General features: G+C 43.1%; 1 protein-coding gene and 1 non-coding gene across 3 annotated transcripts; both read left to right on the top strand.

Annotated features, from left to right (window-relative positions):
* The first annotated feature begins 38,532 nt into the window (after positions 1–38,532).
* Positions 38,533–112,382, top strand: EIF2AK3 (eukaryotic translation initiation factor 2 alpha kinase 3). Of its 2 annotated transcripts, none has more exons than XM_055122621.1 (17): positions 38,533–39,027; positions 55,055–55,184; positions 75,493–75,687; positions 77,153–77,283; positions 79,212–79,446; positions 79,557–79,719; positions 81,668–81,808; positions 83,472–83,594; positions 84,998–85,218; positions 85,573–85,685; positions 90,328–90,450; positions 93,289–93,438; positions 96,570–97,347; positions 101,186–101,353; positions 107,423–107,524; positions 110,167–110,229; positions 111,202–112,382. In XM_055122621.1, exons 1-17 carry the CDS (start codon positions 38,723–38,725, stop codon positions 111,406–111,408), a joined length of 3,348 nt encoding a protein of 1,115 aa, XP_054978596.1. In that variant the 5' UTR covers positions 38,533–38,722; the 3' UTR covers positions 111,409–112,382. The 2 variants fall into 2 exon arrangements, with proteins under 2 accessions (XP_054978596.1, XP_054978597.1); XM_055122622.1 differs by lacking the exon at positions 38,533–39,027 and adding an exon at positions 57,360–57,410 and having other exon boundaries at positions 55,084–55,184.
* LOC129400689 (small nucleolar RNA SNORA9) lies at positions 74,896–75,028 on the top strand. The gene has a single exon (XR_008627876.1). It is a non-coding gene; the product is annotated as a small nucleolar RNA SNORA9 (small nucleolar RNA).
* Positions 112,383–118,523: the final 6,141 nt, after the last annotated feature.

The following is a 118,523-nucleotide window of genomic DNA, read 5'->3' as shown; positions in this document are numbered from 1 at the left end:
CCCTTTGAGATTGGGGTGGACAAGGGGAAGGGCGGGGTCACACCATCTATGCTCTACCTCTAAGATCGAATGCAGGTTGGCTATATATAAGAGAAGCGCCTTGGGGCTGGAGCGATAGTACAGCGGGTAGGGTGTTTGCCTTGCATGTGGTGGACCTGGGTTCGATTCCCAGCGTCCCATACTGCCAGGAGTAATTCTTGAGTCCAAAGCCAGGAGTAACCCCTGGCATCTCCAGGTGTGACCCAAAAAGCAAAAAAAAAAAAAAAAATAGAGAAGCGCCTTACCTCCTGTACTATCTCTCCAATCCCTTATGACAGGGTTTCACACATAACACAGCCCATCATTATATCCTCCCCCAGAGTGTCCACTTCTCTCCACCAATGTCTTAGTAACACCCCATCTTAGTCCCCCACCCACCCATCTCTCCCCTGTGGTATGCTTCCTACTGAAGACCAGTACTCAGTTTCTACTGCTCTTGGACATTTACTATACTCGACTGGTTTTTATAGCACATGGGTAGGGCATTTGCCTTGTATGGTCGACCCAGGTTCAATTCCTCCATCCCTCTTGGAGAGCCCGGCAAGCTACCGAGAGTATCCCACCCGCATGGCAAAGCCTGGCAAGCTACTCATGGCATATTCGATATGCCAAAAACAATAACAGTTAGTCTCACAATGGAGACGTTACTGGTGCCCACTCGAGCAAACGGATGAAAAACGGATAACAGTGCTACAGTACTACTGTTTTTTTTTATATCTCACACATGAGAGATCGTTCTAGTCTGCCCCTGTCCTGACTTAACATAATACTCCCCAGATATGTCCACAAAGCGGTAAACTGCATGATTTCATCTTTTCTTTTAGCCATTGAGTATGTGTACTCTAGTTTCTTTATCCAGTCATCTGTTGATTCAGTACTTGGATTGTTTCTAGATTTTGGTGACAGTGGATAGTGCAGTGAACACAGAAATGCAAAAGGCTTTTCTAAATTTGGGGGACTTTGGGGTAAATGCCAACGAGTGGAATTATGCGTCTTAGATAAGGGTGATTCCTAGGTGTCTATTCCTATTGTTTTCCATAAAGGCTGGATCAGTTGACATTCCCACCAGCAGTGAATGGGCCTCCCTTTTCCCCATATCCATGCCAACACTGGTTGTTTTTGCTCCTTGTGGTATGTGCTAATCTCACTAGTGTGACATGATATATCGTTATTTTGGTTTTCATTTCCCTGGCGATAAGAAACGTAGAGCTTTTTTATTTTTTTAATGTGCCTTTTGGCCCTCTTTTGCGAATACTATACATTTCTTGTTAGCAGGGACTGTTGAATGAACAGCACCCAACTGTTATAGAAGTTATACATTATAGAAGTTTACATTATAGAAGTGAGCAATGTTCTACAAAAGTTTGTATTTGTCTGTTTTTTCTTCCCTTCTCTCTGCTTCTGTCATTTCTCTTTTCTACCCCTAGGACCTTCTCTTTCAGTCTGCCAGTGGTGCCTAATGACTCTCCCACCATTCTGAAATCCCACTGTGTCTTTTGAGACTAAAGTGTATTTTTTTTTCTTTTTGGGTCACACCCAGCAATGCAAAGGGGTTACTCCTGGCTCTGCACTCAGGAATTACTCCTGGCGGTGCTCAGGGGTTCAAACACCCTACCCACTGTGCTATCACTCCAGCCCCTAAAGTGTATTTTTAACTTGATTATAATCTAAATGTATACAGGTTTTTAAGTTGTGCTTTTATTTTAATTTTAATAGAGTTAACGAAGGGTGTCTTTTTTTTTTTCAATTATTTTATCCCCTTCCCTTCTCTTCATTGTTGTTTATGATATTGTGCTAGCGGGGGGGTCTCACACACGCCTGGTTGTGGCGCATCTGAGGGGTGAGAGGGTACTTCTTTAGCTGTCATGCTTGCATATACTGACTGGTTGTAGGGCTCACCAGAAGTCATATCCCTAAATTTAGTGATGGTGCTTACACACACCTGGCTCTGTTATAGACAGAAACCTCTAGTGGCACTAGAAGACAGACAGCAGCACTGCTAGGGTCAAGCTGCCAGGATCACACTTGGCACATGCTGCAGTACCGGGGATTGAACTTCTGACGACCTTACACTTGCAGTGTGATACTCCTGGCTCTGCACTCGGGGATTACTCCTGGTGGTGCTCAAGGGCCTATATGGGCCGCATACAAGGCAAATGCCCTCCCCACTGTACTATTACTTTTGCTTTTTTAAAAATAGAACTTTCTTCTTTCAGATCTGAGGGGCCACTCCTGGCAAGTAGGGTCTGACTATTCAGGCTTCAGTGGTGCTAGGGCTCTATTTGGCAGGTACTCAGGGCCATTCAGTACCAGGGATCAACCTCAGGATCTGGCATAGGCCAGCAGGTACTCCATCCCTTTGAGCAATCTCCCTGGCTAGGATACATTTTGGGTTTGTTTGTTTGTTTGTTTGTTTGTTTGGGGGGGTTCATACCCAGCAATGCTCAGGAGCTACTCCTGGCTCTATGCTCAGGGGACTGTATATGGTGCCAGAAATCAAACTAGGATAAACAGAATGCAAGACAAGCAAATTTAATTCTTGTACTATCTCCCTGGCCCCAGATTTTCTGCCTTTGAAAGATACCATCAAGTGAATCATAAGCCACAGACTGGGGGGGAAAGTAACATTTATGAAAGACGTAATAAATGGACTGTTATCAAAAATATCCAAAAGATCTCTTAAAATTCACATAACCGGATTTTTGTTTTGTTTTGTTTTTGAGCTACAACCAGCTGTGCTCAGGCTTACTTCTGGCTTTGCACTCCTGGATCACTCCTGGCAGGCTCAGGGGACCATATGGGGTGCCAGGGATTGAATCTGGTTTGAACATGTGCAAGGCAAGTGTCTTACCCACTGTACTATATCTCTTGCCCCAAAATCTGCCTTTTTAAATGGGTAAAAGGTCTTAACATACACCTCACCAAGAAGACAGATAGGGGGGCAGAGGTGGGGGTATTGAGGCAGTGTGCTAAAGGTGAGTGAAAATAAACTAAAATGAATATGAGTAATGGTTCTCCGTTCTGCATGTCATAAGGTAATAAAAATCTGCTGTGTCCCGCACAGCTAGTCGAACATCAGTGGGAGAGCGGGAATGAGAGCTGAAGATGGGCCAGGGAGGACTATATGAAACATACAGCGACTTTATTCCAAAGTGCACTTTCTTTTATAGTATGCAGTGAACACTCTGTGGGAAAGCCAAGAGTTACAAATTGAGCGAGCTCCATTATCTGTTATTCTGCTTTGCAGCTGCGCATGAAGACAGTTCCTTGAACTCTCTCAGGAAGGAGAACGGCCAAGGTGGATCAGGTGCAGCCTTACCTTCAGCCCCCCTTTACAGGGTCACCCGCCAGGGCATGGCGCTCCCACGCGCCCAGTTTTTCCCCTGTGATGGGGCTGGACTGAGCTACCAGGATGAGGCCATGTAAACTGCTCCACACAAGAGCAGGAACATAGGGACCCATGAGAATGGGCGAGATTTCTTGTGTGTCCTGACTGGTTTGGATGAGGCTAAACATCTTCTGGCTGCCTTAGTAAATAATTTCCAAAATTGTCAGTCTTCCTTTTCTCACAGACCCCTGGTTCTACTTAGCCTGTTTGTTGTTGTTGTCAGTATGCAGATCCTAGGTACTTAGCCTGTTTGTTGTCAGTATGCAGATCCTAGGTAGTTTGTTTTCAGAAGAACTTTGCATGATCTTCCTGTAACTCCTTTGTTGATGACCTCACTGTATTGAGCCCTATGAACTATAGGATGGTAATAAAAGGAGATTTCAGGGCTCTCTACCTTTGTTACAGAGTCAAAGAGAATCTGGACCCTCCATGCCATAAATTTATTTCGTGTTCCTTGTCTCAGCGCCTCCGACTGAATGAACATACACACAACACCCATACTCATTCCCTTCTCAGGGAAAGCAAGCAAGCAAGCAGGGGCTACCAAGGCCAGTCCCCAACAAAAATTAAAGCAGCAAGATCCCACTACACATTATTAAGGCCTATGCCAGAATACTAGCCCATCAAACACTGACAAAGATGTGGGAAGCACATGCATACACTTTTTTAAAATTTTTTAAAATTTTATTTTATTGAATCACCATGTGGAAAATTACAATGCTTTCAGGCTTAAGTCTTAGTCATACAATGCTGAAAAAACCATCCCTTCACCAGTGCCCATATCCCACCACCGAAGAAAAAAAAAACCCACAGTACACCTCCCATCCTGCCCACCCCCGCACCCCCCGCCTTGTAACTGATAAATTTCACTTTACTTTCTATTTACTTTGGTTATATTCAATATTTCAACACAAACCTCACCATTATTATTAGGAGCACCCCGCTAGAGTCAGACCTGTTGTGAAGAGAAATGAGGTCTCGCGGCCGCAGTAGCGGCCACGCGGTTTTGTATTTCTGTACTTTAACAACTAAGTCCAGGGAGATTTCTTCCGGATATTCTATCATTGCAAGCTTGTAAACACCATCTATGGTCGTCATAATATGGCGGTCCCCACGCCCTTCATCCCCGGGAAGGGACAGGGGAGAGAGAGAAATACCTTTCCCCTCCCGGGCGGGCATGGGGTCGCAGATTAGTTCTCTGGCTGGAAACAATCTGCAAGAGCAGTCCATGTTGTAGTTGGTTCAGCTGGGTCTGGATTCACGCGGGTGCAGCTGCGGAGGAGCCGCACACGCGTGCGCCCCCGGGGTCACATCTCTGCAGCGGAGGGAGGGGCCGGTGCCTCCCACCTTCCCAAGAGCACCCTCGCGCCCTTTTGCTGCAGTTTTTGTCATAAAATCCCGTCTGTGGTCGTCATAATATGGCGGTCCCCATGCCCTTCATCCCCGGGAAGGGACAGGCGAGAGAGAGAAATACCTTTCCCCTCCCGGGCGGGAAATGCATACACTTTTGCTGGAAGAGCAAGATGATACTTTTGGAAAGTAGTTTGACCACTTCTTACAAAACTAAACTTCCTCCTACCATATGATCTAGCAGTGGCACTTTATATTTAGTCAAGCGGGCTGAAAATTTGTGTGCACACAGAAATTGCACATGGATGTCTATAATAGCTTTATTCATAATTGATAGAAACTGGAAGCACCTGAGATGTTCTTCAGTGGAGATTGCCATAAGGATAGTGGTGGGGCTCAGGGGCATTTTGGTGGTAGTGGGGTGAGTAACTTTATACCACTACCCATTTGTTATCCCATTACTGGTCTTAGTATAAAGACTTAGTATAAAGACCAGAGATAACAGAACCTGAGAATTGATCTACAAAACTGATTTTATCATAGTTGAGGTGGGGCCAGAGGGGAGAAGGAGAGTATGGTTTGGGAGGGACACTGAGACAGTGGTGGAGGGTGTAATATTGGCGTTATTTATATTATGAAAACGTATTAGCATTACAATACATTATGAGAATATGGACTCCGTGCCAGGCTGTTTTCACTCGGGGCATTCCAGAGAGGCGCAGGTGAGAACCCTCCCCGCCCTAGCAGCCGACCTCCACTAACCAGCCACCGCCATGCTCCAGGCCACTCCCCACAATACACTATAAGACACTTCCTACACATTTTCCATAATTACCACACCATATTTGATGGAGTTCAGACAGTAGGCAACAAATCATAGAATATATATATATATATATAAACCATATATAAATCATAGTATATATATCGGAGAGCCCAGCAAGCTACCAAGAGTATCCCACCCACACAGGCAGAGCCTGGCAAGCTACCCCTGGCGTATTCAGTGGGCCAAAAACAGTAATGATAGGTCTATTTCCCCTGACCCTGAAAGTAAGGAGAGGCTGCTAAAATCTCAGGGCTGGGAGGGATAGAGATGTCACTGGTGCCCGCTTGAGTAAATCAACGAACAATGGGATGAGAATGATACAGTGATGAGAATATAAGTATTGTTAATCATGATTCCTCAAATGAGTAAATAATTTTTAAGCGTTCAAAACGTTCTTTATTAGCATTCTTTTTTGCTGTTCAGTTTCTGTTTTTTAAATGGGGGAGGGGGTGTGTTTTGAATTACATCCAGCTGTGTTCAGGACCTCTGGCTCTGCTCAGGGATCACTCCTGGTGGCCTTGTGGGACCATATGGGATGTTGGGTATCAAATCCAGGTAAGTTGTATACAAGGCAAAAGCCCTTTACCCTATACCTTCTGGCCTCAATTTATTTAAAATTTAACTTTGGACTTTTCATTTTATAATATAGTTTAAAACTAATATCAACACTGCTATATTTTTCATTTCTGCCTCAGCAGTGTGCAAAGTATTTCTCTGCTTACAAGCCAATCAAGGTAGAGACAAGATGCTGGGTAGAAAAGGAGCTTTTTGGGATTACAGTTTTTTCTCCTGAATTAATTGCCAGTTACGTCACCGGTGACTTACATGAAGTAAGAAACAAAAGGTTGTCTTGAGAGAAGAGTGCTCTGCCTCCTTGTTCAGCCTGCCTCAGTTGCCCTGAAACATGCCAACTGGTAGAGTCAGCCACAAGCTCCTGCGTGGCATGGACACTAACATTCCACCAGGCCTGTCTAGGCAGCCACTAGGCTGAACTGAAGTTCACTTTGTCTTCATGGCGTGGGAACTGGTTTCCATCACCTGAGTTCTCCCCTGGCTCCTCCCCTGTCCCAGGAGACCTGGCGTTTGCTGCTACGGCTCCTGCATACCTGGGCTTTTTGTTGAGTTCTGGAAGATGGTGGCCGCCGGGATTCCTAGGGGGCAGGCGGAGGGACAGCACCTGATCCTGTCTGGAGTAGCTGGAGAAAATGGCCCCATTGCAAAGTCCGGAGGCATCTCTGTAGCGAGCTGCTCAGTTCTGAGATTTGTTTGTGCGTCCCAAATACTTTTAAATTCCTAAAGGTCCTGTGTCTTCTTCCAAGACAGCAGACTTGAACCTTCTGCCTAGCTTCACCCTGAACAAGGAAATAACTAAGACCCGCTGTTCCATACCATTTTGAGAAGTCAGACATTACTTTGGTGGCTGGTTCTGGACTTAATGTTAGTCGGAGGTTTGGGGCTGAGGAAGTGGGGGAAGAGGGTGGGTGTGGGGTCGCTCTTGGCATCGCCCCCGATTGTGCACTGGGGACCATGTGTGGTGTTGAGCTGGAGCCAAGCACAAGCAAGGCAAGCACTTTGCCTGCTGTACTAGCTCCTGTATGTTTCGATTCTTCTGTTATTGTTGTTTGTGGGCCATACCTGGTGGTGCCTGGGGACCATGTGGTGGCAGGGATTGCAGAGCATGGGCTCATCCCATTGAGCATCTCTTGGCCTCTATGTTACAATTGTTAATACATTTCATTATTCATTGTAGAGGGTCAGTCCCAAAGGTTCTTTTTGGCCCTTTGGCCAAAGGCTGTGTGAAAGTGTGTCTCCTCCCTCCCGGGGTGGGAAGCCCAACTGGACTTTAACCTTTTAAGGGTTCTGTTCCCTCCTCAGGCTCACCCCCTCAGGCCAGGAGGTCTTCAGAAGCCCTAATCAACTGCTTGGACCTGCCGAGCCAGCAGAGCTTAAGGCTGTGAGGGCTTTTGGTGCCAAACCTTGGGCTTCTCCCATTTGTATGTACTCCTTAGTTTGGAGAGAGAGAGAGAGAAAAAAAAAATCTAAGCCATTTTGGTTTCACAATTTTTAAAAAAATATAATTTTTTTTGGTCATACCCAGTGATGTTCAGGGCTTACTTCCGGCTCTGCACTCAGGAATTATTCCTGGAAGTGCTCTGGGGACCATATGGGATGCCAGAGATCAGACTTGGGTCAGCTGCATGCAAGATAAACGCCCAACCCACTGTACTATCGCTCTAACCCCTGGTTTCACAATTTTTTTTGCAATACAGAGCAAGAACTCACTGGACAGGGAATATCCCCCCTGACATTTTCACCCATCCACAAGTGTAAAGAGTGAAAACTACTGACCTAGATAACTGGCCATATGCATGACCCCTCTTTCCCCTTTCTGTGGCACATTTCTCCCTGTAAAAGTGATTCCACAAAAGCCTGGACACCCCATGCAACACCCCAATAAAAACAGAATCCTAGCTGTATATTGTCTGTCTCTGCTGCCCCGCCCCAAACACCCTCCAGACACCCGACACACCCTCTGAGACTTGTGAGCCCTCTTGGCCTTTCCAAGTTCCCTGACAGGCATTACTGAAGTGCATCTTGCATTTTTAAGAAACACAAGCGGGCTAGAGAGACAGGACAGCAGGTAGGAAGCTTGCCTTGCACACAGCTACCCGTGTTAGATCCCCAGCACCCCATAGGGTCCCCTGGGCCCGGCCAAAAGTGATCCCTGAGCAGAAATCTGGAGTAAGCCCCAAGCATCACCAGGTGTAGCAGAGAGAGAGAGAGAGAGAAAGAGAGAGAGAGAGAGAGAGAATGAGAGAGAGAGAGAGAGAGAGAGAATGAGAGAGAGAGAGAGTGAGAGAGAGAGAGAATAACCACTCTCCCACCTGAAGCAACAATTTCTGGTATTGCTGGAGTTCATGCTCAGTGGTGCTCAGGGCTTACTCTTGATTGCTCTCAGGCATCACTCCTCTTGGGCTCAGGGAACCACATGGGGTGACGGGGCTAGAACTCAGGTCAGCTGCATGCAAAGAAAGCACCTTGCACGTTGTGCTATTGCTCCATCCTGAACTTTTTGATTTTTTATTTTGCATGTAAACTATATTGTAATCAAGTTATGTTTCAAAAGTAATTTTTCAAATGGCAATTTGTTTAGGCCTGCGGGATAGTACAGCTGGTAGGGCACTTGCCTTGCCTTGTGCCCTACCTGTGGCCAACCTGGGTTTGATCCCTGGCATCCCATAGGATTCCCCAAGCACTGCCAGGAGTTATTTCTGAGTGCAGAGCTAGGACTAACCCCTAATAACTAATAAAAATAAACAGTAAATTGTTCCGTGTTCAGCATAATGCAGTGTAACTGCCTGAGTTCATTTATTTTCTTTACTCTCTTTCTTAATCTTGAGAAATATCTTAAGGACCCTTGAGTATTGTCGAACAAAATTTTGGCAGAAGTGAATGTTTACAGAGACCTCCTTTTAGTCACAAAGTGAATAAAACTTTTCTTTTGACTTGAAAAGCCTGACAGTATCCCACACCCAGCTGCTGTCTACATTCAGACTCTTCCTGGGACTAGTGTAGTAAAAACAGATTGCCCATAACAACTCGGCTTCTCTAGGATGGGGCAGAGGAGCCACACCCAAGGTACTCAATGCTGACTCCTGTCTCTGTGTTCATGGACCACTTCTGGTGGTGATGGGGATAGTGAGAGGTGGGGGATGAGAACATGAGGAACAGGGGTCCTAACTGGTCGGCAGTGTGCCAGGCAAGAGACTCTGCTCCATCTCTCCAGCTCTAAAGAGTCTCCTAAAATATCTTTGTGTGTGTGTGAGTGTGTGTGAATGTATGTATGAGTTTGTGTGTCTGTGTGAGTCTATGTGTATCTGTGTGTGTGCAGATGAGTGTGTGAGTGTGTGTATGTATCTGTGTGTCTGTGTGTGTGAGTATGTGTGTATGTGAGTGTGTGTGTCTGTGTGTGTGAGTGTGTGTCTGTGTGTATGTCTGTGAGTATGTGTCTGTGTATGAGTATCTGTGTGTGAATGTGTGTGAATGTGTGTTATCTGTGTGTGAGTGTCTGTGTGTATGAGTGCGAGTGTCTGTGTGTGTGAGTGTGTCTGTGTGGGTGTATGTGTGTGTGTGTGAGTATGTGTGGTAGTAGCGGACAATGGGGGGGCCCTAGAGCAGTAAGTGCAGAGAGGTCACACTCTGCCAAGCTGGGGGCTACTCCCAGTGGAGTGTTCTGGGACTGCTGCTCCTGGTGGTGCTCAGGGGACCATGAGGTGCTTCGTCTCCAGCATGAAAAAGCCTGGGCTTGCCCCAGTCACTCCAGGGACACCTGGGAGAGGCCCGTAGAACCTTCTTGTCAGGTTTGGCCAAACACGGCTGCCTCTCTCCTGTCTCCACTGCAGGGACAGATCAGAGACACTGCCAACTGCCACCTTGCGGGCTAGAGGAGGCCCAGCCACTGCCTGTCCCCTGGCCCCTGTTCACTGTCAGAGCGGCCTCCTTGCCTCACTTCCTTCCTGCCTCATGAGAGGCGAGTCTGCCTGTGCCCTGCTGCCCTGCCCAGACCCCTTTCAGAGGCCCCCACAGCTGCAGCCTTGTCACAGGAGTTCAGCCCCCATCTCCCGGTCTGGTGCCGCCCTCAGTGTTCACTCAGAGGCCAGGGGCTTCCGTGTGGCAGGCAGCCAGCCCTGCTTCTGCAGCATCTCTGGGCTTGGTGATGCCTCTCTCCTGCCATGTGCATTGCACAACCCACCTCAGCATGGTCCAGGATCTGTGAGCCTCTCACTGCTAACCCAGAGCTCCAGAACTAACTCTAAGTGTTTCCAGCCTGGTGGAGAGGTGGGTCAGATATCCCAATGCCCTCCATCCTTTTTTCCCACCTCTGCCATCAGACTAGCTTTCCAGGGAGAATGCCCACTCCTCCCCTTCCATACATGGCCACTACGCTAGTCATTTTGTACAATAATATGTATAACTATACACAATATACACACCTCAGTAGAGTCATAGCATAGGGACTCTCCCAGCAGTTATGTCTATGGTTTTATGTCCAATAAATTCACCCAACACTGAAAGGGACTTTACCAGGGTGCAATGCTAAGAGTTCACACCAGGGGACAGACCAGCCTCTCTCTCTTGCTCCATTGGACACAATGGTAACTAGGTATATTTATATTATGAGGTCTTCCTCTAATTTTTGCAGCTAAGAATTTGAAATAGCCCAGTTTCTCCAGATTTTCTGGCCCTGCGGTTTTGGGTGTGATTCACTTGATTCACTTGATTCAACCGTTTGAAACATCAAGCAAACAGTTGGTTTGGGTTTGCTCCTGCGAGGTGGCCTGTGTTCCTCCAGCCTGGGAAACGGAAGTGGATCAGGATGAGGCTTGTTGTCAAGGGGACGGCTCACCAGGTTCTCCATCGTACTGTGACCCTCTGAGTTCCGGGTTGATGTCCACAAGTAAACTGGAGACAGCAAAACCTTGGAAAATACCATAAGGTCAGGGGAAAGCCTTTCCAAGTAAGTGGCATTTAGGCTGACCCTGAATGTAGAGAAGGGGGCCACTCTCCAGAGTTCTGGGCAAAAGCAACGCAGGCAGCAGAGAGGTGAGAAAATGTCAAGGCCCCGAGACAGCGAGATACTGAGCTGGACAAACTGGGCATGCGCCGTGTGGTTGGGGCTGGGGCAGGGTGATCCTAGAGGATGGGAAGGGGGTGAAGAAGGTCAGGGAAGGTGCGGGCCAGGCTAGGTGTGGTGTGTGAGCCTTGGAAAGGGGGTAAGAGTTTTGTCCTTGGCAGAGAAAAGCGATTGGAAATGATGAAAAATAAGGCAAGCTCTCTTTATCCAGTCATCTGTTCTCGGGCACTTGGGGTACTTTCAGATTCTGGCTATAGTGATTAGTGCTGCAATGAACATAGAAGTGCAGATGGCATTTCTGCACTGTGCTTTTGGGCCTCTGGGGTATATTCCCAGAACTGTTTTGCTGGGTCATATATAAGCTCAATTTCTAGTTTTTTGAGGAATGCCCATATTGTTTTCCAAAAAGGATGGACCAGTCGGCATTCCCACCAACAATGAAGAAGAGTCCCTTTTCCCCACATCCATGCCAGCATTGGTTGTTTTTGTTCTTTTTGATGTGTGCCAGTCTCTGTGGTGTGAGATGATATCTCATTGTTTTGATTTGCATCTCTCTGGTAATTAGCAAGTAGAGCATTTTTTTCATGTGTCTTTTGGCCATTTGTATTTCCTCTTTGAGGAAGTTTCTATTTATTTCTTCTCTATAGTACATTTACACAATGGAATACCATGCAGCTGTTAGTAAAGTTATGAAATTCGGTTATAAATGGATAGATAGGGAGACTATCATGTTGAATGAAATGAGACAGAAGGAGAGGGATAGACATAGAATAACTGGACTCATTTGTGGGATATAAAAAAATATAATATGAGACCAGTACCCAAAGATAGTAGAAACAAAGGCCAGGAAGATTGGTCCACAGTTTGGAAGCCTGCATCAAGTGCTGGGGGAAAAGGCAATTGAGATAGAGAAGGGACCACCATGACAAAGGTAGGAAGAAATGATTACTCTGGATAAGAACTGCACGCTGAAAATAGGTAAAGGAACAAATACAATAACTTTTCACTATCTGTATTGCAAACCATAATGCCCAAAAAGGGAGAGGAGAGAGAGAGAGAGAGAGAGAGAGACAGAGAGAGAGAGAGAGAGAGAGAGAGAGAGAGAGAGAGAGAGAGAGAGAGGTAGGGGCGGGGGCAAAAGTCTAGGGGGAATGTGGCAGGAAAGAAACTGGGGACATAGGTGGTGGGAAACATACACCAGTTGGGTTGGGTGTTGGAACACTGTGTGACTGAAACCCGACCATGAACAGCTTTGTAACTATCTCATGGTGACTCAATTAAAAAATTTTTTTAATAAAATTAATTAAAAATTAAAAAAATAAGACAAGGACATGGTTTGGTTTGCATGTAAAAGCCGCAACCACCCCCCCCCCCCCCGTGGCTGTGGAGAGAACAGACTCAGGAAGATGGAGTAGAAGCAGAGAAACTATTCATTCAGAAGGTAACCACTTTGCATTGGACCAGAGGGTCAGGCATAAAAGGACCCCTGTGCCAGGGTCTGAAGATACAAGGAAAGAGTTTTCACCAAGAAAACCTCCTCAATCCCAGATTCCCAGGCCCTGCATGGTAATCAGGAACAAGGTTCAGACAGCCCGAGAGCCATGCAGAGTCTGTGGGACCAGGGACTTGGCTCAAGTGGTAGGGAACAGGCCTGTATGTGTGGGGCTGTGAAATGATCTCCAGTACCAAATGCTTCCATGCCATCCAAATGCTACCAATTTTGGACCCCCACAACAGCAAAAAAAAAAAAAAAAAGAGTAATGGTGTGAAGTGTGCAAGATCCCCCAAAGATAGACACCCACTGCAGACTGTGACAGTAGGCAGAGAGAAGGGCATGTGCTAGAAGAATGAGAGGAAGGGGTGATGATGAACACAGGGTCTGGTCAGGGCTTACTTTTGGCTCTGTGCTCAGGGATCGCTCCTGGAAAGGCTCAAGAATTAAAACTGCGGGGCTGGAGCGATACCACAACAGGTAGGGCGTTTGCCTTGCACACGGCCAACCCGGTTTCAATTCCCAGCATCCCATATGGTCCCCCGAGCATCACCAGGAGTAATTCCTGAGTACAGAGCCAGGAGTAACCCCTGTGCATCGCTGGGTATGACCCAAAAAGAAAAAAATTTAAACCATATCCACAACTTGGAACGCAAGTACATTTACACCTGTACTAAACTCTGGTCCCATCTTTGAGTGCTCTTAAACCTGAAAAGCCCCCTCACAGCCCAGTCTCATTAGCTTCCCCCCTCCTGTCCAGCCTGATGCTGCTGCTGACTTTCTTGCAGAATCTCAAGAAGCTGCTGCCACAGTTCTTGCAGGACCAGTCGTGTACCTGGTTAAGCGGTTGTGGTCAGGTTCTAGGAGTGGGGCCTGGGATACAGGGCAGGGGCAGAGCATCACTGAGAATTTCTGTGGTAAAGGCGGGAACCATGCACATGAAAGTAATCATTAGTAGATTTCCCCCAAATAGCTGTGCTGCCTGCTCCTGTAGAAACCCATTTGACCACGCACTGGCCCAAGCAGACAGACAGGAATGGGATTCATGGGAATTGTGGGAGATTAAATGGTCAGCTGGTCAGACACCCAAGAACACGTCTTATGTAAACTCCTCACTCCGCCCCTCCCAGGCCAAGGAGCATGTGAATGAGCCAGCTGTGCATTCTGATCTGAAGAGCATGCCGTCAAGCGTGGTTAAGAGCAGTTGTCAAACAAATGCTCACCTCAGGAGGACTACATGGAATGTGGAGGTGAGTCCCCTGAGCTAAGAGAACTGTCACCTGAGCAGGCAGGGCTGGGAGTGCGGAGGAACAGACAGTGAGACACAAGCAGGAGATTGGCTCCTGGCGGGGCCTGGACAGTTGCTTACCACACAGCCTGTCCACCTATAATGGAATCTGACTGTGCCAGGGCTTTCACAGGTGAAAAAGATCAGGGTTCTATGGCAGTTGCTTCTGTGGCCAGTGTTTGAGCAGGGTGGGAACAGACAGGTGTCCCATGATCATGACTCATATAGTACAGCTATCACGGCCCTGAGAACATGCCACCTGAGAAGGCAGAGCCGGGGAGGGCGGGGAGCCACTAGCCAACCATCGTCTTGAGAACCTCAGACTAATCAGGGCCAGTCACAAGGCACTGGCAGCCAGAGCTGGTGTCCCATCTAGCCTCAGTGGACAAAACGGTCTAAGTGTGTGCCACTTAGTCCCTGAGGAAACAGGCATAAATAACTTTAACGATAAGCTGTCCCTTGTCTATTTTTGGTTAACTGCAGGTGAAATTTATCTAAGTAGTGAAGGTGAAGGGGGCCAGACGTGGCTAAGCACCGCCTTACAAGCTTGAGATGACGAGTTCAATCCCCAGGGCCATATGTGGGCCAAGAATGAAGCCGGCAGCTCTGTTTGGGATCTCCTGCACCACAACCAACTCTGGCCGCACTGCAGCCAGGTCAGGTGTGCGTGAGCACGGCAAGCATATGTTTGACTCTCAGAGACTGAAACCCAGTGGGCACAGCCCAAGTCATTGCAAAACCAGCAAAGGGAGGGCCGGGGACAGAACCCTGAGCTTCCAATCCAGATATTAGATTAAGGATTTCCACAAGGTATGAGCAGCTGAACATCAGAATTGTTCACATTTTTAGAAATTAAGGGGCTGCAGCGATAGTACAAAGGGTAGGGTGTTTACCTTGCATGCAGCCAACCTGGGTTCAATCCCCGGCATCCCATAGAACTTGCCAGGAGTAATTCCTGAGTGCAGAGCCAGGAGTCACTCCTGTGCATAGCCAGGTGTGACTCAAAAAGCAAAAAAAAAAAAAAAAAAGAAAAAAAGAAATCAAAAGTTTATTTAAAAAATAAATTGGAATGATGATACAGCAGGTAGGGTGCTTGCCTTGCATACAGCTGACCTGGGTTCGATCCTTGGCACAAGCATCCCCAGGTTTGATCTCTGAGTGCAGAGTCAGGAGCAAGTCCTGTGAGATCCCAGGTGTGCCCTCCCCTTCCCCTCTCCCCCACAAAAGAAGAAATTAAAAGTATATGGCCAGAGAGAGAGAGAGAGTACAAGGATTAAGGCTCTTGCCTGTGTGTGCTGTCAACCCCAGTTTGGATCCCTATAGTGCTCCCAGCACAAACAGGGAGCAGGCTCTGAGCACCACTAGATGCGACCTAAATCAATGAAAAAATCAATGAAAATTTAGGGTCAGAGAGATAGTACAGGGGGGCCTTGCATTTTGCACATCCAATTTTAGTCCCCAGCACCCCTGAGCACAGAACCTCAGAAGCTCCTGAGCATTTCTTGTTTGTTTGTTGGTTGGTTGGTTGCTTTTTGGTCACACCCAGCGATGCACAGGGGTTACTCCTGGCTCATGCACTCAGAAATTACTCCTGGTGGTTGTGGGGGACCATATGGGATGCCAAAAATTGAACCCAGGTTGGCCGCATGTAAGGCAAACACCCTACCCTCTGTGCTATCGCTCCAGCCCCTCCTGAGCATTTCTGGGTGCATCTCCCCATAATTATAAATAAAAGTTTCCCCCCACCAAAATAAAAGTTTGTTCATTTATTTATTTTTATTTTGGTGGACTGGAGAGATAGCACAGCGGGTAGGGTGTTTGCCTTGCACGCGGCTGACCCGGGTTTGATTCCTCTGTCCCTCTTGGAGAGCCCGGCGAGCTACTGAGAGCATCTCGCCCACACAGCAGAGCCTGGCAAGCTACCCATGGAGTATTCAATACGCCAAAAACAGTAACAAGTCTCACAATGGAGATGTTACTGGTGCCTACTGGAGCAAATGTATGAACAAAGGGACAACCGTGCTACATTGGTTTACACTGTATTCATTTTAGGAGAACAGCTTCAGACCTCTATAAATGTATGTTAGCACACCATGGCCACCTTCCGAGGCCCACCAGGGTGTCACCACAGTCACTGCTAAAGACCAGTTTGGCCTTTGCTCCTATCCCCACTGACCTAATCACCTCAGTTTTGTGGTCAGAATCCAAGGAGGGTTTTGTTTTAGCTTTTTTCTATTTGACTTTCTCTGTTCCTTTACTGTTTCCTTATATTCCACATAGGAGTGAATCATCCCACATTTATCTTTTCCCTTTTTTTTTCTTGGTGGGGGAGAGGGCACACCCAGTGGTGCTCCGATGGAATACTGGTCCACCATGGGCAAGGCAAACACACTCCTTGCTGTATTATCCTCTGGCCCCATCTTCTCCTTCCGTCTTAATTGCTTAGCATCATCTCCTCAAGTTCTATCCATATCATTGCCAATGGCAACATCTCATCTTTTTCAAAATAGCCAAGCAGCATTCCATTGTGTATATGGACCACACTTTCTTGATCCCCTCATCCATTGGGCAATTAGGCTGTTTACATACCTTGGCTATTGTAAATAGTACAATTAACCCAGGGACACATCTATTTATTTTTGTTTCATGCTTATAAATTATTTATGTAGTATCAAATTCAGAGAAAATTGCTTGATCATAGAGTACATTTATTTTTAATTTTGGTGGCCATACTTAGCCATGTTCAGAGCTTACTCCTGGCTCTGTGCTCACAGATCACTCAAGGCAGGCTCAGGGGACCCCAGGTGGAACTTGGAATCAAATCCAGGATGCTGTATGCAAGCAAATGCCTTAGTACTCTCTCTTCAACTCCTATTTTTAATATTTTTGAGGAACTTTCACACTTGTTGCCATAGATGTTGAACCTCATTTTTCATTCCCACCCACAGTGCATGAGGGCTCCTTTATCTTCACACTTCCACCAACACTTGCTGTTTCTAGTCTTTCAATGTAGGCCCCACAGTGAAAGGGTCCCCGTGCCAGTGCAGAGTTGATAAAGCAGCTTGGAGGCATGATTTCATCTTTCTGAGCAGACCTCAGTGGTTTTTCTGAAGGCCTCCAGCTGACGACATGAGGTACCCACACAGTGGAGGAGAAGTTTCCCTATTCAAAGTGCACTGCTTCAAGAATTAATCTCATCTGGGGGCCAGAGCAATAGGACAGGTGATAGGGCATTTGCCTTGCATGTAGCCAACCCAAATTCCATCCCCGGCATCCTGTATGGTTTCTAAGCACTGCCAGGAGTAATTCCTGAGTACATAGCCAGGAGCAAACCCCTAAACATCACAAGGTGTGACCAAAAAAACGAGAGAGAGAGAGAGAGAGAGAGAGAGAGAGAGAGAGAGAGAGAGAGAGAATCTACCTCATCTGAACTATACCTTCACAGAGATATTTACACCAGTGTTTGACCCAAGATGAGTTCAGTAGTATAATCAAGTTGACAGATGAATTAACAATCATACCTCACTGGGCTGTGAAGTTGGACCCTCTCTGCTGGGCTCCTATGACACCTGTAGTCACTGTCCTCTCACAGAAACTTTTTGCAGTGTGACATCCTGAGGGTCAGTCCTTACTAAACACTTAACTCAGGTACACTCAAAAACATGTATAGACAGAGCCTTTTCTTAAAACCATTGAACTAGGGGCTGGAGAGATGGTACATCAAATAATATGCCTTGCATGTAGCCAATCCAGGTTTGATTCCCAGGAAGAGAGGGAGGGTGAGAGGGAGGGAGGGAGGAAGGGAGGAAAGAAGGAAAGAAGGGAGGTTGGGAGGGAGAGAGGGAAGGAAGGAGGGAGGGAGGGAGGGAGGGAGGGAGGGAGGGAGGGAGGAAGAGAAGGAGGGAGGGAGGGAGGAAGTGCAGGCAGCAGCTAACTAAATGGAGAAAACCACATGTGCAACCCAGTGGCAATCTGTGATTTCCTACACAGGGAACTCTGGGGCATTGCAGCCAAGCATGTTGCATGTAGTTCAGGACCTACAGTCTGGTCTGCCTGGCCTCAGAATCTCTGACCTGCCAGCCCTCACAATCACATAAATCAACTCCTTAAAATAATTTCTCTTTCCATACACTGGATATTTCCAGTGTATTGCTTCTCTGTAGATCCCTGACTAACGTAGACGTGAGCCCCATCCCCAGGGTTCCCCATTGCACAGGCCCAGTGTGTCAATGTGTTTTGTGTGTATTTTCTCTCTGCAGCGGAAAATTTCTGCTGGCCAGTGTGTGGTGCCAGAAACCAGACCCAGGCCCTAGGCATGTGAGGCACGAGCTCTACATTTCTGACCTTTGCAAGCTTCTTTGTTCTCAAACTGGACAGGAAACGGAACTTAACTATAACCACCAACTGGCCAAGCCCAGGGGTGTTGGGACTTTCCCTGTGAGCTTCCTGTTATCAAGAAAAATCTCTAGAAATGCAAGAATTGTGGAGTGGGGGAGTACTCCAAGGCATTACTCAGGGGGCCTGGGGTGTTTTTTTTTTTTTTTGGCCATACCTGGTGGTACTTAGGATTACTCTTGGCTTTGTGCTCAAGGATCACTCCTGGCAGGACTCCAGGTTGGAGCCTGAACCAAACCAAACCCATTTGAACCTAGGTTGGCCCAATGCAAGGCAAGCACCCTACCCACTGTACTATTGCTCCAGCATAATGCACTCCTGCTGACTGCTGGCGTGTGGGCCGGATATTCAATACAAGGCCAGGGGCCTCCAGAGATGCACTTGGTAATTCTTAGGGCACCACGTGGTGCTGGAGATCACATCCGGGTCAGCCACATGTGTTGCTCTATCTTTCTGGCCCAAAAAACAAGACTGAGTCCTGAATGAAGTATTGAGCTTTGACTTTTGTGACCTTTCATTCAATGGAACTTTATTTAAAGGTCACTTGTTCGTGAGGTTTGGATGTGAGTTATATTTATTCACCTGACACTAACTTGATCGATGGTGTTTTGATATAGATAAAGAAGCTGCCTAAATTGTGGGGCTTTCACTTTTGAGATTTGCTAGAAAAATGAATCAGGTTCTCAATAATATACTCTCCCTTTTCTCTTCCTCTAGGTTCAGCAGAGTAAAGACAATTTTAGGGAATTTCTCCAAGACCGTAAAGAGAAGCTTTATGACTTTTTTTTTTTTTTTTTTTTTTTACTTTTTGGGTCACACAGGGCGATGCTCAGGGGTTACTCCTGGCTTTGCACTCAGGAATTACTTCTGGTGGTGCTCGGGGACCATATGGGATGGTGGGAATCGAACCCGGGTCAGCCGCCTGCAAGACAAACGCCCTATCCTCTGTACTATCACTCCAGCCCTGACTTTTTAAGAGATCTTAGGAATCCGAGTGCACTAATTTCCTAAGTCTATTTTTCCAACAAACAATTCTTGGGATTTGTGTTTCAGGGAATACTTAAAACAACTATTAAATAAGCTTTTTAAAATGCTTGTCCTGGCCACTATGACAATGATAGTTGGAAATGATCACTCTGAACAAGAAATGAGTGCTGAAAGTTTGTAAAGGCACAACCATGATAACCTTACAGCAATTAAATTGCAAACCATAATGCCTAAAAGCAAAAGGAGAATCAGAGAGAGACACAGAGACACAGAGAGAAAGAGACACAGAGAGAGAGACAGAGAGAGACAGAGACAGAGGAAAAGTGAAAGTGTTTGCCATAGAGGTAAACCGGGAGTATTGGTGGTGGGAAATGTACACTGGTGAAGGGATGGTGAAGGAACATTGTATGACTGAAACCCAATCATGAACAACTTTGTAACTGTGTATCTCACAGTGATTCTTTTTTTGTTGTTTGTTTTATCTGTAATCATTTTATTTTCACTTAAAATGTTTTTATTTATGAAGTAGTTCAAAATATTTGATTACATTTGATATTCAAACACCAATCCCACCATCATTAGACCTTCCCAACACTGTATTTCGAATGTTTCCATCTGGAACCCCAATCCTTGCCCCAAAGCAACCGAAATGGTACATTTTATATTATTTGTTATGAAAAACTGCTGAAAATGCTACAAAAAAGTATCCTTAAAGGAAAGAGTGTGAAGATTATTGTATTTCACCCAGGGGCCATTAAACCTTTCTCTGTTTTGCTTTTTTTTGCTTTTTGGGTCATACCCAGCAATGCTCAGGGATTACTTCTGGCTCTGCACTCAGGAATTAATTCTAGCAGTGCATGGGGGACCAAATGGAATGCTGGGGATTGAACCCAGGTTGGCTGCATGCAAGGCAAATTCCCCTACCTGCTGTACTATTGCTCCAGCCCCCAGTAAGCCTTTCTATAAGAGATCACTAACATGTTGTTAAAGGTTGAGCCTTGTGTTTATATATATATATATATACATATATATATACACATATATGTAAATTTCCCTCTAAGATTATTGCCTTTTACTTTTGTTTTTTTTGTTTGTTTCTTTTGCTTTTTGGGTCACACCTTTTGATTTAAATTTTAATTTAAAAGGCAAAGTGTAAGCAAATGAACATATTACTGTTGCACTAAATGCTTTTGGTTTGTTTGTTTTGTTTTTTGGGTCACATCCAGCGATGCACTGGGTTACTCCTGGCTCATGCACTCAGGAATTCCTCCTAGCGGTGCTCGGGGGACCATATGGGATGCTGGGAATCGAACCCAGGTTGGCCTCGTGCAAGGCAAACACCCTACCCACTGTGCTATCGTTCCAGCCCTGCCTCCTACTTTGAACCCCATCAAATGTGGTGCAGTACTTTTGGAGTATGGGTAGGGTGTGTTTTACGGAGGTCCAGGAATAGATTCACTCATGGGTAAGGCTCGGCTTGAGCATGTGGTCAGCGGCCATGAACATAGCGGTGGTTGAATTCTGGAGGTTTTTGGCTGCCGGGGCTGGACTGGGTCCCTTGGGGTGGGGAGGGGTTTCACTTGCCCCCATTTGGGGAGCCCCTAGTAAAACAGCCTGGTGCAGGGTTCGGCAGCATGGTTATGGCGAGCATCACATTATGCTCCCTTCTGGGAAAGGACATGCAATCTGGGTGGTGGCCGATGACAAGATTATCTGGTGCCAGCCAGAGGTGGTTTATGGGTATGACTGTTGAGTTGCTGGAGACAGGGGGATATGGGCAGAGGATCTCCATTGAGCCCAGAGTTCTCAGTCACAAAGTCCTGCATACCTGGGTTTTCTGGTATGAGTGAGGCTCGGGCTGAGCGTGTAAAGGTAAAGAGTGGCCAATCTCATGGTGATTCAATTTAAAAAATTTTTTTAAAGATATTAAGAGGGGGGAGAGGGGCTGGAGCGATAGCACAGCGGGTAAGGCGTTTGCCTTGCACGCGACCAACCTGGGTTCGATTCCCAGCATCCCATATGGTCCCCTGAGCACTGCCAGGAGTAATTCCTGAGTGCAGAGCCAGGAGTAACTCCTGTGCATCGCTGGGTGTGACCCAAAAAGCAAAAAAAAAAAAAAAAAAAGATATTAAGAGGGGGGAGAAACTCCAAATAATAATAGTGAGGGGTTTTTTTTGTTGAAATATTGAATGTAATCAAAGTAAAGTGAAAGTAAAGTGAAATTTATCAGTTACACAGGCGGGGTGAGAGGCTGGGGAGGTGGGGGGGGTAGAGGGGAGGTATACTGTGATTCTTGGTGGTGGAATATGTGCACTGGTGAAGGGATGGGTGTTCGAGCATTGTATAACTGGGACTTAAACCTGAAAGCTTTGTAACTTTCCACATGGGGATTCAATAAAAGAGTAAATTTTTAAAAAAGATATTAAGAGGACTAAAATAGTCTAAGGGACTATTTGAAAGATACTGACACTTTGGTGGAAGGCCTTTTTTACAAAATGCTTGTCCAGAGAGGGGCTGGAGGACTAGTCCAGTGGGTAGGTGACTACCTTGTACTTGGTTGACCCAGGTTCAATCCCTGGCACTTCATATCTTCATATGGTCCCTGATCCCCACCAGTGGTGATCCCTGCATGCAGAGCCAGGATTAAGCCCTGAGTACTACAGGGGATTGCCTTCCCACCCTGAAAAATGCTTGTTCAGAGAGAGCTCAGTGGACTGCGCACATGCTTTACACGTGGGAGGCCTGAGTTTTATCCCCACTACCACATGGTCCTCTGAATACTACAAGGAATGATCTCGAATCACAGAGATGGGAGTAGCTCCTGAGCACTGAGAGGTAGGCCCCCATCAACCCCCCCCCAAAAAAAGTCCAATTTACCCCCCCCTCTTGATTGCACAACAAATCTTTCTGTCTGACATGAAACCCTTTGGGGCTCTGGCTCTGTTGCAATATCTCTGCCTTTCTCCAGAACCTCTGCTCAGCTGTGGAAGTCACCTTTCCCCAGACTTGTCACGTCTAGGGCACCCCCAGCCCTGCCAGGATGATCTCATTGTGTGCCCCCCACCCCCCACCAAAAACGAAACAAAACAAAATCAAAAAGAAACATTTCTGGTTTCTCCCTCCTGGGAGTTTTAGTTGGGGTTTATCTCTCCTTGCAGGCTGCTAATGGCCACCTGGTACACATTCAAGTTCATGCTTGACCTTTTAACTTAAGAAAACAACTCCGAGAACAGGGGAGAGCAGGGTGGGTATAGAAGCTGCCCATCTTCCTGCCTCCCTTTCAGAACTAAGATCAAGCCCACCCCCCACCTCAAGGCAGCCGAAGGAGGGAGGTGGTCCTGGGGAGGAACCCAGTGGGGGAAGCTGAGGGGGTGGCGGGCATGCTCCCCCACATCATGCTCTCTCTAAGATCTCTTTTCCAGCTTCTGCCTGTCTTCCAGCCAAAATAAACTGGTAAACAAAGACGCCCCACCTACTGCTGCCAGGCCCCAGCCACCTCTGCTTCCAGTAAAACACAGCGACTGTGGCTGTCTCAGTCACTATTGGCCTCTCTGAGTGATGCTGGGCTGGGTTCCTGGATCAGGTGATGGTCACCCTACTGAAAACACCATTTCCAAGCCAACAGGAAGCGTTTACTAAAAACACACATCTCTTGCTTTGGGCGGGGTGGGGTGGGGGTGGGGGGAGTTCAAGAGCTGCAAGGAAACTGCTGTCAGTTTGAAAGGAGGGTTTTCCGGAAACTGCAGACTGCCGAAAATAGAGTAAAAAATGGAAATGCGTTCTTTTATTATTATTATTATTATTGTTACAATGATTTTATTTTAACTTTCTATTTGATAGATGTTCTGAATACAAATGAATAAATGTACTTTATAATTGTTCATTTATTGTCCTTTCTTGATAAAGGAACTAAATTGTGAAATATATTAAACGTGATGTGAAGCTGATTTTAATTTTGGGTACTTTAAGAACTGCTTGTCACTTTTCCCAAATCCTGAAAAATAACTATATATATTTTTTTACAGTTTTACACACTTTCATGATTGCATTTTTTGTTATACATACAATGGTCAAGTACCCATCCTTCTACCAGTGCCCATTCTCTACCTCCAATGTTCCCAGTATCCCTCCTGCCACCCCCACCCCATCCCCTCCTGAATCTGTGGCAAGCAAATTACCTTTTACTCTCTCTCCTTTTGGGTGTTATGGTTTGCAATACAGGCCGTGAGTGGCCATCATGTTCAGTCTATAGTCTACTTTCAGCACACATCTCCCATCCCGAGCGGACTCTCCAAGCATCCTTTACTTGGTGGTCCCTTCTTTATCCCAGCTGCCTTTTCTCCCAGCATGTGAGGCCGGCTTCCAAGCCGTGGAGGAATCCTTCTGGCCCTTATCCCTACTACCCTTGGGTGTTAGTCTCCCATTGTAATTTTATATTCCACAGATGAGTGCAGTCATTCTATGTCTGTCCCTCTCTTTCTGACTCAGGAAATACATTCTTAACACAAATGAGGAACCTGTGTTCCTCAGAGCAGACTGAAGTTGGGCGAATTTAGCAGGCGCATAGTCATCGCTTCAGCCGGCCTGTTGTTTAGCACTGAGTTCAGAATGTGGCTATGGGAGGAAGGCCCGGGAAAAAACTAGCCTTAATTGAGCTATTCCTGTCCCCAGAGGCTCTCTGACCTCAGCACTTGGCAGAGATCAGAATCCTTTATGGTCTCAATCCAAGATCAAGTCCAGGAAAAACAAGTTCGGTCATTGTCAGTTGCCATTTAAACATTTGTTGGGCACCTACTATGTGTCCAGTGGTGCATAGATGCTGAGGAGCAATAACCCAGCTGGTGGCAGCCCTGACCCACCCACTGTGCTTTAGGGGAATAAACAGCACTAACCAGCTACCTGTGGCCAAAGAAGAACCATCATACAAGGATCAGACATGCTAATCAATAAATGTAGTTCAAAGGATTGGAGTGAGTGCTGATGGGAAATGTACACTGGTGACTGGTGAAGGGATGGGAGGGATGGGTTGTATGACTGAAACCCAATCATGAACAACTTTGTAACTGTGTATCTCATGGTGATTCAATAAAAAGATGGAGAGGGGGAGGAAGAAAGATGAGTGCCCGACCTGTTATACTATCTCTTTGGCCTCAGAATTATTTTTGTAATCCTGAATCAGCAGATTTCAACTCTTCATTAACCTTCTCTATGACAGACTAGATTCATTTTTTTTTCAGTTTTTTTTTTTTTTGGCTTTTTGGGTCACACCTGGCGATGTACAGGGGTTACTCCTGGCTCTGCACTCAGGAATTAACCCTGGCCGTGCTCAGGGGCCCATATGGGATGCTGGGATTTGAACCCGGGTTGGCCGCGTGCAAGGCAAACACCCTACCCGCTGTGCTATCTCTCCAGCCCCAGACTAGATTCATTTGTAAGAAAATATTCTGTAACTGTAGAATAAGGAGTGTATTTTTCTTACCACACAAATTCAAAGAAAACTGGGAATGAAACTGATATTCTTGATACACTGGAATCATACTCAGCATGGCATGAATTCAAACTAGGAACAGTGATGATAACTCAATACCAACTGCGGAGATTCTCCACCCTGTGTCTATAGTAAAGTCACTGGAGGAAGAATTTAAAGTATCTGCTTACAGATCATATAATCTTACGTGTACAATCTCCTAAAGATTCCACAAGATAAAACTTAGAACTAAGATAAATTAATTCTTCAGAATAGAGGGATAGAACAAGGGTTAAGGCATATGTCTTATACACAGTCAACTCTGATCCCCTCTCTGGCATATCATGTGGACCTCAGAGTACTGTCAGAAGTAATCCCTAAGCCCAGAGCTAGCAATAACAGCAGTTCTAGATGAGTATTATCCAAAGATGAATACCATCAAAAGACTCACCTTACCCCCCAATACAGTGAGATACTACTTGTATCTTTTAGGATGGTTGCTGTTCACACAAACTAATCACAAGTGTCCATAAGAAAGGGAAAAGTTAGAATCTCTGTGCACTGCTGAGAATATAAAGTGCTGCAGCCACTGGAAAGAACTATGATCCAACAATTCTGCTTCTGAGGTTATGCATGAAAATCAGGGTCTTAGAGAACTTCTGAATGCCCATATTCACAGCAACATTATTCACGATAGCTAAAACACAAACTGTGTTAAGTACATGCAATGAAATATTTTACATCCTTAAAAAGGAAGGGAACAGAAGAGTGGATAAAGAAACTGGTATCTATATACAATGGAATACTACTTGGCTATAAGAGAAAAGATGAAATCATGCAATTTGCCTTCACGTGGGTGGATCTGGAGAGTATCCTGCAAAGTTAGTCAGAAGGAGAGGGGCAGATACAGGATGATCTCTCTAATATGCGGGATATTGAGAAGCATTATGGGAACAAAAGATGGACAGAGGTAACAGAAAATGAGAACTGGTCTATACAACCGAGCTTGCCATGGCAGCCTGGAGTGGGAGGGCAGGTTGGGATGGGATGAGGGGCACCGAGATAATAGTGGAAGGAAAAGAATAGTAGGGGAGGGTGTGGTGTTAGAGTGTTGTATACATTCTGTCATTAATAATACTATAAGTCACAGTGCCTCAAATAAACACTTTTTTAAAAGGAAGATAATATTGACATATGCTTCAACATGGATGGATGGATCTTGAGGATGTCATGCTAACTGAAATACACCAAACATGAAACGTCAGCACATTCATGATTCACTTATGTTAGTACTTACAGTAATCAAACTCACATAAATGGGAAATAGAATGATTTCCCAGGGCAAGGGAAATCATAGGGTGGGGTGGTAGTAGTGGAAGTTACTGTTTAACAGATACAGGGATTTTTTTTTTGTTTGTTTGTTTTTTGGGTCACACCTGGTAATGCACAGGGGTTACTCCTGGTTCTGCACTCAGGAATCACCCCTGGCGGTGCTCAGGAGACCATATGGAGTGCTGGGAATCGAACCCGGGTCAGCCGCATGCAAGGCAAAACGCCCTACCTGCTGTGCTATTGCTCCAGCCCCAACAGATACAGTTTTAAGGTCTTTTGTTTGGGGCCACATTCAGCACCATTCAGGAGCTATACCTCACTCCCAGTGGTGCTCGGCAGACCGTGCTGTGTCACATCTCTGAGCCTCCCTGATGCAAAACTCAGTGCTCAGCCCTCTTAGCATTATCTTGGCCCAGAGTTTTAGTTCCACAAGAAGAACGGAGTCCCTGAGGGCATAAGGTGAAGGTTATGCAATGTTATGAATGTGATTGAATGCCACAAATCTACATTCTTGGGTCAGAGAAATAATTTAAAGCTAAAGATGCTTACCCTCCCATCTTTCCAGTCCACACTTGAGAAATTTTAATCAGATTGATAATCAGACTGTTGCTCTGGCCAATTAATTACATTAGACTCCCAGGTATGTGTGGATGTATATTTAAGGCCCCCTGGTAATTCCAGGGCAATCAAAGCCTAATATTTAATGAAAAGTAGACGTTGCTTCTCTCTTTTGAAGTTCTTCTGGAGTAATGTATAATCAAATGTTGGGAAAATCACCTGTACATTAATCCAGGAACACCTGTACTATCTAAATGGTTACTTCTTTTATATAATCTCTTCCCAACTTTTCCCACTCTGAGGAATGGGTGGAGATTGGGGCCATACCCAGCAGTGCTCAGGGCTTACTCCTGGCTCTATGCTCCGGGATCACTCCCAGATATGCTCTGGGAACCCTATGTATAAGGTGCCTGAGATCATGTGGGGCCAGTCACATGAAATGCAAGTGCCTTTACCTCTGTAAAGTGGGAAGGGGTGGGTGTATCTCTGGCACCTACCCTTTCCCACTTTTTTTTTTCTTTTTGGGTCACACCTGGCGATGTACAAGGGTTACTTCTGGCTCATGGACTCAGGGATTATTCCTAGTGGTGCTTGGGGGACCCTATGGCATTCTGGGAATTGAACCCAGGTTGGCCACGTGTAAGGCAAATGCCCTACCCGCTGTGATACTGCTCCAGCCCCTTTTCCCACTTTTGTTTCTTTTTCTTATTCCTTCCTTTTCTAGCAAATATAAATTAATCTGTGTAAGTTCCGGGTCTGGTGCTCTAGCCCATCTCTACCAATTTGTCTTACAAGGTAGAGATTCAGGTCTTCACTGTCTTTCTACTTCCCAGTTTGCAGCGTGTCTCAAGATCGCCTTCCAGTCAGTCCCTCAGGCCTCACCCTCTTCCCTTCCCCCTTCATTCCAGAGGGCTATAACTCACCTAAAGAGAGTCTGAAGACCTGCTTGTCTCGGAACATGCCCGAGATGGGTGTGTCCATCAGGTCCTCGGGGAATCCTGTTTTTATACATTTGTTGCTTAGTCTCAGGTGCTGGGAGACTTAGTAAGCCATGTTGGTGAAGGAAGGTCTTCTCTGTGGTTTCTCTGAGGATATGTGAGGTAAATGGTGGCTCTGTTGGATGTTAAAGGCACGCCACTTAGACAAGGTAGAAACTTGTTCTGTGTACTAGGTTCCCTGTGCAGTCCCAGAAACCTAACTATGAAAGGTATAGCACCTGCCTCAAGGAAATCCTGGTCTATGCATGAAATAGATACTTAAACAAGTGTTAAAAAAAACCTTGGAGGGATGGGGTTCAAAGGTAATATACCTTTGTATCTCTTTGGGGGCTATACTCAGGGGCTATTCTTGGTTCTGTGTTCATAAATGACCATTGGTAGTGTTTTGGGGACCATATACAGTATCAGGGATTGAACAGGGTGGTCACATACAAGGCAAGCATCTAACCCTTACTATACTTCTGGCCCTGTAAAGTTTATGCCTTGCATGAAGGAGATCTGGGTTTGATTCTGGGCAACACACACACACACACACACACACACACACAAAATAGGAACAGGTACAAAATGACATTTGTTTTGTTGCTATTTTTGTCTTTTGAGGGGGCTTACACCCAGTGATGCTCAGGGATTACTCCTGGCACTGAACTCAGGAATTTCTTCTGGCAGTGCTCAGGGAACCTATGGGATGCTGGGGATGAAACCCAGGTCTGCTGAGTTCAAAGCAAATGCCCTACCCGCTGTACTCTTGCTCCAGCCCCAGAATGACATTTCTCATAAGTGAGATAAAAAGAAACATAATAAGAAATTTATAATGGCCAAAGGCAATGGAGCCTGAGAACTGGTCTACAGAACTAAGCTTTTCACGGGTGGGAGGGTGGAGATGTTTAGGACCCTGGGATAATGGTGGAAGGAAGACCAGAGGGATAGTACCAGAGTTAAGATGCTTGCCTTGCCTACTGCCAACCCTGTTTTGAATCCCTGGCATTGCATATGCTCCCCTGAGCACCACCACTCCTAATTATAGAGCCAGGAATAACCCCTGTACATTGCTAGGTGTGGTCTCAAACCTAAATAATAATATTAACATTGCTGGAAAAAATGAATTACTTTAAGTCAATGCTCAGTTATTCCAGAGCATAGTCAGGAATAAGTCCTGAGCACAACCTGGTTTGACCCAAATACAAAATTAAAAAAAAAAACCCAAATTGTATTATTCAGTGAAACGATATTAGCAACCACTGTGTATGTTAGATGGAAAATGCTTATGTAGAGGGGGCTGGAGCCATAGCACAGTGGGTAGGGCGTTTGCATTGCACGAGGCCGACCTGGGTTCGATTCCCAGCATCCCATATGGTACCCTGAGCACCGCCAGGAGTAATTCCTGAGTGCAAAGCCAGGAGTAATTCCTGTGCATCGCCAGGTGTGACCCAAATAGCAAAAAAAAAAAAAAAGAAAAAGAAAAAAGAAAGAAAGAAAGAAAGAAAGAAAGAAAGAAAGAAAGAAAGAAAGAAAGAAAGAAAGAAAGAAAGAAAGAAAGAAAGAAAGAAAGAAAATGCTTATGTAGAAATGATGTGGCCGGTCTATAGCTTATAAAAGTTCTGTGAACTGCATTCCTGGCTTAGCCTGTTTTGAAAATAGCCAGGTTGAGTCCTCATCCATAATAAAACTACACTGCTTCCCTTATTCTTCTGGGTGCTGCCTGTTTCTTGGTTAGGTTTCTGTAATGATTGCGTCTGGTAGGTCAGCTGACCATGGTTCCCGGTGCTACGAGGGACTTCCAACCACATCACAGTCAATCACATCACAACAACACAGTTGAGAGGTGGGACCCCTGGAGAATACCGCAGCCAAGAGTATGGACACTGATGAGCGTTTGTGAGCACCACACCAACACCCAGTGAGCACTGAAACCACACTTTGGGAGCGCACCACAATTGAAGCATGTGGCCCCCATAAGCATGCATGTAAGCATAGCAACTAGAGAAGTGCGAGCCCTGGAGAGCAGAAAACTAAGCACGTGTATGGCCCCTGGCCATCATAATAGCAGCAGTGGGAGAAGAGGGGGAAAGTAATGGTTAAAAAAGAATGGATGCAAAAAATGTTTTCTTCATATCTGTGGGCCTTTGTGCCAGGACCACCTTGTTTGTGTTCCCAGAGGCAATTCACTCACTTCTGGGTCTAGGTATGGAAATATGTGTGCACACATATATTTTTTCCTTCACCCTTTTTGCTTTAGTTTGCTTGTTTGTGAACATATCTGGGTGTTGTTTTTTTTTTAAATTGGTCCTAGCTTGGTTCCCAGGCATCACTCTCAGAGATATGGGAAGGGGTGTGTCACGTTCTGGGGAATCAAACTTAGGGTTCTAGCATGCAAAGCATGCATTTTAGCCCTTTTTGTCATTTTCCCACTGTTCATCCTCTTTTTAATACAAAATCCTAGAGCAGAGTCCTAAAACAATTAAGGACTATCGGGCCAGAGAGATAGTACAGGGGATGTGGAGTTTGCCTTGCAGACAACCAAGTCAAGTTCAATCGCTGGCACCACAAACAGTCCCCTGAGTCCCACCAGGAGTCATCTCTAAGCAGTGCTGGGTGTAGCACTTAGACTACCAAATGTCAAAACAAAAATACTCCACAAAAGGAGGCATCTTGGGGGCCAAAGAGATAGTATAGTGGGTAAGGGGCTTGCTTGTATGGCTGATCTATATTCAATCCCTGACATCACACAGGGATTGAGCACTGACAAGGATGATCCCTGAGCAGAGCCAAGAGTAAGATATGAACATCATAAGGTATGCTTCAAACATGTCTCCTGCTTCCCCTAAAAAAGAATGAAGGGCTATTACCTAGAGAGAGAGAGAGAGAGAGAGAGAGAGAGAGAGAGAGAGAGAGAGAGAGAGAGAGAGAGAGAGAGAGAGAGAGAGAGAGAGAAAGAGAGAGAGAGAGAGAGATCAGAACTGAATACCAGGATGGTTGTATTGCTGAAAGAGGCCCAGAGCTACAAACTGTGTTATCTGGTGGAGTGAAGTTGGAGCTGTTTGGAATAAAGTTTGCGAGGTGAAGCAAATATGAGACAAAAAGAAGTTTTATTCTGACACTAAGCATCATTGGTCTCTTGCTACCATAAAAAATGATCTACACATCCTGTTTGCCTAGGACTTTCCTGGTTTTAAATCAGAAAATTCCTTGGTCCCAGAATTATTAAATCATTCTGTTGGGTTGACTCAATTCCCCCAGGAGACTGAGTTTTGTTTTGTCTTGGCTTGACTGTGATAATGAGTAAGTTCTGCCAAACTGAGAAGGTAATTTAAGTTCGAAGAAGGAAGCAGGCATGTCCATGAGGTTAATGGAGACATTGATTAAGGGTCATTTACATACAGAAGGCCTTGTTACCTAGAGATGATGAAAAGACTTTTGATCTGAGAGAAGACCCAAAACCTGCCACCTCTAAGTAGTACTCCTTTTATAATCCATCCCCCAAATACTTTAGTTTAATGCTTATTTTGATAGAATTTGTGTAAGAATACTGATGGGAGGGGCTGGAGCGATAGCACAGCAGGTAGGCCAACCCGAGTTCGATTCCCAGAATCCCATATGGTCCCCTGAGCACCGATAGGGTTGGTTCCTGAGTACAGAGCCAGGAGTGACTTCTGTGCATCGCCAGGTGTGACCCAAAAAAAGGCAAAAAAAAAAAAAAAAAAAAGAATACTGATGGGAGCCCTAGAAACATGTCATGAGTTCTTTTGTTCAATCTGGATTAGTGGATGTGTTTCTATATACAATTTGGTAACATAGTTACAACAGATGCTGACTTCATTCCTGGGACAGGGTTACCATTGGCCAGCCACAGGGCTACTCTGTGATGGTGCTGTTTGAATGAAACAAACTCATTCTCCTGTACTATCTTGTTTGGAAGGAGATTTATTTTTTTTCTGGGATGAGGGAGCAGAGGGGACATACTCAGGGATCCCTTCGGGCTCTGCTCTGCACTTATGGATCCTTCCTGGAGGTGCTCAGGTGCCTGAGACTGGATAGGGGTTGGCCTCATGCAAGACAAGCATTCTGCCCACTGTACTACCTGTCCAGGTCCAAGAGGTTTGATTGTTCTTGAATCTCCTGGTGTGCAGAAAGCAAAGGATGTAGAGAACTACTCCGTGTAATATTTACCTTTGTTTCCATCTTCAGTGTCAATGCTGTAAACAGTGTGGTGGGATTTCGTTAGGTTCCATTTCTACCTTACACTGGATTTCTTTTATGCTTTCTAGACTTAGGTGTTGGTGCTGAGTTCTAAACCTTTCAGCTCTCCTTCCTGATGCTTCCCAACCTCCTCAACTATAGCTAGAATCCCCATATTAAACTTTTGAGATATTCACCCTATTTATTTAATTTTCATCTCCCCTTGTTAGTCCTTCAGACAGTTGGGCCAGAGCTACTGACCCCCACCCCACACCCCCATCCCCACCCCACCTCTTATGATTGCTACTTTGGATCAAGCTTTAAGATGGGGCAGGAGGTTTAGGTCTTTGCTTCACATAATCAGTCTCTAGTGGTAAGACTGGAGTTTAGGAAAGTTTGGGAGGCTCTGAAGCTAAACAATTAAATCTAGAGATGTGTTACTCTTTCTCTTTACATGTCCGCAGGAGAAAATGCAAGCATTCTGTCACATGTGCCCAAGGTCCTGGTTTATGATGACTCACTTCCTGTTCTCAACAGTTCCCTTTCCTGAGCTTCTTCACCAGCTCAGGCCTCTCTTCTGAGGCCGACCTTCTGGTCTGATTCATCCGACTGACGCTGTAATTTCTCCTGCTCCTTCTGCGGCACTCTTCTCTAACAGCTGTGTCAACAGGCTTTGTATTCCCACAGGTAGTGACTGCTCAAGTGGACAGAGGGTTTGACAGAGGGATCATCTTCCTTAGGACATGCTCAAGGTTTTAAACACAGTTTGGGTCTTTGTGTGAAAGTGGAGCATTGCTCCCATGATCGTCCCAAGGGAAATCACCTCTCAACATTCATGGCCTATCATCCCGAATGTCAAAGTCTTCAGAATGGTCCCCTCCAAGCCTGGGCTAGGACCACTGCTCTAGGACACACTAGTACAGTGACTAGGATGATTGCCTTGCCCACAGCTGACCTGGGTTCCATCCCTGGCCCCACATATGGTCCCCTGAGCCCCTCCTGGAATGAGTAGAGCTGGGTGTGGCCTATAAACAAAATAAAAAGGACTTAGTTTTTGCCTTTCAGAACGTTCTCCTCCTCATCTGTAGGCACCACCCTCTACCAAATGCTCTTTTCTCACTGCCTAGCTTGGAATCACAGACTCCCTCATGGTTTCTGCTGCCTCTGTTATCACAGTGACCCCAACCCTGCATCAATCCACACCCTGTCTGGGCCATCAAATTACTGCTTCTAGAAAGCTGGTTTAGCTCCAAAGATGGGTCCTTGTGTTTTGTGTGTAAAATTAACACACAACAGGGCTGGGAAGAGAGTACAGCAGGTAGGGAGCTTGCCAGGCATGTGACCAACCCAGGTTCAGTTCGCAGCACCATATATGGTCCTCCCAAGCCCTGTTGGGTATGGCCCCAAAATGAGAGAGAGAAAGAGACAGAGAGACAGATTCAGAGACAGAGACAAAAAGAGAGACAGAGAGATACAGAGGCAGAGACTGAGAGAGAAAGACAGAGAGAAAAAGAGACAGAAAGAGAGAAAGATAGAGAGATAGAAAGAGAATTAACATACAAAACTCTACATGGTTATAAATCTATTTTTTAACTTATTTTTTTTGTTTGTTTTGGAGCCATACCCAGCAATGCTTAGGGATTACTCCAGGCTCTGCATTCAGGAATCACTGCTGTGCTGGCAGGCTCAGGAAACTATATAGGATGCCGGAGATTGAACCTGGGTGGGCTGCATGCAAGGCAAGTGCCTTACCTCCTGTACTATCTATCCAGCCTGACATAGTCTTTCTTCTTATTCTTCTCTTTTGCTGAGGCTGCCATGCTTAGAGAAGGAGACTTGTTTGCTTCTATTTGATTTCAATATATCCCTTTATAGCTCCAGTGATCTTTCTTTTCATAAAATCAAGCTTACCATACTCAGAGAAAGTATCTGCAAAAGAGACATGATAAAATAAATGTTATTCAAAATATATAAAATAACCCCTAAATCTCAACAATCTGAAAATAAACAACTTAAAGAATGGGGAAAATATCTGAACAGATACATTAAAGAAGATATACATCAACGGAGAGATAGTACAAGGATCAAGGTGCTCTCCTTGCCTGTAGCTGACCCCTGTTAGATGCCCCTGGACTACCACTAGTAGATGCATAGAGCTGGGAGTAACAACTCCTGCCTCCTGACCACTAGGTGTATTTCCCCAAACCACCACCCCAAAAGATATACAGGTGGCGAATAATCATATAAAAATAAAATTGTATATCATTAGATAAAATGAAAATTAATACAAGATATAAGACTTAAAGAACAGTTAAAATCCAAAAGATTGACAATACCAGAGTTGCTGATGAAGTGAAACAACTGGTACTCTGAATCACTGCTAGTCAAAATGCACTGATATAATCACTTTGGAAGACAATCTTCCAGCTTCTTACAAAAGGGCCAGAGTGATAGTATAGCGGGTAGGATGTTTGCTTTGCAAGCAGGAGACCCAGATTCGGCCCTCAAAATGGTTCCCCAGGCCCACCAGGAATGATCTCTGAGCACAGAGCCAGGTGTAAACCCTGAGCACTGCCAGGTGTGGCCCTCGCAGCAAATAAATCAAAAACAAAATAACAAGAAAAATGAAATATACCTCATCTTTCAGTTCAGCAGTGGTATTCCTTGGTATTCATCCAAAGGAATTAAAAACGTATGTCCACACAAAACATGCACATGAATAATAGCAGCTTTATTCATAATTGTCAAAACCTGAAAGTAACCAATTTGTCCTTCAGAAGGAAACTGGGTAAACTGTGGTATATACAGACAGTAGAATCTCATTCAGCATAAAAAGAACTGATATATCAAACCATTAAATAATATGGAGGAAATATATCAGTAGGCTAATCATAATTCTTTTATAGCCTCTATCTGATATCTCCAATATATCAGTCTCCTGCGGACCAAATCAATATATATCTATCTTAATAGTTTGGTTACATGGGTCACAACTGGCAACATTCTGAGGAACATGTCATGCCAGAGATAGAACCCAGGTCTCCCATATGCAATGAAAACATTCCAGCTCTTTGAGCTACTTCCCCCGACCCTGTTTTTGTTTTTTTCCATATAGTTTTCTCACACTCTTTCCAATTGATGGACATCACTTATAGATCTTTCAACAAATTGGAAACATTTGTAGGAATAACTGCAGAAGTGGTATATGACGTTTATTTCTCCAGACACAGTTAAGTTTCTTCTGACAGAAAGAAGTTATCCTTTTCTAGTTTGGGAATATGGTCCTTGAAACTAAGGTTTAGTTTCTTTAGACTAATTTATTTCCTCTGTGTCCTTACTTCTATTTGCTGTCTAAAGCCCAAAGGTATTTTGCCTCCTTGCTAGGCCCTGACTTCTCAGTACTGAGGAAACGATTTCATTTTATACCCTCTTATCTCCTTTCTACCCTCCCTCCCTCCCTCCCTCCCTCCCTCCCTCCCTCCCTCCCTCCCTCCCTCCTTCCCTCCTTCCTTCCTTCCTTCCTTCCTTCCTTTCTTCCTTCCTTCCTTCCTTCCTTCCTTCCTTCCTTCCTTCCTTCCTTCCTTCCTTCCTTCCTTCCTTCCTTCCTTCCTTCCTTCCTTCCTATTACCTGCATGGCTTAGGACTGTATGGCAAATTCTGTTGGTTGTCAGTCCATAGTAATTGTCTCTTTTATAAGTGCTTTGAATAAATTTTACAAAAGAAGAAAATGAAGTGGCCCATAAGCACATTAGTATTTAAAATCAGGCATCAGAAAAATGCAAAAACAGAAAACCAGGTATGCTGAATATGTGACTGAAAACTCCAGGTTCAACAGAACCAGGAATAGGTTATCCCCCTCTCCCCGTTTCCGGCAACTTGGCAGTCACACCCACAAGCTTGTACAGATAATCTTATCAATGGCCATGATCCAGAGACTCATTTTAATTCTCTCAGAAGAGAGCATAAAACGAGTCACCATAGCCATGCAGCCTGACCCTATGCTAGGTTGTTTCATTCAGGGCACCCTGGATGGGGGTGGATAAGGCCCTGCCCTGCCCTAACGCACCCAGCCCTGAAGCTGAAAACTTCCAGAACCCAACCTCTGCCATGCTCATGGCTGCCCTCCACTTGGTCAGATAAGCCTCACCCATGAGTGAACCTATCTCTAGACCTCACGCCAGGACATCTCATACCTCACAGCACTCATATTCCAAGAGTAGTGCACCACATTTGACGGGGCTTAAAGTAGAAGGCAACCAATCTTAGAGGAAAATATATTTTTACAGATATATATATATTATAGGTTTGAGGTTTGATATATATTAGAGGTTGAGCCTTGTATATATAACACAAGGCTCAACCTCTAATAATATGTTAGTAATCTCTTACAGAAGGGCTTAATGGCCCCTGGGTGAAATACAATCTTCACACAATTTCCTGTAAGGAAACGTTTTTGGAGCATCTTCAGCAGTTTATTAATAACAAACAATACAAAATAAATTATTTCAGTTCCACTTTGGGGCAGGAATTGGGGTTAGGGATGGAAACATCTGAAATATGGTGGTAGGAAGATGTCATGGTGGTGGGATTGGTGTTCAAATATTGTTAACTACTTTATAAAAATAAAATTAAATTAAAAAAGAAAAAAATGCAAAGACAATACCACAATGACATAGCATTGCATGCACCCTGAAATTGCAAAATTTCAAAGAGCGAATGTTGATGATAGTTTGGAACAAATGGGATTCTCATACACGGATAGAGAGGTGTGAAGTGGAAACTTAGAAACACTGAAGTCCTTACCTTCTTCCTTCACTACCTCAGGATGTAACCATATCTGGGGTTTAATAAAATTAAAATAAGGCCCCAGTGACAGTTATGGCCTCGTTGATGGCAAAGCAGTGAACAGCATTTTATCCAGGAAAGGCTGAGTTAGTGAATTAAATAAATTAAAAACAAAACAACACAACAGAAGACTAAGACTTGTCCTTTGAACGTGGTAATGGTGACCTCAGCAAGAGCAGTCCTGGAGTCTCTGTCACTGTCATCCAATTGCTCATCGATTTGTTTGAGGGGGCACCAGTAACGTCTCTCATTGAGAGACTTATTGTTACTGGAGTAGTTGTGGGTATAAAAGTCTGAAGTATGTTTGAGGAAAGGCAAATTAGAGACAGTTTAGGACACTAGACTATTGCTTTACTGAGAAACAAGGAAATGCGGGAAGTGGTAGGGAAAGGGGGCTTTTTTGTTTTGCTTTGGAGCAGAATCAATGTGGGCAAAAGCCTCTGGGCTATAGTGCTGTTTTGTTGTTGTTGTTGTTGCTTTTTATGCTGTTCTTTGGAAAACAATACAGGCCTGATTTATCTTCCACTAGTCTTCTTGCCTTTCTGCGTGGAATCCAACGAAAGAAAAGGCACACATTTGAGATGCACTCGACTGATCACTGAACAATATTCCCGCCCTGCTCATCCCCAACTCTCATCAATTCACGCTTCTGCTCAAAAATCTTCAGGCTTTCTTCACTGTTCCAGTGCAGGGCAAGGAAGAAGGTCCACGTTGCTGAGCGCATGCTTTGCACATGGTGGGGTCGTGGTTAGATCCCTGCAACCAGACAGTACCCGGATAACCTCCAGCAGTGACCTAGGAACATAGAGCCAAGAGTAGTCTTCAAGCACTATTGGGTGTAGCCTCCTTGCTCCTCCCACAAAGGTCCAACACCTAAACTAATATTCAGTCTTCTCCAGTTTGGTCTTTTGCAGTTTTATCTCTTTGGTAAAGCCTTGTTGGGGGTGCAGGGCGTACTCCACCAGGGTCAAAAGGTTTGGATTAAAATCATGATCTGTAAATAACTGTGTGACCTTAGACAAATTACGTAAATGCATTAGTTCCTTCTCCTTTATCAGGAGGAAGGGGGCGTGTCGGACAGATAACCGCAGATTCGTGCATCTCTAACAAGCGGTGATGCTCAGCGCCACCACGGTTACATCCACGCCCCTCTGAAACAAGTCGCCTGACTCATTGCATTACTAGGAACCCCACGAAAGTTTACTACGCGGAGACTTTCCCCCGCTTCCTTCGTACCTTTCCAAACATACCAGCTCCTTTAAGACAAGCCGCCTCCCCGCCACCTGGGACTCGCCTCCCACTCTTCCTTTCACTTGGGACTGTCCTCTCCACAGTCAGAATCAGCCACGTATTAAGTACCGCTTCCAACCAATCAAGAATAAGTTCTAGCAGTGTTTTGAAGGCCATTCACTTCTACCAATGATCTTCAAGTTTGCTCTAGCGCCTCGCGTAGAGAGGCGAGGCCAACAACCCTAAGGGCCAATCTACTGGGGTAAAGATATTCCGGCAGTTCCAGAGCCAACCAATCACAGAAGACGACGGCAGGACGGACGTTTCCCATTGGCGATCGTATGCGGAAGAAGGATGGGCCTCTGACTACCACAATACGATTTGATTGGCTGGCGTGCTGTTGACACCCGGGTAAGGTCCATCTTTCCCAATAGGACCCTCCTGCGTCCAGAGAGTGGCGGCGCTCCCAGCCAATCCGAGAGCAGACGCGCCGAAAGTTTGCTCAATGGGAGATGTCCGAGGGAGGCTGTCACTCAGGTGGCGGTGGCGGAGGCCGGGCTAAGACGTGGCCCGGGGAACGCGGCTGGTTGTCCAGGCCCTGGGGGAGACGACGGGTCACTAGGCCGTCCTCATTTTGGTGGAGGGCGCCGAGCTACAGGAGAGGCGGGCGCCGGAATCTGCACCTCCATGCCCGCGCGCAGGGCGGTCCGCTGATGGAGCGCGCCACCCGCTCCGGGCCGCTGGCGCGGGCTCTGCTGCTACCTCTGCTGCTGGGGCTGATCGTGAGGACCGTGGCCGCCAGGCGCGCCCCCGAGGTCCCTGCACCGAGGGCGGAGGCGGCATTTGGTCTGGGGGCTGCAGCCGCTCCCACCTCCGCCGCGCGGGTGCCGGCCAGCGGGGCCGGGACTACGGCCGAAGTGACGGTGGAGGACGCAGAGGCGCTGCCGGCTGCCGCGAGCGATCCGGAACCGCGGGAGCCGGAACCCGACGATGAGGCCGAGCTGCGGCCACGCGGCAGGTGAGCGCGGGGCGGCCGACCCCGGGGCAAGAGATGTGTTTATGCCCGCCCCAGGAAGCTTGGGGTGGGGTGCGCCCGGGTCCCCCCCGCGCGTGACACGGGCCCGCCTTCCCATTCCCGGGACCAGGCTGGGCTCCGGGTGCCGGGTCTGGGCTAGCGGGCGACAGCGGCGTCCTCGCGGGTATCTGGGGGACGCTTGGAAGAGGAAGCGCAGAGGTTGCAAAGAAAAGTCACTTTCCTTCTTTTATTGTTTCGGAGCGCCGCTAGGAACTTATAGCCCCCTCCCCCTCCTCACACACACACACACACACACACACACACACACACACACACACACACTTTATTCCTCTTCTAAATCGCTCTGCAGGTGTGACAACTGACAGCTGTTGGAGACAAGGACTTTACGATGAGATTTCTGCATGTTCCTACATTCCCTTGAGCAGGGCTCAGAATGTAGCGGAACTAGGCTGAGGTCAGGATCGCACTAACTAAGCTCTGCGGAACACCTGCAGTTTCAGGCCCCTCCTGATCAGACTTTCCCTGTCTTAGAAACCCAACTTCGAAAGTTTGACAGGCACTCCAGATTAATTCTTTGTTTGTTTGTTTGTGGGCACACCTGGCGGTGCACTGGGCTGACACCTGTCTCTTAGGGGATCACTCTTAGGGGACTCCAGCGACCATATGGGGTGCTGGGAATGGAAGTGGGTCAGCCCCGTGCAAGGCAAGCACCTTACCCGCTCTACTTTGTCTGTCTTCTGCTCCAACCAGGTAATTCTTGAACACCAAAGTTGATGAGCGGTGCGTTGGATATTGGGAGGATTTATTAGATGAACCTTTAAGCTAGGGTTAGCTTAGTTGTTTAGGCTTCTTAAAAATGTTTTTTAAGGATACCTTAAGTATCTTTAAAGCCCATTTGTAAGTCTGGACCCAAATATAGGGCACTGTGATGATAAAATATTGTGCAGTTAGTCTTAGCACACTTAGGGAAAAAAGATGCCCCATGTAAAGAGTGATAATGGGAGCTGTAGGTAAATTAAATCTGGAAGGACATGAATTGAAACCAGAAAATATTGTAAACTGACAATGTAGAAATTACTAGGTAATAAATTAGATCTTTATATGTTTGTTTTTGAGGCCACACCCAGCAATGTTCAGGGGCTTTCTATCTAGAGGTCACTCCCAGTGGTGCTCAGGGGACCATATGCTATGACTGGGATTGATTGAGCCAGGGTCAAACCTACATAAGGCAAGGACTGTATCTCCTGTATTATCTAACTTGCCCTAGTTAACTTTTGTTTAAATATCAGAATATTGCTCTATATACGTGAAGCCTACTATAAATAGGTTCTGAAGTTGTCTGGGCATGTTCTCTCATAAACAACTGAATGTTTATGTGTAGATTCTTCTTTTCTAAGTAGCAAATATTTGACCAATTTTTTTTTTTAGTTTTTCTAGATTTCCTGGAAGAGATAATATTTTTCCTATTTCTCTGAGTACAGATCCACCGCAGCTGGTAGGGATTTATTGACACTTAGACTGTGGTTACACAGCTTAGACAGATAATTCCAGTTCTTCATAGGAGAGATTGTGTAGCACAGAGGAGGCTCATAGTGATACTATAGAGCAGAAGTGGCGCAAATTTAGATGCTCTTGGTGTTCTAAGGTTTTTGTAGAGTCTGGGGCTTTGGCTTGGTAGTACAGCACTTGCTGACATGTGTGTAGCCAGAGTTTCAACCCTGATACCACAGGGTTGAACAAAAGCCTCCTCCCTGCAAAGTTTTGTGGTATTCAGTTGGTAGGGTTTGGGGTGAGTTAGGTAAGAAGATAAGAAAAGACTGAATGTTTGCTTCCTGAGAAGACACAGGTGGGATTTGAGGAACAGGAAGTGGCATAGAAATTAGAAATTGGAGAGATCCTGTGTGTATGTGTCTGTGACATATATGCATGAGAAACACAGACATGTATATGTGTGTGTATGAGGTGTATGAGAGATGTAGACCTGTGGGCTGGATAGGGATGAATAGAAGATGAAATTTGAAGAGCAGCTTGGAGCCATATTGTGCGCGCGCACACACACACACACAGCCTTTTTGTGGGGGAAGCACACCTACCAGTACTCAAGGCTTCTGGCTCTCTATGTAGAGATCACTCTTGGTGAACTTAAGGGGACTATGTGGGGTGCTGGGGACCAAATCAGGGTCAACTCATGAAAGGCAAGGGTCTTACTTCCTGTACTCTCTCTCCAGCCGCCATCATCTTATTTTTTTTAGCATGATCATCCCCATCATGGTAGAAATGGGGAACATGGTAGAAATGCAGAGTCAGCTGTCACTCCATAACCATTGAGTGAATGTCAGCATCTTAACAGGATCACCATGTGAAATATATGAAAATTACAGCCTGAGAGACTTTGTGTTAGAGTATCTCAAATAGCAGTAATGAAAAATTTGTGCTTAAGAAATACTTCCCGGGGCCTAAGAATGAGGACAGAGGCTAAAGTGCTTGCCTTAATCAAAACAACAATAAGATATCACCTCACACCACAGAGACTGGCACACATTCAAAAGAACAAAAGCAATCAGTTTTGGTATGGATGTGGGGAAAAGGGGACACTCTTTCACTGTTGGTGGCAATGCTGACTGGTTAAGCCTTTTTGGAAAACAATATGGGTATTCCTTCAAAAACTGGAAATTGAGCTTCCATATGACCATGCAATACCACTTCTGGGAATATATCCTGAGGGTACAAAAAAGCACAGTAGAAATGACATCTGCACCTGTATGTTCATTGCAGCACTGTTCACAATAGCCAGAATCTGGAAACAACCAAGTGCCTACGAACAAACGACTGGTTAAAGAAACTTTGGTACATTTACACAATAGAATACTATGCAGCTGTTAGAGATGAAGTCATGAAATATGCTTATAAATGCATAAACATGGAGAGTATCATGCTGAGTGAAATGAGTCAGAAAGAGGGACAGACACAGAAGGACTGCACTCACTTGTGGAATATAAAATAACATAATATGAGACTGACACCCAAGGACAGTAGACACCAGGGCCAGGAATATTACCCCATACTTGGAAGCCTGTCTCATGAGCTGGGATAGAAGGCAGCTGGAATAGAGAAGGGATCACTAAGACGATGGTTGGAGGGATCGGTTGGGATGGGAGGTTTGTGCTGAAAGTAGATAAAGGACCAAATGTGATAACCTCTCAGTATTTGTATTGCAATCTATAATGCCCCAAAGTAGAGAGAGTATGGGGGAAGTTGTCTGACGTGGAGTTACGGAGAGGACTGTAAAGGGGGGGTATACTGGGGACATTGGTGGTAGAGAATGTGCACTGGTGGAGGGATGGGTGTTTGATCATTGTATGATTGAAACTCAAACATGAAAGCTTTGTAACTCTTTCTCACAGTGAGTCAATAAAAATAAATAAAGTGCTTGCTTTGCATGGGGCTGACCTGGGTTGTGTCCCTGGCACCAAGTATGTTCTCCTGCAACCCAGAAGTGGTTGGAGAGCATAGAGACAGGAGTAAGCTCTGAATGCTGCTGGGTCTGACCAAAAAAAAAACAGGAGGGAGGAAGAGGGGGCCAGGGAGACAGTAGGGAGTTTGCCTTGCAACAGATCCACAGCAGATCAGCATTCCATGTAGTCTCCTGAGCACTTCCAAGAATGAGTGCAGAGTCACTGCTAGGTGTGGCCCCTCCAAAAACAAACAAATAAAGAAGGGAGAAATAAAGAATAAAAAATAAATACTTCTAATACTGTGGTTTGAGATAAGGATACCAAAAGGAGTATATAGCAGTGCAGATGAGAGTCTTACTGTTTAGTTGAACAGAGTGGGGAGATCTGGTAGAATCTTCCTTTGTGGAAAATCAGTTGATTCCTTGTTCTTAGCACCTCTATACCAATACTGGTGAGTGCAAGCATAGAAAATCAAGAGATTTAGGAAATGTGGAAGAAAAAGTAAGGGTTTGATGTTGGACATGATAAACTGGAGGTACAGCCATACATCCGAGTGGGTGATTTGGTAGTTGGAAGAGGCAAAAAGTCAGGGTAAATAGGTTTGGAGTGAGAGAAGACTCTTGAACAAGGTCTTCTAGGTAGGGAAGGTGGACCAGCAATGGAGACGAAGAAGAGCTGGCTAGGTTGGAGATGAAGGGAGAGGATGGAGACAAATGAGGGATCGGTGATTTACTAAAGAAGCCAAGTGAAATGGCAGAGTATACTCAAATTGCTAGAGGTGAAGAGTACCCAGATTGTTAGAGGTCATCCTTTTTATCCCCACGGTTCCTTCCCTCACCATTAAACCTGACAGGAGGTAAGTATTAGGACCACAGACCTGTGGTCTTACTTGTGCACTCAAAGGAGGAGCCTGTATAGACATTGAAAATGACTAGACAAGGGGGAAATGGAGTTGGAGATGTCCACTTGGCAAGGAGGAACAAGAGCAGTGAAACAGGTGCTGGGTACAGTGGTTAGGGCACAAGCCTCGTTTGTAGCTGACCGTGGTTTGATTCCTAACACCACATGTTTCTCTGAGCATTGTGCCTTGTTGGAGGCTCCTGCCCACAGTGCTCCTGGGTAATACCTGGCACTGTAAGGCTACAGCAGCATGTATCCTTGGGTCCTTGTACCCTTGCATTGAACCACCGGCTTAGTTGGCAGGTGGGGTCCCCGTTCTCCTGGGCACCCCTGGGGAGCCCTCATCTCTGCCTGCCTCACTCCCCAATAAGGGCATTTGTCTGGTATCTGAAGATAGTATGAGAAGTTTTTGAAAACCTTGGTAGATAAATTGATTTCATGTCAACAAGAGATAGATAGATTAAGCCTCTAAATGCTTTTTAAAAAATTTTTTATTAGTGAATCACCATGAGGTACAGTTACAAACTTATGAACTTTCATGTTTGCATTTCGTTTACATCCCTGCACCAGTGCCCATTCTCCTCCGCCAATGTTCCTAGTATCCCTCCCACCACCCCCACCCCAATCTAAATGCTTTTTTAAAGAAGTAGAAGACCAGACATGATCAGGTCCATATTAATAGAACAATATCCTGTTTATTTCAAGGAGGCTGATTAGGGGAACAGATTTGAATTAACCAAGCGTTTATTACAAACAGCTGTGAAGAGCTGTGGTACGTGCAAAACTTAAAAAGAGGGAGGCGGGGAATGAAGATGTCTGTTTTTTGCCCAATGTTGTCTTTTGATGCTGGAGAAGCCATGTGGAACTCACTAGATCTTTTTTCTCCCTCCTTGATGAAATTTTCATTGGGTTTATTCTAAATAGTCTGCATCTTAAGTGTGTGAATGAGTGAATACACATTTTTTTTTTCTTTAAAAAGTAACTGAAACATGTTTTTCTGGTTGTCTTGTCAGTTCTTTTGTTAAACATTAATTACTGTTGCACTGTAGCACTGTCATCCTGTTGTTCATTGATTTGCTCGAGTAGGCACCAGTAACATCTCCATTGTGAGACTTGTTATTGTTTTTGGCATATCAAGTACGCCATGGGTAGCTTGCCAGGCTCTGCTGTGCAGGCAGGATACTCTCGGTAGCTTGCTGGATTCTCAGAGAGGGACGGACGAATCGAACCCGGGTTGGCCACGTGCAAGGCAAACGCCCTACCCGCTGTGTTATCACTGGAATGGTCACAGCAGAAAGTTAGGAAGAAATTCACAGTCTCTCCTTTCTGTTAGGTTTGATAACCACTGAGTAAATGGGAAGTGTTACTTGCAGTTCTTATGATGGACATCATAATATTGGGGCCATCTGCCAAACTCAGAGGATAGACAGGACTAGTTTTATCTCAATTCTTACATTAATTTATGGTACTTACCCCTTTTCTCTCTGCCTTTATTCCCTTCTAAAAAAAGTGTTACTATATTTCACATTAATCTATGAGTCTTCTTTAATTTGTACATCTATAAAGTGATTTTTAAAATGAGATAACATTAGGGAGAGAGAAAGCGAGAACAAGAGAGACAGTATATGAAAATAAATATTTAATGCAGGAGGAAGGATTTAATTACTCATTTCATTCTTTCACAAATTATTGTGAATCAGTGGCTCAGAAGTCTGGCTTCCCTCAGATTTTCACATTCATAATTATTTTATTGTGTTCGGTTTTGGGGCCATTCCAGGCTGTTGCTGGCTCTGTGCTCAGGGATCATTCCTCGCAGAGCTTGAGGGACTGTTTGCATGCTAGGAATCAAACTGAGGTTGGCTATGCAAGAGAGTATCTTATCTGCTGTACTATTTTAAGAGAAGCGTCTTATCTGCTGTACTATTTCTCTGGCCCCTTGATGATTTTTTAAAGGTTCATATAGCTGATAAGCCAGAGTTATAAAGTATACTTAGTAATTGTTATATATTTGTTTTGACTTGGGTATGGCTAATCTCGTGATGTTTAAATAAAGGTTTTATTTGAAGATTTACTTAGTAGGTGAGGACTGAAGAGTAAAGTCCAGTTAGTTCTAATTTGTTTTTTAAATAAGAGCATATGCTTCCTTGAGTGAAAGCATATGTTTAGTTAAAGAAGTCTTACATTAAAAAAAACAAATTGAACTTAGTCAAAAATTTTAACTTTGATCCTATCCGCCCCTGAGCCACCCTCCAGCACTGCTCCTGGTTTTCTTCCTTTCCCAGGTCAGTAATCGAACCCGGGAAGCCACTTCCCCCTCGCCCTGCCTCAGGCATCTCCTTGGACCCTGAGCCACCCCACCTCCCTGAGCACCATCCCATCCGCCCCAGAGCCACCCTTCAGCGCTGCTCCCAGTTTTCTCCCTTTCCCAGGTTTCTGCCCCCCCCCAACCTGGCACCCCACCGTGCCACCACCAGCTGATGGGCGTGGCCTCCACAGAAGTGGGCGTGGCCTATTTTGGGGGGAGCCACAGTTTCTCCTTTCCTGGCACTGGAAATCACATCTTCACTTCCATCACCTAATTCTGTGGAGATTATCCTGGCCATCTCAAACACATTAGGACAATAGTCCAGTAGCGTATTCCAATTGCACCATAATATTGGCGTCACTAGAAGCTCTACAAGTCCAATATAAAAAAAAACATGCTCTGAAACTTCACTAGAGACCTCACCTAAGCCACTGAGGAGTACCTGAGTGGAAGAGGACAATACCATCACACTACTACAAAAATATGAAGAATCATCAAAAATCCCCACCACAAGGAGAAGGTGATGAAAAGGGCCCAGGTGCCTCAACAAGCATTACCCATAAATATGATCTCTCTGATAAAGAATTCAGAGATAAAATATTGAAGATGTTCAATGAACTCAAAGAAATGGCTCAACAGACATCCAGGAAATTAAAGGAGGACGTGAAAGAAACAATGGAATGCATAGCCCAGAAGATACAAGAAGGAGTGAGACCAGAAATGAAAAAGCTACAAAATGAAGTGTCAGGAATTAAGGATTCTGTAGATGAAATAAAAAACTCAGTGAGTGCCCTCAATAGTAGAATGGCCACAGCGAAGACAGAATCAGTGAACTTGAAGATGAGCTGCAGGAAGCTTACAGGCAACAACAAGCAATAGGAAAAGACCTCAAAATAGCTCTTCGGTGAATCAGAGACCTAGGGGATGATTTCAAGAGGAACAACATTAGAATCATCGGAGTACCAGAAAGACAGGGAGACAACCCCAATGAAAAAGCCACAGTTAAAAATATCATTGCTGAAAAGTTTCCAGAACTGGAGAAGGCAGATATCCAGATCCAAGGAGCCCGAAGAGTGCTAACTAAAAGAGACCCTAGTAAAAAGACTCCAAGACTTTCATTCTTACATCCATCATAGTAAGAATGATGGATGCTGTGGGTAGAGACACAATACTGCAAGCAGCATGGTCAAAGAAGGAAATCACATACAAAGGAGCACCCTTAGATTTACAGCAGACCTATAAGAGGAAACCCTACAAGCCGGAAGACAATGGGAGGATATAGTGAAAAAACTCAACGAAATGAATGCCTTATCAAGAATACTTTATCCGGTTAAACTCTCACTCAAACTTGAAGGAACGATACACTATATATTATATATAAACTCAGGAACTTCAGAGACTCAAAACCAAATTTAAAAGAAGGACTAAAGAGGCAACTGGAAGACAAGAAATAAACCCTACAAGCACAACAGACCCCACAGAAAGATGGCACAAAACCATAATAATATTATCTCCCTCAATGTCAATGGACTAAATGCACTAATTAAGAGACACAGAGTGGCAAAATGGATTCGGAAAATGGCAAAATGGCAACATTCTGCTACCTACAAGAAACACATCTGAACAGTCAGAGCAAACACAGATTCAAAGTCAAAGGATGGAAAACAATCCTGCAAGCAAACAACTTCCTCAAAAAAGCTGAGGTGGCCATACTAGTATCCGACAACATAGATTTCAGATTGAAAAAGATTAGAAGGGACAGTGAAGGCCAATTTTTACTAGTCAAGGAATATGTACAGCAGGAAATAAATAAATAAATAAATAAAATGTACGTTATATTAAAAAAAAAAAGTACAGCAGGAAGAAATCACACTCCTAAACGTGTACGTACCTAATGAGGGACCAGCTAAATATTTAAAGCAACTGCTAACAGATTTTAACAAGGACATTGCTAACAACACAATAGTAGTTGGAGACTTCAACACTGCCCTATGACCTTTAGATAGATCTACAAGATTAAAACTCAGCAAGGAAACACTGAGTTGAGAGAAGAGAGCTGGCTAATGGATCTATACAGGGCTTTGCATCTCAAAAGGAAAGAATACACATTTTTTTTTCCAGTGCACACAGAATATTTTCCAACATAGACCATGTGCTGGGTCACAGAACATACCTCAATAGAATCAGGAAGATGGAAATTGTATCAGCTACCTTTGCAGACCACGATGCACTGAAGATAGAAGTCAACCACTCACAGACAGCTGGTGGGAATGCCAAATGGCTCGGCCCTTTTGGAAAATAGCATGGGCGCTTCTCAAAAAATTAGAAATAGAGTTTCCATTTGACCCAACAATACCACTTCTGGGAATATATCCCGGAGATGCAAAACAGTATAGTAGAAATGACATCTGCACTTGCATGTTTATTGCAGCACTGTAAACAATAGAATTATTGTTTAATTTTTTTATTAGCACTGTAAACAATAGAATCTGGAAAAAACCTAAGTGCCCAAGAACAGATGACTAGTTAAAGAAACTTTGGTACATCTACACAATAGAATACTATGCAGCTGTTAGGAAAGATGATGTCATGAAATTTGCATATAGGTGGAGCAACATGGAAAGTATCATGTTAGGAGAAATGAGTCAGAAAGAGAGGGACAAAAAAAAAGAGAGAGGGACAGATATAGAAAGATTGCACTCATTGGTGGAATGTAAAGTAACAGAGTGGGAGACTAACACCCCAAAAACAGCAGAGATAAGTACCAGGAGGATTATTCCACATCTTAGAAGCAAGCCTCACATGCTGGGGGAAAAGGCAGCTCAGATAGAGAAGGGAACACCAAGTAAAGGGTGCTAGGAGGGCCCGCTTGGGATGAGAGAGGCAGGCTGAAAGTAGACTATAGACCGAACATAATGGCCACTTAATACCTCTACTGCAAACCATAACACCCAAAAGGAGAGAGAGAGCAAAAGGGAATGCCCTGCCACAGAGGCGAGGTGGGGCAGGGGGGAGGGTAAATGGGGTGGGTGGGAGGGATGCTGGGACCATTGGTGGTGGAAAATGGACACTGGTGGAGGGATGGGTACTCGATCATTGTATGACTGAAACGCAAGCACGAAAATTTGTAAGTCTGTAACACTACCCCCACGGTGATTCACTAATAAAAAAATTAAAACAAAATTTTTAACTTTGTAAATTTTTGTCCCTTAAGAAAGGAAATGTACAATTTAAAAATCAGTAGTTGTGGCTGGAGAGATAGTACAGAGGTAAGGTGCCTGCCTTGCACATGGCTGACCTGGGTCCTCCAAGCAGGGATTCTTGAGCACAGAGTCAGGAGTAAGCTGGTTGTGGCCCCCAAACAGAACAAAATAAAAATCAGTAAAAACCATTCTACTGATTTTAATATAGAAACTATAAATTTGATATGATGTTCTTTCACCAGTTTCTTTTTCACATGGGAAATTCATATAAGTAGGAAGATTCCTTTACAAGATATTGGACTCAAACTTTTTCTGTGAGCTTGTATGCTAGGGATCTACCCTCACACTTCACACAAGGAAGCACAGATGTGCGTGGCATCCCCATCTAGACTGATAAATTTAACTGTAAATAGAGTGGTGATGTGGATGATTTAAATCAGAGCAAACAAATTTTTTTTTTAAATTTGGGTATTAATGGTGACTTGTGGTCATGTCTGTTCAGTTGAGGGCATAAACAGGGTACAGCAAACATGGTAAAATAACATCCTGCTAAGATTTCTGGAAGGAATAAAAGCTGTACATTATGGAATAATGTGGTAGTTTCATTTCTGTCAAACTTAGAGTTGACAGAACGACAGAATTAAAGTTAGAAAATCTAAATTCATGCTTCAAAGTCAGACTTTTTTCTTTTTTGCTTTTTGGGTCACATCTGGGGTTACTCCTGTTTCTGCACTCAGGAATTACTCCTGGCAGTGCTTGGGGGACCATATGGGATGCCAGGGATCAAACCCAGTTCAGCTGGGTGCAAGGCAAATGCCCTCCCCGCTCTACTATTGCTCTGGCTTCTGTCTCAGACTTCTTATTTGGTGCATGACTTTAGGCAAATAACCTCTTTTCACATCATTCTCAGCCTCTGTTTTTGTTTTTGTTGTATGTAGATTTGTCATTCTACAACATTTATTATTTATTGTGGGTTTTTTTGGTGGGGGGTTGTTGGGCACACCTGGCAGTGCTTAGGGGTAACTCCTGGCTCTCCATTCAGGAACCATTCCTGGCAGTGCTCCGGGGACCCTATGGGATGTTAGGAATTGAATCCTGGTTGGCCACATGCAAGGCAAATGCCTTACCCATTGTACTATTGCTCCAGCCCCTCAACGTTTATTGTTTTATTAGGGACTGCCCACTGTTTGGTGCTCAGTGTAAAAAAAATTAAGCGGTAGGCTTGTCTTTGAACCTCTGACACAAGATGAGCCCAACTTGCCTTATGCCTGGCTAACCCGGATTCGATCCCAGCATCCCCTGATATGGAATGACAGGGACCCCATATGGTCCCTTGAGCACTTTCAGGAATAATACTTGAGTGCAGAGCCAGAACTAACCTCTGAGTATTCCTGGGTGTGCCACCTCACAAAGTGACATAAATCAGTATAAATGATGAGAATGGAAATGTCAAGTAAGTGAATCCTTGCTTGTGAAGCATCAGGCTTGTTCTAGGCAATAGAGGTGATGTGAGCAAAGGCACAGTGGGTGGGGACAGCTTGTACTATAGGCAGAGTTCGTGGTTCCTAATCCAGGGCTCCTGAAACCCAGTGGATCTGCTGAACTAAAGTGGAAACCCATGAGATTCTTCGTATTTTAAAATAACCTAATGGAGTTGAACTCTCAGGGAGGTGAATGCTGATTTGTTTAATTTAGGGATTTGGGCCACACATGGCGACAGTGCTCAGGACTCACTCCTGGTGTGTACAAAGCAAGTGTCTTACTAGTATTCTCTCTCCAACATCACTGGATGTGGCCCCAAAGTCTAATCCCCCAGAAAACAAAATGTTGTTCCTTGACTTTGAACCAGAGTTATATCTAATATAATTTGAACTGCTCTTCAGAAATTAGAGTATTTTGACTGTTGCTTACATTGTTCCTCTAAACATTGGGGTGTGTGTGTGTGGGGGGGGTGTGCCAGAGAGATGGTATAATGGGTAAAGTGTGTGTCTTACATCTTATATACTGCCTGCCCCGGAGCATCACCAGGAGAGATTCCTTAACATAGCCACGTGTAGCACAGCCTGACACCAAAAGCAAAATAAATAAATTAAATGTGGGAATTCATTAGACATTCAAATGAACTAAGATATGACACAAACAGTGAAGGAAGTTTGCGTAAAAGGTTAAAAGTGTGTGTGCATTATAGGGGGATCATGTGTAGTGGGCATAGGCAATTTTTGAAGTTTATTGAGTATTTTCCACACAAAAGTGTCGGAAGAATTTAGAATAAAGAGATTCGGGGCTGAAACATGACAGAAAGGCTTTTGAAGGTATTCCGGTGAGACGTGAGTATCAAGGACAGGGGAGGGGAATGAAGAAGATTTAAAAGAAGCTCCAGGGCCAGAGAGAGTATAGCAGGGAAGGCACTTGCCTTGCATGCAGCTGGCCAAGATTCAATCCCTGGCATCCCATATGGTCACTGAGCACCACCAGAAGTAATTCCTGAGTGCAGAGCCAGGAAGAAAGATGTGGGAGAGAGATTTTCTGAGTGCATTTGATTAGTAGCAAGTATGGCCTGCTGAAAATGCAAAACCAGAGTTGGGAGAAAGATGAACATTAAGTACATTATTGGTTTAGGGCTGGTATGTTCTAGGAAGCAATGAAGCTGTGAGCATTGGCTGACTCAAATTTCCTGGCCTACTTGCTAGAAAGTAAGAGCTATAGATTGATGGATGGTAAGGAGTGGAATGGACAGGAATGGGGGTTGTTCCTGTAAAAGCTGGGGGAGGAGAGTGGGGGTTGGGGGAAGTGCAGAATGATGATCCAGCCACCATTTCAGATGATGCTGCAAGGACTGATGAGAATGGATCTGGCAATTAGGAAATTATTGGAAATCTTTCTTGAGAGTAGCTTCAGAGAATTGGGTTATGGGAGTGCTGTCGCTGCAATTGTTTTGATTCTTCAATCAATTCAGGGTTTATTCTTCTTATCATAGAAATCTCAAAAGGGGACAGAGGAGATAAAGAGTTTATATTTTCTTTATTTGGGGGTTGAGATTCTTTTGTTTGGGCATGGTTTTGGGTCAGTAATTTTCAGTGAAAATAGAGTTATATTAAATCCCAAATGACTTATTAAAATATGTTTTTATAGGGGCTGGAGCAATAGCATAGTGGGCTGGCCACTTGCCTTATATGTGACTGACTCAGGTTCCATACCCAGTACCCCACCAGGAGTGATCCCTGAGTGCCAGGAGTCAGCCCTAAGTACCACTGGGTGTAGTCCCGAACATCACTGTTACTGTCACTGTCATCCCATTGTTCATTGATTTGCTCGAGTGGGCACCAGTAACATCTCCATTGTGAGTCTTGTTGTTACTGTTTTTGGCATATCAAATAAGCCATGGGTAGCTTGCCAGGCTCTGCTGTGCAGGCGGGATACTCTCAGGAGCTTGCCGGGCTCTCTGAAAGGGACAGAGGAATCGAACCCAGGTCAGTTGAATGCAAGGCAAACGCCCTAACGCTGTGCTATCGCTCCAGTCCCACTGTCAAGTATTCACAATATTAGTTTCTTCCTAAAGAAGTAGCAATAACTCTCCCAGCCAGAGAAAGAGACAGCAGGTCGGGCACGTGTGCGTGCGCACATACACACACACACACACACACACACACATTATATATTTACATGTTATGTGCATAACATGTGTATAGCATACACATATACATATATAACATGTACATAAGATATACGTATACATATAATATACCATCACAGATTTTTCTTTGTTTTGAAGATAAGAGCTAGAATTTTAGCTTCTCTGTATATACTAGCACAAATAACTATATTCAAAAAAGCCTTTTTCTGTTTTACAAATAAAGTACCTAAGGTGATAGATGAACAGTTTTTTTTTTGTTTTTTTTTGTTTTTTTTTGCTTTTAGGGTCACACCCAGCAATGCACAGGGGTTACTCCTGGCTCTACACTCAGAAATTACTCCTGGTGGTGCTGGGGACCATATGGGATGCTGGGAATCAAACCTGGGTTGGCTGCATGCAAGGCAAACGCCCTACCCGCTATGCTATTGCTCCAGCCCCTGAACAGTATTTTTGTAGAAGTGTTCTAGTTCTCTTTTAATGTTCATGGATTATTTGCTTATACTGTTTTATTTCATTTAGGGAATTTTTTGTTTACCTATTTATATGTAGCTAATGATTATTGAACTAAAAAAAAAGGCATTTGTACAGTGGCACTAGGAAAAAGAAAACTCTTTGTTATAAAATAGTATTCTTTCTGGTAGTATTTTTCCCCTCCACCAATGTCCAGTAGATCTCTTTAGAGAGCAGGATAATGTGGGTATTAGAGAATTGGAATGTTTTCATTATTTTGGTATGTTAACTAGAATAACTAGTTTGTAGTGTGGCAAATTTTTTCAAAAATGAGATTTATTATTTGAAAATGTCAAAACTAGTATAGATTGTAGTTTTGGACTAAATAGTTTTATTTATTCATTGTATAACTATTTATTGGAAACCAGTTAAGTTTTCTGAAAGGTTTAAAATTTACTTTCAACTTGGACAACTTGTGCTTTATTTTGAATTTTTATACATTACATTGGACTGGAGCGATAGCACAGCGGACAGGGCATTTGCCTTGCACTCGACTGACCCAGGTTTGATTCCTCCATCCCTCTCAGAGAGCCCAGCAAGCTACCAAGAGTATCCCACCCGCACGGCAGAGCCTGGCAAGCTACCCATGATGTATTTGATATGCCAGAAACAGTAACAACAAGTCTCACAATGGAGATGTTACTGGTGCCCGCTCAAGCAAATTGATGAACAATGGGACGACAGTGCTACAGTGCTACATACATTACACATGAAATGAAAGAGAGGAGATAAAATTTGTATTTTATGCTAATCAGGAACAGAGTTATATGTGTCTGGAAGTGATCCCTGGCAATGCTAAGGGAAACATTTGGTACTGGGAAGAACTGTGGTTGGCTGTGTGCATGACAAGCCTCTTTCCTCCAGCCCTTTATGTAGTTTTGGAGCAAGCAAATATACCTAATCAGTTCTGGTGACAACTGTATACACATTCTTCCATTCAACAAATATTTATTAAGAGCCAGTTATTAGCTTCAGAGAAACTATAACTGCCAAGATCTAAGGGAAAATCACGCATGATGCATTTGAAGAATTGGGGAAGTCATTTGAGGTTATTGATTTTTGAATGTGTGATCTTTGCAGATCCTGTTTGACTAAATCTGATGCTATGTGTACAAGTCCAGAGTTCAGGAGAGAGGCTTAGAATCAGAAATTAAAATTTGGAGATTGCCAGAATATAGGTGTTGTTTTAAGCTATAACACTAGACGAGAGTATCCCAAGAAAGTAGAAGTAGGCAGGGAGTATTTTAAGAGACTGGAGAGATCAGGAGGAACCAAAAGACAGAACAGTAGCATAAGGCTAATATCAGCATTCTCAGGAGAAAGTAAGATAATTCAAGGGCCCATGTGAAGGAGTGGGTTCTGGAGAACTGGAGAAGTAGCTGCTGCTACTTCAGGTACTGCTACATGGTTAAGTGAACTGAAGCCTGACCATGGGCTTTGTCCACGTGAATGGTGACTTGGTGACTCCAGCAAGAGCCTTCTCAATGGAATGGGAGAAGCAAACACTGGATTAGACATAGTTTAAGAGAGAAGGGTAGGGAGGGTTTGGAGTCATGTCTCAGTGATTTAAGGTTTTTTTTTGTGTGTGTGTGTGTGTGTGTGTGTGTGTGGCAGAGAAGGCCAAGAAATAGACTGGAAGTTGGTGGAAAGGATGATTCATTTTTTTGTAATATGACTTGGTTTTTAAGTTGGGAAAAATAGGTTTGGCTGCTGAAAGGAGTGCTCTAATAAAGCTGAAATAATTGATGCAAATGCAACTATACTGAATATAGCCTCTCCTGCAGCACCACAGTCTTCTACTGCCATGGTCTCTCTCGGAAAGCTGAAAGGTCGTGGTGGCTAGTGTCAGCCTTGTGAGGGGGGATGGCCACTTTTTCTCCTATGGATAGGAGCCAATGATTTTTTTTTAAAAATGTAAATCCAATGTAAATCGAGTATCTTCATTCTCTCTTATCTTCACTCTCTCTCTTATACTTTGTCTTGTTGGTTTTGAAATTTACAGATCATTAGTGATTATCAGCACTTTAGATGGACGAATTGCAGCCTTGGATCCTGAGAACCATGGTAAAAAGCAGTGGGATTTGGATGTGGGATCTGGCTCCTTGGTTTCATCCAGCCTGAGCAAACCAGAGGTAAGGATTTCCTGACGACATTGACTAGAATACTTAACGAGAGTGAGTAATGGCCATTAATAGAATGTCTGTAGAGTGGTCTCAGAACCCAATTACCAGACTAGGCTGCCTGTAGGCTTCTGTAATCCCCTGGAGCATATAAATAACTTTCGCTTCCTCAGTTCCCTCTCTGTAAAATCAGGTGGGTAATAATACTGCATTTTAGAATCGTTTTGGACATTAAATGAATTAATTATATAAGTGGGCAATCAGAGATATCAGATGCTACATTAATATAGCTTCTTGTACCAGCTATATTTCACAATTTTATCATGAAGACCTTATGAATAATAAATGAAGTAATTTACCTTTTTTGGTTATTTGGGGGCCACATCCAACAGTGCTAAGTGCTTGCTCCTGGCTCTGTGCTCAGGGATTACTCCTGGTGGAGCATAGGGGACAATATGGGGTGCTAGAGATCAAAGACCTCACCTGGGTTAGACCATTGCAAGGGCCCTACCTGCTGCACTATCTCTCTGGCCTCATTTACCTATCTTTTATTAGTTAGAAATATATACTGCAGAACCCATTAAATTATTCCCTATTCTGCACAGTCGCCAAATTGGGTTTAATCCTCGACACCTTCATATGGTCCTCCAGGCCTGCCAGGAATGATCCCTGAGCACAGACCCAGGAGTAAACCCTGGGCGTCTCTGGATGTGGCCTCTCAACCAAAGTAAATAAAATAGAAATCCCCTACATTTCCTTTCAAGAATACATTCTAATCATAGACATAACTCATCTGAAATTTCCTAAGGATGCAATTTTAGATACATTTGATTAGTTTGCAGATAAAAAACAACAGGCTGCTGTGGCACATAGTTCTTGGGCAGGTGGCTTAGCTCCTAGAGCATTAGTTTGTCCACGTAAGGAAAAGGAGTATCACACATTGAATAGGATGTAAGATAGAAGGCAACCAATCTCAATTAAAAAAATATTAGCACATAAGGCTCAATCTGTAACAACATGTTAGTAATCTCTTACACAAGGGCTAAGTGGCTCAGGCTGAGATACAACAATCTTCACACACTATCTTCTGAGGAAATCTTTTTTTGATCATTTTAGGGAATTACTCATAACGAGCAATATAAAATAAATTATTTAGGACCTGCTATTGGGGGCAGGCTTGGGTAGTGGTTGGGAAAATTCGAAATAATGGTGATAAAAGGTGTAATGATGGTGGGATTGGTGTTGGAATATTGAATGTAATCAAGTATTATGAACAATCTTAAGAAAAAAAATGAGAACACTGCCTAACCGGGTGAGCTTGGGAGACAGTTAAATGGGGGAAACTTATTTCCCTACTTTTAGACTTGACTGTGATAGATTGTCTCCTTTTTTGGAGTTCTCGCTTGCTCAGATTAGTCATTTTTAAGATCCTTCTTCTTCAGGGACATGATTATAGATAGGCAGTCGCCTCCATTTTCCAGAACACCCTCAACCTTCCATTGCTCCTTGAGAACACTTACTCAGGAAGTCAGTTTTACTTTTGTTGTCAGATTTTCCTTTTCATAAAAGCTTCATAGGCTGTTACCAAATTTGGGAGAGAGAAGACCTTGCCCTGGGTTTGTGAATGACCTCACTAGAAGTGCCAGTTTTTTTTTTTTAATGTTTTTTTGCTTTTTGGGTCATGTTTGTTTGGCGATGCACAGGGGTTACTCCTGGCTCTGTACTCAGGAATCACTCCTCACGGTTCTCAGGGGACCATATGGGATGCTAGGAATCGAACCCGATTGGCCGCGTGTAAGGCAAACGCCCTACCCGCTGTGCTATCACTCCAGTCCCGAAGAGCCAATTTTCTAATAGGAAAATTGCTGCCAGTGATCCATCTACTTGCAGGCAAACTGAGTCTGGATCTTGTCGGAACAGCCAGACAGGCACTTAGGGAAAGGGCCCTGCCTCATCTCCACAATCACTGTCTGCCCCCTGTTCAGCCTACTGAAAAAAAGCCTACTGGGAATAGTGAACTTCTGATATATGGTGCATTACTAATAGAAACAACTTGATTGTAAATCACGTTAAAATTTTTACATCAAGGTAATAATAAGATCAGTTACTACACAAACTAAGCATTCATTTGATTGTATCCTACAGGATTATGTTTGGGTATGTATGTGTTCTTTATTTTTAAATTAGACATAAAGGATGATCCACAAGTCAGAAGATTGTAAGCTGTTGACATCGGAGGTAATGTTACATGTGTTGTAGTGGTGCCAAGCATGTGTGTTTGCAAACTAAAATATACATGTGCACATAAAGATAAATTGCATGGTTCATGAAGCACAAAGTAGAATTCAAATCCCGTCCCCTTTTATATTTCCATTAAAAGGTTTGGGTATTTTGGTTTGTGTTTGGACCACACCCGGCGGTGCTCAGGGGATACTCCTGACTCTGCACTTAGGAATCAGTTCTGGCTGTGTGGGAGGCAAATTATTTAAATTATAAGCAACTACTCAAACCTGAAATATATAAATAATATATTATATAATATATTTACTTATTAATTATTTTTTAAAAACAAAGAATAAATTATATTAGCAGTTTTTTCAATTACAACTTAACTTTTTCATTATTCCATCCCTAGTCCTGACTGTTTCTTGTGGTTTGTTAAAGCCTTTTGGTTCTTTTTGTTGTTTTTTCTTTTTGTTTTCCGTGCCCCACCCGTTGGTTCTTAGGGCTCACTCCTGACTGTGCTCAGGGGTCACTCCTGGCGGTGCTTTGGATCCATGTGCTGTGTCAGCTAACTGATCTAACCAGTGTTAGTGCATAGAGGCAAACCATACAGCCCTCTTTGTTTTTATTTTGTTTGTTTGTTTGCTTTTGTTTGGGGGCCACACTTGACTGTGCTCAGGGCTTACTTCTGGTTCTGCACTCGGGGATCACTCCTGGCAGTGCTCAGGGACCGTATGGCATGCTGAGAATCAAACCCAGATTGGCCACGTACGTGGCAGCCAACTTACCTGCTGGACCATCTCTCTGGGCTCAATTGTCAATGATGTTGTAAATTATGGTTTTTGAATAGTAATAAAAGGAAAGGAGGGGGCAGAACTTTGGTAGGGCGGGCACTTAGAACATGACCTGACCCTTTCCTGAGATGGCCAGGAGTTCTCCGCTGGGACTGGATTGATCCAGCAAGTTGATCTCTTTTGAGATTTATTTAGGTCTCTCAATAATGGTATTCTTTATAAGACCTTTTAATGAGAATCTTATTTTCTTTTTTTTTTATTTTTTATTTTTTTAATTTTTTTTTAATTTATTTATTTTTATATAGAGAATCACCGTGAGGGTACAGTTACAGATTTATACACTTTTGTGCTTATACTTCCCTCATACAAAGTTCGGGAACCCATCCCTTCACCAGTGCCCATTCTCCACCACCCGTAACCCCAGCGTCCCTCCCACCCTCCCCAATCCCATCTCCCCCCCACCCCACCCTGCCACTGTGGCAAGGCATTCCCTTCTGTTCTCTCTCTCTAATTAGCTGTTGTAGTTTGCAATAAAGGTGTTGAGTGGCCGCTGTGCTCAGTCTCTAGCCCTCATTCAGCCCGCAACTCCCTTCCCCCACATGGCCTTCGACTACAATGTAGTTGGTGATCTCTTCTCTGAGTTGACCTTTCCCCGGAACGTGAGGCCAGCCTCGAAGCCATGGAGTCAACCTCCTGGTACTTATTTCTACAGTTCTTGGGTGTTAGTCTCCCACTCTGTTATTCTATATACCATAGATGAGTGCAATCTTTCTAAGTCTGTCTCTCTCTTTCTGACTCATTTCACTCAGCATGAAACTTTTCATGCCCATCCACTTAACTACAAAATTCTTGACCTCCTTTTTTCTAACAGCTGCATAGTATTCCATTGTATAGATGTACCAAAGTTTCCTCAACCAGTCATCCGTTCTGGGGCATTCGGGTTTTTTCCAGAGAGAATCTTATTTTCTCATTAAAAGGTTTTGGATGTTTTGGTTTGTTTTTGAACCAAACCCAGTGGTGCTCAGGGGTTATTCCTGATACTGCACTTAGGAATCAGTCCTGGAAAGCACAGCCCCTTACTTAAGCCGTGTATTATCTCTCTGGCCCCTGTTTTTGACTTTTGAAATCTTGAAATTTCTGGTTTAAAAGAAGACAGCTAGGCCTGGGGAAGTGCGGTTCAACCACTGGCACCCTGTGGTCCACCAGCACTGCTGGAAATGATCAAAAAGAAAAAAAAACTGGATTTTTTTATATACTTTTACATTTAGCATGTTGTTTCATTGTTGTTTTAGTGAAATGATATGAAGAAAATTCAGGCACATACATATGTACTTGGAAAAGAGAAAAGTATTTTACAGCATTTTAAGTGGTTGTGGTAATAAGTTTTTTGTATATACCAAAACAAGTAGAAGTTTCCTTAAGTTTAGCAGCTCTGTGTAATCTGAAAACATACCAGTCAGTATTTAGTATTCTGTACATTAACATCCATTTTTGTGTTTTGCCTTTTACTCACACACGATTTCTCACATTTGGAAATCATTGATTCATTGAGCCTTACAGGTCTTCCAAATGTTGACTTTTTCTTAATAGAACTGTTTTTAAAAAGGTGTTATGATCACCTCTACTACATCAAAAAAGTATTAGTAAGTTGTCAAGTACCCATTTGTAGATAACAGGTTTTCCAAAAATTTAATTTTCAATTGAAAACTTGAATTTAATCATAAATGAGGTCAAGGTTGTTTGTTTTTAAATTTTTTTTTTTTTTTTAAATTTTAGGGCCGTACCCAGCTCTGCTCTGGGCTTCCTCCCGGCTCCTGTGCCAGGGATTCTGGAACCACGTGGTCCCTTGAACACAGTCTGGAGTAGCTCTGGGTGTGTCCCCCGCAAAATGAAAAAATAAAAAGTGAACAAACAATTCTATCGGAAGCCTATAGTTAGAGTTTGGGGTTTCGTTTTATTTTAGGCCTATTTCTCCCCAAGGGACACAGTCTGAGACAGGTGCAGCAACAGACAACTGTGATGTTTGAGCTCTCCAGCCTTCTCCCCTCCCCACTCAGACACTCACTGAGAAGCTGCTGATTAGGAGACCCGAGCTTGGAAAGGAGTGGAGTTTACCAATTTATTTACAAGAATTTCATTAGTAGACCTTTTAAAGTATTATTAAAAGGGGATCTGTAATTTTTTTTTTTTTTTTGCTTTTTCAGTCACACCCAGCGATGCTCAGGGGTTACTCCTGGCTCTGCACTCAGGAATCACTCCTGGCGGTGCTCGGGGGACCATATGGGATGCTGGGAATCGAACTCGGGTCAACTGTGTGCAAGGCAAACGCCCTACTTGCTGTACTATCATTCCAGCCCCTGTAATCTCTTTTAAGATTGTTTAATTTATGCCAAAAGATGTCCCAAAAGTCATCTTGCGATTTTTTTCTTTGCACATAAACTTAGGGACCTGTCAGTGACATTGAAGATGGTGGTTGTTTTGAAGTCACTGTCAATCGTAGAGCAATATTTAAATAATTGCTTAGGTGAAATGCTTTATTTTTATTCTTTTTTTTTTTTTTTTTTTGGTTTTTGGGTCACACCTGGCGATGCACAGGGGTTACACCTGGGTCATACACTCAGGAATTACTCAGGGTGCCATATGGGATGCTGGGAATCGAACCCAGGTCAGCCATGTGCAAGGTAAACACCTTACCTGCTGTGCTGTTGCTCCAGCCCCCAAAATGCTTTTCTTTTAATTATAGAAATGATGTGGTGTTTTGGTTTAATTTTGTTTTATTAGTCTCTTAGCATGGCTGAAAGCAATTCTGTGAATTAAACCAATTTAGTCCAGTATGTGTGTTGTCAAGTGGGAAATTGATTTGATCCTGCTTTTTAGGAAATTGCTTTGTTTATTTAATGAAACTATCCCAGTCTAGCTGAAGGCAGACATATTTACTAAAGTCTGTTTATTTTGAATATGAAGACTATACTTAAAAAATTAGGCTGCTGGCTGAAGTGATAGCACTGTAAACAGGGTGTTTGCCTTGCATGTGACTCACTGGGTTTAATCCTCGGCATCCCATATGGTCATCTGACACTGCTAGGAGTGATAACTAGGCTCAGCCGAGTCTGGCTCATTCCCCCACTCCTATCAACCCCCGCAGGGGGAAAAAATGTCTAGAGACCGGGGAGATAGAGTAGAGGGTAAGGCATTTGCTTTGCATGCAGCTGACCCCAGTTACATTCCTGGCACCACACATAGTCCCTGTAGACGGAGCCAGGAGTAAACTCTGGGCACCTCTACATGTGACTCAATTCCCCCACCGCCCCTCAATAAAAAGTTGGTCTGGTAGATTTCCTTAAGGTATTTTGTATTGTATATTGACTATAGACTTAGGGAAGAAAGAATGAGACAGTTATTATTTACTGGCGTTTCTCTGCTCTTGGGTAGCACTGTAGCACTGTAGTACTGCATCACTGTCATCAGTTTGCTTGAGCAGGCACCAGTAACATCTCCATTGTGAGACTTGTTACTATTTTGGCTCTTGGGCATAATGCATATTTCTCAGTGACACCAAATCACTTTGGACTTTGTATTTTTTCTTTTGCATTTTCTTTTTCTAACCTGCACTTTCTTTTAAGTGAGTCACACAGGATGTCTTCCACTAGTACCTCGTTCTACTGAAAGGTTTTGTTTTTGAGGTGGGGGGCACACCCAGTGGTGCTCAGGGCTTACTCCTGGCTCTGCCCTCTAGGATCACTCCTGGAAGATCGTGGGACTATATGGGTGCTGGGGATCAAATCCAGCCTGACTGTCTGTAAGTCAAACACTCTACCTACTGCACAGTCACTCTGGCCCATCTACTGAAAGCTTTCCAATCCTTCATGTTAGACCATTCCCTCTCTCTCTCCTTTTCCCTCCCTTCCTCCCTCTCTCCCTTGTTGCTGTTGTGATGACCATAGAATCAAATGCACCAGTGAGAATTTTCAGGGAAATAACTGAATGCAAGAGTAGCATTAGGGTTTGGAGAGACTTTACTAGTCTAACCCTAACCCGTAAGGCTGGGGTTTGTTTTAGTAAATTAAAGCTAAATATTTAGATTTTATTGTGAGCCATTAGATGCCACTGACTTTTTTTTATTGGTTTTGGTCTTTAGCTTTTACCCAACTGTGCTCATGGGCTTCCCCCAGGGTATTGCTCAGGGTTCACACTTGGCAGTGCTTGGGGGACCATGTGTTGCTGGGGGAACCCAGGACTCCCCTGTGCAGAGCCTTCTGAGCTATCTTCTGGTGCCCACTGAAGGATTTTTAACTGGGAGAGATTTCTCCTCAGGAAAAAATGAAAAGTGATTCTGACATTGTCTTTTGCTGTGAAACTACAAATAGCTGAAGATATATTCAAGTGTTTCTGAGGCATTTGTATTATAAGCCATTGATCCCTAATTGTAGAAGTATATTTATTAAAAATATTATAAACAGTCCTAAAATCAACAAGTAGGTGAGAACAAATAGAAAGAAAGCAAAGAAAACCTTAAAAGTCCAGTATAAGCCATTACCTTCATTCTCATTCACTTATTAAAAGTTCTATACTGACTGTATATTGACAGTCTAATCTATGAAACAAGGGAAGTGGGGCAACTAGTTAAGATTGTGCACTCATCATTCCCGGGGATGTACATTTGGATGGCATTGATGACGGAAAATGGAATGAAATAAAGCGATGGAGGCAAGTGAAGTCTAAGGAGGAAAGTGTGGAATTAAAGACCCAAAAAGGATTTAATAGTAAATGAACAGGTATAAGGAGGAGGAGCCTTCTGTCCCTGACACCACATGGTTCCCGTAGCACCCCTGGTGTGGCAACACCCCCACCCCAAAAAAGATAAATGGAGATTTCAGCATGGCTGTGAGAGCTCTCCAAGTGGCAATGTGAAGGAGACACTGTCCTGTATGGATCTTTGCTCACAGAGGAAATGTCTGAGTTGAAGAAAAAATGAACTGGGTCATGGAAACAAGGAGGAACTATCAGAATCAAGTGAGGAGAGATCTCTGATCAGACTTCCAGAATCCCTCTTACTATAAAATCCAGGTAGAGAGTGGTAAGTCAGTGAAAAACGGGGGAAAATGCTGTCAAGAATACACAGCAGTCAAGGCGTCTACCAAAACCAAATAGCTTGCTTTCATAGAGCTATAGACATTTTCCAGATTTCCTCCACTGCTAGGTGCTATGAATATTTTGTGAAAATTTATAAATGAAAATGCTTTCATAATTTAACTGGCTTACCACGCAAAGTAACTCAAGCAGGCAACCTTGTGGTTCATTGTCTTGTTAAAAGTCTTAGCATAAGAGGTAAAACCCTTTGTTTCTTCTGAAGGAACTGGTAAAATGGAAAGGAACGGGGGAAAACAGATCCCCAGAAGGCTTCAGTCATTATTCGGTAGCTTGGGAGTCAGAAGACTTACCTTTTATTTTATCTATCTATCTATCTATCTATCTATCTATCTATCTATCTATCTATCTATCTATCTATCTATCTACCTATCTATCTATCTATCTATCTGTCTATTTTAAAATTTTTATTGAATCACTGTGTGGAAAGTTACAAAGTTCTCAGGTTTATGTCTCAGTTATACAATATTCAAACACCATCCCTTCACCAGTACCCATATTCCACCACCAAAAACCCCAGTATACCCCCCGCCCCCCATTCCCAACTGTATAACTGATGAATTTCACTTCATTTTCTCTTTACCTTGATTACGTTCCATATTTCAACACAAAACTCACTATTGTTGTTGGAGTTTCCCCTCAAGAAAGACAGCCCTACTACCAAGGAAGCATTTGATAATTAGTTTTTCATTAAAAGATTGTATGTTTTCAGTTTTTAGAAAAGGTTGCGAGGTTCGGAGCTGTCCCAGTCCCGTATCCTGGAGCTGTGTTAGTTGCTGCTCAGTGTCACCGGGGCTCCATCTGGAGAAGGTGTGCTGGCTGTACCTCCTCCATCTGGATCCCCGGTGTTGCTGGCCCGAAGACTTACCTTTTAAATTAGATGTGGAGGGCTGGTGATGTGGTTCAGGTGGTGAGTTCCCTGTGAGTAACCCTGTACCCTGCACCTTCCCGCACCATTGTGAGTGGCCCTGACCTCCGGGCATCACCAGCAATATTCTATTGCTGTGGAAGCCACACCTATACAAATTTAAGTTTAAATGGATAGTTGTGGAGTGATTATGAGGACCATGCAGTAAGTTGTGTGAGGAATTTTGTAAAAGAGAAAAGCATCAGGCTGCTGATGCACTCGCCCCGCAGGTATAAGTTAACCTGTTGGCGGCACCATACCCACAACTGTAGCATTCTTGTCAAAAAGAGTGAACTTGGCTTGCTCCTTCAAGCCTGTGTTCTCCCTCGAACGCATCTCGCTCGCTTGTCTCTGCTTTTGTGCTGGCTGGCTTGCTCTTTCAAGCTCTTGTTCTCTCAATCACATATTCCTTTCCTCTCCTCCTGTCACATCTAAGTACCATTCAATTAAAAATGATTTTGCTTGACTTAAAAAAAAATACTGAACTGTCATTGGTTCAGAGCTCCAGGTTTAATCACACTCAGAGGAACTATGGAGATAAAGGCAAAATCCAGACTTCCGGTATTCTATAGCATGAGTACTCTGGCTAAAAAGAAAAAGGACCCCTTATGGAGGTGAAGAATCAAAAGTAAAACATGAAGGTGAAATTCCATGTTGGAGGGACTAGAGAAAAAAATAATACACATGTAAGGCATTTGCCTTGCATGCAGCTGGCCTGTGTTCAATCCCAGACACCCCATGTGTTTCCCTGGACCCCACTAGGAGTCACCCCTGAGGACCGAGTCAGGAGTTAAGTCCTAAGCACCTCTGGGCATGGCCCCCAAAAAACAAAATAAAAGTAAACAAATTTTGGGGCTGGAGCGATAGCACAGTGGGGAGGGTGTTTGCCTTGCACGCGGCCGACCCGGGTTTGATTCCCAGCATCCCATATGGTTCCCCTGAGCACCGCCAGTGGTAATTCCTGAGTGCAGAGCCAGGAGTAACCCCTGTGCATCACCGGGTGTGACCCAAAAAGCAAGAAAAAAAAAAAAAGTAAACAAATTTCTTGTTGGGGCACACCAATTTACACAGTCCATCTTTGTTTTGTTTTGGGGGTCACACCTGGCAGTGCTCAGGGTCTGTTCCCGCATCTGTGCTCAAGAGTGAACCCCAGGGGCTGCAGATAGTACATTGGGTAGGGCTTTTGCCTTGCATGTGGCTGACCCAGGTTCAGTCTAACCCAGCCACCCCATAAGTTCCTCTGCGCCCACCAGGAGTGATCCCTGAGTGCAGAGCCAGGAGTAACCCTTGAGCACTGCTGGTTATGGCCCCAACCCCAACAACAACAAAAAGACAGGGGGGTGGGGGCAGCTGGAGAGGGAGTACAGTGGGTAAGGTGCTTGCTTTGCATGAGGCCAATCTAGTTTTGATCCCTGGCATCCAACATAGTCCCCTGAAAACTGCTAGGAGTGATTCCTGAGTGCAGAGCCAGGAATAGTCCCTAAACATTGCCAGATACGTCTCCTCAAAACAAAACAAAACAAAACCAGGGCTGGAGCGATAGCACAGTGGGTAGGGCGTTTGCCTTGCACGTGGCCGACCCGGGTTCGATTCCCAGCATCCCATATGGTCCCCTGAGCATCGCCAGGAGTTAATTCCTGAGTGCAGAGCCACTCATATCACTTATATCGCTGGGTATAACCCAAAAAGCAAACAAAACAAAACCAAAAACCAACAAAAGATAACAAAAAAGAGGAATAACAAAATAAAAATTTTTCCCCATAAAGTTAGAGAAAGATTTTTTTAATTGTTGTTTATTGCTTCTATTTTAGTAGAAACAATTACTTTCTTCACTGAACATTTTCCCTCTGCCACTTGAAATAGACTTCTTTCACATTTTAACTATAATTTATATTACATGTGCCCATTATGCTGTTCCGATTTTGTTCAGATATAAATTGAATTACTTAGCTATTTCTTTGTGATTTCATCCAAAAAAGACCTTGATTAAACATTTGGTGCTGAGTTTGCTAGCTAATGTGACAGGTCTTTTTGTTTGAAAGTTATGAACAGGAAATACCAAATGAAATTAAAATGACTAAAATTTCATTTTTAAAGAAAACGAGAGGGGAAACAGTCCCACAGTTAGTATGAAATGCAAAGCAGCAAACAGCTGCTTCCAGGGAATGGATCAGTGGAATGTAACCTACATTTTTTTGCTACCAAGAGATTTGCAGCTGATGATCGGGGTGACTCATTCCTATGTTGGGAGGGTGAGGTAATGCTCTTCTGAGGGATGAAGTCATCTCTCTACCTGAACTGCATGCATATATGCATAGCTCTCCAGGAAAAGCACCATCTGCCGCCACATGTGCAGCCTGAAAGACTCTATAAAGATTGACACAAAGGTTAACGGCCGTTGGTATGACTCATAAGCAGCCAATTAGGGAAGAACAGCTCTTTGAAAGTAAACTTTTAAAATCACAATCCAGAAATATGACATAATGATTCAGTATGATAATGATTCATGATGATTCATGCTTTTTTGGGGTTGTTTTGGGTTTTGTGCTTATCTCATTGTATTGTTAAAATTTTAGCTTTTGAAATAAGGCAGTTTTTTTTTTTAATGTTGTTTATCATGTAAAATCTCTGGGGTTGCTTGTACTCTCATTTCTTAAGCTGTGGGCTGCTACCCAGACAGGGTCTTGTAACTGAATGTGGGAGTTGTGACAAATTAAGCAACCGCAGAGGATTTTTGAATGCACGGTGATCAAAAATTCATCAGAATCAGCCACATAATGAATTGGAGGTGTTTCTGCCAGTGTTTGCTCTTCTTGTTCATCATGGTGCATTTTTCAGGCAGAAGGGGCTGCTAGTAGAAAAGTTTAAGAAGCCCTGGTTTTCAACCGTATTTTAAGTAGCAGATAACCTTGTTTTCTTTTACACTTGGAGGATTATAAATCTTCCTAAAGCAAAGACTATACTAGTTTGTAAGAGTGTGACAGCTGATTTTTTTTTTTCCAAACTTAGTGTTCCCTGTGAACTTGCTACTGCTTTGGTTGGGGGCGAGGTTGTCAGTGGCGGAGGAAATAGCCAATATAAATGTTATCTTTTTGACGACCCACTAACATCTCTTCAGTAATGCATACCTTCTTGACTAACTATATTAACTAGTACTACTATTGCTAGGACATCTGAAATAATTCGACTTTGAATTTTCTCTTTCTCTTTCTCATTTTCATTTTGAATTTTCTCCTTCTCATTTGTACTTGTCTGATGTTTTCTTGTGACGATATAAGAATATTGCTTAGGTGATGGATGAGAGTATCAAATCTCTCATCCAACAATGATGTTAATTTTGATCATACAAAGTGTTTTTGATCATCCAAAGTATTGTTTTGGAATTCTCTAATAATAGTTATTTTTAAAAGTTGTGTTTTTTATTTTTTGTAATGATAAGCTGCCAGTAGGGAGAATCTTTATGCCTATGCAAATTCCTGTTCCTTATAAAATTTTCCACTTAGAATAACACCTTTGGTGATTTTTACCTTAGTCTTTATTGTGATGGTCCAAAGTGCTAATTTTTCTTTGTATTTACCAGTAGGCATTTGGTGTTTTATTGCTATAAAGAATCTCCTCCCCATGTGTTATTTTATCTATATGTTATCAGTATATACTCTGAAGTTCCTTTTATTAAATGCCTTTTAATATAGTCCTTAATTATCTTGTTACTTTTTTTTTTTTGATCTGGGGTATGTACCCATCTTTTTTTTTTAACTTATTTTTTCCCCAATTTTCCCAAAACTTAAACTTTATAGACACTGTTGCTTACAAAATAGTTCATTTTTATTTATCAAGGCATTCAATTTTCCAACATCAACCCTACTACCTTTACATCTTATCTCCACCATTGCCTCTAATTTTCCCAACCATCCCTTAAGCCCGCCCCCATAGCAGGCCCTCAATCATTTATTTAATACTGCTTGTTATCAATAATTTGCTAATTTACTAACAGAATGATCAAAAATTGTTTCCTTAGAAGAAAGTTAGTGAAAATTGTTGTATCTCACCTTGGAGCCATTCAGTCCTTGTATAAGAGATTACTAAAATGTTGTTACAGCTTGAACCTTCTGTGGTTATATTGTGTTAAGATCAATTGCCTTCTATGTTACATCTTATCCAATCTGGTGTGCTACTCCTTGTTTATCAGTGTTGTAGAGTTTGAGATGTTGCTCCAGGAAGTGCAAAATTTTTAACAGGGTGGGGGCTGGAAAGATAGCACAGTGGGTAGGGTGTTTGCCTTGTTCTCGGCTGACCCGAGTTCAAATCCCAGCATCCCAAATGGTCCCCTGAGTAATTACCAGGAGTCATTCCTGAGTGCAGAGCCAGGAGTAACCCCTGTGCATCACTGAGTGTGACCCAAAAAAAGAAAAAAATTTTTAACAGGGTGATACAGCTGGAGTTAAATTTTAAACTGAACTGGGTTGCCGCTATTCTTTTAATAAAAGGAATTTCAGAGTATATACCGGTAACATATATATACATATATATGCATACATGTATATATGCGTATATGTGTGTGTGTATATGCGTATATATGTATGTATATATGCATATATACATACATATGTGTGTATATGTATGTATATATATATATATATATATATATATATATATATATATGACTGTCTGGGCTTTTGGAACTACAGAAAGATTGGGGGAAAGTAGCCCATCCTTGATTCCCTGAAAGCCTAGAGATTTCATTCATAAAACCTGTATACTTGATTTTTTTCAGCAGATTAGTTACTGGGTGAGGTTCTTCCTGTGCAGTGGGGTCTGCCTGGGAGCATGGCAGTGATTGTGGAGTGTGGGAGCTTTGGGCTGCTGTTGGGGCAGGTGGGCCGACCTGCCCTCTTCCATGGTGCCCCAGATGTCTCAGCCTTTTGTGGGTATCTGGGAGTGCCCATCTATTTTGATCACTTCTTTACTTTCTAGAGTGTTAAGATGCTCCAGGCTCATCTGTGTTTATCCCACCTGAACCCTGAAACCGCCATTTCTCTGGGGAGTTTTGATTCCTGTGGTGGGGAATGGAGTTAGATAACAAAATTCAGACACTGAATTTGCATTGCTTTTACACCCATTGTATTAACAAACACTTTGCAAATAGAAAATCAAATGCTTTGGCCTACTTGTTAAATATTTGTTAAAAGTTGAAATTTTTGAGAAAGGGAGTGGAGTGATAGACCAGCAGATAAGGCACTTGCCTTGCATGCATCCAACTGGTTCAATCTCCAATACCCATTATGGTTCCCTGAGCCTCGCCAGGATTGATCCCTGAAGGCAGAGCCAGGAGCAAGCCCTGAGCACAGCACACAAAAACCAAAAAGAATAAAACAAAGCAAACATTTTTTAAATTTTTTATTTAAAAAAATTTTAATGCTTTTTGGGTCACACCTGGCGATGCACAGGGACTACTCCTGGCTCTGCACTCAGGATCATTCCTGGCTCAGGGGACTATATGGGATGCTGGGAATCGAACCCGGGTCAGCCGCATGCAAGGCAAACGCCCTACCTGCTGTGCTATCACTCCAGCCCCTATTTTTTTTTTTTGGCGATGTGATATCTCATTTATTTTTTATTTTTTTAAAATTTTTTTTTATTCTGCATCACTAATCATCAGAGAGATGCAGATCAAAACAACCATGAGATACCACCTCACACCACAGAGATTAGCACACATCCAAAAGAACAAAAGCAACCGCTGTTGGAGAGGATGTGGGGAGAAAGGGACCCTTCTTCACTGCTGGTGGGAATGCCGACTGGTTCAGCCCTTCTGGAAAACAATTTGGACGATTCTCAAAATATTAGATATTGAATTCCCATTTGACCCAGCAATACCACTGCTGGGAATATATCCCAGAGAGGCAAAAAAGTACAATCGAAACAACATCTGCACATGTATCTTCATTGCAGCACTGTTTACAATAGCCAGAATCTGGAAAAAACCCGAATGCCCCAAAACGGATGACTGGTTGAGGAAACTTTGGTACATCTATACAATGGAATACTATGCAGCTGTTAGAAAAAAGGAAGTCAAGAATTTTGTAGTTAAGTGGATGGGCATGAAAAGTTTCATGCTGAGTGAAATGAGTCAGAAAGAGAGAGACAGACATAGAAAGACTGCACTCATCTATGGTATATAGAATATCAGAGTGGGAGACTAATACCCAAGAACTGTAGAAATAAGTACCAGGAGGTTGACCCCATGGCTCCGAGGCTGGCCTCACGTTCCGGGGAAAGGGCAACTCAGAGAAGCGATCACCAACTACATTGTAGTCGAAGGCCATGTGGGGGAAGGGAGTTGCGGGCTGAATGAGGGCTAGAGACTGAGCACAGCGGCCACTCAACACCTTTATTGCAAACCACAACAGCTAATTAGAGAGAGAGAACAGAAGGGAATGCCCTGCCACAGTGGCAGGGTGGGTTGGGGGGGAGATGGGATTGGGGAGGGTGGGAGGGACGCTGGGTTTACGGGTGGTGGAGAATGGGCACTGGTGAAGGAATGGGTTCCCGAACTTTGTATGAGGGAAGTATAAGCACAGAAGTGTATAAATCTGTAACTGTACCCTCACGGTGATTCTCTAATTAAAAATAAATAAATTATTAAAAAAAAATTTTTATTGAGTCACCATGTGGAAAGTTACAAAGTTTTCAGGTTTAAGTCTCAGTTATACAATGCTCGAACACCCATCCCTTCACCAGTGCACATATTCCACCACCAAGAATCACAGTATAGCTCCACCCGGCACCCCCACACCCTAGCCCTCCTACCCTTAGCCCCCCCCACCTGTGTAACTAATAAATTTCACTTTACTTTCACTTTGATTGCATTCAATATTTCAACAAAACTCACTATTATTGTTTGGAGAGTCTCTCCCCTAAAGTCGGACCTGCTGAAAAGGAAGCATTAGATAATTTGTTTTCCATTGCTGAGAATGAAGAGGTATGAGGTCGAGTGACCACACTTAGTGGCCTCATGGTTTTTAATTTTTTAAAACAAACATTTGAGAAACTGTATATCAGTAAAAACGTTAAAATACGGTATTAAGCAATGGAAATATTTTTATTGTCAGACTTGCAGTATCAAGAGCCAGAGAGGTGACTTAGTGGTAGAACATTTGCATACAAGAAGCCCTGGGTTCAGCTCCTGCACCACAACAAAACAAAGACAGAAAAATTAAACTTGCACCACCAAATTTTCTTTTATGTACATACATACAAAATATATATGTGTGTATATATATATATTATATATATACAGAGAGAGAGAGAGAGAGACAAGCTACAAGAGTCTATTGCCCGCACAGGAGAGCCTGGCAAGCTCCCCGTGGCATATTCATATTCCAAATAAAGTAAAAGATATATGCATATATATATATATATATATATATATATATATATATACACACACACATGCCTCTCAGAGAGCCCGGCAAGCTACTGAAAGTATCCCGCCCTCACAGCAGAGCCTGGCAAGCTACCCATGATGTATTTGATATGCCAAAAACAGTAACAATAGGTCTCATTCCCCTGACCCTGAAAGAGCCTCCAATTGTTGGGAAAGACGAGTAAGGAGAGGCTGCTAAAATCTCAGGGCTGAGTATAGTAGAGACGTTACTGGTGCCTGCTCGAGTAAATTGACAAACAACGGGATGACAGTGATACAGTGATATATACATATATACATATATATTCAGAAAGAAAGAAATGTTTACTGAAAGTAGAAGTGAAAGAAACTCCCCTGCCAAGGAGGAACTTAACATAGGACTAAGTTCTGTTTCTTGTATTTCAAAACAAAACCATAAGTCGTAGTAGTTTGAAAACCAGATTGGCTTTCAGTGGGCATTCTTGGGGTAGGGAGAAGAAATGATCTGACAGTGACCTCACTGAACAATAACTACTATTAACGTACCATGCTAAAGTAAGATGCTCAGTTTCTGTCCACGGAAGGAATAGTGAAAGGCGGGAAGCAAGAGGTTGTTTGAGGTCATCTTTAGAGGACTTTGAATGTCAGACTTAAGATTTGGGATCTTTAATAGATAATGGAAGGCTATTTTTGAATAATGTCATAACACGCTTAACTTTGACTCAACCAGATAAATCCAGAAGATATGTGGAAGTAAGATTGAGGAAATTACCAGTAAAGAACTGTAAAGAGGCTATTATAGTAGTTCAAGCAGAAGATATTAGAATTTGAACTAGAAAAGAAGGAAAAGGCTGGGTTAGAATAGTGGTTTCCAACCTGTCCATCAGAGGTCCAGGGGTGTAGAACAAAGATGGGTGAAGGTAGGGCAGAGGGGTACCATTTGGAACTCTTAGTGCCTGAATGGAGTTTTCAAGTTAATATCCCTTTCTTTTGTGGTTGGGGTGGGAGGCAGGCAGAGGGAGTTGGGGGAACAGGTTCCCCTAAGCAGTACTCGGGAGGCCTGCGGGTCCCACTCAATGATTCCTGGCCAGCCAGGCTACTTGTTAAGTACAAGGGCCTGGAGATATTATGCCGTCTGGCCCCTTTGGATTCCTGGACCACCCAGCAGTGGTTGGGATTCTCCAGACCCAGGGACTCCAGAATGGCTTCCAGTGATGCGTAGGGCGCTATGTAAAGCCAGAGATCAAATCAGGGTTGATTCACCTGTACTATCTCCTCCAGCCTCTATTATATTCCTTTTTAAAAAACAATTCTGCTGCTTAAGGAACAAAGAAGTAGAGAAATGTCTTTTTTTTTTTTTTAAGTGGGGGGCTGGAGCAATGTACAAAGAGTAGGGTGTTTGCCTTGCAGGCAGTCGACCCGGGTTCGATTCCCGGCATCCCATGTGGTCCCCCAGCACCTCCAGGAGTAATTCTTGAGTGCAGAGCCAGGAGTAGCCCCTTACTGAGCATTGCTGGGTATGAAACACCCTCCCCCCCCAAAAAAAAGAACAAAACAAAACTTTAGGCTGAGCTGGGATTGTAACTCAGTGGTAGAGCACATACTTTATATGTTTGGTCCCAGGCACCCAGAAAATAAACAACTCAAGACTGTCATCTGTTTGGTGTTTCATTTTTTATTTTTTATAAACTTATACTTCTTTTATATTCACTTTTTTCCTAAAGTTATTTTGTTTGTTGATTTGGTTTGAAGTTTTGGGCCCTATCAGTGATGCTCAGGGCTTACTCCTGGCTCTGCACTCAAGAATTATTCCTGGGGTTGGAGCAATAGGACAGCGGGTAAGGCGCTTGCCTTGTATGCAGGGGGCCTGGGTTTGATTCCCAGCATCCCATATGGCCCCTCAAACACTGCCAAGAGTAATTCCTGATTACAGAGCCAGGAGTTACCCCTGAGCACTGCCGGATGTAGCCCAAAAACATTTAAAAAAAAAAATTACTCCTGGTGGTGCTCTGATTGACCATGTTCAAAGCAAATGCCCTACCCACTGTAGTGCCACTCGTCCCCACTTTTTCCAGACTTGGGCCTAGAAAGGTGAGGAATATAGTTGTCATGAGTTGAAGTAAGTTAAGTTGATTATATATTTAAATACTGATAGGCTAGTGTCATCAAGTCATATACTATTATTCTTTCTCACAAAAACCAAGTGTGCAAAAAAAGAATGAAACAAAGGAAGGAAGGAACAAGATTGCTTTTGGCCAAAATTTTTATAGTGTCCTCCTGAAGTCTTTACTTTTGCTCATTTCATGTAGGAAATGTACCATGAAGTATTATGTGTATCTTCTAGCTATGTCCCAAATCTAATCACCTTCATTGTCTCTTTTGCTGTCAGCGAATGAGATGACCCTCATTCCTGTCCTTCAGCTTCTCTCACTGTCTGCCCACAGGCTGTTTGCTTTCCTTTGTTCCTGAAACACTGGGCTTTCTTACACTTTTTGGCCTGCTGAGCTGCTCCTGAAATATCAGCATGTTAACTCTCACATTTGGATTGCTCAGATGTTACCCTGTGTTTCTTATGCACCTGACTTTCCTCTCACACACATTTTCTAGTTTCTTCTTCATCTTTTTTTTTTTTCTCTCAGTTTTGTTTTTAGGCCACACCCAGTGCTGCTCAGGAGTTACTCCTGGCTCTGTGCTCAGGAATCACTCCTGGTAGTTCTTGGGGGACCATGTGGGATGCCAGGGATTGAACCTGGGTCAGCTGCGTGCAAGCAAGTACCTTACTTGCCATACTTGTCTCTCCAGCCCCTCCTTTATCTTGTTATATTTTTCCCCTATGGTATTTCTCACTTAAAAAGCTATAATTTGTTGTTTGTCTCCCGATACCAGAGTTTCAGTTCCACACAAGGAATGACTTTTTTTTCTTCAGTGAAGCAAAATTTGTTTTCTTTTGTTTTGGGGCCACAAGCCTTCCAGCGTTCAAGTTACTCCTGGCTCTGCACTCAGGAATTTCTCCTGGTGATGTTTAGGGGACTTTATAACACTCCGGGGCTCAAACCTGGCTTGACCACACGCAAGACAAGTGCCCTACCCTCTGTACTATTGCTCCAGCCTGTAAAGTGTTTTATACTGAAAGAAATTTAGAGAGATATGAGGGCAGAGAAAGGAGGAGATGCACGTTCAGGGGAGGACACAGGCTTCTCTAGGGAGAAAAAGCCAGTGGGTAACATTTTAAAACCTTGTTTAGGGATGCAAGCCTCCAGCGTGCTTGGGTCTGGAGTGACCCTGTGCATTCCTACAGTGCTTTGCAAGAATAAGATGAAATGGTTTGAGGCCTTGCCCTGCTCCATCCAGAGCAAGGTTATAGAAATTCCAGACAATTGCAAAAAAAACAAAACAAAGCAAAACAGGAGCTTTGTTTAGGGGCTTGAGAGATGGGAAAGCAGATAAGGTGCTTGCCTTGCATGCTTGACTCAGGTTTTCTCCTTGGCACCACATCTGGTCCCTCAAGGCACACCAGGAGTGATCTCAGAGTGCAGGGCCAGGAGGGAGTAGCCCTGATCATCGCTGGGTGTGGCCAAAAAGCAGGAAATTAAAAAGAAGGGTCAACAAAGGGCCTAAGGCAACACACTAGAAGAGCTGATTGACGCTAGCAACTGGGAGAAGAGTTTGTTTGAGAAGGAGGAACGTGGGGTCTTTTGAGGAGAGAGCTGTGTACACTGGGGATGGGTGTGGTATTTGAATTCTGTGCATGGGACGTCATCACTTACAGTATTGTAAATCACAGGACTTCTGTCAATTAAAAAGTTTAAAAAGAAAAGAGATAAAATTAGCTTTTTGTTTTAGGTATTTGGGAATAAGATGATTATTCCTTCCCTGGATGGAGACCTCTTCCAGTGGGACCGAGACCGTGAGAGCATGGAAACAGTTCCTTTTACAGTTGAATCTCTTCTCGAATCTTCCTATAAATTTGGGGATGACGTTGTTTTGGTTGGAGGAAAATCTCTCACTACATATGGACTCAGTGCATACAGTGGAAAGGTGAGTGAAGGTGGTGAATTTATTTGGGGATAAGTCAGTTAGAAGGGATAGAAGAAATCATTTCTTTCTTAAGCTATACTGTGAACTGATAGAGAGATTTATGCTAATTTTGCCCTGAAAATATCTTTTTTATAAATAAATAAAAGAAACTTGAGCTAGAAAGGAGAAAATATCATTAAGGGAAATAAGGGAAATGATTTACCTAAGATAAACAGGAAAGCCAAGGACAGCAGGAGGTTCAGAAGCAGTAAATGTGGTCTAATCTTGTGTCAGGTAAGTTTTTCATCCTTCATTCTGAAGTCCACACTGTCCAAAAGGGCCTCATATTTTTATTTTCATTTGGACAGATGAAAGAACCCTCTAAAGATTTAACAACCTAATGATTAAGAATAATTGTTACATTTATTTACGTAGTGAGAGGATCCAAGAGAAACGTTTAATACTCATTTTACAGTTGAGAAAGCCAAGACTTAACAGAGATCAAGAAGCTTCCAAGGTCAGATTGGATTTAAATTTAATCTGATGATCAAGTCATACTGTTAAATAACCTAGACTTTCTCCTTTATTATCTCTTAGATTATAATCATTGTCTGCTTCTAAGATCAGGTCTTGGCAAGACAAATCTATTATTAGAAATGACCTACCAGGTGTGGGCCCCCTAATAAAAATAAAACTCAAACAAAACAAATAAAATTTAATTAATAAACCTTAAAAATGATCATTGATTCTTTTATGGTTCTTAAATAGCTTGTTTTAGGAGTTGATAGTGTAATTAATGTTTCATTTCATTTAAAGTGGGGAGGGGCTGGAGTGAAAGCACAGCGGGTAGGACATTTGCCTTGCACGAGGCCGACCCAGGTTCTATTCCCAGCATCCAATATGGTTCCCTGAGCACTGCCAGGGGTAACTCCTGAGTGCAGAGCCAGGAGTGACCCTTGTGCATCGCTGGGAGTGACCCCCCCAAAAAAAAGAAAAAAAAAAGTGGGAGTGTTGGGGCTTTGGGGCACCTGGCTGTGCTCAGGGCTTACTCCTGGATCTGTGCTCAGGAATCACTCCTGGCAGTACTTGGGGATCATATGTTGTGTTGGGGATCAAATCTGGGCTGGCCATGTGCAAGGCTAGCATCTTACCTGCCCGTACTATCTCTCCAGTCCTAATTGATGTTTCTTAATACTTCAGCACCACTTCATATTCCACAGTCTTTTATATTATCAGGATTTTATTTTTTAATGTCTCTGATCTCCTGTAAATTAAATTCTTTACTATGTTTTGTTTTTTGGTGGGGAGGGGCTTGTACATCTAGTGGTGCTCAGGTCTTACCCCTGGTGCTGCACTCAGGGATCATTCCTGGTTGTCTGAGGGGCAACCATATGTGGTGCCAGGGATCAAACCTGGGTCAGCTGAGTGCATATCTGTGGAACTTTTGCTTTAGCCATCTTTACTACTTTCATACTTGTCTTTTCAGGTTAGGTACATTTGTTCAGCTTTGGGTTGTCGCCAATGGGATAATGATGAAATGGAGCAAGAAGACATCCTGCTTCTGCAACGAACTCAGAAAACTGTTCGAGCTGTTGGACCTCGTAGTGGAAATGAAAAGTGCGTATTTCCATAATGTGACTGTTGATGCTTAGCAGCACAGCAACACTGAAATTCATTGGATTCTTCTTTGTGGAAATTTTATGGACTATTTTATTGTTCTAAAAGCATACTAGTTATTTAGGAGAAATATAGACACTAAGTTGAGGTCCCATGATTATTAACACATTCTGAACTGAACTCTGCACCTGCTTCAGTATGTGGTAACCAGAAGGAAACTAAGATAATGTATGTATGTTAGTTCATCTTGGGTTAATGATAGCTTTTTTTTTTTTTAATCAGTTTCATGGATCAGAATTTTTTGAACGCAGAAATCTCTTTAGGCAATGTTAATGTGCTTTATTTTAACCTTGGTCTGCTGATTCTGTAATATAATAGGTAGCTTCATAGTTTATCCAATTTAGAAATAATATCTTAGGGCTGGAGCATTAGTAAAGTGAATAGGATGCTTGCCTTGCATGCAGCTGACCCAGGTTCAGTTTCTGGCATTTCATACAGTCCCTCAAACCCTCCAGGAAAAAACACTGAACACTGGTTGGTGTGGCAAAAAAGACAAACAACAACAAAATCCCCAAAATATTTTAGCCTATTTCTTAAAATATTAAAGATTTTTTAAAATACCCTTTTTCTTCCTTTTCCAATAATAATTACTGTATGTAAAATTTTCATTTAAATATGCATTTATGTACAGGTGTGCATGTATGTACAGAAGGTAAGGTGCTTGCCTTGCACATATCTGACCTGAGTTTGATCCTGGCATCCCATATAGTGCCCTAAACTCTTCCAGGAGTGATTCCTGAGTGCAAAGCCAGGAGTAATCACTGAGTGTCACCAGTTGTGCCCCAAAATTAAAAAACCACGGAGCTGGAGAGATAGCACAGCGGGTAGGGCGTTTGCCTTGCATGCGGCTGACCCGGGTTCGATTCCCAGCATCCCATATGGTCCCCTGAGCACCGCCAGGGGTAATTCCTGAGTGTAGAGCCAGGAATAACCCCTGTGTATCGCCAGGTGTGACCCAAAAAGCAAAAAAAAAAAAAAAAAAAAAAATTAAAAAACCAGTAAAGGAGGGGCCAGGGAGACAGAGCAAGGGCTGGAGTACATGCTTTGTATGCAGAAGGCTTGGGTTCCATCTCATAGTCCTGTGAGCCCCAAACCCAGCATGATTAGCTCCTGAGCACCATTAGCTGTGACTGAAAATATATATATATATATATATATATATATATATATATATATATATTTAAATTAGATAGTTAGCTACTTTTGAATCACATACTTAATTTAAAAAAAAATTTTTTTTTTGTTTTTGGGGGCCACACAGAGCTATGCTGAGAGCTTCCTCTCGCTCTGTGCTCTGTCTTAGAACTCACTCCTGAAGTGTTAGTGGAATCATACACAGTGCCAGGGATTGAATCTAGGTTAGCTGTGTGCAAGGCAAGAACTTCAACCACCCACTCTGTATCTTTCCGTCTTCAGTATTTGTTCATTTTTAAGAGACTAGCAGTCCCATAAGGAGCATGGCTTTGCAACAATTGCTTCTAAAGGGTCAGGACAAAATTCTGCCCTCTTGTGGCATAAAGCAGCAAAATCTCCTTTCTAGAAGATTGTGTTCAGGCTGGGAGATACCTCAAAAGGCTGGTAATCACACATCATTTGTGGGAGGCCCAGGTTTGTTCTCCGGTACTACGTGGCCCTGCAGTGCCACAGTGCTCCAGGACCAGCTGCTGAACACCCCCGGACACACGGTTTGGATATAGGAAGCCCAAGTTCGGAACCCCGCACAGCCCTAAGTACCACTAGGTGGAGCACAAAAACCCAGATTGTGTTCAGTTGTTTTAGGGTTTTCTCCTGACTAGAAGAGTTCTTTTATTTATTGTTATCAGTTTATTTAAAAGTAAAGTTCTAAAACATGCCTTTGTAAATTTAAGGTGGAATTTCAGTGTTGGCCACTTTGAACTTCGGTATATTCCAGACGTGGAAACTAGAGCCGGATTTATTGAAAGCACTTTAAAACCCAGTGGGGACAAAGAAGAGTCTAAAATTATTTCAGATGTGGAAGAACAGGAAGCTGCCATGATGGATACAGTGATAAAGGTCTCGGTAACTGATTGGAAGGTCATGGCATTTAATAAGAAGGGAGGACATCTGGAATGGGAATATCAGGTACTTAAAGCCACTGAGAAAAAGGAAATCCATGATTTAAATGTATCTGCATTATGTATCTTCATAAATCGTGCTTACAATTATTTAAAATCTCTTTGATTTGTATCTAGTTCTGCACTCCCATTGCATCTGCCTGGTTGGTAAAGGATGGCAAGGTCATTCCCATCAGTCTCTTTGATGATACAAGTTACACATCTAACAACAAAGTTTTAGATGATGAGGAAGACATTGTGGAAGCCGCCCGCGGAGCCACAGAGAGCAGTGTTTACCTGGGTGAGTAGTGGCTTGCCCACACTGCATTTAGATTGTATTCTTACCAAATTTCTTCCTGCTACCAGTGTGCTCATAGTAGTTCTGATTCTTGATACATTCTGTGACTTATGACTGCCCATCTGCCTTATCATTTCCATTCCTGCTTTTAACCTGTATTTACCAAAGTCTGAAACTCAGGATTGCCACAGCATATACGTTTTGGAGGGAGACCTGTATTAAAAAGGCTTAGAAGTCTTTCCATTACATGGCATGATTTTATTTGTGCAGTAGGTAGTGTGTCCATCTCTTCGAGCTTGATTTTAAATTCAATATCCTCCATTTACTTCCTACATTTGTATTTGCATCTATATCTGTATGCACCTCCCTTTAAGATTGTTTATTGAGGGCTGGGGAGATAGTACAGTGGGCAGGGCACTTACCTTGCACAGGGCTGACCTGCGTTCAATACCCAACATCCTCTCTGGTCCCTCAAGCCTGCCAAAACTGATCCCTGAGCACTGCTGAATGTGGCCGAAACACCAACCCCCTGTCCTCAACCTCTCTACCCCAAAAAAAGCTGTTTACTTTTTTCCCTCTGCGTCCATACAACTTTTCTGGAAAATAAAATACAAAACAGAATTCTGGTGTGCTTTTAGGCAAACAGAGATCTTCAATACATTTTGAAAACCTGTATTTTCAAAATAAGTCTGATGATTTGAACTAGTTTTATTGGTATTTCTAAAATTTTTAAAATTTTATCACTGTTTTCAATCTTAATTAAATGCAAAGATTTTTTAAAATGACAGATTATAAATGACAGGTCATACACGTATGACTTTCTTTATTGAATGTGCATGATTAAGCTATTAACAGTCTCTCGACTTATGAGTATTAGATTTTCTTAGGTAGAAATTACTTCATTTAAACTGTGTTTCAGGGGGCTGGATCAATAGCACAGCGGGTAGGGCTAAATCGAACCCGGGTTCGATTCCCAGCATCCCATATGGTCCCCTGAGCACTGCCAGGAGCAATTCCTGAGTGCAGAGCCAGGAATAACCCCTGTGCATCGCTGGGTGTGACCCAAAAAGCAAAAAAAATAAAATAAATAAACTGTGTTTCAGGCTTTTTGGGCCAGAGCAATAGTACAATAGTTAGGATGCTTGCCTTGCACCCAGCTGATCCAGGTTCAATCTCAGGCACCCCATAAGGTCCCCTGAGCACTGCCAGAGTGATCCCTGAGTGCAGAGCCAAAAGTTAGCCCTGAGCACCATCGAGTATGTGGACCCCAGTCTCAGGAGAACAAAAAACAAAAACAAAAACTACTTCTCAGACTTCACCATGACTTTTCTTTGTTTGTTTTTGTTTTTGCTCTTGAGCATATAACCAGGAGTAAGCCTTGAGTACTGCAGGGCATGCCACATTCCTACCCACCCCCAGACCCCTTCAATACATTGACTTTTTATCTTTGAGTTTTTCCAACGAAGGTTTTTCAGTAATTAATGAAAATGTGCTGTTGTGCATTATGAAGTATTGTTGGGACTAAAGAGATAGGCCTCAAGACCTGCATCCAGTCAGTTCCAGTTTGACCCCCAGAACCACCTGGTCCCCTGCACTGCCAGGTAGTTGCTGGCATCCCAGGGCCAGCAGCACCATATCCTTAGGTCTTCACATTTGACCTCCTGTCTGATGGCACGAATCACCCAGAGAGGCCCTCAGGTCTCCTGAGCACTTCCTCCTTCACCACCCCAAAAGAAGTATCCTACAGACTCAGTGTTTAACTTTTCTCTCTATTTGTTGGAAAATTAACCTTTGGGTTATATTTGAACTCATTCATTACTATTATTCTCTGAAAATTGCTGTGCAGCAAATGAACATATAACTGAAATTAACTTGGTTTTATTAAATTGAAACTTAAAAAAAAATCAGTGGTGCTTGATTCTACACATGATTGATATTCTGGTTGTTTCAGGAATGTACAGAGGCCAGCTATATCTGCAGTCATCAGTAAGGATTTCAGAAAAGTTTCCAACGAATCCCAAGGCCTTAGAATCTGTTAATAATGAAAATGCAATTATTCCTCTGCCAACGATCAAATGGAAACCCTTGATTCGTAAGTGAAGGATGAATTTTTTTTTTAATTTTTAAATTTTTATTGAATTACCGTGAGATAGTTACAAGCTTTCATGTTTGGGTTACAATCTCACAGTGATCAAACACCTGTCCCTCCACCAGTGCATATTCCCCACCACCAATATCCCAGATAAACCCCACCTTTCCCACCCTCCCCCTGCCTCTGTGGCAGACAATATTCCCCATACTCGCTCTACTTTGGGCATTATGGCTTGCAACACAGACACTGAGAAGTCATCATGCTTGGTCCATTATCTACTTTCAGCACACATCTCCCATCCCAACTGGTTCCTCCAGCCATCATTTTCTTAGTGATCCCTTCTCTGTATCATCTGCCATCTCCCCTCCACTCATGAAGCAGTTTTCCAGCTATGGGGCAATCCCCCTGGCCCTTGTATCTACTATCCTTTTGTGTCAGCCTCATGTGATGTTATTTTATATTCCACAAATGAGTGCAGTCCTTCTATGTCTGTCCCTCTTTTTCTGACTCATTTCACTTAGCATGATACTCTGAAGGATGAATTTTTATAAACATTCTTAAAATGTGCAGAGGTCTAGTTTTGAGTATCACAGAGATCACACCTATTTATACCCCACTTCTTGATAACTAAAAAGTATGTCAAATATGAATGATCATTTAAAACCCGATTTCATTATTGTAATAGTTGTTTCTATAGAAATTATATTAACAAGTGGGATGGAGCAATAAAACACTGGGTAGGACATTTGCCTTGCATGTGGTCAACCCAAGTTTGATCTCTGTCATCCTATATAGTCCTTTACACACTGCCGGGAGTAATTCCTGAGTGCAGAGCTACTAGTGTCTCTTGAGCATCGCCAGGTGTGGCCCAAAAACAAAACAAAATTACATTAATAAAATATTTTACTATACAAAGCCTTTAGCCATTCACTGACCATACATATCCCCTAGCTCTTAAGTTGTCTTAGCTAAGAATAGTATGGGGACTGGATAGTACAGAGATTACAGTGCTTGCCTTGCTTGCAGCTGACTCCAGTTCTGTCCTGGCACCACAGAGGGTCCCCTGAGCACCACCAGTAGTGACTCCTGAGAACAGAGCCAGTGCTGGAGTCCCTGCCCCCCCTTTATGAAAAATAGGATTATTGAATCACGTTCTTTGAGACATTCTGATTGATTTAAATAGTAGTCTCCTAATTTTTTTTTTGAAGTAAACAGATTTTATTTAGAGGTTTCTGAGGGAAGGAGGAAGGGATAAGTGGGAGAGAGAATAGTAAAAATAATGCACTCAAGAGAAAACACGGGCTTCTCCAAGGGTGGAGAGAGCTCTACACACATCCTAGCTCTAGACACGAAAGCATGAAAGTACACCTCTCAAGAGGGGAGATTCGGGTGACACATTTGCTCAGCCACATGGCACAAGCAGCACATGGGCTCAGGCAGCATATGCGGCGTCTCCTAATTTTTTAATTTATATTTCTATGTTTTAAATACTTATTTAAATGACTTACCTTCTCTACAAGACCGTGCTTTGCTCAAGAATTTTGAGCCATTTGTTTGACTTAAATATTTGAATTAAATTGTGGTTAAATGGCTTTTTGAATTTCATAAAATCCATGTGTTTTTATTAAAGTCTTGACAATTAAGATTTTACCATTTCTTTTAGATTCTCCTTCCAGAACACCTGTGTTGGTAGGATCTGATGAATTTGACAAATGTCTTAGTAATGATAAGTTTTCTCATGAAGAGTACAGTAATGGTGCACTTTCAGTCTTGCAATATCCATATGGTAAGTGTGATTACTCTTTGATTTTTTTTAAACATCAAATTAATTAATAAAATGCACATGAAAGCTAGTGATTGAATAGTGGAAAAGAAGTGGCCTTGGAAGGCAATATGGTGAATGGTGCCCAACACTGCAAGCTCCAAAGTCAGATTCCAAGATTCATATTCTGGTTTTCCACATATTTGGGGTCACACCTCACTGCCTTACATCCTGGCAAAGCAAGTATGATAGTCCTAATATCTCTTTAATTGGGCTTTTGTGAGATTTAAATGATATAATACACACCAAGCATCACAATAATTTTTCCTTGTTACTAATGCTCATATACTATATTATTCTGTATAATAAGGAGCATAGATGTTTGTCGCAGTTGTGTCAAAGTGTTGGATTGGTTTTTGTTTGTTTGGTTTTTTTGGTGGGAGGGTGCTTACCTGATGGTACTCAGAGCTTATTCCTCACTCTGTACTAAGGGATCACTCCTGGGGGTGCTCGGGGGACCATATGTGGTGCAAATACTAAGAGTTAGTAAAATTTGATATGAAATACATCCCTGTATTACCTAAAGCTAGGATATATTCAGATATGAAAGTCTTTTGAACAACCAGATATTTTTAAAAATCCAAATGTTACATTTTTAGACCATTAGACCAAAAAAGACTTTTGTTACACTAGATGATAAAACTGGAAAATTATTATATAAATTATAAGATGATAAAATCATAGGGCTTTGAGATCACTGGCACTGCATATGGTCCCTTCAAGCACCTCTAGGGGTGATCCCTGAATACAGAGTCAGGAATAAACTCTGAGCCCCACTGGGTGTGTCCTCTGCCTCCACAAAAAAAAACCACAAAGCAAAATAGCACAGGGCTCTGAACTAGAAATAAATCTTTATCTGATATTGATAAAAATACAACGTAAAAGGAATGATAGGATCTGCATATATGGTACAAAGTGGATGGCAAACATGACTGCTTTCTTGAAACAGCTTATTTTGACAGCCCGAAATGAACCAAAAAACACGGTGAAGATATTTTTAACTTGTGGAGAAAGATTAATAAAAATATTGGAATCTTAATGATGGGAAATACAAAGAAAGTTTAAAATCCATGAAGGAAATTTGAGTATTGTCTAGTTCTTGCATTTAAATGCTCTTATGTTTTTTCATAATCAAATTATTCAATATCAAGAAACTTTATTATGATATTTATGGAAAACAGTGGAAATCAAATAAAGGAAAATATTTGTGTAGTAAAAGATCTATAGGTTGGGTGCTTTGAATTGTGTTAAAGAGTTAACTTTAAGGAACAAAAACATAAGACACAGAAAAATAGATTTTAAATTGTTTTATCTTAAAAATAAGATTGTTTTATCTTAAAAAATATTTTCTTTTCATGATTTTTAAGATAATGGTTACTATCTACCATACTACAAGAGGGAGAGGAGCAAACGGAGCACACAGATCACAGTTCGATTTCTGGACAACCCCAGTTACAACAAGAACATCCGCAAAAAGGATCCTGTTCTCCTCTTACACTGGTGGAAAGAAATAGTTGGAACTATTCTCTTTTGTATCATAGCAACCACTTTTATTGTGCGCAGGCTTTTTCATCCTCATCCTCACAGAGTAAGATATTTTTAGGAGCTAATCTATTGCAGAGTTTTGGCAGTAAAGGAAACATCCTGTGTGGGGGTGGGTGGGACTGAGTACATTTACTTAAGTTTTACCATTACCTGTCGCCCATACGCTGTTTCCATGTCGTGACCTGCTCTGCACTTCTTAACTCATTGCAATCTGGCTTATGCCCTGACCATCCCTTTCCTTTATCAAAGGAAGTGCTTTATTATGTATTCTTATAATGCATATTTTTCTCATTATTTATTTTTCAATCCCATTTTATAGCATAAGATTGTTAACCAACTTCAGTTCAACTTTGTACTGGTAGTTATTTGTTTGTTTTTTTTTTTCCCATCTTATCAGCAAAGAAAGGAGTCTGAAACTCAGTGTCAAACAGAAAATAAATATGATTCTGTCAGTGGAGATTCTAATGACAGTAGCTGGAATGACATAAAAAGTTCTGGTTATGTTTCACGGTAAGAATCTTATCACAGAATACTTGTATGTATTGTAATGTCTAGTAGAGATTCTGAATCAGGGAAAAAATGGCCTTTGAGATTTTATTTTGTTTTTTTTTCCTCTATAAGATCTTGCTTCAGAAGTGTGAATATGTAGAGAAACAAAACATCAGTTTTACCCTCAACTAACTAAAGTTTATTCAAATGGTATCTAGAGTAAAGTGATAGAAATAGGATACCACTGAAGTTTAGAATTTTATCCACAAATAATTTTTACATGATTTATTAAGGGTTTATTATATAGTGATTTTTGTATCAATAGTACTAAGAAATAATTGTTGTATTACCAGAATATTGTATTTTACATAATTTTCAATTATTTTTTCTTTCCTTCATATTCTATTCAGAGTATGAAGTTGAAAAATGGGGGAGATATACCAATAAATTAGATGGGCTTTGTTTTGTTTTTGGATTTTTGGATTTTGGGCCACATCCCGAGATACTCAGGGCTTATTCCTGAGTCTACACTCAGGAATCACTCTTGGCGGTGTTCAGGGATTTCAGGGATCGAACCCAGTTTGACTGCATGCAATGCTAGCATGCTACCCACTGTGTTTGGCTCTGGCCCAATTAGTTTTAAAAGCAGAAGAAAGAGGTGGTTTGCCTAAAAATAAGCAGATTAATTAATTTAAATGTAAAATGAAAGTTGTTAATCTGTTGTCCAGATTTGATACTTTGTGGGAAAGAAACAATGATACGATTCATTTTATATATACATGGTTTATTGATTCTCCGCCCCCCCCCCCGTGCTCCCTCTAATTTTGATTTATACTTGGTATTTTTCTAAGGTAATGACAATGTGATACTTTGGTCATCTATAGACTTGATGATTGGTCTAAATTGCATTCATACCAGTTTACCAAAACTTGAGAATTGACTGCAATTTTTTAAAAGCTATTAGTTTCCCATGGCAGAAATTACTTTTCTAGTTTAGTTTTATTTTGGGGAGGGTGGGGTATGGGGGGAAGTATGGGGGTTGTGGCACTCCTGGCAGTGCTTAGAGCTTGCTCTTCGCTTTGTGCTCAGGGGATCATCAGTGGGGTTAGGGATCAAACCCAGGTTGGCTATGTGAAGGCAAGCCCCCTACCTGCTATACTGTCACTTTGCCTTGGCCCCCACCTTGCAGAATTGACTAGGTGATAAACATGATGAAGGTTTTAATTGTCACAGCTTATAAAAATGCTGATGCATCTATGGTGGCGATCCCATCTGCCAGTGAGGGGAGGGACCTGACACCTCCCTTCTTTTTAAAGACCTTTGCTTACTCATACAACATTTACCATGAATGACTTGAAGAACACGTTTTTATTATTTTTTATTTTATTATTATTATTTTTTTGCTTTTTGGTTTACACCCGGTGATGCTCAGGGGTTACTCCTGGCTTTGTACTCAGGAATTACTCCTGTAGGTGCCCGGGGGTCCATATGGGATGCTGGGAATCGTACCTGGGTCGGCCACGTGCAAAGCAAATGCCCTACCCACTGTGTTATCACTCCAGCCCCAAATACGTTTTTATTTTTAAAGACAGAAACCCCCTGGGCCTGGTAAAACATAAACATACAATAACAAGGCCATGAATTTGATGACTTGTTCTGGTGTCAAGAAGATATTATGAATGAGCTCACGTTTTAATTGAGTCCTAAATCTTATTCATAAGATATAAACAGTGAAGGGCTGGAGCAATAGCACAGCAGGCAGGGCCTTTGCCTTGCATGCGGCAGACCCGGGTTCGATTCCCAGCATTCCATATGGTCCCCTGAGCTCCACCAGGAGTAATTCCTGAGTGCAGAGCCAGGAGTAACCCCTGTGCATCGCCAGGTGTGACCCAAAAAAAGCAAAAACAACAGCAAGATCGTATTGAAGAAATACTTATTTCGAAGGTTGTTGTGAAGAGAATTGGAATAAGCATTCTAAAGTGGAATTCAGCTTAATTTTCCTTTTACTTTACTCAATATGCTGAGAATAGTTATCATAAAATACAGAAACTGTTTAATAGTATCAATACCTTAAGTTGATGAGTGCTTACTATGTTCTGAATCATTATTTTTCAGTATGAGTTTGGGGTTCAGTCATGAGTTCATAGCTTTGATCTTTTATCAGTTTGGACTGTAGGCAAGATGATAATTATTTATATATATATAGTCTGATCATATATAATATGTTTCTTTTTTCATAAAATATTTTAATTTGGATTTTTTCTTTAATATAAAAAGAGAATTTAGCTGGCTTTCTAGGAGCAGGACATGAACTTCGTAAGTTTTTGCAGTGAGGAGATAGCTTTGTCCTTTTACCAGCTATTTTTAGGATACAGATTATTATTACCTTCATACTTCGTGAAGGTAATTGGCCCATGGAGAGTTGGAATATATTGCTTCTCCTTTTTAGCTCCATGCTGTAACCAGCTGAGCCAGCTGCTAAATTAATGGAGAATACAAACCATAAAATTGTGAATCTTGTTAAGTACAGGATACCAACAGTGATCTAATTCGGCTTTCTCTCATTTGGCTGGAAAAATAACTTTCTAGAACACATGTTAATTTATGTGTTGCTTGACAGTAATTGTTCGGGTTTCTATTTATCAAATAAGCCATGTGTCTGGAAATAAGGGAAACAGAGGGCCTCGAGAGATAGTACAATGGGCAGGGCATTTGCCTTGCTGCTGCCAACCCAGGTCCAATCCCTGATATCCCATATGGTCCTGAAGCCCTACCAGGAGAGTGCCTGAATGCAGAGCCAGGAGTAAGACCTGAGCACTGCAGGGTGTGGCCCCAAAACAAGCAAACAAAAAACCAAAAAGATAAATAAAAACACTTTTCCATTCAAGGGCACCATAGTTCATTGCTAGTGGAGTAAGAAGCAGACAGATAACTGCAAAATACTGGTTTATTTTTTATTTTGTTGTTGTTTTTTAAACCCCGAAAGAGAGCTCCTTGGACTATGTCTTGCATCCAGAGCCCTGGGTTTCAGTCCCTGGTACCACATGGCCCCCAAGCACCACTCCAAGTACAGAGCCAGGAGTGAACCCCGCACCAATTGTTAGATGTGACTCCAAAATAAACAATTTCATTTTTTTTAAAAGCTTTACAAAATGTAGCTTAGTGTAGAGCATTTGCCTAGCATATGTGAATCCCCAGTTATGATCCCCAGTGCCACAAAAACCAAAAACATTAAGTCTAAATAGTTCAAGAAAACTATGTACAGAATACTCTAAAAACATAAAGACAGAGATGTAGGATGGCTTTACAAAGGTGACAAGATGAGCAGAATGAAGAAATAATAGATTAGGGGCCAGAGTGATAGTACAGGAAGTAGGACATTTGATTTGTACATGGTTTACTCTGATTCCCTGACACTCCATCTGGTCCCCAGAGCACTACCAGGAGCAGTTCCTGAGCACAGAGCCAGGAGTAACCCCTGAGCATCACCAAGTGTAGCAGAAATAAAATTAAGAAATAATAGATTAAGTGCAGTGAAGTGGCCATCCCGTAGAGCAGTAACAGAGGCATAAACCCTGAAATTGTGAGTTTGTTGCAAATAGAATATAAAGCACAGACCAGTGATGCTGGGTACTTGAGGGTTCCAAGAAATGGACTCATTGGGACATCCATCGTAAAAGTTAACTTCCATCCAAATAAGTGAGTTTTCTGACTCATGAGGCAATCCAGTTAATTTCATACAGTTCTTGATAGAGTTCTGGTTAAGAAAGTAGATAAATAGAGGCTGGAGCGATAGCACAGCGGGTAGGGCATTTGCCTTGCATGTGGCCAACCCAGATTTGATTCCCAGCATCCCATATGGTCCCCTGAGCACCACCAGGAGTAATTCCTAAGTGCAGAGCCAGGAGTAACCCCTGTGCATCACCGGGTGTGACCCACAAAGGAAAAAAAAAAAAGAAAGAAAAAAGTAGATAAAGAGAATAAATAGATTGATTAGAAATAAATAAAATAAAATCTGAAATAAAATAGATTGATTAAAAATTTTCCATAGATCCCCAGTTCCCATATGGTCTCTCAAGCCCCACCAAGAATAATTCCTTTGTGCAGAGCCAGGAGTAACCCTTGAGCATTGATGGATGTGGCCACCAAACAAAAAAATAAATAAGTTCCTATAAAATGTAGAGTCAGAGAAAAATGCATTTTCTCCTGGAGTAGAAAATGCCACAGGACAGATATCAAAAAATTAGAGATTTGAGGATAGAACATTTTTACAGATGATGAAAAAGTCCAGGCTGAGTTTAGATTTCTAAGACCTGCTATATGAACAAAGGGACTCACAGTGAAACAACTTTTTTCATTCTATAAAAATTTCTTAGGAAGAAATATTTGAATGTGTTTTCTTCATTGCTATAAAGAGAAGAGCCACGACTGCTATTAGTGGAATTTAAAACTATATTAAAATAAATTCAGTGGACACAGACCCTGAGGGTGAGGGAGAGGACCTAGGGACAGTGCTATGGGGAGGGACACCAGCGCTCAGGGGAGGGTGATGGACAGCAGCACTGCATTCCCGAAATATTGCTAAGAACAGTCCCAGAAATCTTGGTGGTACTGTTACCTTACTACAAAAATTGTGTTTACAAACTTTGATTTTTTTTAAAAGATATTTAACAGATTTTGAACCAGTCCAGTGCATGGGTCGTGGTGGATTTGGCGTTGTCTTTGAAGCTAGAAACAAAGTAGATGACTGCAATTATGCCATCAAGAGAATTCGTCTCCCCAACAGGTAATAAATGGCACTTGTAGTAAATTTGGATTCGCACTAGATTTTTAAATACACATATTTATGATCACAGAGGCAAGAATTTGTCCCTCTTATTGTACTCTAAGGAGATAGTACAAGATAGTCTCTGATCTCATTATATCCTTAGTATTTCCAAAATTTAATTAATTAATTTATTTTTTTAATTTTGGGGCCACACCCAGGTGTGTATTTGAGAGTCACTCCCAATGGTAGTTGGGGGACTATGAAGTGCTGGGGATAGAACTTGGGCCTCCTTCCTAAACATAAAGCACATTTTGAATACGTGTAGCCCAGTGAGCTATCTCTCTTGTGTTTAGCATATAGCAAATGGCTATAGCAATTTGCATATATGCTAGCAAATAGCAAATAACATAGCAAATAGCATATCCCATATTACTAAGTGTGTTTTGTTAAAATGCTAAAATTCACTAAAAATATCTTGCAGTTGTCCAGCTCATATATTTATTATATTTTGTTTAGCCATCTTTTGTTCAATATTTAAGTTAATGATCTGTTGCAGTTAGGAAATCACTTTGATGGGGCTGGAGAAGTAGTACAGTGGATAGGGAGCTTGCCTTGCATTAGGCCAACCCAGGTTCCATTCCCAGCAGCATCTCATATGATCCCTCAAGCACTGCTTGGAGTAAATCCTGAGCATTGCTGGGTGTCGCCCTCAAATAAAATAAATTTAAAAAAAGAAAGATATTTGTACTGTTCATCTTTTATATACATTTGGAACACATCTGTTACCTTAAGGTAAATTTCTGAAAGTGGAATTTCTGGCTTAGAACAGGGTAGTGTATAGGACGATGACTTTCAGTGATCAGTCTCTTTCTATCCTTCTAGACTCATTCTGATTCTTGATGAGATCTGCAGTAATTTCTGGGTTGTCCTTAGAACTGGCAGAACAGTGGATAAGGGCACATAAACAGAATTGGTTTGAGCTCTATAGAACTAGTTCTTTTCCTTGTTATTTACATTTTGAGTGTCCTAAGAATTTATATGTGTAGATAGACTGGAGGGATAGCACAGCGGGTAGGGCATTTGCCTTGCATGCGGCCATCTCAGGTTCGATTCCTCCGTCCCTCTCTGAGAGCCCAGCAAGCTACCCATAGCGTATTCAATATGCCAAAAACAGTAACAAGTCTCACAATGGAGATGCTACCGGTGCCTGCTCAAGCAAATTGATAAACAATGAGACGACAGTGCTACAGTGCTACAGATATCACATAGTATATGCAACTTAGCAAAGCCTCTGTCCTCAAGAGCTTATAAATAGATGTATGTGTTGTGTGGTTTTGTACACATACTAAAATAACAGTAGTCCAGAAAGATTGTGACCTATCAGAATAGCAGTCAAGAAAGGCAAGTTGTGTAGGTGGTGAGGTCTGTACCGGGTGTTCAAGAATAACCTACACATCAGTGGACAGATGTGGAGAGTAGGAATGACCAAGAGCATGACATGACTTGAGTAAAGGAAGATGCTCAGAGGTGAATACAGAGAATGATGTCAGAATACAGAAAGTGATGAATGTTCTGACACGGGGAGTGAAGGGTGGAAATGTTGGAGTGTGGAAGAGTAGATAGAAAAAATAGCCTATATCCGCTTAAATTCTATGGAAATTAGCTTTTGCTCTAGACACAGTTGGGTCTTTAAAAACAAGAAGGATATGATCAAGAGGAGGTGTCTCTGGAGGTGAAGGGTAGACAGACAGTAGGAGGGGAGGCGGGGTCCAAGATAAGACAGATTTTTTTGTTTATTTGCAAAAATTTATTTCTAAGATACAGAGCATTGGTGCAGCAGTAGTGGTAATGGGTGAGAGAGGAGTGAGGGCGGGGAATTGAGAAGAAGGAGCTGTTGAGATTTGGCAACTGAACGCAGAGTCCCAGAAGCTGAACAATGCAGAAAGCTTATCAGGATTCCCAGACGGTGGGGCATTCATATCAACAATGCGAACAAAGAAAAGTGAGAGTCGCAGGTACTCTCTTCCAGGAGGGGCCAGAATATAACTCGTATCAAGCATATTATTTCAGGTGATGATGGAATCATTAGAAAGGAGACATTTAGAGACAGGAGCGGTAGCACAGGAAGCCAGACGTTACATGCAGCTGAGCAGGGTTTTATCTCCAGCATCCAATATGGTCCCCCAAGACCACCAGAAATGATCCTGAGTGCAGACTCAGGAATAAGCATTGCCTCCTCCCTCCACCCCCAACACCCTGAAAAAAAAAAAATGAAAAATTAGCTCTACCAGAAAGATGTCAAGGCAGAAGCTCAAATCAGGTTCTTTTCTTGTTGTGCCTGTGTTATTCAGTAGGTGAGGCTTAGTTAAACAAACAGAAATGCTTGTACATGGTTTGTTGGCGTGACTCTCCATCCTGGCTCTGATGTGTATCCTCTGCTCGGAGTGCTGCTTGTGCCTAGTTCAAGAAACATTAATATATCCATGCTGACTCATACCACTAGTCACTCACACTTGAGCTGACTTAATTAACACAAATTGCAGTGTGGGCATCAAAGTGATGAGCAATCTCCTAAAGGGCCTGTGGTCAATTCCTTTCAGTCAGTCAAGAAAATGTTATGTGAATGAGCTCATATATATGCCTGTAGCATTTATTTCTAGAATTTAAAAACGCTGAGATACATTTTTAAAAATAAAATCATGGAACTGCTTTATGCCACTAACTCATAGAATGATGCCACTAGGCTAACTTATCCATTTCCAATTTTAGTTTCAAGGGAGAATTTTACTATTTTTCACAAGTGGATATGCTCATTATGTCTTCAGAGTCTTCTTTTTCCCTCTGTGTTTTATTTAGGGAGTTGGCTCGGGAAAAGGTTATGCGAGAAGTGAAAGCCTTAGCCAAGCTTGAACATCCAGGAATTGTGAGATACTTCAATGCTTGGTTGGAAACACCGCCAGAGAAGTGGCAGGAAAAAATGGATGAAATCTGGCTGAAGGATGAAAGGTAACATTGCTTCACTTCGACTTGAAAACTTGTCTTTTATTTCTGGCATCTTTTTAGCTTCTACGAACAAGATATCATTTCTTTGATTTTTAGAGCTTTTTTTTCTTTTTAAAGAAAAGTAATAGTAGATTTTCTGTTGTGTTCTCTTTTGTTTTTGTTTTTGGTGCTGAGGGAGGGGGCTGTTCAGCAAGCACCTGGACCCATGTTATCCTCTCCTCATGCTTAAAAAATTTCCCTAGCCGCATGCTCAGTGGCAGATTGATTTAGTTTTTTAGAATATGCCCCCTCCCCGCCCCTGGAAATCTCCCCATGAATTTGAAAAATTTTCAGTAGGTAAAGCTCTGAGTGGGTGATTCACTGGGAGATGTATAGTGTCTCTTCTCAATAAGAAATATTATTTCCTGGGCCGGAGTGATAGCACAGTGGGTAGGGCATTTGCCTTGCACGCAGCGGACCTGGGTTCCAGCTGACCAGGGTTCGATCCCTGGCATCCCATATGGTCCCCAAGCACCGCCAGGAGTAATTTCTGAATGCAGAGCATCACTGGGTGTGACCCAAAAAGTAAAAAAATAAAAAAGAAATATTGTTTCCCTTTGATATCTTTTATATATTTTTTTTAAATCTAATTTAATGTAGTTAATTAGCACTTCAATCTAATTTTGGTTTTAGAAGAGGCCAGGGACACTTGCCACTGGCCATGCTCAGGCTGATTGTACTTGAGGGACACCAAGGCCAGACAGCTACACTGAGAGGTCAGCATGGCCAGAGCCTGAGATTCATGGTGTGGGTAGGGGTCATGTGATGTGGGGATCAAACTCAGGGCCTACACAAGCTAGACCTGTATACTACCACTAAACTTTCTTCCTGACTTTGTCTTCATTTTATCTACTTTCTTAGTTAACAACTTACAACTACTTTTTGTTGGGTTTTTTGTTTCACTTTTTATATAAAGTTGTTCATGATGATTTATTACATTCAATATTTCAACCCCACCACTATTACACCTTCCCATCTCCATTATTTCCCAATTTTCCCAACAACCACCCACGCCCGCCCCAATAGCAGGCCCTAAATAATTTATTTTGTGTTGCTTGCTATGAATAATTTGTTAAAAATGATCAAAAAAGATTTCCTTAAAAGAAAGTATGTGAAGATTGATGTATCTCAGGGCTGGAGCACAGCGTTAGGGCGTTTGCCTTGCATGAGGCCAACCCGGGTTCGATTCCTCCGCCCCTCTTGGAGAGCCCGGCAAGCTACCGAGAGAATCTCGCCTGCATTGCAGAACCTAGCAAGCTACCCGTGGTGTGTTCGATATGCCAAAAACATAACAAGAAGTCTCACGATGGAGACGTTACCGGTGCCCACCCGAGCAAATCGATGAGCAACGGGAAGACAGTGACAGTTATGTATTAAGCCCTTGTATAACAGATTACTAACATGTTGTTACAGGTTGAGCCTTGTGTGCTAATATTTTTTTAAATTATTTTATTTTATTTTTTTATCGAATCACTAATGTGTGCTGATATTTTCTTCATTGAGATTGGTTGCCTTCTACTTTACATTCCATTCAATGTGGCATGCTACTCCTGGTATATCAGTGGTGTCGAGTCTGGGATGTCGTGGTCGTGTGCTCCAGGAATTCTAAAATTTTGAATGGGGTGATACAGCTGGAGTTAAATTTTTAACTGGATGGTGACTTTGAAGTCCAGAAGCATCTAGGTAGCTTGTTGATCTCTTTCAAGATTTAATTATGAGCCTCTGGATCATGGCCAGTTAATGAGCTTATATGGCACCAAAGGCAGTTTGTGGGCATGACAGCCAGGCCCCCAAGAGAATAGGGTGATGGAGGTCAACCATCTCCAACTCTGTGAGACCCTGGAGGTTTCGGTAACAAAACACCTGAGTTTCTGAACAGATTCCTTCGTGGATGAGGCTCATCCTGAACCTGTGGAGTCTGGCCGTGAGCGTTGTGGCGATTGGGTTCTGGAAGTTTTGGGCTGCCAGGGCTCTGCCTGGGCCGGTGGTGGGCTCACCCGCCTCCCTCTGGGATGCCCCGAATATGAGACTCAGACTGGCGCAGGGGTCTGGAGGCATCCTGGCAGCTTTTGACCTCTACCAAGATTTATTTATCAGTCACAACTACTTTTTAAAGTAGCTTAAATCCATTGCAGTTAAAAGTGCAGCACCTAAGGCACCCTGAAGATAATCCCGGTGTTATGAGAAGGAAAGCCCGTACAAAAACAAGTAAATGCGAACACAACGAGGAAGTAGACCAACAGCTGGAGTAAAATTGCTGCCTGAAATTGACTGGGCCCATGTGAGGGTGTTTGTTAGTGTGACATTCTCATGGACACAGAAGCCAAATCATGGCCAGCCCAAACGAAGGGGCCATTGGCCTCAAGGCCCTGTGAACTGTGTGCTGTTTTGCACAAAGGTCTTGGCCACTGTGCTGTGATATGCAGATTATTCTTTCACATATAACATTAGGACTGGAGTGATAGCATAATGGGTAGGGCATTTGCCTTGCATGTGGCTGACCCAGGTTCGATTCCTCTGTCCCTCTCAGAGAGTCCGGCAAGCTATCACGAGTATCCTGCCCGTTCGGCAGAGCCTGGCAAGCTACCATGGCATATTCAATATGCCAGAAGCAGTAACAATAAGTCTCACAATAGAGACGTTACTGGTGCCTGCTCAAGCAAATCGATGAACAATGGGACGACAGTGCTACATAAGTGAACAGTAAACAAAAGCATATATCTGTTAGAAATTGTCATTTTATAACTTGCTTTATTAATAGTTGGATCTGTTTTTCCCCCTGTACCGTGTTGCTGCAGTGACCACGAGGCATCCCACAGTGGTGTAACTTGCACTTGGCCTGGATGCACTGGAGACTGCACACTTTATTGTGGCAACAGGGATATCTGTCTAGGTTTTACTCCACAAGGAGGGTGGGGTTGGGGTTCTAGCTGCCTGTAGGTTGCAGGCTAGTGTCTTGCCTTAGTCTGAAAGGCAGACATTACCACTAGGCTTTCCCTGGGCTTCATCATTGGGACTTTCAACCAGAAGTGTAGGTGTCACTGTGTGGTCAGCACATGCCCGCTCTCATCCGTTTGTGTTTCTCCCACTTTTAGCACAGACTGGCCTCTCAGCTCTCCTAGCCCAATGGATGCGCCATCAGTCAAAATACGCCAAATGGACCCTTTTTCTACAAAGGAACATATTGAAATCATAGCTCCTTCCCCCCGAAGAGGCAGGTCTTTTTCAGTAGGCATCTCCTGCGGGGAGACAAGTTCTTCTGAGAGCCAGTTCTCACCACTGGAATTTTCAGAAACCGACCACGGAGACGTCAGCGAGTCGGTGGATGCAGTGTACAACCTCCAGGACAGTTGCCTTACAGACTGTGATGCGGAAGATGGTACCGTGGATGGCAACGATGAGGGGCACTCCTTTGAACTTTGTCCTTCTGAAACTTCTCCCTACATACGGTCCGGGGAGAGAACCTCGTCTTCTATAGTATTTGAAGATTCTGGCTGCGACAATGCATCCAGTAAAGAACTCAAAACAAACCGACTGCATCTTGGCAACCACTGTGCTAATAAACTTGCTGCTTTGAGGCATTCCACTAGCCAGTCATCCTCTGAACCCACCCTGTCTATTTCTCCACCAAGGCCAACGTCTCTAAGTTTAGATCTCACAAAGAACTCCGCAGAGAAACTCCAGCCCAGTTCCCCAAAGGTGTATCTTTACATCCAGATGCAGCTATGTAGGAAGGAAAACCTCAAAGACTGGATGAACAGTCGTTGCACCATCGAGGAGAGAGAGAGGAGCATGTGTCTGCACATCTTCTTGCAGATCGCAGAGGCAGTGGAGTTTCTGCACAGCAAGGGGCTCATGCACAGGGACCTCAAGGTCTGTATCTGCAGCTCCTTACCCAGGGGCTTCAGTGTGATGTATTATTGATCGACAGCAGCGCTTGCAGTTCCCTTAGCAGAGGAAGAACAGAGGTCTGGGATGGTGGCCTAAATGGGGGCCTGAGATAAAGATAAGAATTCCTCGGGGTCAGAGGAATAGTACAGTAGGTAGTGGGTTTGCCTTGCATGTGGCTGATGGGGTTCAATCCCCAGCATCCCATATGGTTCCCTAAGCTTGCTAGGAGTGATCCCTGAGCACTGCCTGGTGTGGCCCCAAGACAAGAATAAAAACAAGAAATAAGACATCTCATATTGTGAGAAATTTAAGCAAATTATGCATTCTTCTCATAAGTACTTTTCTTTGGTTTGTTTTTGTTTTGTTTGGGGGCCATACCGGGCATGCTCCGGGAATCACTCCTGGCAAGGTTAGCCATTCTCACGCTAGTTTGATTGCATGAAAGGCAAGCAAGCACCTTAGAAGCACCTTAGCCACTATTTATTCTCTCTCTCTCTCTGTGTCTCTCTCTCTCTCCCCTCCCTCCCTCCCTCTCCCCCTCTCTCTCCCTCCCTCCCTTCCTTTGAAAAGTGTCTTGTAGTGGGAGTGTGGGGGGCTCAGATGTAAAGGACAGACCTTGCATGCATGAGACCTGGGTTTTATCCCTAGCACCACATGCAAAAATAATAATAATTTCTGATTTAAAAAAAAAAACATGAACAGATATTCCATATTTTTCCTTTGGCTTCAAGTCACTCTGACATAAGTTCCCTTAGATTCCGAGTGACAGTGACCCCGCTGAAGGAGCAGCCTGGCTCATGTTCACGGCACTCATGAATGTTTTTCAAATTAAAGTAACACATTGATCAGTTTGTCCCAATTTTAATTATTTCTAGGTTTTAAAAGAAATGTCAGTATAGTTTTGTTTCAGGCACCAGAATTGGGACGAGTTATTTTCTTCTAAAAGTGGCAGTAGGTTTCTAAATCTTTAATTCTATTTTAAAAGTTTGGAATAAAGGAACAAGAAATAGAAATAACAGGTGTTTTCCAAAGTAATAGCAATTTCTTTGTTATTACAGATATTGTAACTTCAGTGATTTTTAATGTGGATATTAACTGATCTTTAGGAATTATTCTCTACTGATTGAAAATTTCACAGATGATTTATGTAAATTGGAACGGAAAAGACAGCTCCCAGAGATCAGATAACCCTGAATTAAGCAAGGGCTGATTGACAGTTATTAGACATACAAAATACCAGCTAAATAGGCAGTGTAGTTTTTTTTATTGATAATATTCTGTTTTTATATTAGTAAGATATTGATGAATAATCCTTTAAATATACAGTTTTCTAAAGATTTTTCTCAGATTTGTGCCTACACAAAGTAATTTTAAGGAAATAATTTCCTAAGCCAGAGAAATAATAAAGGGAAAGTCTTGCTTTGCTTGTGACTGTGTTGGCAGCCATCCCAGTTTGAATCCCTAGTCCTGCATATAGCCCCTGGGCACTGCCAGGAGTTATCTTTGAGCACAAGACAAGAATAGCCCCTCACCAGAGAGATGGTAGTGAACCTGGGTGCAGAGCCATAAGTAAGCCCTAAGTACAGCCAGGTATGGCCCCCAAACAAAAAAAAAGCAACAAAAAATAAAATGTATTGGTCCATGTACACCCTAATTTGCCAAGATTTAGGTAAGATCATCAGATGTTTTGACAAGAGCCTAGTTTAAACCCTCCACTCTTGTTCCATTTTCAGATAAAGTCTTTTCCCCCCCTTTTAAAGTCATACTGAGTGTTGCTCAAGGCTTACTCCTGGTTTGCACTCAGAAATTACTTCTGGCAGTGCTTGAGGGACCATATGGGATGCCAGGGATCGAACCCGGGTTGACTGCGTGCAAGCAAATGCCCTAACCCCTGCGCTATCCATCCTGCTCTTTGAAAAGGTCTTACTTAATTCACTGTCTCTGAAAAGTTGCCAGCCCAGCAGTTTTCAAGGCTATATGTTGGGTGTTTTCTCTTTCTTCACTTGGCAGGGAGGGCATTTGGGCCCACACCTGTCTGAGCACAGGCTTATTCCTGGCTCTGCACTCAAGGGTTACTCTTGGCAGGGCTCGGGGACCATATGCAGTTCTGGATATCAAACCGAGGTCAAAGCAAGCATCTTAGCACTGTGCTCTCTCTCCAGACCAGGGCTCCTTGTTTTAAAGCTGTTAGAAGTAATACAGCAGAGCGTGGGAAGAGAGCTCCCTCATGATAGAGTAGAAGTCCTGGGTTCCTTTGACATGGTTCACATTAGGGACACATACTTATCCCTAGATTAGTATCCTGGCCAGGATTTGGAATTATGTTGACTGGTTTCAGGCCCTCAGGCTGCTAACTCAGGATAACTTTCACAGGGTCCAGAAAGGGACATTTCCTAAGTCAGCAGGATGCTTCTGTTGGAAGCTGGAGAAAAACACAAAAATAATCTATCAGTGTTCGGTCAGTAGCAGCTGGCTCTAGAAGATGGAAGAGGGCAGAGGAGATAGAGTCAGCATCAGGGTGGCCTCTTATTATGGCATAGAAGGTCTTTATGGAACAACAGACACAGGCAACTGCAGGTTTTGATTATATGCTACAGTTTGATTACTTGAAGTCAAAATTGTATTTTTGAGCTTAGGAGTAAAATGTTATTTGCCTAGCAGTATTTGAAGCCTGTTGGAATTTGATTTCATGAATTAATTGATTTCCTTTTTGTCTCATTTCAAGGGCTATGATTGGCAGTCATGTTAAGCAGAGATTAGAGAAGACTGTCAGAGGAAGATGATATATTTCACCTAGGGGAATGTTTTTGAGGATCCCAGAAGATATTTGATCAGTGCATCCTTTCAACAGTGTATGAAAGATCAGAATTCAAGCCAGGGGTCTCAGCATATGAAAAGAGGATGTTTAAGATTATAGTTAACAGCACTTGGGGCTGGAGAGATAATACAGTGGGCTAGGCACTTGCCTTGCACGCTGATAACCAGGTTTTGATCCGAGCATCCTCCATGGAGCCTGATCACAGAACTAGGAGTAAGAACAGCTGGGTATGGCCCCAAACAAATGAAAACAGACAGATTATAGTTAAGAGCACATCATCTCTTCATACTTAAAGACCACTCTGTTGTGTTCATTCAGTCAACTGTTAGTTAGCCACCACCCAGCAGGGACTGTGTTGGGTGCTGACACCCGCTCATGAACCACTCTGCCTGCGTCCTACTCTGGGGTCTTTCACAGATGGCTCTTTCCTCTGACTATCTGGGCACCAGCCAGTTTCTTCCCCATCTCTGAGCCTCAGTTTTCATAGCTCTGCAGTAAGGAGATAAGTAAGGTGGTTTTCATAGATCTGAGGTAAGGAGCAGAGGGTGGGAAGAAAACTCCCACTAGCGGAAGTAAGGTGGTGTTACACCTGTTTATAGCAGTAAACTGGCTAAAACACATTGCAAGAGCCATATGTGCCTTTGCTATCATTATTACTGTTGTTATAACCATAATCTAAAAATGTAGAGAAACTTGCTGAGAGAGTCTCAGAATATAGATATGGAGGTCGAATGTGCTGGATGTTAGGAAATGAGAATCTCTGAGGGTTTAAGTAAATTCAGTAAATGCTAAGTAGCTTCCTCTGCAACACTCCCCATCCTGTCACCCGCAGTACTGTCTGGCTTTGAAGAATTTTCTTTATTTTCATATTAGCTCATTTTAAAGAGAAAGATGTCTGATAACAGGCAGTTTCTTATATTTATTTTCTGTCATTTAAATAATTTGCTTCCTTGCCTTTGCCATATCCATCCATCATGCTTTTGTCTGCTTTGTTTTTTCCAGCCTTCCAACATTTTCTTTTCAGTGGATGATGTGGTCAAGGTCGGAGACTTTGGACTCGTGACTGCAATGGACCAAGATGAGGAAGAACAGATGGTTCTGACTCCCATGCCAGCATATGCCAGGCACACAGGACAAGTGGGGACAAAACTGTACATGAGCCCCGAGCAGGTGTGTCTTTTGTTTTTCTTCTGAGTTAGCAATAGTATTGTGGTTAGCAGGACAAGTTAGATATACTGCATAAACCTCCATCCCTCAGCTACATACAATACACAGTAAAGTGAATCTGAATACTGAAAAATGTGTTCGTGTTTCTCAGGCAACACAGCTGAATAAGCACATGAAATGTATTTTCCCTCTACTCCAAGAACCTGACCACAGCCAAAAATTTGTGAAGAGACTTAGAATGCCTTCCTTCCAAACTTAACTCCCATTTGCCTTAAGTGAGCTCATAGGGACTATTTCCAGGACTGTCGCTCTCTGTTTTAAGTCGACTTTCAGATCAAGAAATAGAGGTAGGAGGACTGCAATGTGTTGCCTGTTCAGTCTTCAAAGAAAAAGCAGTGTAAAGCGGCTAGCAAGTGGAACTAAAGAGTGGCATGTTCAACCCTCCTCAGACTGTTGACAATCACAAGCTTAGCCATCCTCCCATCAGTGGTTCTCAGGCTTTTTGGTGTCTAAACCTGTACATGTAAGCACGGGTAAGAACCCAGAGTGGGCTGGAGTGATAGTACAGTGGGTAGGGCACTTGCTTTATACATGCGTTCTAGGTTTAGTTTGTTCCAGGTTCAATCCCTTGGCCCCTTATACAGTTCGTGAGCCTGTCAGGAGTAAGCCCTGAGCACCACCAAGTAAGGGCTAGAGAGAGAGAGCTCAATAGGCTGAAGGCCTGATTTTGGTCCCCAGTTCCGCATGGTCCCCCCACCCCCAGCACCAAGCCAGGAGTAATTCCTAAGCCTTGCGAGATCTTTCTGAGCATTTCCTGCCAGCCCCTCCACATAGAAAGAAAGAAGTTATAAATGTTTTTCCATGATTACAATGCAGTTAAAAACAAAAGGGAGAGGGGCCAGAGCAATAGTACAGCTGGTAGGGTGTTTGCCTTGCACACGGCCAATTCGAGTTCAATTTCTGGCATCCCATATGGCCCCCCAAGCACCACCAGGAGTAATTCTTGAGTGCAGAGTCAGGAGTAACCCCTGAGCATCTCTGGGTGTGACGAAGAAAGAGAAAGAAAAGAAAAAGTATGAAAGGAAAACAGGAAACAAAGGGAAAAAGGAGATTAGGTGTGGTTTTTTTCTTATTTATTTTTATCTTAATTAAATCACCGTAGTACAGTTACAAAGCTTTCATGTTTGAGTTTTGGTCATACAATGATTGAACACCCATCCCTCCACCAGTGCACATTTTCCACCACCCATGTCCCCAATATCTCCCCCACCCCCAACCCAACCTTCCCCCTGCCTCTTGGTTTGCTTATTTTGTTTGTTTGTTTTGGGGGGGTCATACCTGGCAATACTCAGGGGTTACTCCTGGATCTGCATTCAAGAATTAATCCTGGCAGAGCTTGGGGACCATATGGGAAACTGGGGATCAAGTCTGGGTCAAGCCAAGAGTAAGGTAAACACCCTCCGCATGGTACTTCACTCCAGTCCCCTGTGTTGATTGGTTCAAATGTTGGATTGTAAAGCTCTTCATCCTGTTTTGAATGGCTGGGAATTTTTAAAAATTTATTTATTAATTAGTGAGTCACCATGAGGGTACAGTAACAGATTTACACATTTTAATACTTGTGTTTCCCTCATACAATGTTCGAGCACCCCTTCCTCTACCAGTGTCCATTCTCTGCCACCAATGAACCCAGTATCCCTTCCACCTCCCAATCCCATCCCCCCTCCCCCCCACACCCCCTCCATGCCTCTGTGGCAGGGCATTCCCTTTTGTTCTCTCTCTCTCCTTTTGGGTGTTGTGGTCCACAATAGGGGTATTGATCAGCCATCGTGTTTAATCTATAGTCTACTTTCAGCACGCATCTCCCCTCCCGAGCGGGTCCTCCAACCAGAGCTTACTTGATGTTCCCTTCTCTGTCTGAACTGGAATGGCTAAGAATTTAAAACATTCTTTTAAATAACTATTGGGTAAATAGTGAATTAAAAATATGTGTGTAATACATTAAGAAAATAATTTTTTTATTTTATTTATTTATTTTTTGCTTTTTGGGTCACACCCAGCAATGCTCAGGGGGTACTTCTGGCTTTGCACTCAGGAATTACTCCTGGCAGTGCTTGGGGGACCATATGGGATGCCGAGGATCGAACCCGGGTCGGCCGCATGCAAGGCAAACGCCCTACCCGCTGTGCTATCGCTCAGGCCCCAAGAAAATAATTTTTAAAAATATGTAATGTTAGTAGTAAGTCATCAAAGTTCTGTTTGGCAACAAATTGCCTTAAAGGCTTTCAGTGGAGAAGCCCCTCCCTGCCGAAGCGGCTTTAGCATTCTGCCCCACAGGCGGCAGGAGGAGCTGCAAGCTTAGGAACAGCCGCAAAGCTAGAAAACAACGTGAATGGGAGCCGGTTAGAGTTTCAAATAAAAATATATAAGCCACTCTAGTAGGTCAGCTGGAGCAGGAAGAGGCATGGTGACAAATCAAAGAAGTGATTAGAATTTTCAAATTTGCAACAAACTATTATGCTTGGTCAGTCATTGCAACCCGAAGTATCCACGCTATCTTAAGTAGAAAAATCTCACCCACGTCATTGAATCATTGTGATCAAATGATTTTCCAGGGTCTAGTGAAAGGAGAAATTATACCTGTATGGAATATCAAAATTTTTAAATGTATATTTATATCTGTAGGAGAGACTGGAGGGAAGAGGTAGCAAATGGGAGTGGTGACTTACTGACCAGGGGACTTAGAATGATATTTTGTACCTTTCCATGTTTTCTTATTTTTTCTGCCTAGGCACTTATCAAAATTGATAGTAAAAAGTTTTAACTTTTTTTTTTAAATCCTTTTTCAGAAGGCTGGAATGATACCTTTATAATATGAATATTGTGAAAACAAAATTCAGGAGTGAAAGGAAAACTCCCTGGATGCTGGTCAATGAGGAACTGGAGGCTGTGTCCTCCCGGTAATTCCCCAGACCTGTGTGAAATGTGTGACTGACTCTGGCTCCTTGTCAGGGTCTGTCCTTGCAGCCTTTCCCAATTCTCTGAATTATTTTTTTAACACTCCCCCCCCACACCCCCAGTATATAAACTATAAAAATGGGGGTTGGACACAGGCTTCATGGGCTGGAGATACAGGTTTAATCCGGGCAGAGCACAGTCCCCCAGCACAGAGCTCAGCATAACTCAAAATTTTTTAAAAAATCAATAAAAATAAGAGTGTTGCCCATCTCATTTTTTGTTTCACCCCCAAAATACAAAATAATGTCTAGAATTCAGGTGTTGTAAAGATTTGGTGGATGAGGAGACGTGGGTGTCAGTGGAAGGAGAGATGACCTGGTGGTCGTCTTGGCTACTTCATCCACGTGGCTGTGCCAGCTGCATGTCGACTTGTGACTGATGTATGTGTGCATGCGTGTGCACATGTGTATGGTATATGGGCATCTTTGTTGGAGGCAGGAGTTGCCACCTGAGCAAGAGGCTGAAGTGGCAAGTAATATTTGTTACTGTTGAAAATAACTACAAAATCAGGGATAACTAGAAGTTTTGTCACGGTGTGTTGCATTATATAAATGCAGGGGCTAAAAATCAAGTCTAGGAGCTAGGGAGAGCTCAAAGGACTAGAGAGCACTTGAGAGACCTGGGTTAGGTGCCTGGTACCACAGGGTGTACCCCCACCCCCGGACCACCTCCAGTGCACCCCTCTTCCTCTGCCAGCAACATGCAGGGATTAGTCTGAGAACCAATGGATGTACCCCCTCCCTCCTCCCACCAAAAAAACCCCAACAATTTCCCGGGGCTGGGGGTGAGGCTCAGTGATGAAGCACATGCCTTCATGCGTGAGACCGAGGGTTTGATGCAAAATTTTGTAAATGTAAAAATTGCAAAATTTATTAATTACATTTAATTAAATGTTTAAAAAAAATCTCCCAGCATTTTGTAGGTTATATAAATTGTCTTGTTTAAGCCTCATAAGCTATACTAAGATTTTTTTTTTTTTTTTTTTTTGCTTTTTGGGTTACACCCAACGATGCACAGGGGTTACTCCTGCCTTTGAGCTCAGGAATTACTCCTGGCGGTGCTCAGGGGACCATATGGGATGCTGGGAATCGAACCTGGGTTGGCCGTGTGCAAGGCAAACGCCCTACCCGCTGTGCTATTGCTCCAGCCCCTATAGTAAGATCTTTTAAAGGGTTTCTTTTTTTTTAAAGCTCTTAATTTTCTCTCACTCTCTTTGAAGGAGTAAATAGGCAGAGACCACAATTATTTTTGCTTCTGGTTTAATTACTATAAAATACAGACCAAGTTTTAATATTTTGCAGTGATAAAACAATCAACTTAAACTCTGAAAGGTTCTGTTATATTCTGTCCATTTGAAATTTTTTGCTTAGTCCCAATTTTTTAGAAGGTGTTTTATAGAGGTACTCTTTATTGTGTTTATGGTGCTAATTTGTCCTTATAAGTAGGTTTAATAGTGCTTTTCTCAAATATTAATCCAATGTAGGGAACATAAAAGATATCAAAATTATAAAGAATAAGAATCATCTAAAAATCTAAGTGTTCTAAAACAGTGACATAGGTTAGTTTCTTCTCTGTGTGTTTATGTATATATTGTATATTTATAAATACCTTATTTTGGAAAAAATGACTGATTCTAGTTCATAACATTCCAAACACAGTATTAAAATAAGTATTTCTTACATTATTGAAAGTTTCCCCCCTCCCCTTTTTTTATTAGGGAGGGAGGGAGATGAGAGAGAGGGAGAGAGAGAAGGAGAGGAGAGAGAGTTCTCCCATTACTGACAGTCTTTCAACTGCGTAGTTTTCTCTCTATTAAGCAACATTTTTAGTTGGGCATCTTGCTTATAATTTATTGTTAGGAACATCACTGGGGTTAAACCATCCCTATATAAGGTCTCTGTGCATGTTTCCCTCCACCTTAGGGAGCAAGAAATCAAATTAGGACACTTCAGTAGGAATAAACATTTATTCCCAAATTGTATTTCAGGGGATTCCTGTCAGCTCTGTTTTTCTACATATTTTCTTTGAAATACTTCCCAAATCCTGGGGTAAGAGAGAAGGGATGGGGGGTAGGTGGGGGGGGGGGGGTGTAGTAGAATTTCCTCTCTGCTAGCCTAAGCATAGATGCAGATTCCTTTCCCGAGGACCCAGGGGATTGATGGCAAGTGCAGGTCTGAAAAAAAAAAAAAAAAAAACTGGGATGGTTCTCTAATCCCTGGCGGCTCCCTCCAGATCCCCCCAGTTTTGGTGCATTCCCCAGGTGATGTGCTTCTTTGTCCTTTGGTCAGCTGTCAAGTTATGTGCCTGCCTAAAGTAATTTTCACAAATAAAGGGGTTCCTCTGGGTCCCAGGAGGTCACTTTTAATTTGAATGAGGCTTTGTATCATTGAGGAGTAAGGTTGTAATTCATTTGTTCATTTTAACAAGTATTTATGGAGTACCGTCTCTATACTTAGCTCCGTGTTGGATGGTAGCAATACAAAAGAAGCACGTTTCCTTTCCCTCCAGGACTGTATAATCTAGTGGTGAAGAATAAGAAATACACACATGAAAAAAATACAACCAAGAATGCCAAATAGTCCATAATTAAGTGCCATAATGAGGGCTAACCGCAGTTGATTAGTGGTTTGGAGTAATGAAGATTTTCTCATAAAAATGGGTGAGGACTAAGATGATTAGAAATAAGAGATTTGCTGTAGATAGTGGTCCTTTGAAAAACTTCACCTCAGGGGCTGTGGGGCAGCTTTTGGCGGCTCAAACACATTGCAAGGCTCCGGGTTTCTGCCTGGCCTCTCTCACTGATGCATATCTCAGAGCTAGACCCTGGCTTTCCTTCTGTAATGCTGAATGGTTTAATTACCCTGGCTGTGGAGAGTTGGAGGAGAGAGGCTGGAGAGATGATTAACTCTTTGCTAGCATCTTCACACATACAGTTACTTTTAAAATGACTGAAGAAGTGACTAAATCGACTTTGCGATTCAATAAGACCATGTAATCAGTTGTGGTTTCTGGTGAAGCCTTTCCCAATATTTTTTTCTTTCTCTGTGATTTCAGATTCATGGAAACAGCTACTCTCACAAAGTGGACATCTTCTCCTTAGGCCTCATTCTGTTTGAGCTGCTCTACCCATTCGGCACTCAGATGGAGAGAGTCAGGGTAAGTTCCCACGCCTCAAAAAAAAAAAAAAAGCAGAAAAGGAAGTCCAGAATTTACAAAAGAAAGCCTTTTAATTTTTATTATTTCGGTTTTCGAGCCACATCAGCTGTGTTTGGGGCTTTCTCCTGGCTCTGTGCTCAGGGATCACTCCTGGTAAAGCTGGGGATTGAACCCGGGTCAGCTTCATGCAAGGCAAGTGGCTACCTGCTATTCTATTACTCTGGCCCCTAAAAGAAAGCATTTTATCATATATATATGTGTAAATATATATATTTGGAGGGAGGGGGAAGGGGTCACAGCTGGTGGTTCTCAGGGGTTACTTGAAGCACCCCAAGGAAGCTTTTTTAAAAGAAGGATAACCTAGTCTTAATTTCAGAAGACTTAACTGGAAAAGGGAGAGATCCTGTAAACTAAAGATTTGTAAAATGTTTGCTTCCATTTAAAATTTAGTCTTGGGGGCTGGAGCGATAGCACAGCGGGGAGGGTGTTTGCCTTGCACGCGGCCGACCCGGGTTCAAATCCCAGCATCCCATATGGTCCCCTGAGCACCACCAGGAGTAATTCCTGAGTGCAGAGCCAGGAGTAACCCCTGTGCATCGTTGGGTGTGACCCAAAAAGCCAAAAAAATAAATAAATAAATAAATAAATAAATAAATAAATAATAAAATTTAGTCTTCATGGGGCTGGAGCAATAGCACAACGGGTAGGGCATTTGCCTTGCACGCAGCCTACCCAGTTTGATTCCCAGCATCCCATATGGTCCCCTGAGCACTGCCAGGGGTAATTCCTGAGTGCAGAGCCAGGAATAACCCCTGTGCATCGCCGGGTATGACCCAAAAAGAAAAAAAAGAAAAAAAAAGTAGACCTAGGGCCGGAGCGATAGTACAGGGGCTAGGTGATAGTACAGGAGGTAGGCGTTTACCGTAATTCCAGAGCGCAGAGCCAGGAGTAACCCCTGAGCATCACCAGGTGTGACCCACAAAGCCAAAACACAGAAATAAAAAAAAAGTGAAAATAGGCCTGGGTGTGGCTCACTGCTCAAGAAGCAGATACCTTGATGCAGGACCTGGGTTCCCTTCTCATTCTCCACGAACCTGTTCCTGGGTACTTTGGTTTGTTCCAGATCTTACTACTGTAAATAGCACTACAGTGAAGAAAGGAGTGCACACGTTTTAATCTAGCATTCCTGTGTTCTTTGGATAGTTACCTAATGATGGAATTGCTGAATCTTACGGTTTTTTATTTTGGTTTTGTTCTGGGGCCTCACCTGGTGATGTCCAGAGCTTACTGCTGGCTCTGCACTCAGGGATCACTCTAGGCAGTGCTCGGGGGACCATAAGGGGTACAGGGGATCCAACCCAGGTCAGCCACATGCAAAGCACTCTCCCTGCTGTACTATCTCTGCACCCCTTAGCTGGATTTCAGGGCAATTTTGTTTTTACTTTTTTTAGAAACCTCCTTGTTTTACACAGAGATCTCCTTACTGCTTTCCAGTTTACAACTTACCATGGAAGAGGTGTGAAAAAAAACTGAAACAGATTCAGTGATATACACTGTTCAATAAGATACCAGAAATGCCCCAGAAAGCTGGGGTTCAGTGAGCAGTCACCCTTTATCTTGGCCCTGCAAGCACTGACCTAGGCTCTGCGCTCAACCTTGTATGAGTGACCATATAACCCTTCTCTACTGGTCTGGCTTACATTCCTTGTTTCTAGATTTCATGTTTTCCTTTTTTTTCTTGCATGATTCTCATTTTTCTCATGCATGTCCATCAGTTGATTCCCAAGAATCTACAAGAGATCATGCTCACCTATAATTGGTAGATGGGTCAAGTGTCCGTTTTCCTGCAGACCCTCAAGGGCCTGTCTTCTTACTTTATTGCTTTATTCTTTTTTGTCATCATTGCAAAAGCAATATAGGCATTGTACTAAATAGTTTGCCTGAGTTTAAGTGTCAGAAAAACCATATAAGATGAGCCGTGTTACCTTTGTTTTATACATAAGAGAACTGGAACAGAAAGAGTCTAAAGCTGTTCGTGTAAGCAATGAGCTTTTGAAAACGTTGGCTTAGTTAGCTTCAGTTTTATTTAAGTTTTAGAAGAATTGACTTGATTTTCTTCACCTCCCTCCCCCCCCCCACACACACAACGCTAAGAGGTTTAAGGGTTTGAGTTGAGTTACAGTTTTGAGTTGCCTTACACAGTGCCAACTCAAGTTTCATCAAGTTTTCATTGGCATATGGTACCCTGAGTACCACCAGGAGTGATCTCTGGACAGAGCCAGGAGTAAGCCCTGAGCACAGTGAGATATGGAGGGAGGGAGGGAGGGAGGGAGGGAGGGAGGGAGGGAGGGAGGGAGGGAGGGAGGGAGGGAGGGAGAGAGGGAGGGAGGGAGGAAAAGGGGGAGGGAGGGAGGGAGGGATGGGAGAAGGAGAATCTTTTCTAGTATTTGGTGATTTGATGATGTGAATATCTATGCTCAGGGAGCACTTTATATGTACATAATCACATCAGGAAAGCTATTGGTAAGTATTCCATCTATTTAATAACTTTCTTAGTCTGTTAGAGCATCAAAAATATTCTATGTTTAAATAGATTCATATATCAAAATTAACTTAAAGGTAACTAACACCTTTCTTTCTAGATTTTAACTGATGTAAGAAACCTCAAATTTCCACCACTTTTTACTCAGAAATATCCTCGTGAGGTATGTCTATTTCTCATCTTCTTTTTTTTTTTTTTTTTTATTCTTGGGTCACACCTGATTGATGCTCCAGGCTGTGCACTCAGGGGATCATATGGGATGCTAGGGATCGAACCTGGGTCAGAAGCATGCAAGGCAAATGCCCTTCCCACTGTACTATTGCTCTGGCCCTACTTCTCATCATTTATTACCTTGAGGGTTACATTTAGAACATATAGTGCCCTTGGCAAATAATTCATCAGTTTCCTCTTCTAGCAGATGAGGAAGCGAAAGATCTAGAGGAAGGAGACCTGATCCTTTGTTTTGAGGGGGTTACACCTGCTGTGGGCTGGAGCAATAGTACAGCTAGTAGGGCGTTTGCCTTGCACGCGGCCGATCTGGGTTCGATTCCTCCACCCCTCTTGGAGAACTCAGCAAGTTACCGAGAGTATCCAACCCACATGGCAGAGCCTGGCAAGCTACCCATGGCATATTCGATATGCCAGAAATAGTAACAACAAGTCTCACAATGGAGACATTACTGGTGCCCGCTCTAGCAAATGATGAACAACAGGATAACAGTGCTCCAGTACTCCACCTGCTACAGTGCTGCCTACTGGGCTTCATGCTCCACAGTGCCTCCTGTGGCTCTCTGGGGTGCAGGGATGGGAGCTGTGAGAGCTGTGAACTCTGAGCACTTACTTTCGACTTTGCGCTCAGGGCCATTTCTGGGACAATAATGGGGTGCTCAGATCAAATTCAGGTGCTTGCAGGACAAGCTCCTGACCCATGTACTATCTTTCAAGCCCGTGATCTATTTTTAAAGTCAGGTTACGTCTGTATTTCAGAGGATATAATTTATGACGCTTTATTGTATGTTCGAATACATTGAACCTCCAAATGACACGTGTTTATTTGGAGAGGGGAATTATTATTAGCTACTGGTTTAGGGGTCCAGGCTCGGCCTTTAAACATAGACCAATGTTTCTATTTCAGTCTGCAATGGTTCAGGACATGCTGTCTCCTTCACCCACTGAACGGCCGGAAGCGACAGACATCATTGAAAATGCTGTATTTGAGGACTTGGAGTTTCCAGGAAAAACAGTGCTCAGACAGAGATCCCGCTCCTTAAGTTCATCAGGGACAAAACATTCCAGACATCCCAGCTTCTCCCACAGCCCTTTGCCAAGCAGCTTCTCTTAGGCTGGACTCGGTCCCCGTCCGAGTTTCCAGAATCGTGGACTTAAAATTTGGTTTCTTTGCTCACTGTTGTTTCCGGCTACTTTGGCTAAGTTAAAAATAGAACAGAGGTGGGGAGGGGACTTGCCCTAATGTGAATGAGCTTTTGATTTCTGCTCTGCTCAAGGAGAGGACCTGTCTCTTACTTAGGTGTGGTCCGTAATCTTCGTTTGTCTCTTGGGACTGGCTGACCAAGCTTTCTCACCCTCACCTTTTGCCAAGGGAGGTAGAAGCACTCTCTAAAATAGAGAGGAAAACATTAAAGTGGAAATATTTTTATAGTACAGGAGAATGAAAATTCCTACGTGTGGTGACTTTATTGTTCTAGGAATATGCCTCCTGGAGACTTGGTGGTGACTTTGAAACTGATTTTCCAAAAAAGCTGACTCCATTTTTGTCCCTGGTGGGTAAATTTGGAATATGCACTATTTTGGATGAAAAGTAGCACAAATTGCCTAATGTTGTATGTCCATAGCTAGTTTTATAGTGGCTTTTATAGCATTAAGTAGTTTTATCCCTTAGGTTCTAGGGATAGTTCAAGCTTTCCATACTTTTACCTCCAATGAAAGGAAAATGAAGCGTTTTTGGTATAAATTGGTCAAAACTTCTGGTTTGGGAAAGAAAAATGGCCTTAGTAAAAAATGAATTATATATTACAACTAATTTCTTCAATTAATGGACTTTTTAAACCTAATGAAACTTTAAATGTCTTATATGTCATCTAGTAGGTTGGTATTTTTCCAAAACTGATTATAGTTAAGTTTAATCATCTAATTTGCTAACATGTTTTTATTTTTCATTGTAAATATGTTTATTTTTTATTTATAAAAATTCCAAACTCAATCCATTTGGGTTGGTGGTGTACAGAACACACTTAAGTGTGTTAACTATTGTGACTTCTTTCAAGTCTAAATGATTTAATAAAATTTTAAAATATTTATGTGTGACTCTTACTGGGGAGGGTAATTACCTCACAATAATTATTTAAAAAAATTTTTTAAATAGGACCAAATGTCTACTAAAGGTCAGATCTTTATTTTTTTTTTTCTTTTTGGGTCACACCCGGCATTGCTCAGGGGTTACTCCTGGCTTTGCACTCAGGAATTACTCCTGGCAGTGCTCAAAGGATCATATGGGATGCTGGGAATTGAACCAGGTCAGCTGAGTGCAAGGCAAATGCCCCACCCCCTATGCTATCGCTCTAGCCCCAGGTCAGATCTTAAAATCAAGAAATCTTAATCTTTGGGCTGGAGAGATAAAACAGTGGGTAGGGCCTTGCATGTGGCCAACCCAGGTTCAATCCCGGACATCCCATATGGTTCCCAAACCCTCCAAGAGTGGCCTCTGAATGTAGAGAAAGAAATAGGCCCTAAGCACTGCCAGGTGTGGCCCAAAACAAAACAAACAAAGAGAAATCTTATTCTTGGGGACCAGGGAGATAGTACAGTGGCCACATGACTGACCTGGGTTCAATCCCCTGCATCCCATATGATCCCCAAGCACAGAGCCAGGAGTAAGCCTGAGCACTACTGGGTATGGCCCCCAAACAAAACAAAATGATACTAAAAATTTTTAAAAGAAATGTTTTTCTAGTAGCACTCTGCTCTAGAGTTGCTTGGGTCCTTTAGGACATAAATTTCCTTTATTTACGGTGATTCTCTCTCTCCTTCCCTCTCTCTTTCTCCCTCCCTCTTTCTCTCTCCCTCTCTATCCCTACCTCCTTTCCTCCCTCCCTCCCTATCTCTCTCCCTGTCTCTCTCTCACCCCCATCACAGTTTCTGCCTCCTCTCTTTCTTGCTCTTTCTGTCTATTCCTGAAAAATACTACTTACTCCTTAGAATTATTATCCTCCCTCAGTAAAATCTTTATGTCACTGAAAAAGAAATACCTTTCCCAGACAGATAGAAAAGAGATTAAGGTGCTTGCCTTGCTTGTGGCCACCCCATATGGTCTCCCTAAGCATAGAGCCAAGATTATTCCCTAAGCACTTTGGGTATGACCCCAAACCAAAGAAATCTTATCCCAAACAGGTAACTTCTGTTGTTTCCCAAAGATTTGACAAGACCAAGTCTCAGAGTTTTATGGAATCATCATTGGGAAGATATTTGCTCAGTTTCCCCTCTATCCGGGAACTGAGAGCAGAGAGGACCGTGCGTTAAGGGAGACCTCACGGACTTCACGTGTGTCAGGTACAGGCACGTGGCCTGCTGGGCTGACCAGCAGCAAGGTAGAGAGACACACCCTTTCAGGGCCAAAAGTCATATCTGGGTCAGAGAGGTAGTACAGGGGTGAAGACACTTCCCACCTACTTCCCACTTCCTTTTGCTTCCTTTAATAGTCAGAGAAAAGGAGGTGTTGCCCACTTTGGCAATCATTGCCACAATGATTCTAGAGAAGATAGAGGAGGTGGTTTGGGGACATCACTTTTCAAAGTATGCTTGGGGCTGGAGCAATAGCACAGCGGGTAGGGCGTTTGCCTTGTACTCGACAGACCTGGGTTCGAATCCCAGCATCCCACATGGTCCCCCGAGCACTGCCAGGAGTAATTCCTGAGTGAATGAGCCAGAAGTAACCCCGGTGCATCGCCGGGTGTGACCCAAAAAACAAACAAAAAAAGAAAGTGATGCTTTCCCAGTTTTAATAATATAGTGGGGAAGGCATTAGGGTTTTTTTTTTTTAAGTAAGCAAGTGTTATTCCATTTCTCAAAGAAGGGGCAACAATAATAATGTTCAGTCTGGTCAGCTGTCAGAGAGAAAGTCAAAGTCTCCACTAGTCGACTCATTCATTAACTAGCTTCTCGCTAGATTCTCTCTCTGCAACTATGGTAGCTGCCGCTAGGTGGCTCACTTTCTCCTTTTCCTGCCAAGCAAGGAATAAAACATTCTTCCACTTTCTTACACACAACACACAAATGGGTCCATGGGTAACTGGCCCAAATATACCAGAAATAGTAAAAACTCAAGGTTATACACCTCAAAAAAATTTTTTTGCAGTGAGCTGCACTTAAACTCTTCATGTGGACAATGGTTTAAAGCCATAGGCCAAGGGTGTGTCTCAGTAAAACGTGTACCCTACATGCATGAGAGCCTGGGTTTGATCACTGGCACCTGGAAACAGGTGATAAGAAAAATAGCACTGTCATCCCGTTGTTCATCGATTTGCTCAAGCGGGCACCAGTAACATCTCCATTGTGAGACTTGTTACTGTTTTTGGCATATCGAATACGCCACGGGTAGTTTGCTGGGCTCTTCAAGAGGGACAGAACACTTGAGCCCAGGTCAGCCTCGTGCTAGGCAAACACCCTACCTGCTGTGCTGTCGCTCCAGCCCATTATTTCCAGATAAGAAAATAGAACAGTAAAAATAGGAGTAGTATGTGCTGGGCTACTCCCAACAGTGCCAGCACCCTTGGTCCCTCACCTTACACCCCACTCTGAAGCACACAACTTCCTTTCCGCTTCCCCCATGCTCAGCTAGGATCTGCACAGGGAACAGCAGACACAGAGGCTTCAGGGGAAAGGGGCTAGAAAGATCACTTGAACGATGGGAGCAGCAAGAAACGGATAAATTTGGGTTGGGAAGAGAGCACAGTGGGGAGGGCGCTTATCTTGCATGCAGGCCACCCATGTGAGATTCCCCTCTACCCCCAAATGGTCCCCTGAGCTCTGCCAGGAGAGATCCCTGAATACAGTGCCAGAAGTGAACCCTGATCACTGCCAGGTGTGGCCCCCAAACCAAAAGAAAAATAAAAGAAACGAATGGGGGCTGGAGAGATAGTACAGCGGGTAGGGTGCTTGCCTTGTATGTGGCCAACCTTGGTTCAATCCCTGGCACCCTGTATAGTCCCCTGAGCTCACCAGGAGTGAATAGTAGCATTGTGAACAAATGGAGCTGCTCCTTTCTGTGTTGAAGTATTTTCACAGGCATCTCTGTTTCTCTGTCATCTCATTGCTCATCAATTTGCTTGAGTAGGCACCAATAACGACTCCATTGTGGGACTTCTTGTTACTGTTTTTGGCAGGTCAAATACACCACAGGTAGCTTGCCAGGCTCTACCATGTGGGCAAGATACTCTCGGTAGCTTGCCAGGCTTTCTGAGAGGGTTTCAGAGGCAAAAAGGTTAAAAATACCCAGACCTGGCTCCACACTGGTTCTTTCTCAGAGTAGAGTTTGGGGGAGCAGGAGGGAGACACTATTACTTTCATCTTTGCATTATTTGACTTCATCCAGAGAATGTATGACATTTTGGACAACTAATATTAAATTGATTAAATAAGCAAAAGGAAGCCAGTGCACAGCATTTTCAAGAGTGTAATGGTCTCATCTTTGTATTCTGCTTCATAGTTCACCAGGATTGAATGTGGTTTCATAACTTCTGCAGCCCCATAGTTTCATTGCTATCTTTCAATGAGGAGATAATACAATTATTAAAATAGCTACAGTTAGGGGCTGGAGAGATAGCACAGCAAGTAGGGCATTTGCTTTGCACGCAGCTGACCCAGGTTCGATTCCCAGCATCCCATATGGTTCCCCCAAGCACTGCTGGGAGTAATTCCTGAGTGCAGAGCCAGGGGTAACCCTGTGCATCGCCAGGTGTGACCCAAAAAGCAAATACACACACACACACACACACACACACACACACACACACAGTTATATAACAGGGAGTTTGTTATCCCACCACCTACTCTGTACCCCCCCCCCAGCAAAGCAATTCTCACTTCTCTGAATTCCCTTCAAATCAGAAAGTATTTGTGTGTGTGTGTGTGTGTGTGTGTGTGTGTGTGTGTGTGTGTAAGGGGGTTGGTGTTGAGCACTCCTGGTAGTGCTCAGGGCCTATTCCCAATAATTCACAGGAATCTTTCCTAGTAGGGGTCAGGGGACCATATGGAGTACTTACAGGCAGCATGCGAGGTAAGCACCTTACCTGCTGTACTCCAGTCCCCAGAAGGTACTTTAGGAGTGACAGGTTATGAAGCTTCACTGGGCTTTGGAATCACAGACTGCTTATTGTAATTTCCCTTGAGGTCTTTAATCTGTTTCCTTAACAAGTAACATGCTGTGAAGACTCAGTGACAAGATTCTGGCCAATAAGCAGAGGCTTAAAATGAAATCATAGCCTCTGTTTCTTCGGATCTGAAATGAGCCTAATCAGTCTAAATCAGTCACAATCGGTCTAAAACGAGCATTTTAGTTATCAAGTTATAGTGAAGATTATGGGTTAAAGGGTCATACAATGGGGCAGAGGTAAGGCGCATGCCTTGCAGGTAGCCTACCTGGATTCTATCCCTGACAACACATAGGGTCCCCTGAACACCGCCAGGAGTGATGCTTGAGCACAAAGCCAGGAGTAACCCCAAATCACCGCTGCGTGTAGCCTCCAACCCCCTCACCGAGCCCCCGCCAAAGTAATCAGATCCAGAATATAAGCAAACTCATGAGTATAGTACAGTTGGGGAGCAGTTCTAGAAAGAGACAACCTCTGGCTATAACTGAGATGCTGAAGGAGCAGAAGAGAAGGAAACCGGAGGGGGCCAGTTACATAGTTGAAATAGTAGCACATGAAAGTGCGTTTCTGCAAAAAAGGCAAACACTTGAATATGCATATGATTAAGAGTTAGCTCTGGAATGTGATTTCTTAAAGGATAACGTTTTACGGAAATATGAAGGGATGGTTATCAAAGCAATTTAGAAACCTCCTTTGTTATTCTGAGGGGTGTGGACTGCCTCGTGGGCCGGCAGAGGAGTTGGGGAGCGGTGGGAATTCCTTTCTTCCAAGTCTTTGACCCTATCCTACAGGTCAACCGAGTAGCAGGCAAGTCTCCCACTTTGGGCTCTGTGGGGAGCCGGGGCGCAGCGTGGCCAGAGGGTTCGGAGATCAAAGACAAGCGGACGATTCTCTGGCTGGGGGAGGGGAATGGGGCGCTCCAGGGAGCGGCGCCAGGAACCGGTGCAAAGAGCAGGAGAGTGGAAGAGCTCGTGCTGGCCACTAGGGGGCAACAGAACACCGAGGAAAGGCTGCGACTCCCTGGCCCGGCCACTTGTTACCCCGCAAGGACCTTGGGTTTGGGGAGACACCATGTCTCCCAGTTCGTGCAGCAGACCATCCATTTGTGGGGCAGGTGCAAGAGGGCGAGGTGGACGGACGAGAGAGATGGAGATGTAGAGTTGGACGGAGGAGAGGCGGACCCCGTGGAGAAGGAGCTGGCCGGTCCTCACCACCACTAGGCGCTGACCTGGGCACCTTGGGGTTTCTGGAAGCCCTTCTCAAGACCAAGTCTTGTTCTAGCTACTGTACATTCATGAGAACACCGTGGGGAACACGGTAGCCCCCTTTTAATAGAGGAGCAAACTGAAGCTGACCCGTCTAAAGATTGGCCCCTTTGGAGCATAATCACCGGTGAATTGTATCTTTTACCCGTGACAGTGCTGGGGGCAGAACCTAGGGTATCCTGCTTACAAGGCACTTGCAAGCCTAAACCACACCCCCGACAATGAATTGTAAATATATATATATTTTTTATTTTTTTATTTATTTTGTTTTGTTTTGTTTTTTGGGGTCACACCTGGCTATGTACAGGGGTTACTCCTGGCTCTGCATTCAGGAATCACCCCTGGCGGTGCTCAGGGGACCATATGGGATGCTGGGATTTGAACCCGGGTGGGCCGAGTGCAAGGCAAACGCCCTACCCGCTATGCTATCACTCCAGCCCTATATATATATTTTAAAACAAGGGAAAACAGGCAGTAAAAAAACAGGAGAGAGAGGAGGGTTAAGGCACCTGTTTGCATGCGTGAACTGATGGGGGTTCAGTCCCTGGCACCACATAGGGTCAGGGAGTCCCACTAGACGTGACCCCTCAGCACAGAGTCAGGGACAAGTTTTGAGCATGGCGGGGTGTGCCCCCCCAAAAAAAACAAAGAAGGCATCTAAAATTACTCAATGGGCTAAACATGTCTTTTTTTCTCTCTTTTTAATTGAATTAAAAATTAAAAAACGAAACTGTTGTGGTAGGGTTTCAGTCATAGAGTATTCCAACACCCATCCCTCCACCAGTGTACATTTCTCACGACCAATG

This window comes from Sorex araneus, chromosome X, assembly GCF_027595985.1.
Source record: "Sorex araneus isolate mSorAra2 chromosome X, mSorAra2.pri, whole genome shotgun sequence".
NCBI lineage: Eukaryota > Metazoa > Chordata > Mammalia > Eulipotyphla > Soricidae > Sorex > Sorex araneus.
This window is presented reverse-complemented; position numbering and strand designations above follow the sequence as displayed.

Excerpts from the sequence above, each read along its gene's own strand:
- EIF2AK3 (XM_055122621.1), top strand. The coding sequence starts at position 38,723 with ATGGAGCGCGCCACCCGCTCCGGGCCGCTGGCGCGGGCTCTGCTGCTA. Across the intron at positions 55,185-75,492 it reads CCAGCCTGAGCAAACCAGAG|GTATTTGGGAATAAGATGAT; the intron begins GTAAGGATTTCC and ends TTTTTGTTTTAG. Across the intron at positions 107,525-110,166 it reads CTCAGATGGAGAGAGTCAGG|ATTTTAACTGATGTAAGAAA; the intron begins GTAAGTTCCCAC and ends CTTTCTTTCTAG.